Genomic DNA, 115,374 nt, shown 5'->3' with positions numbered 1-115,374 from the left:
AGACCCAGTTAAGTCCGACCAGTGAAATGCAAACCGCTGACAGGAGAGCCCCAAGAGTCTATGCCCGGGCCTGGTGAGCTTGGCAGGGCCTAAACCAGCGCCACCTTTCCACGTGCCAGGTAGGTTTATCACACAGATTAAGACTTTCTTTTCCGGAAAACCCGTTTCTCGTCACGCGTAGCTTTTGAGTCTATCGCACATTGATGGCGTGGAAGCCAGAAAATTGTCCCAAAGTCTGATCATGTCTTCGACGAGTACAAAGCGTGCTGTCAATCTTCTTCCAATCCTTTGCTCACCAGTCCACCATCATCTACATCTAAGAATAAGCTTATATTTCCTGCCCCCTATCCTACCAACCGACTAAAACTATAACGCTATTATTAAGAAACCCTGACCGACCAAATCCGATTTGGAGGGCCTCAGGTCGTTTGAGTGGCGGATGCTTTATTTGATCGAAGCATTCGCTCTTTTCACAGATCCAGAGAGGTGACCTAGTTACAGGTGCTGACCTTTCTGTCCTGTCCTAGACCTCCTCCCGACCCTTCCACAACGCCTCGCGAGCCAGGAAAAGACATGTCAGATATCATCGCCCGAATCATCGTGCGTGACGAGCAGGTTGATCCGAGACTATCAATACGTACCTACCAGTTTGAGACACCGAAATGGTCGCTATGGCAAAGGCTTCGCGGGACCGCCATTTGTGAATGCAGGAGCTTCTGGTATTGGAATGTCCTGCCAAGACTGGACGACCTGCAGATATCGCTACAAGAGTTGGTAGGAATGGAGGGACGATACATTAGACCGTTTCTACGCCGTATCCTTCACGCAAAGTACGAGGCTGATGGGGCTCACAAAGAGTACGAAGGTGATTGGGATCACGAAGAGTGGAGTGGTGATTGTGATCAGGAAGGTGATTCTGATTGGTCATTGTGATTGGGGACTGAGGGGGTGGTTTGCATATAGAAGCAAGTTACAGACTTGTCTTGATCTTAACGCAACCTCCTGATTGCCCTAGAGATTCAAAGATCGACCTGGTATTATTTGCACCCATCATGAGGTTCTCTTTGGAGAAGCGTAATTCTAACTTTGAGGATATGCGGGGTCCGAAGCTCAACTTCAGTCTTTTTTGTTAGACTTTTTTCGCGTCTGCAAAGTGGACACAGGGAGCCTGAGGCTCGTGACCCTACTGTACAGAAGCCTATCATCATGGAAATGACTTTGATACTTTGGGTGGTGTCAAGGGTTAGCCATGTGGATCAAATGGTGGTTTTGGGTTTGACATAGATGGGTGTGTGAAACCTAATACTGCGCTGAACTCTACCTTAACCGTTTGTTAAATTATTACCTTCACCGTTCATTTTTATTTCCTGATTCGTTTCTCCCTTGTCCGTCAACCATCATCATCATCCTACCATTCGTCAGCGACAGCCAGCAACCACTCCCTCGCGTGCAGACGATATATCTGAAGTCAGCGTCCTGACCAATCACCGCTCACTAACGCTAGTCGGTCGTCTACAAAATGACTATCTTGGACAAGTTCTCGCATCGGGTACAGACATCGTCGTTGAATATCCTCCAAAGACTTCCTAGGCCCTGCAATGTCTTCTCGGAGCACCTGGTACAGGAGGCACAGCCAGAAGCGGTTGCTCAAATACCAGAGGGCGAAGAGAAGGAATGCCTTGGACACGAGCTGGAGGATAATGAAGAGGAATGGGTACGCAGGTGCCAGGTAAGACTCCATGTAACACCAGGCGTTGATTGTGGTACCATTATCGGAATCTAACAGGCCTACCTACAGGCAATTCACCGGGATGGCGGAGCGTGTAATATAGAGGCAGTTACCTGCAACTTCCACTGTCAGCACCACGAAGAACTCAGACAAGCACTCCAGCGACAGATCAACCAAGGCAAGGAGAGGGTCGAAGGGTGCTATCAGAGACTGCCCTTTGAAGAGTTGGAGAGCGAGCACTTCCCGGGTGGAAGCGGAGAAGCCTTGGAGACTCTCAACTTCCACAACTCCGTCATCGCCCGCCGCTACCTGGTCACGATGATATTTTACCCCAACCCTTATCCTATGTGGTGTGAACCCGAAGATGGCCACTTTCAATACATCCGCTCTCTGCAGTGGCGTCGGGACGCACTGGTTGATTTCGTGCGGGAGCGGAGGGAGAAAGAGGGCTTCGACCTTTCTGCCTAAAAGTCGGTGGAAAGATGGGTTGCTGATTTGGCTGAAGAGCATCATCTCTTTGACCAGCCTGAGCGGTAAGTGGATGACTGCACCCAAGTTCTCGTGCCCGTCCAATGTCAAACCAATCTAACGACTGTGGTTTTCTAGGGACTTGCCAAGAGAAGGAATGGAATATGGCTGCGATTTGAAGGGTGTTCTCGCCAAGATTGTGGAAAGGACCCACGAGCATGATCCCCGCCAGAAGAAACCACAAAAGCCGAAACCATACGTGCGGACAGAAGAGGAGTGGAATGAGTGGATTGAAAAGACAAATAGGGAATATTGTCTTGATACTAGCCGTGACGAGGAGGAGGCTGCTAGACAACTTGAATGGGCCGAAGAATCAGTCGATTTTGTGCTAGATGAAACTCCCTGGTAGAGGCCCGATGGCTTTTGGAGTCCTGAACACACACCTTGGATAACATGTTGAATGCATTCTTTGCGTTTACTCTTTCTGGCATATTATACATTACAACCTCACTTTGCTGTTTTGCTACGATTGAGCTCTGGCTTAGGGGCTTTGGCCCTTTTTTTTTTCTTTCCCTGACAGGGTGTTTTTGAAGGATTCCAAGTTGTTCAAGGTTTGACAGCATTTTTTAACGTTTTTGTTTCAAACTATTGGGTGAAGATTTTCTCGAGTTACCAATAAACATCCTGAAAATCTTGATGTGCCTCACAAGTCGTCCGTCCATGTCCCATCACATTGACCAATTGAAATTTTACTCTGTCACATCAAGCTCAGGGTCCAAACATCATTATGGTTGCAACTAGTGAATTTCCACCTCATCTATATCCAGTAAACTCTACGATTAATAACGACACATTACGAAGCCATGTGGCCTCAGAATCCCGCGAGTATTGCACTAGGCAAACCTTCACTTGGCTTTCCGGTAGCTTCGTGATCTGGTTGGGCGTGCATGAGAGTTACCAGACACATTTAAGTTAAGAGAGCATGACGGACCCAGAAACCTCGTTGCCTGTCGAGCAACTAAGACATGGAGAAAGCCCATTGCTGATCACGAATTCATTGGTAATGATGAAGATTTAGCAGTGACAGCTAGCTACCTTCCCTTATATTTATATGTTTTCCGTACAGTATTTCGGTCCTAGTCTTTGTTGCTCAAGCTTTCAATTAGTAGGTACTATAGCTTTTTAGACCAAGCCATTATTTACAGTAAACCTAACACAAGAGGTCCCTGGTTAGTTTCCTTGTAGGGACTGATCCTGTCTTGGCTTTTGTCGTGAAAGAACAGGGGTTCGTCACAGCATGCTCTTTTACCACTATAAATCTGTCGGAGAGTTCTTAATAACGTGTGTGTATATTTCCGCCCTTGGTCCTTGGTTAATTTGATAGACTTTTATATATACCTAACGTACTAAGATAATTATTCCGATAGCTTATTTGTAGTATACTACTACTTCATTAATTAAACAATAGACCTCGCGTAGAAATTTTAGGCTATCTACGGATAAAACAACAATGCTATAAGCTACTCCCGAACCCTCTTTATATAAGGAAAGGGATAAGCTTCTAGCGGACGGTGTAAAAGACGACAAGATCCCCAACGACCAACCCGAGGAAAAGGCTCGAGAGGCGTCGAGGGAGCAAGAGCAAAAATGGAGCTCCTCGGTCCCGATGTGCTGTGCAGCTAACGGGCGAAACTATGCGAGTTTGATGGACTTCGGGATAGAACGGTGCCCCGTATGTCGCATAAATCTTTGGGAGAATAAAAAACGAGAAGGCGACGAGGACAACAACAGAAAGCCCATCGACGACCAGGAGCCTCCGGAAAACAAAAAGTACAACCCAGATTGTCGTTACATCGATTGCATGGATATCTATCGACGCAAAGGTTTCGACCACATTCCGCCTCCAGAGGAGAAAACGGATGGGAACAAGCAACCGATGGTGGCATACTCGGTGCAATACCTCGACAGAGAAGGAGGAGATATCGGCACACAGCCCCATCCCACCACCTTTGACCTCGATGTCGCCCGCCACGCTGTCCTGAAGTTCAAAGCCTCGGTATTTGGCGTGGTGACCGTGCTGAAGACTTTTCACTCACCAGAGGCCTTCAGGTACCTCTCAGATGAATCGAGACTCGACAGGGTATCCGGTATCCTGAGTGACGCGTCCATCACTGTGGATGTGCATGTGACAAAGATCATAATCGAATCGCAAGCTCTCGTCAACGCTATTCGCACGGTTGTCCGCTACTACCCCCAGATTGGGTCCACAGGATAGCGCGTTGGACCCCAAGACCACAGAACATCTCAGACTACTCCTCGACTATCTCCACACCAATGTTTACAAGGACAAGATAGATGCTGAACGCATCCTGCATCTCAAAGATCTCTGCACCTTCCAGATCCTCTGGCTTTTGTTCAAGCCTGGCGCTACTGTCTACCTCGAGTTTCGAGGTAACCTCGCGGCCTATGTGGTACAGTCGGTGGTATCAGACCCTGCCATACTTTCCGACGTGAAGCAACGCCTTGAACCCTACAAAATCAAGCTGTGGTCTTTGAGATACGACGGGCGGTTCGTCGGCAGAACTTCGACTGAGGTTGTTCTTCCCCCGTTTGGGGGGGAACGTGCAGTTACTTCCTTGAAAGTGTTTCCTTGTAAGTATCGTGACAAAACTGATGGCGGCAAGACCAAAAGACAGTTGGAAGAGAACGGTAGAAAGTGGTACAACCTTTTGCTTGGCAAGCAGATGCGTTACCATGGCGAGCTGTTTGACCAACGCTCGCTGGAAGCTAGACTCCAGACCAAAACAACGGACTCGAATCGCGACGAGCCGCAACCATGGGAGAGCGCCTTGATCGAAGGGTTGCGTCGAGGGCCTTTACGCGAAGCCACCAACCCAGGGCCAGTGAGTATATACCAGGATTTATTCCAGCTGTTTCAGTGCATTGCTCATTGAACTGCCACCATCACCTAGCTCAACGGCAGGGTATATGTAGATTCCTCAGCTTACTACGCTCAATGGCCTACGGCGGCACCCGAGATTTGCGATACGAACGACATCGGACACAATCTGGCAATGTGTGGCTGTGAAGAATGGTAAGACTACCTTGTTACCCACGCCCACCCATCTGACCTGTGAGAAACCTCTCGTCTAACATGCTCTTAACCAGTTACGGAAGACGAGCTCATCCTCCGCCAAATTTCACTTATGCGTCGTACGATTTGCTAGACCCCACTCGTGTTCAGGATCTCAGTTTGGGATCTGGAGACCACGATCCCAACCACAGATACCTGCTGTGCGACTCGCTTTTGTACGGCATTGTGCTGAAGTCCAGAACCTGGGGTATGTCTTCAACGGTGTTAATGCCTCCCCAGAGCACTTGCTGATGAATAATGAATTGCAACAGAAGCCCTTGACGTGGCTTATTGCTTTGAGCCTAACATAAACCCCAATGCCATCGATACCTTGGTCATGCCAGCACCACGAAAGCAAATGATCAAGGCTCTCGTCCAGAAGTTTACGAATCCCGAAGCAAGCCTGTCTACATCATGGCGTGCCGACTTCATCGAGAACAAGAGTAGGCCTTTGATCGGATAGAAAGTGTCGTTCGTCAGCGGCAAATCCGGTGAGATGGTACATAGTGTGAGAGATTGTAGATGAGCACTACTATTGTTTGTGTTCAAGCTCATTGCTATGTCCTGCGTCTTCCATTAAGGGGTTCAGGGGTAATTGTCATAATCAGGGTTAGGTTTGAAGTCAACTTTATCTGTGGCGCAGCATGCCAGCATGTTCCCGCGCCATGGAAAACATAAGAACCGTGCAGGGCATATGCAATTTGTTCATTGGATCGAGAGCGAAAAGAAAGCCTTCATGCTAACCTACTTTGGCGGGGCTAGCTTGGCAGTGTCAATACTATCGCGTCTCCATGTAAAATAGCTGACGCTCTGTTAGTGTCAAGTTGGCTCCCTCATTTCGCTTCTCCCGTGAAGCCACCAAGCTTTGTGCCGAGAACCAACCCTTGATATTCGCCTTGCCGAGGTCCAATAATAAGAGGGCTGAGCTGACAGTGTTGGTTGGGCTTGCTTGACTCAGGACGCCTGAGGTGTTCGTCTTAAATGCGCCAGAGGGCCACCCTTGATCGTGACCCTTCACTTTTGGTGTCAGTGCTTCGACCAGTAACATTTCACCATGGCACGGATAGGCCTTTTAGCCAGGTTGGTGGTAACAGCCAGCCTGTACCCAATAGCAGCGGCGAGGTTCTGGACTGCCACACAAATATATGTCCTAAACCCAGTTGCCTTGCCTTCTGGGTGCGACGAGTCTGGTGCAACGAATCAACCATGCACCACAACGCGACTTGGATATCCTTGGTTGGCCACACATACAACCCAGCCACCCGACGCAACACCGATAAAAACCTCGACTGAGACTTACAACGGGTGGGATTTGGAGGTACTCGAGGTTTATTATCCTGCTGGCGCGCTCCCCCCCTCCGAGCTGGAGGCGGGCTCCTTCGACTACTATTACACCCACACGGCGGAGGGAACGACAAAATGGCTTGTCAACCTGACATACACCGCCCCGACCACCTGTCCAACCCCCTTGGAATACACGACAGCGATCAACCTCGAGGAGTTTGGACGACTTCCAAGAGAGCTCACCACTATTCTGGGCCCGAAGGCCAGCGCCGAAGAACCTACTATTGTTACATCCACAAGAACTACTTGGGCTTTGTCCGCCGACAACTATGTGACACTCACCGAAACCTCCTACTACACATCTGCGACGTTACACGTACAACCAACCGACATTGCGCCAGCGCCCATCGAGGCACTGAGAGATTCGTATGCATGGGGCATCGAGTACTACCTTAAACAATGTTACCTGCCAGGCGAAGAGGATCCGCGGATCAAAAATTGTCCACATCAGGCTTTCGGACGCTGCAGCAAAATCGAAGAAGGGACCGCCGTCATGATTACCATCGTCGGAGCCCTCTTTGTTCTCGGCTTTATTGAAAATATTTTCTGGTTCAGGAGGTTGATGTTGGGCCGGTGGGCTCTTCGGTGCGGCACGGTATGCTGGTGGTTTATTACGACGTTGCTCATGATCTTTGTCACCAAATACGAAGTCGGGAGGAACGCCGAGGACCAGGAGGAACTGAGCAAGCAGTGGAAGGAGATGTCGTTTTGGTTGAAGATTAAGCTATGGCTTCTGTGGGGGTTTCGACACAAGTATCCTGAGCGCTGGCTGGGGCCTAAAAAGCCGGTTAGTGTGGAGGAAAGAATTGAGATGGGAAATGCTGGAGGAGATAATGGAGGCGGCAATGGAGGAGGTAGTGGTGGTGGTAGGGCTAGCGCTAATGGGGGAACTCGCGCGAGAGAGCAGGTGGAGCAGGATGACACACCTTTGCCAGTTTATCCCGGCCCTCCTTCCTCAAGTGTCAGTGATGGGCATTCGATGAACAGCGGGACAACAGCTGCCACGCGGGGGCCGGTCTTGGGAAACCTAAATGCAGTTCTTGGACCTGTGGTAGGTTCTGGGACTGTGATCATCGGGCCGACGATGAGTCCAGGTCAGCAATCGCCTGCTTCTCCGCGGCGACAGGATACGGATCAGGGTCATGCGGATGGTGGTATCAGGGCTGTTTAAACCTTTCTCACCTTATCAAGGCTATGGCAGATCCAGTCATTGAGACGGTCAACTTTTAATGTTTATTTCTGACGAGAATTTCGCTTCATAATTGGTACCCCCTATTCTTAGAACTCGACATAATAATTTTGCCCATACTTCCACCCGAAATCCTGCATATCCGCCCAGGACTACCTTACTCTCTTCGATATTTAAACAACAAGTACTACACACTCGGGCAAAGTTGAATGGGTGATCTTGAGGCGTCTGGTATTTTCCATTGTTATTGAATGAAACTATGATTACTAGACCCATCAAGACATGCTCCACCGCACTACCCCCGAAACTCAAAGGCACTGAGAGTACCACTGGTTAGAAGCACGGCAAGTGCTCCCGCTCTCGCAGCAAGTAGGGCCGTTCCATCCCTGACCACCACACTGCGCCCATCTCGGCGCACAGTTTCCACCAGGGTTGCCAGGGTTAGTAGGCTGGGTAGGCTGGGGATTAGTAGGGGCGGTAGTAGGCTGGGGCTGGGGGTTGGGGTTGCCACCACCACCACCGACGGCAGCGTTGAAGAAGGACCAGGTCTCGCCGGGGGCGAACTTGACGCCGTTGCTGCCGCTCGGGTCGGGGACGTGGCCGCCGCCGTTGGCAATCCAGGTGACGGCGGCGCGAGTGCACGAGTACTCGGTCTTGATGTGGTTCTGCTGGCCGGACGAGGGCTCGGGGGCGTTCTTGGAGGTGCAGCCGTTGGTCTGGAGCCACTTGTCGCGGAGCTGACGGCCCATGGAGATGGGGAGGACGTTGTCGGCGGCGCCGTGCATACCGAGGTAGGCGACGGGGGAGTTGCCGCCGCTGCAGCCCGAGAGCTGGGCGCCGGCAATGACGGCTACGGCCTTGAAGACGTCTGGTGAGGTATCAAGTTAGCAAGACGAATTTTGGGTTATGGCTTCGTCATGGAGGCGAGGATACGTACCAGGACGAGAGCAGGCAGCGCTATGACTCATGGCACCGCCGTAACTCCAGCCGGTAGCAAAGAACTCGCCCTCGTTAACGCAGAGGTCGTTCTTGAGCATAGTAACAATCTGGTCGGTGAAGGTGATATCCTCGCCACCGTTGTTGGCCCAACCGGCGTTCAAGCCGTTGGGGGCAACAAAGATGGTGCTGTCACCGGCCAACTGACGAAGACCGTAGAAGCCACCGCTGGCAACATCGTTCATGGAGCCATCACGCCAGTGGTATCCAATGACGACACGGTGCTGCTTGTTGCGGTCGTAGTTGTTGGGCAGCTGGAGGATGTACTGTCTCTGCCTGCCGTTGACGGTCATGGTCTTGGTGCCCGAGGACGGGGGCGCCTTGCCGCAGCCGGAGGACTGGGCCTCGACCGCCTGGGTGGCGGTGAGGAGGGCGAGAGCGAGGGTGCCGATGGTGATCATGTTGACTGATGCGAACGGGGTTGGTTTGCCGGAGAAGAGAACTCGTCAGAACCAGACATGCTGATGGTCCGGAGGGCGACTGTCTCCTCCTTTTATCTCTCCCTCCCCTTTCCCTCTGTCATACCATGGCCTTTTCGCTTGAACTGAATTTCCGAACGGAGCATTGCGGCTCGTTTGCCGTGATGGATTAGGCAAAGATATCAAGGTCAAGGTAGTGCCAAGCCGGAGCTTGCCAACGTCAGGCCAGGGCAAGGTAGTCGTTGCAACGCCAATGTTACGTTGGTAATGTGGGGTGCATAGAAGCGCGTGTAAAGATTGCTCACGAAGCGCTCCAATCGGTCAATCTTTGGTGTTTTCTCGACGGATGTTCGCCGAGATGCTGAAACATTCGCGGCTACCGGGCTTACCGACTACAAGAGTGGGCTTGTAAGGTGCAGCAACAACGCTTAGTGCTTCGGCATTGAGATATCGAGTAGCGGATGATCAAATGTTTTCCCTTGCCCCGAGGCCCCATTTAAGCTGGCGTTTAACATCATGCAGTGGACTATTACAGCTCAAGTTGGGAATGGGGGCTGATGTCGCGGCTTGACACTTGGTGGGGCGCGGGGCGCACCACAGACCAATCATTAGCACACAAACACCTAGGAGAGCCAATCACAGTACAGGAATACTGATCAGTGTGATCAGGGTACTGATCAGACTGAGCACGGCTCAGGGGAGGTCTATATATACGGAGAAACTGGCTGGTGTAGATAGACAGTTCCGCAGTATGCAATCACAGATTGTATTCACGGTATCTTGTGTTTACATTGAGACATCTTGTTGTGCACTGTTTAGCTGCACCGAACCAATTGTCAGAAGTTACCTTCAACCAGTATCCCTTTCAGAGGTTCTGTACAGGGGTTCGTCATATAACTGCACGCTGTGAGCCAGTGGTCAAAGTGAGGCAGATAATCACAGGCTTCGCGGTTATTAAGAAGATGATATTGGTCAACCTGAGATATTGAGGGACTTGGCAGCGGCCTGAGGCCACTGGGCACGAACCACCTGACGATGGATAAATAAGCGTCTTTGAGATCTGTTTGTATTCCTAGACCTTCTTCTTCCTCTTCACGCTCTTCGAGGCCATTGAAGATTATTAGCCTGAATTGAACCATGAGTTCCAAGCTCTGCTATCACAGCCCTTGTCACAGAAAGCGTGGGTGGACCACATCTGGGTCGCGTTCGTGCACTTGGAGGAGTTCCCTGGCCAAGGCCTTCCAGTCTGCCCATTTGATTGGCGAGTCGTCTTCATTTCGAGGCAGGAGGCGTGTTTCGTTGGCGATGTGGAAGTCGGTCTCACATGATATGAGACAGACGTATGTGTAGAGGAAACCCAAGGCGGCTCTGCGCCAGTAAACCAGAGATGCTTGAGCATGTCGGCCAGACCGCCGAGAGACAGTTCCGTCCTTAAGAAAGCCAGTATATCGTTAGCTGGGTTACCGACGACGCGCTTTCTAGGGGCCTCGTGGTAGCGATAAGCAGCCGGCAAGCCATCCGCGGTGATTTCCTCTTGTCGTTTCCCAAACACTTCTGTTTTGACTATAAATACTATTGTCAGAGAGTACGCACACTTGCACTGCGGTGGTGCTGCTAGCGTACCGGCCTGGGCGGGGGACGTGGCGGAGCCATGTGGAACGCGGACGGGGGCGACGGAGGGTAATTGTCGGGACGGGACGAGTCGGCACGTCGCCTGCTTTCCGGAGCCGGAAAACACACGGGGCTCACTATGCGCACTCTGTTAGCTAAACTAGCCGGCCGTGACTGCGGGATGCTTAATCCTATTGCCATACGTTATCCCTCAGTTTCGATTTCTCCGCCGTTCGTCTTGACTCGCTTGGAGCGTCGAGAGACAAGGACACGACACGACGGTTTGATCGTCCGCGATTTTTGATGGGTGCTGTGAATACTTGCCCAGGTGCGTCGCATCAGAGGTAATGTCGGGACCATGGCTTAAAGTAGTTGGATATGGCGCTTCTGGCGCTTTGGGCGGTAAGCATTAGACGATCTCAGCCCGCTGCCAAGTCCTTCGATATACTCCGTGTCCAATACTATTCTTTTGATAACCGCGAGGCACTTGATTGCCTGCCTTACTTCCAACCATTGGTTCTCGATAGCGGTTGGGCCGTGATGTGGTTGGTTGGTCGTTTGACGTGTGACACGCATACAAAGGCCGAACAGCGCCTCATTATAGGTCTCGCTAAGTCTAAATACTCCTCTCTCCATCACTTTCGTTCTTACGGCGACCTTAACATAGTCACCGCCGCGATTGAAGCTGACCCTTACCAGCCTGGTGCGCAATACGAGCCCCGCTTTTCAAAATATTCCCAGGATGACCACGACAGAGGTGAGATCGCTCTCTATATAAGAAGCGGCGACCGAAGCTAACTACCGGCACTCCATCCTTAGGCTTGCAGGGGACTCCGCCGGATCGTCCCAGTCGACGACGCTCCCGACGACCCGACGATTGAGTAAGTTCCACCCGGTCGAACGCATAGAGGCACGTCTAACCGGACAGTATTATCGCAATCCACGGATTGGGCACCGAGTCGCCGCGGACATGGGAGTTTAAGAAAAGAAATGGGGATGGGGTTGTGAACTGGCTGTCGGACGCCGACATGCTGCCGGCAGCCCTACCAAAGGCCTGCATATATACGTACGACTGGAATGCAAACTACTTCGCAAATGCACCCGTGCAGACGCTGCTCGGCCATGCCGATACGCTACTCGGTCTTATCGCCGAAGGCCGTGGTTCGCAAACGCGACCGATTATCTTCGTCGCCTCTTGTTTTGGAGGGCTTATTCTGGCCGAGGTATGTCCCTAGATCATATACGGCGGGCAGCGGTTAACCTCCCCAGGTGATTAACCGAGCTGCCCAGGAAGGCAGCGCCTATAGACATATCCTGATTTCCACTGTCGGCATCGTGTTTCTCGCCACTCCATTCCACGGTAGTGATGCTGCGAAGCAGGCTCAGTGGCAGGTGCTGGTTGCCGGCATTATGGGAAAGCAGGCCTCTGACCAACTCATAAAAGACCTTGAGCAGAAACACGACTTCGTCCGCCAGCGCGTTCAGAAGTTCGCCGAGATCGCTAATGCTGAGGCAGTGCGACTACCCCTGAATTGCTTTTTCGAGACCAGGAAGACGAAGATACTAAAACGCATTCTACCGTCGGAGTGGGCGAATCGCCTATCAATAGGTATTACCCGCAAAATTGTACGTTATTTACCCCGTTCGTGATATTTAACTGACTTTGATAGCTTGTGACGGAGTCTTCGGCCTGCCTGCATGGTTTCCCTCGCCGAGGCCTGGATGCGACCCATTCAGGGATGAATAAATTTAAGGGTCCAGAATGCCCCAACTTCAAACTAGTTAAAGATGCGGTCCAGCAATTCGCGGGAAACGCATCGGATGTTTTGAAACGGCGGGAGAACTGTAAGCTGATCATCTCCTGGGTGGGCTGATACGGCCAGAATAGTACTAACATAGTGAAGCTATCGTGAAGGGACACTGGATCGTCCGGTTCGGACGTAATAAGGAATTCGTCGGGCGTGAATCAATTCTCGAAGATCTTCTAAAGAGGGTTCTTCCTAGTGGAGACGAAGATGACTGCCAACGGACCGCCATCGAAGGTCTGGGGGGGGTTGGAAAGACGCAGATCGCGCTGGAGACCGCTTATCGCATTCGCGACGTGCAGCCGGAATGCTCGGTCTTTTGGGTTCCCGCTGTGGATGCCACCGCTTTCGAGAATGCATACCGCGCTATCGGCCAGCAGCTTAAGGTACCGGGAATCGACGAAGAAAAAGCAGATGTCAAGGCACTTATTAAGTCCGTATTGGGCCGCGAGAGTATGGGTAACTGGCTTTTGATCATCGACAACGCCGACGATGAAAAGCTACTCTTTGGGGATACCGCCCTTACCGACTATCTTCCATTCAGCCGGAAAGGATCTATTCTTTTCACAACCCGAAACCACAAACTTGGATTAAGGCTGGTCGAGTCTGAAAATCATATTATCGCAGTTGAAGAAATGAGCAAAGACGAGGCCCTTAAGCTATTAGGGAAAAACCTGAAAGGTTCTCAGATGAGCGACACAAGAAGCAACAGTGCGTTGCTAGAGTTTCTTACTAACCTCCCTCTGGCAATACGGCAAGCGTCTGCTTATATGGCCAAGGAGCAGATCTCGACTGCGCGGTACCTCAAGCTATGCAAGTCCAGTGATGAGAATATGGTTAAGTTGTTAAGTAGTCACTTTGACGACCGACACCGATATAAGAACATTCAAAATGCTGTCGCCACAACTTGGCTGATTTCGTTCCAGCAAATCTCAGATCACGACGCGCTGGCGGCTGACTGCCTCAGATTTCTGTGCTTTCTAGCCGGGAAGGATATTCCGCACTCCCTGTTGCCGCCGGCGGGGACGCTAGAGACTGTTGAAGCAATCGGGACCCTGAAGGCGTATGCATTTATCTCCCAACAGAATGAGTCGGATAGCTACGATATCCATCGGCTAGTTCAGATATCGATGCTGAGCTGGTTAGATGGAAAGGGAGAGCGACAGGAATGGACAGCCAAAGTGTTAGAACGGCTTGACGATATATTCCCTTGGCCTAAACACGAAAACCGAGAAGAGTGGATAAGGTATCTTCCTCATACGCAACATGCTCTTCAACTACGGAAGAGAACAGATGACGAGGAAGCGACAACAGGTCTTCTTTCCAAAGTGGGTGAGAGCTTTCGCAGTTTAGGGAAGTATAAGGAGGCCGAGCAGATGCATCGGCAGGCGCTGCAGCTAAGGGAGAAGGTGTTGGGCAAGGAGCATCCCGACACGCTCAGTAGCATGAGCAACCTTGCGAGTGTGCTTGATAGCCAAGGGAAGTATGAGGAGGCAGAGCAGATGCATCGGCAGGAGCTGCAGCTAAGAGAGAAGGTGTCGGAGATCAGATGACTGGGCTTGCAAGTTAGCCGCACACAGCTTAGCTGATCTCTCATTCAATCTCTTTCTCTATTTTTCTATCATAGCGTGTCGCAGGAGGGGTCTGGGGGTCTCCATTAATTTATAGCCCGTCATGATACTCTAGATCCTTCTAGATCCCGCCTCTTTCATCAATTCGAGTACTCTGTTTCGTCCTGAAGACAGGTGGCTCCAGAATGCTTTGTAGCGACGTCATATAGTTATGGCACACTCGAACAACAGGGAGTAGAATGGCTCGTGTGGAGAAAGTTTGAACATTGGAATCGTGTTCTTCAGGGCGCGTCCTAACTATGAAGTTCACGACAGAAAGCTGAGCTGATCTCTCATTCTTTTTCTCTCTCTTTTTTTTCTATCATAGTGTGACACAGGAGGGGTCTGGGGGTCCCCATTAATTTATAGCCCGTTACAATACTCTAGATCCTTCTGGATCCCGCCTCTTTCATCACTTCGAGTACCCTGTTTCGTCATGAAGATAGGTGGCTCTAGAACACTTGGTAGAGACGTCATTTGGCCCACTCGAATAACTCGAGATCGGGCTAGTTGGCTTGACGTAGTTCCAAGCGCCACAACAAACTTTATTTGATCTGGTTTCCTTTAGCAGCCGCGAGGCTCCCAAGATGATTTGACTGCAGTAACTAAGCCTGTGAAAGCGGCAGCTGATGCCAAGGGAACTAGGGAGGTATGACGCCATAAGTGCTAATTTGTTGAGAGGAAGTGATAAAGAAGCCTAGGTAGGTATGTAAATATGAAATGGAACTGTAGTTAAGACAAGCAGTATGATGGTTTATATGACAATTCAACTTTGCCTTTACCTCGACTTGCAAATTCGTTATTCGAACTTAAGCTGGTTAATTTGGACATTTTGGAATCAAACACAATTTTTCCAAGCTGAATTGACAGGGGGGTAGGGTGGAAGAGGCAGTGCTGCTCCGAACTACACACCCCACCCAAGTCCAAAACCGGCAATACATTTCCCTTGACCGGGAAGAACTATCCTAGTCAGGCAATACCTAACTTCAGGTGGTTTCTGCCTTTCAGTCCAGCCAGCTCTTTAGCTAAATCCAAAAGTCAAACCCCAACATGCTTTTATTCAGCGCCGCTGTGCTGTTTGTGCCTGTGCTTCCCACTATATCTGTACGATCTGGTGGATGGATTCGTTGTCCCTCATTATGGCCCCCTGAACCCCCTGAATTGGCTTGGCACAGATATGAGGACCCTAACCCTTGAGACAAGAAATTGCAAGCAGTGCACGGTATAACGGCTCCAATAATGTGGTTGTGATGTTTGATATCTACTCATTTAAAATGGTCTTCAAAGTCAATCGGGATTTCTCCTTCTGCATGGGAGTGGGTTGGTCACAGCATCCAGCCATGATGATGCGCTCGGCCGTAACTCCCATCCTTCCTTCCCAGCCGTGTTCTCATCCCGTTTTGGGCTCCCCCCCTTCGTCATTGTCTGCGGGGCAGGAGCAGGAGAAGCCACTGCCAGGTGGTCTCAAACATCCTGATGACCGGCATGATCCACCCATTCCAACAGTTGGGGAGCACGACAAAGAAATGCCTGAGAAGGCGTCGGTAACTGGGCAGACCGGTGAAGTAATCTCCCCATATTATTGAGTCGTCCCAACTGAGAATGATAAGACTCGCTCCACAGTGCTCCGGACCGGTGGCTCTGGCACGACTTCCTGAAATCGTCGGCCAATCTAAGCAGCTCGACATCAGGAGCTATTTCATGTTGCTCCGCTGCGGACCGGGATGCGGATACTCAGAACTTTCATGAGGCCGTAGAGGCTCTTCAAGTGTGAGCACTAAAGTCCTCTTGTCTTCTTGAACTGAGAAGGGTTGTTTTCCCATCAACACACATCACCCAGAACCACAACAAGTAAATCAGACCAAACAACAGTCGCATCTCATGATCTCTTCCAAGATCGTCTTCTTCCTCGCCGCCGCCCTCGGCGCTGGCTCTGCCCTTGCTTCAGCTATCCCCGTCCTCGAAAAGAGACAGCGTGCTCCTGGCGCCAGCATCACCTACTACAAGGATGAGAATTTCCAGGGCGACAAGCAGTTCTTTGACAAAGACCGCAAGGATATGCAGTGTTGTACGTATCTCCTTCTACTCCGCAACTCGCTTCCTCGGAGTCTTCACTGACGATGAGCTTTTGCAATAGACAACCTTCCCAGTGACTGGCAAAACACCATCAGCTCTTACACCAACCACAATCAGGTGGACTGGTGCTGTAGATGGTGGACGTAGGTAATCGTGGTAACTTTGTGGGGATAACCACGGTTTCTGAATTGTTGCAGTGAGCTCGACTGTCCCGAGAAGTCGGAGCCCTTGAGCACCCAGACGGCCGACGCGCTGGGTGCCGGCAAGTGGAATGATGCAATCAAGTCGTATCGATGCGAAGCCAACGCCGAAGACTTCTACTATAACCCTCGTCCCGTGGCGGAGCGTGATGCCGAACCTGCCCTGCCTGAGCTGGAGGTGAAGGCTCAGGACAACGAGGGCTATGGCAGCGTCACCTTCTGCAAGGACCCCCTGTTCCAGGGTGAATGTTCCAGTTTTGGTCCCACTGACAAGACTCTGCCTCTCGGCTCCTGTGGTGAGTGGTACGCCTTTGTGCCTGTAGCTTTGAAATGCTAACATATGTGCCCGAAGTCAACTTTGCCGATGAGTGGAAGGATGCCATTGATTCGTTCAGAAACGATGATAACAGCACCTGCTGCTCCTGGTTCACGTACGTAATACGAATCATCTTTGCTGATCAGCACCAGCTTCCTCTTCTTGTCAGCTAATCGTCTTGTCTTAGTGGGCTCGACTGTGATGACAACCGTTTCCAGGCCACAATTGCCACCAACATTACCGACACATACTTCCACGACCGCATCAAGGCAATCACATGCTGGGATGTCGCGGATACCGTGAGTTGCATGCGTGATGACTCGCCTGCCAAATAGGCTACCGCGGCATTGGAGAGATTGAAGGGTGCACCCGGCCGGACATGAGGTGATGGAAGGGTCTTGTACGGGGACGATAATATCAATCACATGAGGTGGCATTGAGACTAGGATCTAGATACTCTACCAGAGGTAGGGAGCTATCTAGACAGGAAATCGTAATCAATTTCGAGATGTCCAATGTCTGTCCACACTTGTTCTTAAGCATCGCAAATAGAGGCACAGCATGCTTATTTTCCATGCGGTGGTTGGCGCTTGCATTCCGGTTAGTCTCTTTTCACGCGGGGCTGTTGTTGGCCCCTGAAGATGACAACTGCGCCTCACCGGTGCAGCAACCGGGCCGCCAGAACCCCGCTGGTTGTTGGGAAGATTTCAGATGCGGCGGGTTTCAAACGGGGGTACTTGTTTCAAACCAAGTACCGGCCTGGGCCCGACAAATGCAAATGGACTTTTGTTCACTGACGTCAAGGTCGTGTTGTGGTCTTTCTCGTCGGAGGACAAAAGCACTCTGACAGACGACCGGTTCATCACCTGCTGCCCACTTCAAGGTCACCCAGTCGGTTTTCAATGCCAGTGCATAAACGAGTATTAGCAGATTTGCGTGCCCTGCATGGCTTGCACTAACAGGGCTCCCAGCCAGAAGCCTCTGCTGTCCCGTTTCAGACCTCACGACCCCAGACTGCCGAAAGATGGCCACGATCATTCACACCTATTCAGCCATGCCCGTCTTGGATCATGGGGACCGCGATGGAGTCACCCTTCGGCATCGACTTCAACCACTGTCAACATTCCCATATAAACAAACGGGCCTCCTTCCCCAGACTGATCGACGCACATCTCGAAACAAAGCAGATCAGGAAAATACTAGAACATCATCAAGTATTTGGCCCTGTTATTCCCTTCGTTATTAACCCACAAACATCCTCGACTCGAATTCAACAGTATCATGGACGTCGAGTTCAAGCCCAACAACAACTCCATCACCAGCGAATCTGCCCCACTGATCGAGCCTGTCGATAGCGCCAGTGACCAGGACTTGTTCATGGTTCCCTTGAAAAGACCTTCTCCCAAGTTGCCGTCGTCTCGGTACAGAAACGTCCGCCCTCGCTCGCCTCCGCGCCCTCCAGCCACTCTCAAAAGAACGCCCCAACTACCCACTGAGGAGCAGATTAATCAACTCATCGCCATGGCTTATCAAAGTCCACCTCTGTCAGAACGTGCCGGTGATAAGATGGACGCCATGGTCAAAACACCACCAACAACAATGTTTGGATCGCCCATGATGTCCCCGGAACAGAACCAAGGACCATCTCTCTCCATGGTTTACCACAGTCCCCCCATGTCGAGCCGAAACATCAACGACAACCTCAACAGCACCGGTGCCAACTCCACTCCCGCCATCGGCGGTATTTTGTCACCCAACCCGAGTGACGACAACCACCACCCGGGAAAGTCATCCCCCAACATGGCCTCCACGACAAACGACAACCCCACCACCGCCCGCAACACCTCCCGTTCTGCCTCCCCCCAGCAGTCGACCAAAGCATCCTCTGTATACGACGCCCCCGACGACAAGAAGGAAGCCCAACCAACCACCACGACTCAACTCCCCCCTCCCATCCCACCCCTCTCCGCCTCCCGTCCCGCCCCCTCGAGGCCTTACAACCTCTCCCTAACCAAAGCCAACCTCGGCCTCGCCCTCCAACTCAACCCAACCCAAGACAGCAACCTCCTGGCCCCGCCCATCGACCCAAACTGGGCATTAAACCCTGACTCTCCCATGGAGCGCGCCTCCCAGATGCGCGCCACACCCGACAGTGCCTATGACAGAGCCAGACAGATGGAGATTAGGCGCTCAGAGTGGAAGCACATCGTTTATCGGTTTCCTGTCAAAGGGTCGGGGCACTGGGTGATTGATTGTGACTTGACCGAGAGCAGCCACGCCAGGCTGAGCGATGTCGCGGGACGGAGCTCGGAGGGGTTTGAGTGGAATGGGGATTATGAGCTGGCGAACATTTATAGGGTGCTGGCGCAGGCGCATAGGAAGGTGGGAGAGGAGATGAGGATGGAGAGGATTGGGGAGAGGAAGAAGGGTGTTACTGTGCAGACGGCTGTGGCGGCTTGAAGGGGGAGGTTTCTTTTGATGGGGGTTGATTAAAGCATTGCGATGGTGTTGGGTGTTTTGCTATTCTTGTTTTGGTATTTTGTAGTTTTGGATTGTTTTGGATTCAGGTGTAATGGGAACGTTGGAGGGGAAGCTACATAGGATACAATGCTTGGGCTTGGTTGATCTCAACCAAGAATATCAAGCAAGATGAAAAGTAGTTTTTGAATCACACAAGCTGTTGTAACACCGGAATCTGGACACAATTCGTCACGTGGCTTCTCGCCGGTTTATCTGTCCTGAATTAGGTAGAGCTCAGGACTAGCTCATCTTCGGCTCCAGTATACTCACCTCTCTCAGGGACTGCTTAAAGTCTACTTACCTCGCTTATTGTGATGAACCCCTATCCAGAACCTCTGAAAGGGATACTGGTTGAAGGTACTTCTGAACAATCCTGGTTCGGTACAGCTAAACAGTGTACAACAATGGCTTGTCTCAATCACAATAGTCTGAATACCAACGATTGTGACTTGTATTGCATACTGCGGAACTGTCTATCCTGTAACGGTCCCAGGAGTGTATTGCAACTATCTGGTGACGACTCTACGAGTACACTGAACTTGAAGAAGAAAAGGAAAAGAGAAAGAGAAGGTTTGTCAACATGAGCCTCTGATATGGCTGAGCGTGTTGGCCAGTGCGCGGTGATAGAAGGTTCTGGAGTAGTGGTCTGTGCGTTCTGGGAATAGCTTCACCTGGGCCGAGGGTTGCCGAGGTCCATGCCAGGCTCAGCCCGTTACATATCCACGCCAGCCAGTTCCTCCGTATATATAGGCCTTGACCCCCAGGTACCTCCGTACCTGGATCTAGCTTCCAGACTCTAGATCCTTGGATCTAGGTCTGAATCCCTCGATGTCACAGACCAACCATATAGCAAGGCCAGGTGGGGACTGCAGCTAACTGGGTCTACCAATCGCAGGAAGGAGACACGACGGCAAGGTTGCAGGGTCAGAGGGGGCTCACTGCTTGGCAATGGTGAGCCGGATCACTGCTTGGCGAAGGTGAGCCGGATCACCACCGACCGCTGGTGAGCGGGAGTGATCCAGGTACGGAGGTACTTAGGGGTCTAAGGTCTATATATACGGAGGAACTAGATAGCTCGTAGATAGTTCCGCAGTATGCAATTCAGATTGTATTCACGGTATCTTGTGTTTACATTGAGACATCTTGTTGTGCACTGTTTAGCTGCACCGAACCAATTGTCAGAAGTTACCTTCAACCAGTATCCCTTTCAGAGGTTCTGTACAGGGGTTCGTCACAGATCAGGACACTGATCAGACTGAGCACGACTCAGGGGAGGTCTATATATACGGAGGAACTGGCTGGTGTAGATAGACAGTTCCGCAGTATGCAATTCAGATTGTATTCACGGTATCTTGTGTTTACATTGAGACATCTTGTTGTGCACTGTTTAGCTGCACCGAACCAATTGTCAGAAGTTACCTTCAACCCGTATCCCTTTCAGAGGTTCTGTACAGGGGTTCGTCACACTAGATCCATGGATCTATCTCTCAATTCCTAGATCCCCTTGCCCGTGTTATCTCCTGCACCACAGGCCCCACTTATCCGTCGCTCGTTCTCACTGGCCCGAGCGACCCCGCTTCTTCTGAACCGTGACACCATGGCCGACCACATGAACGTTCAGATGTGTCACACGGCAGAAAACCAACAGGCCACATCACGGCCTAACAGCTATCAACCTCCACGCTGTGGGCCAACCGTGAAAGTGAAGCAGTCAATCAGAGGCATGGCGGGTATCAAAGGAATCTTACTGGCCCAGTGGTATATTGAAGGACTTGGCAGATGTCTGAGGCCAACGAGGGCACGGGCCATACGATGAAGGATAAATACGCGTTCAGGATCATCAAGACTGTATTTTTCTTCTTCTCTTCTGTAACACAGACTTCGAGGCCATTGAAGATTATTAGCCTGAATTGAACCATCAGTTCCAAGCTCTGATAACTACAGCCCTTGTCACAAGACGGAAGGCGTTACTGCTACGCCGCCCACCACGGGACATACCACCGCATCGGAAATCACCACCTTCGAGCAGCTTATCGCACGCATTCGAGAGCTCGAGGGCCGGACCGATCAGACTGAGGATCAGATCACTGCGATCCACCCAGGCCCGAGACAGGTGGCTAAGTTCCCGGCACCAGAGCGCTGTGGTGGCGGGAAGGGGGAGCTTTGAGGGTTCCTAATCCAGCTCAAGACCTATTTTCGTCACTACCCAGACATTTTCACCACCGAGGAGTCCAAGGTGCTGTTTGCAGCCACCAGACACAAGGAAGGGTTTGGAGAGTACGATGGGGCAAGGCGTGCGCAGGAGAAGCTCGCAAGCCTGCGCCAGACACGCTCAGCAGCCGACTACGCGGCTACGTTCAGGATCCACAGCCTACGCAGCAAAATCAACGATCAGGGGTTGATGCTGCTTTTCTACAACGGCCTCAAGGAAGAAGTAAAGGATGAGTTATATAAGGAGTCGAGACCCGACACTATCGACAAGTATATCGCCATGGCCATACGTATCGACGATAGGCAGTTCCAGCGCCGCATGGAGAAGAGAGGCAATACGCGGGGTCACTACGGCGACAACCGTTCCAACGATAAGCGCAAACGGCAATACCCCGGTACTAGCTACTCCAGCACTACCCACGCAGGACCTATAGAGGTCGACGCTTTTCAGCAACACAGGCCTCAGGGCTGGGGCCAGCGCCGGGACAACCTCAAGTGTTTTAACTGTGGGATGACAGGACACTTTAAGAAGGACTGTCGGGCACCCAAGTAACTTAAGTGGAAGAAGGAAGCTGCCGTAGCAATCATATCGTAAGGGGTAATTGTGACGAACCCCTATCCAGAACCTCTGAAAGGGACACTGGTTGAAGGCACTTCTGAATAATCCTGGTTCGGTGCAGCTAAACAGTGCACAACAAGATGTCTCGATGTAAACACAAGATACCGTGAATACAATCTGTTATTGCATACTGCGGAACTGTCTATCTACACCAGCCAGTTCCTCCGTATATATAGACCCTATGCCAATCCTGGCACTGTCCTGGATCGATAGACTCGACCATCGATCCTATCGATACTGTCCCTTTTGGGATTGACTCTTCTGGATCGATCCTCGATCCCAATGATCCTGTTCCGATTGGTCCTTGCTCCTGTACTAATGATTGGTCCGTGGTGCGCCCCGCGCCCCACCAAGTGTCAAGCCGTGACACAAGTCCAGTTCAGCAAGGACGCGTTCGAGCATCCTAATGGGTGTCACAATACATGTAAACTGGGATATGGCAATACAGTATCAGTCTATCTGCGTTTATAGTACAACTCAGGACCTGACACTGGGTTGCATATAAGGTTGTTACGCCCCAAGCGTAATACCCCTGTACAGGAACCACTGGGTGGTACCTGTCAGAAAGAAAGGAGTCTTACTAGCAAGGAGTTCATCCTTCTGTTGGCGGTGGCCATGGTCTGTTGGCCGCGGCCATGATTTGTTGACCATGTGATACTTCAGAAACATATGTAGATAGTTTCACATAAATAGGGGGGAGTGCCCGGCGCTCCCCATGTCGAGGAATCTGATTCCTCATGCAAGCAATCAAGTTCATTTGTCTACAATCTACTCTCAGTAGCTCTTTGTTAGAACAACCTGTTGTTGACAGTGAACCCGTGTCTGAGACGCTTGTCACAACCTTCGATCATCCTGTCATATTCACCTCTGGCGTACTGCCTTGCAGTCTGGATCCATTTCTGGTGCAGGTTGTAACAAAGGTGTAGCGTTCGAAAGCGGATTGAATCCGGCAGAAACTTTGGAATCGGAGAAGCTTAGGTATTTGAAGTGGTTTGAGTTTGGTGATACCATTAATTTTGTTATTTTGGTGGACTTGTCATAAGTGTGGTGAGCGATGGCCTGGATCATAATGACCGGTATTTCCTAAAAACTGGGACTGGCAGCTGAGGCCAGGGGAAACTGGATTGGACCGGTGAATCATCCTGAGAAGTTGTTATCCACGCATGTCTGCATTCTGCAATCCTGTGGTACTGTAGTGGTAGAGGGAGTGGACGATGGCCACCCTCTGACTAACACTCCTGATCAGGACTCGCCATGTCTTGACCTCTTACATGCGTGAGAGATATAGTCCCGCCTTACGCTCCAGGAGTCCAATCAGATATTCATTTTCAAGAACCTTGGCATACGATGGGCGACGACAGTTTGTGGATGCCTGAAGGAACTTGGCAAACCGGATATCTTACAGTACAATACTACAGTGACAACGATACAGTATAAGGACAATTCTGGCAGCCGGCCCTGAGCGGACCTTCTTTGAGTTTTGTCCGGTGGTCGCCCCCCACTCCCCTCACGCCACCCACGGAAAATACCGAGAATGCTCAACAACGGCAAGCAGAGTTTGTGGGTTCTCAATCTCGCTTGCTTCTTTTTCTCAACCGCGGCCCTGAAACGTAAGAACTCGGTTGTTAGTCATAGGTATCCGGGTTGTCGCGGCACTGTTACCAATTTTGAAGGAAAGATAATGCCGACGACACGAGGGTCGACCCCGCTCAACTGTACGACATCGCCAATCCGCCGTTGCATGAGGCGTTTTTACTACACAGATTGTCGAGTAGCCCTTATCGCGAATCAACGGTTGGGAATATGTCATCACAAGTTGACGGGCCTTCACCTTGCACGGTACACTGAGGCGATCAGATGCCTGAAGCACATTGCTTTCACTAGGTATCCCAGCAAACGTCAACTCTGAGAGCATCAATGCTGGCCCGGTCGTCTGCCAGAGTCCTCCTTCGCTGCCCCCCATTTCCAACTGGGTTGGGGGGGCAAACTCCGATAGTCGGAGCTTCGAGTCGCTGGCTGACGACACTCGGTCACCGCCGACAACAATCCACAGCTATCGCAGACGCAACAGCAAACGCAAACGATCAGGATGTAGCATCTATCCACGATAATGTTGAGCATCAACAGTGGGCGAGACAGGTTCTGCGGGATGCCGTTGCTGCCGCGGCGCCGAGATATACCTGGTCAAAGGAGGAGACGGCGGCCATCTACCACCAGCCCCTGATGGAACTTGCATTCCAAGCGGTGAGATACATGGCTCGATCCGTGTGCTCAAAGCTGTCACTAATTCCCGGCATCAAATGAATGCAGGCCCAAGTCCACCGTCGATTCCATAACCCGTCCGAAGTCCAACTCTGCACCCTCATGAACATCAAGACAGGAGGCTGCAGCGAGGATTGTTCCTACTGCGCCCAGTCGACTCGCTACCAAAAAGGCACCGGCCTCCAAGCCAAGCGTGTCGAAACCGTCGAGACAGTCCTTGAAGCCGCCCGTATAGCCAAGGCCAATGGCAGCACACGCTTCTGCATGGGAGCCGCCTGGCGCGATATGCGTGGCCGCAACAACAGTCTGCGCAATGTGAAAGAGATGGTGTCGGGAGTGCGGGCCATGGGAATGGAGGTGTGCGTGACGCTGGGCATGATCGATGCCGAACAGGCCAAGGAGCTCCGCGAGGCTGGTCTCACAGCCTACAACCACAACCTCGACACGAGCCGCGAGTTTTACCCTAGCATCATCTCGACCCGTACCTACGACGAGCGTCTCGCTACCCTGGGCCATGTTCGCGATGCTGGGATCAACGTCTGCTCGGGGGGTATTCTGGGTCTGGGCGAGACTGACAAGGACAGGATTGGATTGCTGCATACCGCTGCCACGCTGCCGAGCCACCCGGAAAGTTTCCCAGTGAATGCGCTGGTCCCCATCAAGGGTACGCCACTGGGTGACAGAAAGCCGATTGACTTCACCAGCATGCTGCGCACCATTGCCGCGGCGAGAATCATCATGCCGGCTACCATTATTCGTATCGCCGCGGGCCGCAAGACAATGACGGAGGAGCAGCAAGCCATGTGCTTCATGGCTGGAGCCAATGCTGTCTTTACGGGAGAAAAGATGCTCACGACAGAGTGCAACGGATGGGATGATGATGCTGTATTGTTTGAACGTTGGGGCTTGCAGCCGATGAAGAGCTTTGCAAAGTCGGCGGCGCCAGCTAGCTAGAGTCTCGACTTTGAAACATTCATCTGAGAAACTACCCATGATTCTATTGCTGACACTATCCCGACAGCCTCATCTACAGTGTTGGCAGCGTGAAGGCATAGACGTATCCTCTCTGTTCCCTTGGGCACCGTTGGAGAGACAATAGGGCGCACCATGAATCCGTTCTGTTGACAGTGACCTGCTAGGCTGCGTGGATGATCGGTAAATACCGGGATAATGGAGGATTTTGGCTCAACCAAGCTGACGCGAAGTAAATGTGATGGAGGTTTCAATCTCTCGTACATCTCCATCAATAAGCAGTGGGCATTCTTGACGAGGTTTCTGAGGCGATGAACCAGTGGCTCAGCTCCGCCGCTCATCATGAATTCGTAAGCGACCTCGATACTGATCAGAGACGGAAGCGCCATGGCAGTCGTGTAGATGAGCGTGCGAGCATAGTTGATCAAGTATGATCGGGTGATGTCAGAACACAAGATGAGCCCGCCCGAACAGCCCATCGCTTTGCCAAACCCCATCACCCTCGCCCACACTCGATCCTCGAGGCCCAGTTCGGACACTAGACCTTGGCCTCTTTCCCCAAAAACCCCTAACGAGTGAGCCTCATCGACGATAACAAGTCCGTTTCCTTTTGGCAGCCAACGTTCCACACAGTTTGTAATGTCTTTCAGGGGACAAACATCCCCATCCATGCTGTAGACACCCTCGACGGAAATAAAAACGTTTCTCTCCCCGGACTTGAAGAGATGCCCACCTGGTCTGCTGAGAAGGCCCACCAAGACCGTTTCCAGCGACTCGGGCTTCCCTTTTCCGTGCTCCACAGTCTCCTCAGTGCTCCAGACTGTGCTGTGCGCAAACGATAACTTTTCGGCAGCTCGGCTGAGACGCATCCCGTCGTGGATACTAGCGTGAACCAGCTCGTCGTACAGGACAACATCGTCTGGCTGCGTGACACAGCTGAAGAGTCCCACGTTGGCGTCCATGGCTGAGTTGAAGAGTAGGGAAGCAGGGGCACTGTGAAAGGCGGCGAGAGTTTTCTCGAGCGCTTCTGCCTTGGGTGAGTTTCCATCGAGGAGACGGGAGCCTCCTGAGCCGAGGAGAGATGGGGTGTTGGCGTGTGCGGCGTCTTGAAGTCGTGACAAAAACGTTTGTTTGACTGATGGCTGAGCAGACAGGGAGAGGTATGCGTTTGAGGAGAAGTCTGCTGTGCCGGGGGGGACGAGGGTCAGGCTGCGGAACATGTCGCGGGCCTTGCGGCGATCCAGGTGTTTATTGAGGGAGGCATCGAGTTGGTTGACTTGTGACATGGCGGCTGGATTTCTTACGGTGTTGAAGTTGGATGGTTGTTTCGCCGTTTCGAGATCCATCTTGCACAAAAGTATAATTATGTTATGACAATTGCAACCCAAAAAATGCCGTCCGATCTCGGTAAAAGGCTATGCCGATTCAACGCGCTCTCCGTGGGGGTCTTGCCGGTTGCTCGCTCGCTTGTTTCGACTGCAACTTCATCTCCAGCATGCAAACATTGAACTTCACAGCATCGCAGTCGAAATAACCATGTCGCCGCAGTTGGGCGCTCTGCTGCACCGCTCGTTGCGTGTGTACCAAGTATGGGGCGCCAACACAGAAGTCGGCAAGACTGTCTTCAGCACCATTCTCTGCAAGTTGACCAGCGGCTACAAGCCGGATGAAAAAACAGCATTCCTCAAGCCCGTTTCTACCGGGCCAGCAGAGGAAGCAGACGGTCGGTGTAAGAACCATCTCGACATTCCAACTCTGAGGGCCTTACTGATTCACAACATAGATGTCTAGACACCCTGTGGCGCCACTGTATAAATGTCTGATGTCTCTTAGCCACATTTCAAAGTTTATACCGGGACTGGACTCACAGACGCTGTACCAGTTTGATCTTCCCGTGAGCCCTCATCTCGCAGCCCAGGTCTCCCAACAGAATACACCTTCAGACGAAGATGTCCTCTGCAAGATCCACGAATTTGCTTCCCGCCTCGCTTCCACCAACCCCGGATGGCTGTTTGTCGAAACCGCCGGCGGCGTGCACTCCCCTGGCCCTTCCGGCACCACACAAGCCGACCTCTACCGGCCACTTCGCCTCCCTGCCATCCTCATCGGCGATGCCAAGCTCGGCGGCATCTCCTCGACCATTTCGGCCTTTGAATCCCTCAAAATTCGTGGCTACGACGTGGAGTTGATCCTCTTGTTCGAGGACAAGACCTACCAAAACCACAGCTATCTTACCCCTTATTTCCAAGAAAAACACTCCATCCCCGTCCAGACAGTCCCCCTCCCTCCTCCACGTCTTTCGCCCTCTAACGACAGTAGCAACATGCAAACCTACTATACTACAGCTCTGGGTCTCCCCTCTCTCTCCGCCATCCCCTCGCATCTTTCGTCGTTGCATCAAGCCCGCATTGCCCGCCTACAGTCCATGCCTGAGACTGCCTCCAAAACAATCTGGTACCCCTTCACCCAGCACCAGCAGCTCACCCCGGATAAAATCACCGTCATCGACTCGGCCAAGGACTCCCACTTTGACACTTTCCAGTCGAGTTCACCCAGCAAGTCACTGCTCCGGCCAATGTTTGACGGCTCAGCCTCGTGGTGGACCCAGGGCCTTGGCCACGGGAACCCAGCCCTATCTCTTGCTGCTGCTTATGCGGCTGGTCGGTATGGGCATGTGATGTTTGCTGAGGCTGTCCATGAGCCTGCTCTCGCGCTGGCAGAGACGCTGATTACCGAGATGGGAAATAAGCGGTTGAAGAGGGTTTTCTACTCTGACAATGGGAGTACGGGGGTGGAAGTGGGGGTGAAAATGGCTTTGGGGGCTGCAAGGGGGAGGTATGGGTGGGCAGGGGAGGAAAAGGTTGGAGTGATTGGGCTCAAAGGGAGTTATCATGGGGATACCATCGGGGCGATGGACTGTAGCGAGCCGGGGGTGTTTAATGAGAAGGTGGAGTGGTATGAAGGAAAGGGAGCTTGGTTGGGGAGTCCGGGGGTGAGGTGTGAGAAGGGGGTTTGGGCTGTGGAGGGGGGAGGGGAGTTTAAGACGTTGGGTGATGTTTTTGATGTGGAGGGACGGGAGAAAAGGGGGGAGGGAAGGGGGTATGAGAAGGAGATCAGAGGGGTTTTGGAGAAGCTGGTGGGTGAAGAGGGGAAGAAGTTTGGGGCCTTGATTCTGGAGCCGGTTGTGTTGGGGGCGGGTGGGATGCATTTGGTGTAAGTTCCACGATGAATCACCTAAGTTGTGATACTAACAGCTGTCTGCCACAGGGATCCCCTTTTTCAGCGGACGCTGGTTAAGGTCGTCCGACAATCACCAGAGCTATTCGGTAGAAAACATCAACCAAACGACGAGCTGGATTGGAGCGGCCTTCCGGTTGTGTTTGACGAGGTCTTTACAGGAATCTATCGTCTCGGCCGCTTCAGTGCTGCCTCGTTTCTCGGCGTCGATCCTGACATTTCCGTCCACGCAAAGCTGCTGACTGGTGGTCTGCTGCCGCTCAGTGTCACCTTGGCATCTGAGAGCGTCTTCCGGTCGTTTTTGAGTGATGATAAGAGCGATGCCCTCTTGCACGGACACAGCTACACGGCTCACGCTGTTGGCTGCCAGGTAGCTTTGGAAAGTCTGAAGACAATGATGAAGATGGAAAAGAGTGGGGAGTGGGGTTGGGCTATTTCGAGTCAGCAGAAAGGCGACGATCAAACCCAGCATGCCAGCTCTGAGCAGGTTGCTGCGATTGCTGAATCCAGGGTCTGGTCGGTGTGGAGTCATGAGTTGGTTGAATGGCTTTCATGGCAGAAAGGGGTTGAAGGTGTGTGGGCGCTCGGAACAGTCCTGGCGATTCACATGGGCTCGGCGGGCAGTGTCGTAGGTGTAGGCTACAAGAGCACTGCTGCAAAGGGGCTTCAGGCTGCTTTGCTGAAGGCCTCTGAGGATGATGGCAGTGTGCATAGTCGTGTTTTGGGCAATGTGTTGTACCTGATGGCTGGGCAGACGACGACGGAGAAGAGTGTCAGGCGGGTTGAGAGGCTTGTTAAACAGGGTCTGGAGGATGGCACTTGATAGGTAAGGATTAAGTGTTTGCTAGGTACCTTGATACGGAATAAAACTCACAGCCCACTACCATTGGCCACATCAACAGATCAAGAATTCATAGTCCCGTGGCCAGGGAGTTTCAGGCACAGCGGAAACTGCGTACCTTATATGAATGGGTCAACACCCAGACCCCTTCGCTGCCCAACCCTGATAAGCGTGCTCTGTGCAGTCTCGTTTCGAGGATGTCTTGCAAGTACGCACCATAGCTAGCGTGAATATCAGCATGAATGAATCGCTTGGTGACCGACCCTCGCCAACAGGAGCTGACGCTTTTCGGTGCAACATGCGGGATCCTGGGGCCGCCAAATATACGGTGGGCTGGATTTGTGCGCTTCCAGTTGAAATGGCAGCGGCGAAGGCCATGCTCGATGAAGTCCACGGTTGTTTCGACGCAGATGTCGCCCAAGGCGATTGATTCTAACTCGTACATTCTGGGGACCATTGATCGTCATCACATCGTCATTGCACGCCTATCGTCCGGTCATTATGGAACGAACAACGCAGCAATTGTGGTGTACAACATGCGTCGAACATTCCGTATGGTGCAACTCGGCTTTAGCGTCGGCATCGCTGGTGGTGTTCCTGGAAAAGCAGATATAGAAGCGAGCTTCTCTCAATTTCTGAGATGCCTGAACTCGACATCGTCGGTAGGTTCCTTTCTAATGGGGTTTACCCAATCAACTCTACAGACCGCTCTTATATGAGATATTTCTGACCATTCTTTAGCAAGAGAAGAGACTATTTTGGAAATCACTCACATTCAAAGAACTCGACTCCCGTTTTATAGCCATCGGGGCCAACCACTCAGAAACGTGCCGTTGGTTATTAGATCATCCGGACTACCAAGGCTGGTTCAATCAGTCTAGAAAACAACAGGACCACGGCTTCTTATGGATCAAGGGCAATCCCGGTGCAGGAAAGTCCACCATTATGAAGTTCGCTTACAGTGAGCAAGTTCTATGCGCCAGCAGCGATGAAACCGTCATGGCATCTTTTTTCAACGCCAGAGGAGGTACGATGGAACGCTCCCCGAAAGGGATGTATCGTTCGCTGCTTCACCAGCTCCTGGGATCCGACTCGTTGCCACAACTACGAAACTACGACCAATATTTCATGATTCCGCCCTCAAGCCACATGTCAGGTTGCAACTGGCGCAGACATACGAGCAAATATTCACAAACAATCCATCTCCCACATGGGGGATTGACTGCCTCAAGGATTTGCTTCGCGTTGCCATTCAGCACGGACATGAGCAGAATATATCTGCCTACATAGAAAACAAGCTCATGATTGGCCTCAGCGAGGGGGCAACACGGATCAAGCGGGAAGTGTAAAGGAAGGCCTCCGGTGTTTTCATGTGGGTGGTCTTGGCGGTTAACCTCCTTCAAGCAAAGTATAACGGGGGCCGCATGTTTGAGCTGGAAAGCAACTGCGGGTGCTGCCTCCCAAGTTGAGTGAGCTGTTCCGGGAAATCGTTCACCGAGGCAACGGAGACAACGGAGACGACGGGGCGAGATGCCTCCGACTATGTGTTCATTGGATTGGGTTTAGCCGGCGACAGCTGACGTTGCCTGGGTATTACTACGCGGCTATTTGTGGGTTGAGTCCGGGGAGCTGTCAGAATGGGACCCGAAACTGTTGAAGACATGAAGCGGTTCCTCCTTAGTTCGTCTAAAGGACTCGCCGAGTCGAACAAAACGGCCGACGATGGAAACAAATTCAGGGTTCAATTTATACACGAATCCGTCCGCGAGTATTTCTTGAAGCATGGTCCTGCGGAATTATTTCCAGGTTTGACTACAACAGCGCTGCGGCAGAAAAGTCAATCTCGAACTACACAGCTGCTGCCATAGTTATCTCGAGCATATCACCAAACTATTTGGAAACACCACGAAGACGCCTGAGAAGGAACGATGGGCTTTAATGGACTATGCAATGACCCACGCCCTCCATCATGCTGAGAATGTAGCTGCCGGTGGAGTTCCCCAAGCCTTGTTTCTGCGGGATTTCTCAGAGAAGTGCTTATTTTCTCCCATTTTCAAGCAATGGAGGGCGGCAAGAGATTGTCCTCCGAGCAAGATTCCATACTTTCTCGCAGTGTGGGGATTTCCAACCTTGATAACCACGGTACTTCAGTCCAATAGCGATCTTAAGGTAGTCAGTCGATGATGGAATTGGTTATAAAAGCGCCTTTTTCGCTGCTTTAGAGAGAGGCGATCGTGGGGTGGTGAGGGCACTGTTACAGCTGGATGAGGAAAACGAACATCTAATGGCTTGGCTGAAATATGGCCCAGTCAGTCCAAAAATCCATCCGCTCTCCTGGGCAATCCGCGAAGAACACTACGGCCTCGCTAAACACATGATAGAAACGACAGATGGGATCAACGTGAATAGAGAATAGCCGATCAACTACGCCGCCGCAGCTGGCCAAGTGTTTTTGGTATCGCTATTATTGGAAACAGGGGCCGACATCCGATACCATGATGACACTGGATATAAGAATTTATTTCTAGCTCTACTGTCTGGAGAAACGGCGCTCGTGTCACTACTTTTCCCCTTGGCCTATCATAGCTCGCAAACCATGAGACTGTTGCTTCTCCTGGCTGCGAAATACTGCCGTTTTCCTATGGTACGAACAGTAGTTAAAGCGCTATCTACCCTCGATCTTGACTCTGTTAAATAGGGTGACATGTTAGCGGGTGGCCTACTTCAGATTCTGTACTTTGAGCGTGCTCCCATCACGGAGATGTTGCTAGGAAAGGGAGTAAACATGAGCATTCCGACAAGGTAGCTTTCGCCTCTACACATAGCAATTCGTCGTGGACTTAATTTAGTCGTGGTGCTACTTCTTTCAGGTGGCGCCGATGTCGATGCTAAGCAATGGAAGAGCTAAACAGCATTATTACTTGCAGTTGAACGAAGTTACCTGGCTCTCGCCACAGCTCTTATGGCCAAGTACGGGGCCAGACTCGAACTTAAGGACGAGACCAAGCAGACGCCGTTATTACTGGCCTGTAAGTTGGGAGACATAGCTATAGTTGAAGCTCTACTGGAAAGAGGTGTAAGAGTGGACAGGAGGGATATGAAGGGGAGAACCGCTTTGACACATGCAGCTATAGGCGGATACGAGAGGATCGTTGGACTTTTGCTCTGTCATGGTGCCGACCCCACTACTTTTAACGACGCCGGTGAAACGCCCTACTCGCTTGCGAGTCATCACATGCGTGGAATTTTCCACCGATATGCGTACAACGGCAGGTATAACCTTGCCATGCTGCGGACGGAAAATTAGAGCTTGAGAAAAGTTATCAAGGGTTTTGTCAACACATCTCGACCGTTGCTCTCAAAACTCTCAAATGCCTTTTCAAGCCTCTCAACTGCCTTATCTTCAAAAGCCTACAACAACTACAGCCCTCGCCTTGATCAGATCGGCAGCCTACCAACTCGTCAGCACACCGTCGCGACAGCAGCAAAAAGACACATACCTTCTCAGCAACAGCATAAACAGTCATACTCGTCGCCGCCCCTGGAATAGTAGGAAAAATACTCGTATCCACCACACTCAACCCCTTCACTCCATATACCTCCAACCCTTCATTCACCACACCCCCCCACTCCCTCGCCATTTTCGCGGCTGTCCCACTTGGGTGATACACACTCGGCACCAAGTTCTCTCTCAACCACCCCTTCAGCCCCTCATCAGACTGGTACCCCTTACCAGGCTGACTTTCCCCCAAAGTCAAATCAACGTACTGCCTCAGTGTACTATCCGGACCGGTGTAAAACCTTCGATAGAACTTTATGTTTTCAGCCACAATGTCAAGATCAAGCGGGTTGGAAGCAAAACGGTAGTCAACTATCGGTTCTGACAGCGGAGAGGAGAGGTTGAGAGTGACGGTGCCGCGAGATAGGCCGTGCATGAGCTGAGGAGCAGCAACGGGTAGGGCGCCGACGCCGGTGGCGGAGAAGGCAAAGTTTTTGTCTAGCATGCCTGCGGCGTAGAGACGTTGTTGTTGGGCGTAGCCGGCGATGATGGTGGGGTGGATGTGTTTCGGGAGGAACTCGGAGGGGGACTGGGAGAGGTAGGAAGCGGCAAGGGATTGGTACCGGGTAGGGGAGATGCCTGGGAGGCCGAGCATGAGGTTGAGGCCGGGGCCGAAGAGGAAGGCTTCGATGGGGGGGAGGGTGGTGTTCACTTCTGGGTAGGGTGGGGGGGTTGTCCCTGGGATTGTTAGCTTCATCGGAGGGGATGAAAGACGGAGACATACAGTTGAACTGAACTGCCGGCTGGTAAGCGTGGTCTTGCAAATTAGCGCCAACACCGGGAAGGTCGACTATGACGGGAATCTTCGCTTGCTTGAGAAGAGAAGCAGGGCCAATGCCACTCAACTGGAGGATCTGGGGGGTGTGGATGGCTCCAGCGGAGAGGACGATCTCTTTCCGAGCTCTGATAACCCTCTTACCACTCCCTTTCCCATTAATTTTGCCCTTCCCCTTGCCTTTGCCCTCGTGTGCTTCAGCCCAGCGAGGGGAGATCTCCACACCTTCTGCTGTCTTGCCCTTGAACACAACCTTTTCGACCCTGGTAGCGGTGAGCAGGTGGTAATTGTCCCTGTTAAGGCCGTCATAGTGTCCACTTCGAGAATATGACCGGTTGAAAGAGATCGGTTCCATTGATCTTGGTGTCCAGGCTAGTCCGAGGGTGCCAACCGAATGGTCGATGGGGATTTCCACACCAGGATATCCACGCAGGGCTTGATAGATTGGAACTGGGACCTGTCAACTCATGATCTTCATCCAGCATTTGGACAAGAGAGGTTACTCACTGATAGCAGGCGTATGGCCCCTAGAAAATGTGGCAAAGATGCTGTGCTTGCTCGTGTTGGTTCCATAACTCCCTGCGTTGTATGTCATGTTGTAGACCCTGGCTATGTCTGGATGAGGCCCGCTACCAAGTTGGATGGCCTAGACTGTTAGAGATTATAATCTACGGCTCGGTGATTTGTGAGTATACCTTTCTGAAGTAAGGCTGAAGATCATCCCAATTCCAGCTACTGTCGTTGACACCGGAAAGCTCAGCCCTGGTATTGTTAGACCAGGCCAAATGAGTGCGAATTGTGCTCAACAAGAGGTACATACCAGTTGTTGTAGTCACGCTTGGTCCCTCGCTGAAACCCCTGAGCATTGACAGCTGAGCTACCACCCACAATGCACCCGACATCGACCGGAAAGGTGCGGTTGTTCAAGTTCACCTGAGGAACAGAGGTGATGTTGTACATGTTTGTTCGGTTTCGGCGTCCATCGGGTTCTGCCAGGCTCACTCGTCAGCCAGTGCAATGCAGGGTCTCTAGGAAGACGCACCAATGATCCCATATTCGATGGCCAGGACAGTGTCTGTATTCAGGTCAATGGCGGACCCCCTCCATCTCTGACCCAAGACTTACACTTTCCACTCTCGCTCAGTCGATCCGCAACAGTCAGACCGGCTGTCCCCCCGCCGACCACCACGTAGTCGTAAACATCGTGAGCATCGTCCCGGTTATGAAGCAACGAGTAGGAATGAGGAGATGCTAAACAGTGGCCTAGGACATTCAGCCCCAACAATAATGCAACTCGAGCCATGACTTGATTGCTTGCAGTCGAGGTCGAAGAGGAAGAAGAACATGACCTGCTTGGTTTTATCCTCCCAAAATCCCATGTCAAATTCCTGGCTCGGCAGGTCGGACAATACCTGCCGAAAGTACCGAAAGAATATTTGTATACATACTCAGCAATGTCAGCATCGAAAGGCCTGAAGGGGCATAGGCAGCATGGATCACTGTGGTGGTGGGCCACTGAGAAGGCTGCCCGCCCCGTGTAACACAAGTCACACCATAGATCCCAAGGTGCATCCCAACTGAGGCGGTCAGGGATGCACGAATATGCCGCGGGGTTATATTGAGGTGAGAGTCGGCTGGCAAGGGGAGCGAATCAACTACAATGGCATGAGGTAAAAGAAGACCCTACATATTACATGGAGACATGCCGGCACAGTCGGTGCAACATGTTAAGAGGCTTGGGTGACATGAACCTTTCGAACGTACTTGATAAAAAAATACGAAGCTCCTTTAAGACTAATCATGACTGCTTTTTCTATCCACCCCACCCTACGCACCAATCTATGTTCTTGATGCGCTCATTGGGCCGAATTCCGCACCAAGGGTTCCTCTTCGTCAGCTTCTCTCCTCTCCTCGCCTGTGGGCTCACCGGCTGGCTCATGTTTGTGAAGCTTGATATTGATAAACAGGGCAAACAAGCCAAGATCATACGCCAAACGCAACGCACCAGCGACAACATAGGCGACCCAGAATCGGTTGTTGCCGGCGAGGACGCCCGTGATGCTTGGACCTGTGGTGGAAGCCAGGGTCCGCAGCATGCCCGTTATGCCCATGACGGCAGTTCTTTCTTCTGGTTTCACCACGGCCGCGATGAGCGCTGCCCGAGGTGCCTGATCCATGTTGTTCAGGCCGACTCTGAGGAGCAGGAGAGCAAAGGTCAGGGAAACGGTCTTTGGCAGCGGGAACAGCAAGACAGCGGTGGAGGACGGGATATGTGTAAAAACCATCGTGTTGACGAGGCCGATATACCGCGCCAGCGGGCCGGCAAAAATGTTGGTGACAGACGACAGAATGTAAGAGGTCGACAGCATATCGCCGAGCGTCGACTTGGGCAGGTGAAACTTCTTGTCCATGTAATAGGTCGTCAGGGACATGCTGACCATGCCATCGGCGAGCGAGTCCACCATCAGCAAGAACCACAAGACGCCCACAATGGCCAGTGTTTCCCTAGATATCTGGGAGACCCAGCTTGCCTTCTCCTTGGGCTTGGCAACACCGTCATCCGTTGTCTCCTGAAGCAGTGGCGCTATTTCCCCACTGCCACCCTCTGGAGCCTTCTTTTTGAGCTCGCATCTTTCTGACAGCATGGCACTGCAGGCCATATTTGTCAGTCCCATAATAGCGTACAGCCAGAAGCACCCGTGGTAGGCATCTAGAAGCGTCCATCCCTCTCTTGCACTGAGCCAGTCAATAATGCGTCCCGATGTCGTAGTCCCCACTGCTGATCCCAGGCTGGCGGTGGTGACATACCAAACCAGCACGTCGGCTCTTGTGTCGGGGTTGGTGAGTTCGGAAACGGTCGACTCTTCAATTGCCCTGAACGGTCCAAAATCACCTCCCGTGGCACTGATTACACCAACAACGGCGGCGGCGAGAAGAACGAAATAGTTCTCGCAGAGAGCAAACGTAGTCCCCGAACAGATCATCAGTATAGACCCCAAGAACAATGTCCTCCTCCTCCCAACATGGTCAGCCACGAGCGTCAAGCACAGTGACAAGATGACATCCCCCAGCAGCGTCAAACTCATAAACAGTCCAATCTGGTAGTCGGAAAACTGAAGCTCGGCAAAGAACAGAGCGAGGATCAAGCTGCTGGCACCGTAGGCGAACATGCGGCAGCTTCGGGAGAGGATGATGAGGTAAGCATCGAGGCCGGTGGTGTAAACTGACTGCAGGCCAGATTCGCGAAAAGCGCGGTGGCCCAGGGACTTGAGGGCGGCCATGTTTGACGAGAAGAATGAGAAAAAACGCTAGGAAAACAAAATATGAGATGCTCAAAGGAAAAAGAGAGAAAACACAGCAGGTTCACACAGCTCCCGTCCTCGTCATCCGCGGCGGTGGCAGCGTCGGAGATACGACCGAACGGGGCAAAAAAACCTCGGTCGGCTGGTGGGGCCGGAAAGCGTTAGCCCGGTTGTGTCGGGGCCGGTTTCGGCACCGGAGGGGTCCACTTTTGACTGCATGTAAAGAGCATCGCAGGAGTTCATAAGAGCCAAAGAGAGGGTGAGGTCAATGAAAATAGGAGAGAAACAAGGCGGAGCGGAGCTAAAACTAGTTGCTACTGGCAACAAGACGGCGATATTCTGCATATGGTATGTCATCGCGTTGGGATCTTACGGCTGTGAGATGAGAGTGCTTGACTCCCTAGAAATGAGAAAGAGGGAAATAATGGAGACAGTTAACAACCTCAACTTTGAGAAGGTCGTGATAAAGCTGTTGGTGAATGGTGATGCCAGAGGAAATCAGCAGTCGCGTCGCGTTGGCCATCAAGGTACCCATATGCTCACAGTGATAATTAGATACGCACTGTGTAAGATTACTGTGCTTATCTTTCCAGTCAGCGCATCATCGCCATGATCGCAACTTTCCATCTGCCCCCCACCTTGTCTCTCCAGCTCCCTTCTCCTCCTCATTAAGTTAATGCCCCCCGAAGCCTTGATTTGCGGTCTCTGGTTGCGCGCCATGCGACGAGCTCCTCTTTCGAGAATTTCCGTCTATTCTACCCACCGCAATCTCTCAAGATCCTGCCCCGCCCTATCTGCCAAACCCGCTGCCAGCGACCCCTCGAATCCTACCTCAGATACCTCTCCGAAATCCAATGACGAAAAAGAACTCGGCCCCCTGACACGTCGCCTTCAAGAGGCAACCGAAGAGGCCCTGTTGGAGGGAGGGCGAGCCGGCCGTCGCGCTGTGCTCGAAGATGCCGGATTCTCCGAAGAACTCAAAGCCAAACTGCTGAACAAACTGGCCGATGCCAAATTCCAAGGAGAATACTCAGCCGCCGCCTCGGTTCTTGCCCACTCGAAAATACCCGATTCCGCCGGTCTAGGTACAAGATCCATCGCCGCAGCGCAGCCCTGGACAGGCACCGAATCGACCGAAGATGCTGTGTTACGAATGCTCAACGACGCCCACAAGCCATTGGCCCCCGGGCTTCGAGGTAAAAGCAAAATTGTCCCCGAGCCAGTTGACATGCGATTTAAAACAAGATCAAATGTCAGCGCTGGGCAAAGAGCAGCCGAGGCGAGGGACAAGGCTTCCTTGTACACCTCTCTCTCAGGGGACAAACAAAAGGATGTTGGGTTGAGCGATGAAGAAAGAGAAGCTATGAAGCGGGAATTCAGGGAGCGCTTTACTCCCGGGGCACGAGCTATGCCCAACACCATCACCGGGCTTGCGGCTTTGGCTAATGAGCGCATCGAAAACGCCATTGCCAGAGGGCAGTTCAAACACATCCCGAGAGGCAAGGGAGTCGAAAGAGACACGAGGGCGGATAATCCGTTTATCGATACGACAGAATACATAATGAACAAGATGATCAAACGACAAGACCTTGTTCCGCCGTGGATAGAAAAACAACAAGAGTTGCTAAAGACGGCTACAAATTTCAGGTTGGCAATACGGACTAATTGGAAAAGGCACATGGCGCGCATGATATCTGCCAAGGGAGGCAGTTTGGAGGAGAAGTTGAGACGGGCGAGGGAGTACGCAAGAGCAGAAGAGGTGCACAACCCAAGGAGAAAGAGAAAGGTGGAAGAGATGAGTGTGTCGACGAACTCGACGGATGATCCGGTGATGGTGAAGATGAGGCAGCAGGCTGCTTCGGATGCCACACCGGTGACTGAGGGAGTAAAAGAATCGACGGAAGAAAACATGCCCGTCGGCCGGCCATTCCGAGATCCGGCTTGGGAAGCAGCCGAGAGGTCATACATGGAGCTCGCCATCACCAACCTAAACACTATCACCAGGTCATACAACTTGATGGCGCCGGAGCTCGCCAAGAAGCCGTATTTCTCGCTGGAAAGAGAACTCAACAGCTGTTTCGCGGATGTGGCGCTGCAGGTGGCGGAGGAAATCAAGGCGAGGGCAACAGCGCCGGCAAAGTCAATAGTCGATTATAACTTTCTTGGTAGCGGAAAGCCACTACAGAGAGGGGGGCTTAGGGGGACCTTTGGAATGGGCGAACAGAGCCGGGTGTGGGAGCGTAATGAACCGAGGTATGGGTTCAAGGAGTTTTGGAAAGATTTGTTCAAGAAGGACAAGTAGTCTGCTAGATTGGCAACAAAAAGTATCCCATCCCATACAAGTCGCCGTGACGATAGGGAGGAAAGTGAAACTTGGCCAGAAAGGGTTAGGGTTCTAAGCTGGGAGCGAATGTTTAGGATCTCGGCAGGCATTTCCGCACGACACAACGTCATCTTCCCCATGCATCGATCCACCACTTTTACACCATCACAAACCCACGACGCGACACAGCGACACAGGCACAACCGGTGGCTTTTGAATATCGCGACCTTGTATCACTACGAAATGTCATAGCTACCTGAAGTGCCGTGCGCTCCTCGTCGCCATGAATTCCCGCTCGCCCTCCTCCTCGGGGCTGCTCCCCCTGCCGTTTCCCGGCACCCCGTCCTCCTCATGGCGCCTTTACCGTGCCCGGCTGTCTGCATTCATGCGCGATCCCAATACCTCGGTTTTGGTGGCATTTTGGTTGTTTGGTTTGTGACCACAAGTCCCTGCTCTTGCGGTGTTCTTGTCTGACCATTTCTCGGTGTAACTGCATGCAGGCCTAATCAACAACATCCTCTACGTTCTCCTGCTGACCGCAGCCCAAGACCTCGTCGGCCCGTCCATCCCCAAAGCTCTCGTCCTGCTGGCAGACGTGATGCCCTCCTTTCTGACAAAACTCGTCGCGCCGTATTTCATCCACCTCGTGCCGTACTCGATCCGCATATTGGTGTTTGTGGCGTTGTCATCGGGGGGCATGCTACTGGTGGCACTCACTCCAAACACGCAGTCTGTCGGGGTCAAAATGGTCGGCGTGATAATAGCCAGTATCAGCTCCGGCGGAGGAGAACTCAGTTTCCTGGGGTTGACGCACTATTACGGCGTCAACAGCCTTGCGGCCTGGGGAAGCGGGACGGGAGCGGCGGGTTTGGTCGGGGCAGGTTTGTACGTCCTGATGACTGACTGGCTGGGTATGTCTGTCAAAAACAGCTTGCTAGTCAGCGCGCTGATGCCCGGGGTCATGCTGTTGTCTTTTTTTGTCATCCTTCCTAGAGAGAGGATAAAGCAGCAAACTGGAACAACAGGATATGAACCACTCCCCGGTCTCGACAGAGATGACTCGCCAGAAAGTGAACGCGAAATCGATGCCTCTGCTGCATCAGCAGCCCTTCTCTCTGAACCCGGCCCGTCATCCGTCACAGCCTACCACAACAACCACCCCGGCGACAAATCCGCCTCATTCTGGGTCAATCTCCGCCGCGCCAAGTCACTCTTCTGGCCTTACATGCTTCCACTGCTGCTCGTCTACGTAGCAGAGTACACCATCAACCAAGGCGTCGCACCCACCCTCCTTTTCCCGCTTGAGCAATCTCCCTTCAACGAGTACCGCTCTTTCTACCCCTTTTACGGCTTCTTGTATCAGCTAGGCGTGTTCATCTCCCGCTCTTCGACGCCGTGGTTCAGGATACACCACCTCTACTTCCCGTCGCTCCTTCAAGTCGGAAATCTGGTGTTGCTTACGCTGCATGCGTTGCTCAACTTTATCCCGTCTGTCTACCTGGTGTTTGTCGTCATCTTTTGGGAGGGGCTGTTGGGAGGGGCGGTGTATGTGAATACGTTTGCCGAGATTATGGACAACGTCCCTGTAGAGGACAGAGAGTTCAGTCTGGGCGCCACGTCGGTCAGCGACAGTGGGGGCATATGCATCGCCGGGTTTATTGGTATGGCGATGGAGGTGTGGCTTTGCGACTGGCAGGTGCAGCGGGGGAGGGACTATTGTCGCCGGGTGGAGGTGAGCTGAGACTGCTGAAGTGAGGATCGGTAATTCAGGACACCTACAGGCAGGCCACCGCTATCTATTCACCAGATATGGCACTGCGGGATGGAGCATGCAGCCGGCGTCGGCTCAAGGCTTCAAGAGTAAAACTAAACATTTGTGTATATCTATTCGCTACCACCACGTATCTACCCGATTCTATTTCGAAATCCGCCATTATTGATAGACGTCTTGTATACAAGACGATCTTCTAACCCAGCCAAGACCGCATCCCAAAGAAAATGCGCCAAAAAAAAAACCTGGAAGGCCAACCCAGAACGAACCAATACCCGAATCACACCTTTAACACAAAAGAAAAGACAACATGATGAACATCTAAAAGATCTCGCACTCTGGCTCCTTTTTGGGGCACTTGAATGCCTCCTTGAAAGCCCGGGAGTTGGCGGTACCACCCAGGATTCTGTGGAGGTTCGGGGCATGGATCGGGTTCCCTCTCAGCTTTTCAACCCTTTCCTGTGCCGTCAGGGCGTCACACCACACGTTGCCGTACAAAATGAAAAAGAGCTGCTCGTGGGTGAAGTCGCCCAGCCCAGGGAGCCCTTGGTCCCAAGTATTGGGCATAGACTTGCGCTCCTTAATCCAGGCGTCGTAGGCCACCGCGAGACCGCCAGCATCGGAGATGTTCTCGCCCACCGTCCTGTTCCCGTTTCCGGGGTACTTCTTGCCGTCCGGGCCGACCAGCTCAAACTTGGTGTACTGGTCCTCGAAGCACTGCTGGCGCTTGGCGTATTCGGCCACCGACTTGTCATCCCACCAGTTGGTCTTGAGAGCGTTCTCATCATACTGACGACCGCTGCTGTCCAGCCCGTGGGTGATCTCGTGGCCGATGACGGTCCCCAGTGCACCGTACAAGGCCCATTCTGGCAGGTCAGGGTGGAAGAAAGGCGGCCTGGACACACCGGCAGGCATGAAGATGCTGTTAACAGTCGACTCATAGGCGGCGTTGGTCTGGTGGCTGTAGGCCGAAGTCCATTCGCTTTGGGAGGTGGGTTTCGATAGCATCCGCGCGTCGCTAACTAGTTGATACCGCAGTGCTTCCAAAGCGTTGTCGAAAAACGAGCTGGTGATGTTCACGCCACTGTAGAACTCGGCAATGTCGTCAGATGACCTGAGGTCGGGATCATGTTCGGGAAATCCAATGTTCAGCTTCATGTTATCCAGCTTCTTCACGGTTCGCTTCCTGGTCTCCTCGCTCATCCACGATAGCTTTTCCACATGCACCTTCATCTCCTCGCGGATGTTGGTAGCCATCTTGGCTGCCGCCGAGCGAGTGAGCTCTGGGTAACTTGCCCTGACAAAGAGCTGGTCAAGAATCCACCTCAAAGAGTCGTCGACATGTTCGACGCATGTATCGTATTTGTTGGACCCAGCATCGCCGCCAAGGTCTAGGTTCTTGAGCTCGTTGGACTCAACGTTGGCGGAGAACTGCTTGATGACCTTCCAGAGTAACCAAGACTGAACGACAATCTTGCGCTGTTTCTTGACGGCTTGTTCGAACGTTGACCAAATCGCGGGAAGTAATACCACAACCGCGTCGGGTGTGGAGCCTCCTGCAACAAGCTCCCGAACAAGCACGTCAAGGCCAAGTACTGGTGCAAAGGAGCGGAGTTCCGCCAACGGGATGATTGTCTGGAAATTCGTCAGCATTTGATGGTCGAGCCCAACGCCACAACGCTGGGGCAAGGTCGGCAGCAATCAACTTACTTTCTTCAGTGCTTCCTGAGGGTCTGTCGTTCCACTGCCTTCGCCCCTAGCAAAGATGTTGGCCGATGTGCTAGAGTTGCCTCCATCCTGGGCAGTCTTAGACGCCTCGCGCAACATAGATATTTCCATCTCGACGATCTCCCCTGCGAGTTGCTTCGCTGTCTCTTCATTCAAGGAAACAGGGAAAACAACACGGAAAGCACCAGCGATCTGGTCTTTGAGTTCGGATGTCTTGTTTGAGTCAAGATAAGCACGGCCCTCGCTGTCAAAGTAGTTGAGGCTGAAGTCTGGAATCGAGATGATGATGCGTTGTTTCTTCTACCGACGGGTGTTAGCACAAGCCAATTTTCATCATAGGTACAGTTCAAAGTTCAGGATCATACCTGGTCAATCGGATCGGGCTTTCGATTACCCCTCGCTCCATCCGGAGCACCATTCCACGTGCGGACGTTGAGCTTGGTCAAAGCAGCGATAACCTTGTGCAGGCCAGCTGTGTCGTCTGCTTCATCGAACAGGTCATCGGCGTAGTCCATCTCGATGGGCCACTGCTCGTTGATGCGATTCACAAGATCCATCAGCGGCTTGACGCCTGCTGCCTCGATGGCGTCCGAATCCATGCAGGCAGCATATGCTCGGTGGGCCATGTCAAAGTTGTGTTCGGCGGCGTTGTCTCGGCGTCTTAGTACATAAGGCTGGACCGCTGTTGCTTCTTCGTAAGGTCGCTCTAGAATTTCTCGGAGCAGCCTGTTGTTGGTCTTCTCCTGGGCAAACAAGCCAACGGTTGGTGAGTCGTGCAGCTGGTTGAACCCGTGGCAGACCACTGCTCGGTGTCAGTCGCACACACGTCGGTATTCAGGTTGGCTTCTACTCACTCTTGTCAAAGTCGGTGCAGGGATCCATATCCTTCCAGTTGGGTGCCAGGTTTTCGAGAATGTGCGAAGCGGCCTGTATGCAAGCCGGCGTTGTGCACACCTCGGCGCTCTGGAACTGACCCATGGTGGGCAAAGAGGGAAGACAGCAAGGAAAAAAGAAAAAGGAGGAAAATGATGAGAAAGTGAGATGGATAAGTCAAGAGTTCTCAAGGCGGTCGTGTATGGTGAGGTGGTGGTGATACAGATCGAAAGCAATCCCCAGCCGGAAGCGTCATGATGCCCCGTATATATGTGTCTGTGTATGCTAGCACAAACACACTCACACTCCTATACTTGCCCGTCCGATGAATCCTTCCCAGCCGGAACTTGAGTTGAGGCCAGCATCGGGCTCCCGTGGCTCAGCCTCTTGGAGATCGACGGGTGAGGTTGATGAAGGGGTCTGACAAGCTCAGCCCAGTCCCACATGCTTGAACAGACGCCTGCCAATAGGGGCCCGACAGCGAGAAAGCCAAGTCTTGAGACGAGTTTGCTTGTCAGCACTACCATGCAGGCAGGTGCTGATGAAGCGCTAGGTGATCCGCAGGCAACTGTTTTGGCAGGGGGCGGGCTTTGGGGACCTTGGCATCTCTCAGCAAAATTATCAGAATGCTGCGAATAGTTCAGACTGTTTGATGATCAATATGTTTTCGGCTGGTGGAAAACAGCGATGCCTGCTCACCGATACCCACCAAGTTGAACTGGGGACTTTACCAGGACCAATTCCAAAAAAAAAAAAGACTGCTTCGCCATGATGGGCGGGTAACAGATTGTCGATAGCCACGATGTGGACGTCTTGAACGACGAGCGCGCTTGTGTCGTTTGTTTTTGGTTCAAGTTTCGAGCTCCCTACCTTGATATGAGGTGAGCGGTCGAAGTTCACTCTTTGCAGTGGATCATCCCATCATCCATGCCCACCCACGGGTCTGACGGCCCAAGGAGGAACCTCAGCACCGACCCTTCCTTCCCGCTCCACGCCATCAACAGTCGCCCTCATCATCTCCTAATTCTTGCTTACATTCAACGAAGCTCAGGTAATATCTCTCAACTCAGCATGCTTTTTCTTACGACCAGCCACAATCACTATCTCATGCCCAGAGTTGTCGAGTGATTTACACCAAGATGTTTTGTGCCAAATCCTGCACATGCACACCCGTCAGCGTGGGTGGTTTGATAACCCTTGAAACTCTCGTCAGCGAGATCAAACCTCCGAACCTGGACGGCTGATAACTCGTTCGACGGAAGTCTTCCACCCACATTCACTTCGGCATCAACCCTTTCCGATAAAGAACACCAATAACACCATTCAAGACCACCGACAGGAATCTCAGCCGCAGGGCCCAACCCAGCCACAGCCACATCTGATGTGTTCGATACTCACCATCTCAGCCTCTCAGAAGCCAAGTCCAACGTCCAGTTGGGCTTGACAAGAGTTCCTGTGCTTTGTTCTTCATAGTCTCAAATAGCTATCAACGCGAGCAGGGACTGATATAGGCACCTTACCTGGTCGTGAGTGAAGCTTGCATTCACCGGCCGCTCTCAGTGACGATTCTAACGGTGAACTGCTTGCATGAAGTGTCTGTTCATACAATTCATCAAGACTCCGGCATCAAAAAAATGCGTCCAAAATGGGAACTGGCGTCAAGCCTTCATGCTGTGTGTTGAGATTGTATATATTTGCACTCCTAAACCCGCCCGCAGCACATTGGATCCCCAAAAATTGCCTTCAGCGTCTGCCACAAATTCCATCCACGAGAGCTTACCCATACATATTCTCCACAGTATGTAGGTAGGTACCTACTTAATGCACGCAGCCATCCATCGTGCTCACCCCGGATCCGAATTTCCCCGGCTCCGGCACCTCTGTACCGGCTGTATATTACCTTCTCTCGCTACCACATTTCAACCTTCACATTCAGTTGGAGCGGGTAGCTTGCGTGCATTTTGTGCAATTAATGAGCTTCTCCTCTTCACAAATAGCACTTGCGGCCAAATTGGAGGGTGGCCAGGCACAATTTATCCATCCGGGGGAGAGGGAGTGTGGTTAATATCCCATCCCCAAATTGCCTGCATCATGTGAGCTGGACGCAAACCAACCTGCATCATTTAGCACTCCAGCACACCTTGAAAACGTCACACGGCCCGATGAGAGGAAGTGGCACAAAAGTATTGCTTCATAAATCTTATTCAAAATAGGTATATATACATTATCTTCATAATCGTATCATGTACATGACTTCATCCCCTACCCAAGCTCAAAAGCTCAGATCTCATCACCACCGCCGCAAGGCCCGGAGTGGGTGTGCACACCGTGGCCGTGGACGCCGAGGGAGCGCTTCATGGCCTTGGCGCGGTCGCCAGCCCACCGTCTCTCGTTCAGGTTGACGGCGGGGAAGCCCTTCCAGCTGGTGGCATACTTGGCGACCGAATGGGCAATGGCCTGGGTGTTGATGAGGAAGGCCTTCCAGTTGAGGTTGTCAACAGTGTCGCCGACCTTGTGGTAGTTGATGTCGTACGCGACACCAGCCTCACCGCCGAAGAGCTTCTGCTCGGCCTCGGTCTTGGGGACCTCAGCACCTGTGAAGAGACCGCCGGAGGGGATGCCGTTCTGGATGAAGCCGGCGTAGTCGGAGCGGCCCGAGAACTCGGTGGGGACCGAGGGGGAGCGCTTGGACTTGTAGAAGTCCTCAAAGTCCTTCTCGATGACGTCGGATCCGGGGGGACCGGTGAGGTTGTAGGCGGATCCATCACCATCGTAGATGCCGAGGATGTAGTTGGGGGAGGCGATCATGTCGAAGTTGAGGTAGGCACGGATCTTGGCCAACTCGGTCTCGGAGCTGTTGATCGACTTGACGTAGAAGTAGGAGCCGAGGAGACCGAACTCCTCAGCGCCGAAGAAGGCGAAGCGGACGGCGTTCTTGACGCTGAAGTTGCTGAGGTACTTGGCAACGTTCAGGATACCAATGGTACCGGAACCATCGTCGTTGATGCCGGGGCCGGCAGAAACGGAATCGGAGTGACCACCAACGACGAGGACGTTGTCGTGATCACCGCCCTTGGTCTCGGCGATGACGTTGTAGTTGACACGCTGCTCAACGGTGGCATCGACGTCGAGGGAAGCCTCGACGGGCCCAGCAGAGAGGGCCTCGAGGATGGGGGCGGCGTCCTCCTGGCTGATACCCACAACAGGGGCGTAGTCCTGGAAGGGGGAGCCGAGGGTGCCAGCAAGAGAGCCAGCAACGTTGTTGTAGATGACGATGCCGGCGGCACCGGCAGCCTTGGCGCTCAGCGACTTCTCAGCGAAGGAGCAAGTGCCACGGGACACAAAGGCGATCTTGCCGGCAACCTCGGCGGGGTAGTCGGTGGGAGTGCAGCCAAGGTTGGGAACGGCAACGAGGTTGGCGGTAACCTCACCGCCGGGGGTGTAGGTCATGATGGCGGCGGGGATATCGGCACCGCCAACAGTGAGGGTGGCGGTACCCTCGGAGAAGATCTCGGTGAAGGGCTGCTTCACGACATCGTAGTAGTTGAGGCGCTTGAGGGTGTTGTAGATGTAGTCAACAGTGGCGTTGTGACCGCCGCTACCGAAAGCGCGGTTACCACCGTGAGCCTTGGCAAACGACTGGAGCTTGTTGGCGTCGTTGAGAAGGTCACGCTTGTTGACGTAGGACTGGAGCTTGGCCGAGCTGACCAGAGGCTTCTTGGGGGTCTTATCCTTGCCCTTGCCCTTGCCGTCGCCAGCGCTGACGGTGGCGGAGAGGGCGAGCGCGAAAAGGGAGACGGTGGCAGTCTTCATCTTGAACCAACGGATGGGGACTTGTCGAAGAGGGAAGGGTTGGCGATGGGATGAAGAAGGGGGAGAGACTGGACAGAGGGCGGGGGGCAGCTGGCCATTTTGAGTTCGGACGGGTTGCTCGTCGAGTCGTAGTTCGGTCGAGGTAGCACCGGGTTGATTGTGTGCTTGGTTGGCTTGGATGGTGAGCTGTGATAGTGGTTGGCGATGTGGTGCCGATCTCTTAGTTCTGGAAGCTGGGTCTCTCTCGGCTGGTGTCCCGTTGCGGCAGCTGGAGTAACACTGGGCCGACCAACTGCCTTGTTCAGCAATCGTCCCACATAATGTCGTGCACCACCGCTAAGTCGTGAATGGCAGGTCCCAACGGCGCGCCTTGGCTTTACCTTAGCTTGAAGCTGGGGAATGTGGGGTTGATCTCGTTGGCTTCGGCATTGGCCTATCAGATGGCCCAACAAGTCTCGGATATCAACATTACCTATCGACTGGTGACTTTTCTCCCGATCCCGAATGTTGCCTCCCACCCAGCCCACTTGTTCTATTTCCTCGGCACGGAACGCCTTCACCCCGCCCGCTGTTATGGAAGGCCGCAATCAACACCCCTGGACCTGCTTGTCCTGGAGTAATGCATTTCGGAGCCAAGTCTGGGCGGACCAGTCACCTCATTCGTGGCAATAACATCGCAACCTATTATCATTGATCACATGTATTTTTATCCGTCCCGTCTCTCCACAAGCCATCGTCCTAAGTGGCTCTTTTCTGGATTGCTTCTCTCCTGGCACGTTGGCCCATATCGCAGGTCAAAGATAACAAAAGACGAGGTCTGGTTAGGCGTAAAGAGCCTCCTTTGCGCCACACAAGATGGCGTTTTGGTATCCGATTCTGCAAGCAAAATGAGCTCATGGTGGTGCGCCATCTGCATGTTCCTGCATTAGATGTACGTGGTGATCCGGGCTGTTGGCTGATATCAGCGAGCTGAACCGGCCACTTCAGATGACAGCAGCCATCACACATGCCAAGTTGGGGCTGGTATGCATCACACCGTCCGCTGAGACCTTCCAGAATATGACGGTAGCCCTGATCGACAAGAATCAATAGTTTGGCTGGGCCCACGCGCCGTCAGTTCATCCTGCTTCTCTGGGACTCTCGAAGCTGCTCGGCGGGCTGATGTCCATATTAACAACGCAGTGCATTCAAGAGATCGAGCGTCGGATCGGGCCGAGGTCGAGCAAGACAGGTATTGGTGACACTATCATTGGACTCTGTTGCCATTTTGGGTGGTGGGGACAGCTATGAGGCTGGCTATGCATGGGGGTATATGTGAGGCTTGAGGTATATTTCATGTGGAGTTCTGGGCTTGGCTCACCCTGTTCGATGTTGCTTTCTTCTGTAAGCTAGGAAAGTTGCCCGGATATATGGCATGACTTTCTTTAGCTTAGACAGGTACTGTAGGTCTCTAACATATGGACTTGGCGAAACCACATTTTGGGCTTGCTTGTGGGATAAATTTCGCAACGTTTGCCAATAACTATTCAGGCTTTGATTGCCATAGCTGACATAGGGGTGGAATTTTCTCATGGTCCAAGTTTTACATCACTTGAAGTGGGCTACCTACCTCCACGTGGCTTGCCATTCCGCAGTACCTTGATAGACACATGCGGAACCTGCATGTCAGCCCTACCTCTCGAAACTGGTGACACTCCTAGGAGATACCAGTTATTCGGTATCACACGGTCCGCGGCGGGTGCGACAGTAGCACATCGGAGCTTGGCGACGGCTGCATGAGATCTACAATGTCGGACCTTAATAGGGCTTTCAAGTCTTGATATTTGTACTTGGCACGATATATGGGCCCGGAAGACTGTAGAATACGGACACGATTTCGGTTCCGTTTGAGGTTGGAAGAGCTTGATTACTCCTCAGAAATGCGTGGACTTTTGAGTTTAAACAATCTTTCGGGATCGAGAAGCCCAAAGGTTCATGAGTTGTGTACCTTACATCAACACGGCCAGACAAGTCACTGGGAAATGGCATAACGACTGAAGAATACACACATTTTTGAGCTGAAAATAGTACATAAGGTATGTAGAGATACATACCACCCAACTTAACCTACTTTATACTCCAGATTCAAATCTTCTGTTTCTGTGTTTGGTTCCCTACCTAGGGCATTATTCCATTGTGAGAACAGAGGTGGCAGACTTCCTCTTCACCCCCCATTGTCTTTGGGCATTCTGACTAACTGCCTCGAAGTTGTTTCCACCGCCAAACGACACATAATAAATCCCTTTCGAGTCTTGCTTGAGTAGCAATGGTCCTGATTTTCCAACGTGACACTGCTTGAATACCCTGAGGGTTGTGGGGACTGCGGGCATCGCTGCCGTGAAATCTTTGGTGCAACTGCGGCCATCGTTCTCCTTGAGTAGGTCTCAAACATTCCCAGGAAAGCTTTGGACAGCCGCTTCAAAAGCCCCTGGCCGGAATCAACCGCTGGGAAATGACGTTCCTATTCCCATCCTGCGTTCTTTGCCACCATGTAAGCTTGGCCATGCAGTCCAAAGGCGAGTGTGCCGGCCCCTCCACACACCGATGAGTATCATTCATACCTATCCATGCATCCCAAGGCCCAGATGGCGAGGTTCGCTGTCAGTTACCCTTCCCCCGTGTAGTTCAAGGGATAGATCGATAGGTAGGTGCTCAGCACGCCTCACCCATCTGTGTCTCAAAAGAGCGGGGCATTTGCAGCCATCCAGCATGATGCGGCACAGTGCAGTTGCCCTTGGGGGCGAGCGGGATTCACGTGCCTCTGCCCTGGTGGTCTTTACAGCAATCGTTCAGATGACGGTCCAGCTCTCATACTTCTGCTTTGTACAGTTCAGATTTCTTTTACATCTACCTAGTCTTGCAGCAGCACAACATAGCAGCCAAAAATGTCGTCTCCATTTCACTTGGCGCTGCCTCCAATGGCACCCGCAGTGCCTCTTGCCCGTGTGCCGGGTCCAAAGCTGCAACATTTCACACCTACGGGCCAAGCCAACATAGAGTTCATCGAGTTCGTTGGTGCAGGGAACGACCGGACTACAAAGTCTGGAAGGTCAGCAGCGACGGTCATGGTCCATATGCCCTCAAGATGGTGCGTGCAAATCGATCATTCAACGTCCTGGTGAGCCTCACACTGACTGTCTGCAGTTCCTGTTCCGTACGTGGGAGACACTGTCCGAAACCAGTGGCAAATATGCTGCTAGCCTTGCAAAGCCCGAGTTTTATGTGGATTACTTAACGCCTTTCAGCTGCGAATGCCGGGCGTACGGCAGGTCGAAGCAAGAAGGCCGGGAGGATCTTGCAGTGAAGAGCCACGGATATCTCTACCGACACGCGAACAGGAAACCGAGGTCACGGAGGCCATGGGAGTGGATGACGAACAGCTGGATGAGCCTGACAGTTACTTGGAACGGCAAAAAAAATTTGGTGTCAGTCTGAGCAACACAGGAGTCATCCGATCTACGCCATCGTCAAAGATTTTGTTTCCCCAGGGGTCAAGCACTTCACCCAGTCGCAAGTATCACACTTGTGGAGCGACGTGGAAGCGCTTCACAGAATTGGAATTCTCGTCAGGGACCTGCACGTTCGCAACTACATGGATGGGAAGCTGGTGGACTTCAGCCGAGCATGGACGATGTACCATACCTGCCTCGACAGAAACCCCGACACATTTAACTGGTTGAGAGTGGAGAATGCTCGAGAGCTATTAGAAGGCATCTCCTCTTGGCTGGAAAACACACCTCTCGACTTGCCGGTCGAGATTCCACCGGTTTTGAAGCGCTGTGTGGGATGGTACGGCGGTGACGGCGAAATTGGGGCCGATCCCAGCAAATACGACTGGCAGAAATGGGGGGACAATTTGGACATGGCAAAAGACTTTTTTGAGGAGGATCTTTATGGCCCGGCAAGCGAGGAGGAATCATCCTAGGAGGTACTTATGTGGCGTACATACTGGTAGATTTTAGAAGGTATCATGATAGTCTTGATCGAATACCCAAGATGCCTAGTCCAGAAGTGGTTGTGTTTAATAATGGCGCCTGGTGCTTTTTAGTGCTGTTCATTTTGTGGACACTGTGCATGATGCAGGACTTTTGCTGGCACAGCTGGCACAGCTGGCCGATTCCAGAACTTCTCATCCAACATGGGACTGCTCTCTATAATCCGGCCTTCGCTCCCATAGCAGAAGCGACCTTCTCTGACACGATTTCTGGCCCCAAATGGACCCAGCGAAGCTTCCAGTTCATGCCCTCAACGATCACCACCGCCATCTCCTAATCCGAGCCATTTCACGTGTTCTCGTAACTGATATCGCTGAGACTACATTCGCACAGATCCTCGATGGACTTCCGACGGCTGAGGTCGGCGATGACTGCTCAGATGGTGAGCTTCCAGATGACCATCCCTTGCGCGAAAAACATCGCCAACTTTGTCCTGGCGTGCTGGACACGGTACGCCAGTTTCGCGACTCATTCCGGCCTGAAACCTTAGAAATCGACGCAGAAGTTCTACACTCCTATCAAACTTCGCTGCCCGGCTCTCGAGCATTTAAGACTCGCCTGGTAGAGCTTGTTGCCATCCTACTACACCAAGCAGGCGTAATGTTCTTCAAGCTCGACACAAGTCTTCACAAACACGATGCCATCACTGAGTGGGCGCCTCCAAAAGACGATGACCTATACTGGCGTTTCTACCCAAAAGGCCCTTTCCCAACACTTTTCAGACATCCTTGGTATGTCGACCATGACCAGTATCCCGACGGTGTAGCCGATATGGTTGGTTACCGGGCTGAGGCAAGAATTTGGGGGGGTGTTGTGCTGTTTGACCGACGCTCCTCTGATGACACACCAGAGGCCGACGAACACGCGATATATCTCCATCCAAACAGGGATCTCGTGACTTACCGAATTTGCCGCCTCCTCGAGGACCAGAAGCGTGCCCTTCTCGCCTTCCTGACCGCGGACACTCCGGAAGAGTGTCCGCTACCCATCCTTCCAACAGATGAAAATACTCATCGAGTCGATCCGGAGGAACCGCTAGGCTTGACAGGCATCTATCGCAACATTTGGGAGCGCAAAGATCTTCTCATTGATGGGCCGGATAGTAGGAACAGAGCTTCGCAAGACTTTCTGAATTTCCCTACCCGTGCCGATCAACTGGCGGCAAAAAGACGATTACGCTTACGCCGGCAGAGAGAGGCTGAGCTTATGGCTTCATATGACCGTGGGGACGTCGAGGAAAGGCCAGAAACCTTTGACTGAGGAAAGGATGGGCGCCTTCAATAGTGGCCACTTCAACTCAAGGTACTTCTAAACGATCGCATTCATTTGGATCTATCAGCAGCTCAGGCTCGGTAGTCAGTCGTGCGACGTATTGATCGGATAGGTTCTGCAATTTGCATCAATGGTGGCTTCGAATTACGTCGCCTCAATCCACGATGATCCACGTCATGCATGGGAATGGAGTTTCCCAAGTCAGTGATGTTCTGCCAAGGCCCCAGTATATGCAGTCAGCCATCCAAAGCGAGGTCATAGCCAATGAACCAATCGTGTAGGATATCCGCTTTAACCGCCGCCTCACACTTGCGTGGGGCAGTGTTGGCACCAGATGAGGCTCAACACTGCTGAAGAAATTGACATGTCTCAGGCTCCATCCGGCTCGTTACGTTCATTCATAAATGGAACCTTAGACGACCACATCATTTCGCCTCCTCTACTCCCTCGATTCAAATCAGTTCGCAGTTATGGCCAATATGTTTGCGGACCCCGAAATAGTCAAGCTCTGGAACGAAGCAGTCGCTGCACACCGCGAAAAAACCAAAGTCGACTTGGAGAGCACGGCCAACAAGGAGAAAACCACCATCTTTGTTTCCTTTTGGAACAGCCTTCGACCAAAGAAGACATCATCACTGGTTTCTACAAAGGGCACCAAGCACCAAGATCACGACGACGACGAAAAGCCCATCAAACCCGAGCAACAGCAAGTCGACGAGTTGGTCGACAAACTCACAGCCGAACATGAGCAATTCCAGTCGCTTCGCAATGATGGCGGGAAGATCGACAAGATTCGGCATGGCCTGGGGAAATTTGCCTCGGCCATGGCTGGCGTCGGTCCGGTCCTTGAAAGGCTTGCCGAAGACACGCCCGCAGCGATAGTTGCCGTCGCATTTACACACATCATGACCTCCTTCACCGAGGTGTCAGCCGATCTTGACCTCATACAAAATCTTTTCGTGATAATGAGGTCCTTTGCCGAGAGACTAGGCCTCCTTAAGAGAGTGCCGGAGGAGCAGCGGTTCCGCAACTTGATCCTCAAGACTTTCACCCACATGCTGGAGTTCTGCACCCGAGCCCACATGCGCCTCAAGAAGGACCAGTACCGAGTCAAAGAATGGGCGAAGGCTCTGTTCCGAGGACAAGACAATGAGCTCAAAGAAGCCTATGACCGAGTCGTCACAGCCATTGACGACATGGGTTCCGCCATCGTCGCCCAGACTTTGGCTTCGGTGCTTGAATTTGAGGACAAGACCGAGAGGATGCTGCAGCGGGGCTTCTCCCGGATGGACAGTGGTTTCAGAAGGGTAAACAGCGGTCTATCTGTAGTCCTGAGCAACCAGCGCTACGAGTCGCAGCGCGGACAGAGGCGAGACGAGGAGCAACGCGGTTTCCGAGAAGAGATCCGCCAGCACAATGATAGAATCTTCAACATTCTGGTGGGAAAGAACGCCAAGTCGACTGGCAGCTCCGATGCTAGGAGATACAACTCCCTCGCCATCATTACAAAATCATTATTTACTGGCGCCGAAGAGCTAATCCAGCAAAGATGGGTGAAAATGGAGAGAGAGTTCGTCAAGAATACATTTGCTTGGTTCAATGACGACTTTGAGAAATTGAAGACCATGGACGGCGGCGTGTGGTACATTGGTGGAGAGTCCGGCATGGGAAAAAGCTTCTTCTCTTTTGCTATCTACTCCCGTCTCGCCCTGGAGTTCGAGAACGACCCGTTCACATCTGTGGCGTCATTCATCTTCGATGAGAACTTTGAGAAACTGGAAAGAGTGGATAATGTGCTTTACTTCTGTTCAGCCCAGATCGCCTCAACGGACAACAGCTATCGCCAGCACATTCAGAGCTTGGTTGACGACGACGAGAAGGGAGAGTGGAAGAAGGATGCCTGGGACAAGTTGTACGGCTCAACATTCGCCAAAACCGCTGCAAAAGGCAGGCGGCTTTACCTCGTCTTGGACGGAATCGACCAACTGGAGAACGATCAGCTTAGTCGTCTTTCCCGCTACATCAAACAAGCCGCAGGATTGCGTATCACCTTTGTGATTTCCGGTACCCGGGATTTGAAGAGACGCCTTCCCAGAGTCGACCACACAATCACGCTAGATCAAGCGGTCTTGTCTGGTGACTTCAAACTGCTGACACAGTCCCGTGTCGAGCTGTACCCAGGGCTTGTGGGACTTCGATCCTCCCTCAAACGCAAGCTCTGCTCGGCGATGGAAATGTCTGCCGACTCATTCTTCTACGTCAACTACATGCTTCGGCAACTCAACACCATGAAGATTGCGTCTTTGATAGAAAGCTCGCTCAGGCCAGTTGCGCTTCCCAAGAATACCGATGCTATCTACCATCAACTATTTCAGGAATGTGAGCAATACTACACAAACATCAACGAGAAGAAGGCGTTGGGCTATCTTTTTACCTGGCTTGCGTACTCGTACGATCGTGTGAGCCTTGATGCTGCGCAGAAACTTGTCGACTTGGTACTCGTTGCTGTGCTCGGCGACAGGAAGCTTCATTTGGACATCAAGACTGAGATCTTGGGAAGATTAGCAAAGTGAGTTTTAACCCAGACTCTTTACACAGCCAAAGCTAACACGTTTGATGTTCAGAATTCTCTCCTTCTCAGAACCCGAGGATAACACCCTGTACCCTGAAAGTCCTGACGTCGACGACGACAACAATGAAGGTATCCCCCGTTTTCCCAACAGAAAAGAAACCACCGTACCGGAAGTGTTGGTAAGCTTCCAACAGCACTCACTGCGAGACTATTTTATTAGACGTCATGATCCCGCAACGAGCAGTGACTTGCAGCCCACAGAGCACCAGGCGCGCATCATGATGTTCAAACTAACCACAACCATACTCACCACTCCAAAGGCGGCACAAAACCCATCCCTTGTCTCCGTGGCAACGAAATACGCCTTTTATCACCTAGTCGAAGCACAGCCCTTGAGCTCACCTGAGGAAGTCAAGGCAGTGGCTGAGGACCTATACGCTCTTCTCGGCTGCGGTGATGGTGCATTGAGAACAATCGAAGGCCAATTCGAGTTTCAGCAAGACTCGGAAGATGTTGAGGACTTTTGCAGCATCTTTGGCTTCACGAGGGATGAAGTTAACGAGGTCCTCGTTGCCCTCTTGGCGATTGGCTCACAAGTGTCTAAACTACCAGCCCAACATCAGTTGTCTGAGAAGGAGTCACACTGGGTCAGTTCCACTTTGAGGAACAGCGACTCAATCTTCATCACAGTTGCTATGGGCCATGTGCGGAACTGGTTGGACAGCGACAAGACTGTTACTTCCAGTAAAGCTTTTGCGGGGTTCCGCTTTGCGCATGTGGCTCTCTGTTCGCTCACGGCACCGGCTCTCCGAAGCCTGATCCAAGGGCCGCAACTAAAGCTGAAAAGAGGAGAGATTGACTCGGGGGTCAACATATGGCCGGATGAAGACTTTGAGGCAGTGGCGACTATCGGCCGTTATCCGCAACCACTTGGTCCACAAGAATACAAACAAATCTCCAAGGCCCTTCACTACGATCTCCGCAACATGGGCGCACAGAGGGCGGCAGAGAAAGGCCTTAAACTGGCCAAAGATTCTCGCGACATCTTCGACCTCCGCTATCGCATCGCTCGTGCCAGGTTCGATGAATGGGTGTATCCTGAACACGAAAGCAGCGGCCCGGGGGTGACACCGGAAGCTGTTCTGGCCGCTTGGAACCTCTGTCTCAGTGATATCCCGCCTGTTGATCCAAAAGACCAACCTTTTAAGAACATGCTCAACGCAGCCTATCAAATGAAGGCACGCGTAGAAAGCACCCTGGACGCTCACCACCGAGATGCGCTCGCCTCCATGCAGATGGCAGCCACTTTCCAAACCACCGAGTCTTGCACGCGCGTGTTTGAAGAACTCGTCGTGGCCTTCGGTGATAAGAAGCTCTACGCTGAGATTATCCAGCTTCTCAAGGCTCTCTCAGAATGGTCCAACCCTCTCACCATCCGCTGCACAGATGTAACACACCGCCATATCCACCGCGCCGCCATGGCCACCGACGAAAAGTCTTTTGTCCGGAAGCTCTACGTCGAAGCCGCCTCTTCAGATACCTTAGCCGAAGACACGTCAACAGAGGAATCTGACATCCGAATCTGGCTCTCCCTGTTTGACCGCTTCGTCATGAACGAGCCGCGCAAGGCCCAGAACCAGCTGCTCAAGCTTGTCCAGAACCCGCCCAGCAAGATCTCGTTCTTTGCCTCAGAAAGGGCGGCAAGACATCTGGCAGACATCTACCTCGAGGAGTTCCGCATATCCCGCAGCTTGTCCTACAAGTTAGGTGTCCTGACGGACATGGAGAGCACGGTCGTCCAAATGCTCAAAGACAGGCTGGGTCTGGAGTTCAAGCCCAAGCTTTCCAAGACGAGCACCATTGTATTGGCAGTCATGCGCCGCAAGGTTGGGCCGGCGGAGCAGTTCTACAATGATCTCAACGATAGCTTTGAGGCGTGCTGCCAGGCTCTGACTGATGGAACTGAGGTCAATGACGCCCCTAGTTTGAGGCTGCTGGCAAAGGTGCTTTCGGTGTTGGTGCTACCGCCACCAGGCAGAATCGGAGAGAGCCTGTTGAAGGAGGACGCGCAGATTGCGTTGAGCTGCCAGTTTTACTTGCTGCCTTCTGCCGGTGGAGTTAGTACTGAGCGGCCGTCGCAGCAGCAAGTTACGAAAGTCGACAGGGCGCTGTCATCAAAGAGGATAACGTCACCAAAGGGAACAAACTCGTCCAGGAGGATGGACTCGCCGAAGCGGACGGTCTCGCCGGCCAAGGCTACTGTTCCGGTGCAAAAGCCAGAGGGGAAATACGCATTCAACAAGTCTGCGGGCTTGGAGTGCGCCATGTGCAGCAAGATCCTGACCGACTTTTCACAGGGGAAGGTTTACACGTGTGTTTACTGCACCAATGTGGATTTGTGTGAGGAATGCTACCGGGTGAGGGAGAACCACTACGACACCACGGGGATTCTCGAGAATGGTGATGTTATCTCGCCCTCGGCAGTTGGTGTGAACGGCAAGGCGGGAGTAATTGCAAAGAGGCCAGTGAACGACTATGTCGAGGTCTGTCCTTGGGGCCATATGCTGGTTGAGTCACCTGTGAAGGGGTGGAAGGGTGTGCGTAAGGATGGCGTGTTGGAGTATGGTGGGGAGGAGATCAAATTTAGTGATTGGCTGGAAGGGTTAAAAGGACGGTGGGAGAGGGCCTGGTGGCGGTATTGGAGGGAGGTTGAACAGTGAGCGATACACACGACTCTCAAGGGGTTGACAATGCGGGCTTGTGGGGCCAGCTACTCGTTGAGCCCCTGTACCCCTGAATCTCTAACACTATTGCTTTGGCCAGGATTTGTTGCATGTTAACAGAGCCACTATTTTGACAGTTATGAGCCCAATATTCTACCAATGAAAATAAGAACTGAATCTCCGTTCGCTTGAAGCCTTTTGGAATGTGTGCTGTGTTGCCTTACACCTATAGGTACCTGGAAAAAGCACAGAGTGACGTCATCCATTTCGTCCAATCTTGCTTGTTGAACCACATCATACTGGTAGACTTTCCCGTCAGTTGCTGGACTGTTGACCGTATCAGCCATTATGGACTCGTCCAAACCACAATACTCGCTCCGCCGAGTCGGCCACCCCTTCACCAAGGACTACCAGGTCTATTTTGAGCGCAATGCCGACAAAATCGCTGTTTCTCCATTCCATGACATCCCACTGCATCACGATGAAGCCCGGAACGTGTTCAATATGGTGGTTGAAGTGCCAAGATGGACGAATGCCAAGTTTGAGGTAACCCTTTGATCACAATGACCAAGACATCCACAACCACGATGCTGACGAAAATTCAATCCAGATATCAAGAGGCAAGAGCATGAACCCCATCACACAAGACACGTTGGATGGAAACCCACGATTCACGAGAAGTTGCTTTCCTTACAAAGGGTACATATGGAACTATGGTGCTCTTCCTCAGGTTTGCCACTCATGGTCCTCTGCGAGTGCAGGGCTGACAACCCAAGGTAGACATGGGAAGACCCGCACTACACAGACCCCGACACTGATGCCAAGGGTGATAATGATCCCATCGACGCCTGTGAGATCGGCCGTGCGATAGCGAAAACTGGAGACGTCAAACAAGTGAAGATTCTTGGAGTCCTAGGCCTGCTGGATGAAGGCGAAACAGACTGGAAGCTGATTGTTATCGATGTGACTGACCCGTTGGCCGACAAATTGCACGACATTAGCGACGTAGAGAAGCATCTGCCGGGACTGTTGGATGCGACAAGAGACTGGTTCAGGATCTACATGGTTCCTAATGGGTACCCTCCGAATGAATATGCGTTGGAGGGCAAGTTCATGGACAAGGCCTACGCCCTCAAGGTTGTGAAGGAGTGCAGTGAGGCGTGGAGAAGATTGGTGCATGGGAAGGTTGAGAAGGGGGGTATCTCACTGTGAGTTTCTCTGTTTCACCGTGGATGCACAGCATTGACACATTTTTCAGACACAACACAACTCTGTCAGGCACACCTGGAAAGTTGGATCCCAAGGATGTCGGTTTGCCGACTGATGAGAATCTCTCTCCTGCGCCGGTTCCGCAAGAATTGGAGGAGTGGTTCTATGTTGACCGAGAAAGACTTGAAGATGACAAGAAACTCGTGCATGGGGATGATAGCTTGTGCATTACATTGGACCTGGCATAGAGTATGCAAGAGCCGGTGGGGGGGGGGGGTTAGCTACCTGGCTAGTTCTGTTATTCCTGATTCAAGCTTGGCAGTGACGTCACCAATGCAGTTCATGTTTGCAGCACTTCAGCATTTGCTTCCACTTGCACTCCGCTGCAGCTGTCGACTGCCTGTGCATCAATTAGCCAGTCAATCTCGGAACTCGGCTCACTCAATGGCATGTTTCATACCTGCTTCGAGTGCTTGCCTTGGTACCCAGCCCAGTGACGACACCCGTGTCACCAACACCTTGGAATCTACCTATTCCAACTCATTTATTGTTCTCATTTATTTTCCTTCTCAGTTGAACTACCTACTCAACGCTAGTATCAGTCTACCGTTGACAACTACCTACAAATGGACGAGTTTGAAGAACGCGGCCCCCGCCGCGCCCATGGCGGTCCATACACATCCAAACACCCAGTCCCGACCATTAGAGGATACCGTGAACACCGTGCTGAGATCAAGCAGCGCCAGGAGCAGGCCGCTGCCAACGAAATCGAGGCCATTCCCACAGGTGACAACAATCCAGACGACCCAGACGACAACACGACCCATCCAGCCGCCGGTGGCATCGACTCAGCAAACGGCAATACTGATTTGAAGTCCAAAGGCAAGCGAGCCTATCAATCCATCAAAACCATCGCCAAAGATGAGGATCAAAACAGTGACAAGCAAACGCCCTACCGGTCAGTCAATCGACACACCATCCCACAAGACGAAAGAGAGGCACTCAAACAGCAATCAGATGCCGATGAAACTTCCGGCCAAGAGACAGCAACTGACGGGGATGACGAGCTGGAAACTGATCCAAAGGAAAAGTCCGCAACAGAAACCGCGGCTGCGACTATCTCACCGAAAGAAAAGCGCAAAGCGATGAAGAAGGCACACAAGGGGAAGAAGCGAAGAAAGGGAAGAAAGGTTACCGATCCGGTGACGCATTTACCGGTGGTGATTCACGACATGACGGACGGGGATTTGAAAGCCGTGGGGTCGGACTCAGGGGTGTCGGGGTTATCAAGTGATGATGAGGGTGGAGATGAGGAGCTGATGCAGGGACTGTTCCCGCCGCCGGACTTGAAGCACACGAAGAAGGAGTTGGGTAGGGTATACAGGAAGGCGGTGAGTGTCTACGGCATCGCCATTGGGGTGATTCTCGGGTTGGTGGTGTTAGGCCTAGGGTGGGGAGCGGTCCTTGAACAACGACAGAACTGGACACAGTCCGCTTTCATCACAGCAACCGCCGTCATTGCAGTCACAGCTCTTGCTACCATCGGACTCGCGCAAGGTCTCTCATTCTGGATCTCGAAGAAAGTCGACCAAATTCTAGAAGATCAAGTTTGGGACGCGGATCGAGAACAAGAGATGTCGCTAAACAACAGATCATCCGATAATCTACCCGAGTCTGTTGCCTGGCTCAACTCGCTGCTCGGTTCCATTTGGCCACTCATCAACCCCGACCTATTTGCCTCCCTGGTCGATACACTGGAAGATGTCATGCAAGCCTCCCTCCCCAGAGTCATCAGGATGGTGAGTGTGGATGACATCGGTCAAGGCAGCGAAGGTGTGCGCATCTTGGGTGTCAAATGGCTGCCCACGGCCAAAGCAGCCGAGTCAGTGAGCCATGACGATGGGGATGGAGAAGAAGAAATGGAAGCCGAGGAAGGGGATTTTGTCAACTTGGAACTGGCATTTGCATACCGGGCGCAGAAGTCGGGGAAGACGATCAAGTCCAAGGCGAAAAACGCCCACCTGTACCTCAAATTCTACCTGCCTGGTGGGCTGGCTGTGCCTGTTTGGGTGGAACTGAAGGGGTTGGTGGGTGTGATGAGGTTCAGGCTGCAGCTTACCCCTGATCCGCCATTCTTTGAGCTCTGCACTCTCACCTTCTTGGGGCAACCCAGGGCGGACATCTCTTGTGTACCGCTGTCGAAGCACAGTCTCAACCTTATGAACGTGCCCTTGATCTCGGGATTCGTGCAGTCGGCTATGGATGCAGCATTGGCGGAATACGTTGCTCCCAAGTCACTGACGCTGAACCTCAAGGACATGCTTGTCGGGGACGATTTCAAGAAGGATACCGTCTCCAGGGGCGTCGTGGCGGTGCATATCGATCGGGCCAGGGGGTTCAAAGAGGGTGATAGTGGCTTGGGTCTTATCAAGCCCGGGTCCAGCGATTCGTATGTCTCGGTTTCTTGGGGAAAGTTTGGGAAGCCGGTTGGTTCGACGCGAATCATCAAGAGCGACCAATCGCCAAACTGGAACGAGTGGATATTTGTGCTGGTATCGCCAGATGAGATCAACGCGGAGGAAACACTCAGGATTCAGCTCTGGGACTCGGACAAGCATACCGCCGATGACGATTTGGGAAAGGTGGAAGTGACTCTGAAGGAGTTGATGCACGGCCAAGACACGAGAAATAAGATGTGTGAGAGGGAGGATGACCTGCACGCGGACGATCCTGACGAGAAGCTGCCGGGGCAGTTGAAGTGGTCGGTGGGGTACTTTTCCAAGGCACATATCCAACAGTGCCAACTTGACCGACAAACCGTCGACCCATCGATTCGGACCGTTGAGGATCTGAAGAAGAAAACCAAGGAGCAGACAAAGCACAAGCTGAGAGAGGCGCTTGACGCCAGCTCAAAAGAAGAAACGGACGAACTAGCCCAGCAAGAGGTACAGGATCTGAAAGAGATGGAGGATATGATGATCATCTCTGCTCCTCCCCCACAAGGATATCCGAGCGGAATCTTGAGTATCCAGATTCACAACATCACGGGGCTGGAGGTGGCCAAGCTCAACCGCGACCGTTCGACCGATTCAAATTCGGGCGGAAACCAGATTGAGGAAGAAGGGGAGGCTGGGGACGGGGATGCACCCGACGGCTACTGCACCATCATCCTCAACCATGTCCAGGTGTACAAGACCAGAACGAAGCCTAAAAATGCGCATCCCTTCTTCAACGCCGGAACGGAGCGGTTTATCAGGGACTGGAAGACTGCCGAGGTTATGATCTCTGTCAGAGATAGCCGAGAAGGGGAGAGCGATCCTCTTTTGGGAGTGGTGTACCTGCCATTGCGAAAGGTCTTTGCCGACAGGAGCCAAGTCATGGGAACATGGCCTCTTGCGGGTGGGATCGGCTATGGCCGTGTCAGGGTCAGCATGGTCTGGAGGAGCGTGAAGCTGAACATGGTCAAGGAAATTGGGACCGGATGGGAGTATGGGACTCTGGAGGTCAAAGCACCCATCAAGCCTGCGGGTGGTTTGGATCAGGAGCTCATGAAGAAGTGGAACAAAATAAAGATCAAGACCAAGATTGGAAAGGAAAAGATGCACTTCTCTTCAGAAATTGACGCGTGGAGACCCAAGAGACAGAGCAAGGAGAATGTCTTTGTCGGCGTTTCGAACCGATATGCAACTTCGTTAGTGCTTGAGTTCAAGGATAAGAGCAAGGTTATGGGAGAGGATGCCGTTGCCTTGGCTGTCTTGTGGCTGGGAGACATCCCCGATGAGGAGGAGACGACTGTCAGGCTCAAAGTCTGGAAGGGCGGTAAAAAGCAGCTGAAGCGGGCAAGGGCGTGTGCCGATTATGAAGGACTGGAGGACGGCGAAGAGCCTTTCAGTGAAGTGGAGCTGACGGTCAGGTTGTGGAGAGGACTGAGCGGTTATCACAAGCATATTGGAGGAAAGTCAAGCAACAAATCATCATGTATCAGGAGCGTGCTGGAAGTCTTGGACACGGTGAATGACGAGAAGATGATTGACTATTATGATGACTCAGAGTCAGGGTCTGATTCCTCCTCAGACTCAGAGTCATCTTCCAGCTCAGATTCGGACTTTGGGGAAGACGGCGGTCAGGGTACACCACGAAAGGGAGATCCAAATGAGGAAGCTGAGAAGCGAAAGATGCTTCGCAAGGCGGGCCAGGATAGTACGACTGAGTACTCTTCAGAAGAAGACGGACAGTCGGGAAATGGAAACCCCATCAAGCCTGTCAAGAAGGCAAAAACAAAGATCAAGAAGCGAGCGTCATCGTTGGTGGATGGAAAGGACGGCAGCGATGATGATGGGAAACGGGGGCCGATTTCTCAGCTGCAGGACTACAAGAGGCATCACAAGCAGCTTCACCGCAAACACAGAGGTGTCATGCAGTGGAAGGCCGCTAGGTCGGTGGGTTGGATGGCGGACAAGGTCAAGGATGGGAAGAGCAAAGTTCAGGGGCTCGTGCATCATAGTGATAAGGAGCAGGGGATTGAGACCGAGGTGTAGGTACCTAGTTGCTAGCAGCTTTGGGACTCCGTATATCTTAATCAAATGGAGAGAATTGTCTATTTACATTCTCTGTCACAAAGCATCAGCGCGAATAATATGACTGTGATGGAACGGCACGGTTCGTAATTGATTTAGCCAAAGAAGCGGTCATTCACTTATCGGCGGTTCTCTCCAATCTTTCTCCTCAAGATCGCTGCTGCAGCCTTCATAAACCCTCTGCCCAAGGTACAAGAACAAAATATGTGTTGATCTTCCAGTTTTGAGACGTCATAGCCGTGCTCCAAAATCCTCACAAAAAGGTTTGACGATCCAGTATCCAACCAAGACTTGAGAGCTCCCATCGGGAATGTACGAGATAGCCAAGGGTCTCCTTCGTTTGCTCGGCGGTATGTTAGTAGCTCCAGCTGAATGGCTCCCCAGATCAGTTCCGGGGGTGACACAATAACGGTACTACGCAGTCCGGACTGCATCATATTATCTCCCAATCCCCGGGCCAGAGTGATGCCCCGAAGCCGAGCGTGGCTCTTCGTCACTGTCAGGTGGTGGTGTCCGTTGTGTTGAGAGCCTGCTGATATTCCTATCCCTTATCTGAAGAATACGCCTGATGCATAGCCACCCAGTCCTACATTCGGGTGACCACTTCGCCACCAAAGACTGAGGAACCTGTGCCATCAATCCATAGGCATCAAGTAACTCATGGTAGCATCGCCCAGGCTTGGCGGTCCCCAAAATGTCGCGGATTAACACGGTTTGAAACCTAGCTTAGGATAGTCGATGACCCTATTTCGAAGCTGCAGAGTTCCGAACCGGCGGTCAGGTTCGCATTACGAGAGAATAAATGGTTGTGTAAATAGATTCAAGCTTGTTCAATACACAGCAGAGCAAGCAAGAGGAACAAATATACAAAGTCTACCCCCTTCGGCCAAATGTAGCAGTGATAGTCCCGCTGTTGACTCCCACTTGCTGGCCACTATTATTGTTTCCAAAGGTGATTGTGGTTCCCTGGTCTGCTCGGGCATTTGCGGCTGCTGTCTGGATCACGAAGAGCAGTTCCTCAAACAGCATGCGCGATTCATGCAGTGCTTTCTTTTCCATCGCAACCTGCTTCGTCGCGCGCTCGCCTGATCGGCGTCCGTTTCACCCTCGCCCGGCTCTGCTAGGGTAAGCGCTACCAGCTGAGCACTAACTTCGGCCGACTGATCGTTTGTCGCTGTGATTGCATTGTTAACCGCCGTCTCCTTCGTCGATATTATCGTCTTGATCTCTTCGGCCGCTTGAGCCTGCTGCAGGGAGCTGTGTCTAGGACTCATTAGTGCCTATCCGTCTGGGCCTGAACTTTCACCTACAAGGTTGCAATGCTCGTTACAGAGGTCAGCGTGATGTTGCATTGCTGAAGCTGCTTCGATATGGATTTGATGTGGTCCTGTCTGAAGATGCCCAGAGTTGCGCGGTCTCGCCAGGAGAGCGTTCCATCTGTGCTGTGCCGGGTCCAGCGATCGAGAGAGGTCTTGAACCTTTCGCAGGAAGTTTTGCAGGAAGTTATCGTAGCTTTCGACTGGGTAGTAATAGCATCGCCCAGGGATTCCCACTGCGAGTCCGTCACAGCCCCCAACGAGTCAAGAGCAAGTTCCACTGATTGGAGATTGTTGGTGAGCGCCTTCACGGTATTAGGTGCGTCGGCAATGTTCTGCAGGTCCTCTACCAAGAGTCGCACGCAGTGCAGCGTTGGTGCGACAATACCCACGACGCCGGCTGTGATACTGAGAGGATCCATATTGGAGTTCTGAGGATTAACATGTCAACCAAGCTGCCTCGTTGATGCTTACAGAGTGGAAGAAAGCTGAAACCACTGAAGATTAGGCTTGAGTCGCTTAATATATACTAAGTAAAAAAGTGAAAGACTGGGAAAAATTGGGCGCGTTGGGCATCACGAGCTGGGTTGAGCAGCTTTAGACTTGCATGAAGGCGGTCGAGATGCAGCTTCTGGCTTGACTCTGATTTGCGGAACGGTTTTGTGGAGGCAGTGCAGTGTCAAGTTTTGTCTGGACTTGCGACCGGCAGGGGGATCAATCTCTGTAGAGAGCAGGTCGGACCAACCAAACCGACTGCAAATTCCCTTTTACAGTTGAGGCTGAGTAATGCGGCAATACGCCCGCCAATGACCGGCATCGAATGCTATGAGAAGAAGAATTGCCAAGTAACTCTGCAAATATAAAAAATGCCCACTTCCGATCTTCGCCTCCATCCACGAGGTTACAAAACACACAAATGGCCCGATCTTGACGCTACTTACCTCATCGTAAAACCCAAGTTTTCTCTACGCTTCCGCCACGCTGACGAGCTCCGGATAGAAAGTGCAATGTCAGACAGTTATCGTTTCGGCGACTATAACAATGGTTCCCAGGTGGGGACTAACAGGGGGACGATCTACAATACTTTCCCGCAGACGCCAGGTAAGATTACCAGAGCGCTGTGAGAGTCGAGGGGTGCACCGCTAACTTCCCCAGAAAGATCAGAAACCCCACCGCGGCCATTCGCGACCATCCCCTTCTCCCGCGATCCCGATTTTGTCAACCGCGGAGACATTCTCGAGCAAATCGACCGGCGATGTTCCGAGCCCGCCGCTCGTGTGGCCCTCGTAGGCTTGGGCGGTATCGGCAAGTCGCAGCTGGCCATCGAGTTCGCTCACCGGATCACTGAAAAGCAGCCGGACATATGGGTATTCTGGGTCCACGCTGGAGTGTATGAGCGCGTCGAGGATGGCTTCAGGACGATTGCCAATACCGTCAAGCTGGCCGGCCGGAACGAGCCCAAGGCCAACATCCCACAGCTTGTGTACAGCTGGCTGTCCAACGAACGGAACGGCAGATGGATCATGATCCTTGACAGCGCTGACGACCGCGATGTGTTCGACAAGGCGAATATTGCCCACGGCACGACCAGCGGCAATGAGCGCGAGAGGCGGCCGTTTGCGACATACCTACCGCAGAGCCAAAATGGATCGATTATTGTCACAACACGTAACAGGGAGTTAGCATTCAGACTGACCGGGCGCCGTCAAAATATGATCGAAATCGGACCGATGGCGCAGACAGATGCCCTCGCACTCCTGGAGAAGAAGCTAGGATCGCCCGCGGATCTAGATGTGGCGGCCGATCTCGTACAGGCGCTCGACCTCGTTCCGTTGGCCATTAGCCAGGCTGCCGCCTACATACAGGCAAGGGCGCCGCGGAGCTCGCCCGAGAAGTACCTAGCTGAGTTCCGGAAGAGTGAGCATAGAAAGAGCAGTCTTTTACAGTACGATGCTGGGGACCTACGACGGGATGGAGGCGCATCGAACGCGGTTCTTACCACATGGCAAATATCTTTTGACTACATCCGGTCTAAGCGGCCGTCTGCGGCGGATCTCTTGTCACTTATGAGCTTTTTCGACCGGCAAGGTATCCCTGGTTGGGTTTTAAAACCTCGTAGAGTTACTAAGGAGGATATTCCAGGACGGCGTATAGACGAGGACGGAGATACAGACTTTGATAGCGGCAGAAGTGCTACAGATGGTGCCGTAGATGATGACATGGATGGTGACACAGATAGTGACCTCACGGATGATAGTGCAGATACCACTGATGATGGATTCGAAGATGATGTGGCGATGCTGAGAGACTACTGCCTCATAGCGACGACTGAGATGGACGAGTTTGAGATGCACGGGCTTGTGCAGTTCTCAACGAGGAAGTGGCTGGAACAATGGGGGCAGCAGGAGACATTCAAACAGAAGTTTATCGAGCGAATGGCAGCGTCATTCCCAACTGGAAACTACAAGAACTGGGCGACTTGTCGAAATCTCTTCGCACACGTTCAAGTGGCCGTCGCTTACCAACCCAGCGACGATAGGAACGACCTATGGGCGACACTTTTGTATAATGGGGGTTGGTTTGCATGGTCGCAAGGGAGATACGAGGTGGCACAGCGGATGGTGGGCAAAGCGAGACGAGCCCGCGAGAATAGACTGGGAAAAGAGGATACGGCGAGTCTAGATAGTATGTCACTGTTTGCTCTGATCCTTTTGGACCGAGGCCAGTGGGAGGAGGCCGAGAAGCTGGAGGTGCAGGTGATGGAGACGAGCAAGACCAAGCTTGGGGCCGATCACCCTTCTACGCTAATGAGCATGGCCAACTTAGCGTCGACATACAGGAACCAGGGCCGGTGGGAGGAGGCCGAGAAGCTGGAGGTGCAGGTGATGGAGACGAGCAAGACCAAGCTTGGGGCCGATCACCCAGATACGCTGACGAGCATGGCCAACCTAGCGTCGACATATTGGTACCAGGGCCGGTGGGAGGAGGCCGAGAAGCTGGAGGTGCAGGTGATGGAGACGAGCAAGACCAAGCTTGGGGCCGATCACCCTTCTACGCTAATGAGCATGGCCAACTTAGCGTCGACATACAGGAACCAGGGCCGGTGGGAGGAGGCCGAGAAGCTGGAGGTGCAGGTGATGGAGACGAGCAAGACCAAGCTTGGGGCCGATCACCCAGATACGCTGACGAGCATGGCCAACCTAGCGTCGACATATTGGTACCAGGGCCGGTGGGAGGAGGCCGAGAAGCTGGAGGTGCAGGTGATGGAGACGAGCAAGACCAAGCTTGGGGCCGATCACCCTTCTACGCTAATGAGCATGGCCAACTTAGCGTCGACATACAGGAACCAGGGCCGGTGGGAGGAGGCCGAGAAGCTGGAGGTGCAGGTGATGGAGACGAGTAAGATCAAGCTTGGGGCCGATCACCCAGATACGTTGACGAGCATGGCCAACCTAGCGTCGACATTTTGGAACCAGGGCCGGTGGGAGGAGGCCGAGAAGCTGGAGGTGCAGGTGATGGAGACGAGCAAGACCAAGCTTGGGGCCGATCACCCAAATACGCTGACGAGCATGGCCAACCTAGCGTCGACATTTTGGAACCAGGGCCGGTGGGAGGAGGCCGAGAAGCTGGAGGTGCAGGTGATGGAGACGAGCAAGACCAAGCTTGGGGCCGATCACCCATATACGCTGTCGAGCATGGCCAACCTCGCTTTTACTTGGAAAAGCCAAGGTCGACACTCGACCGCCTTAGCACTAATGAAGGACTGTGCCCAGGCTCGGCAGCGACGACTTGGTGCAGAGCATTCAGACACCCTGTCGTCTTTGGCCACCGTCACCAAGTGGGGTAACTAGAACATGTTTCTTAGTTTCGTTTTTATGGTCTACTGTATCTGGATAATGTACTTTGACTTTTGCTTTTGTGATACGAGTGTACAACTATGCAGCTACCGAGTCGTTATTATATGCACATTTCAATGGCTACATTCTTTGTCATTTACGCAACTGGTAAATACCGAAAGAGGCAGTGCTTTTGTCATCGACCGTCCCAGTTGCTCAATTTTGAAGCTGGGGTGTAGCTGTGCAAAGTGAGCTGTGACGAACCCCTGTACAGAACCTCTGAAAGGGATACTGGTTGAAGGTAACTTCTGACAATTGGTTCGGTGCAGCTCAACAGTGCACAACAAGATGTCTCAATGTAAACACAAGATACCGTGAACACAATCTGAATTGCATACTGCGGAACTGTCTATCTACACCAGCCAGTTCCTCCGTATATATAGACCCTATGCCAAGCCTGGCACTGTCCTGGATCGGTAGACTCGACCATCGATCCTATCGATACTGTCCCTTTTGGGATTGACTCTTCTGGATCGATCCTCGATCCCAATGATCCTGTTCTGATTGGTCCTTGTTCCTGTACTAATGATTGGTCCGCGGTGCGCCCCGCGCCCCACCAAGTGTCAAGCCGTGACACCCTTCGAGAAACCACTATCTATTTCGTCCACCAATCCGCAAAGGATTTCTTGCTAAGAGAAGCAGCTCATAGGGTTTTTCCTTCCGGGATAAAAAATCTTAGAATGGTGTCGCTGAGAGCACTGTAACTACAGGGGTCTCAGGAGGGTGAAGCAATTACCCAAGAACTTGGCGAGTGTCGGACTGTGCTGCTAAGTACGACGACGTGGTTGTCGAAGGAAGAAAGTGCAACAGGTATTACCTGCAAATACAGAGAGTAGTGAACTGAGATGTTGTAGTCTCATATATAAGATACTGTAAATGATCAATCTTATTGACTGACTTGACTCATTATTTTCTTTAGGAAAGAAAGAAGCAGGAAAACTATTGCAATTGGAAGAGGGCTCTTTATGGGCACCTGAACTTCCTTATTATCCTTATTGCTCCCTATCGCTCGGTGCCCTAGTGGCTTGGAACTATGATCTCGTTGCCGATAAGATGCTCGTATCGCTCATGAGGCTTCTCGTATCTCTCATTGTCCGGAGATCCGGTGAGGAGTCCTGGGAGCCGTTGAGAGCGCTTGTGGGCGAGCCGTTGAGAGCGTTGTGGGCGAGCCGTTGGGAACAATGTGGGCGCAGAATTCCATAAACAAGTGCTGTAAAATTCCATGAATAAATGCTGCATTTTAACAAAAAAATACACCATACCGTCTTCTTACGATCGCTACAAGTTATATCCGGAACATTACGACGCGACATCTATAGCCTTAGCGCTCCGGGATCTTCCATCGACGACGCTAAGCTACCCGATCTAGACCTGCTGGCCGCACTATGCTATGCTTGTATCTACTGGGTTGATCATCTCTGTAACTGGCAGGCGAGCGACGATAGCAAGCACCCAGATATTTTCCAAGATGGTGGTATCGTCGATGGCTTTCTGAGACAGCATTACCTCCACTGGCTTAAAGCAGTTTCACTTTATAAGAGCATGCCGCAGGGGGTACTTTCAATGGCAAACCTCGAAAGCATTCTTTAGGTAGGCTCTACCTAGTAATAGTATCATATTATTAAGTAGTTCTAACAGGAGATTAGCACAGGTCGATTACATCTCAATTACAAAGCCTTGTCGCTGATATGCGTCGATTCGTGTTATACTGGAGATGGGTTGTTGAGAATTATCCTCTTCAGGTATACGCTTCGGCACTTGTGTTCAGCCCCGCCCGAAGTATAACAAGAGGCTTATTTAGGCAGGAAGAACGGAAGAGGATTACTTCGGGGCCAATTGTAGAGGAGTGACTAACTTCACCCGAGGTTTCATGCACTGCGCGGTTGCGCCGTCTTCCGATGAGCAGCAGTAGGTCATTGACGAGGTTGAACAGCGTACCCAGCGCCACTAGGCCGAACGCGCATATAGGCCCTAGAATAGCGAATACGGTGAAGCCGTACGACGCCTGCTGGAAGGTGGTGTCTTGTTGGAGTCGCTCCGTGGCGAGGCCGACCTGCATCGCGGTCAGCACCAGGGCCAGGAAGACAGCGGCAGTGGCCATCCACGCAAGATTATCGTGAAAGAGGCTGCTATAGCTGTGCCAGTCGCGGACGTAGGGGTGGAAGGGAGGGAGGCGGGTGAAGCGATGGATGGTGTTGATGCGGGAGAGGCGAAGCTCGGCGCGCAGAAAGCGTGGGTGGACCACATCTGGGTCGCGTTCGTGCACTTGGAGGAGTTCCCTGGCCAAGGCCTTCCAGTCTGCCCATTTGATTGGCGAGTCGTCTTCATTTCGAGGCAGGAGGCGCGTTTCGTTGGCGATGTGGAAGTCGGTCTCACATGATATGAGACAGACGTATGTGTAGAGGAAACCCAAGGCGGCTCTGCGCCAGCAAACCAGAGATGCTTGAGCATGTCGGCCAGACCGCCGAGAGACAGTTCCGTCCTTAAGAAAGCCGATATATCGTCGGCCGGGTTTCTGACGACGCGCTTTCTAGGGGCCTCGTAGAAGCGATAGGTAGCCGGCAAGCCATCCGCGGTGATTTCCTCTTGTCGTTTCCCAAACACGTCTGTTTTGACTATAAATACTCTTGTCAGAGAGTACGCACACTTGCACTGCGGTGGTGCTGCTAGCGTACCAGCCTGGGCGGGGGACGTGGCGGAGCTATGTGGAACGCGGACGGGGGCGACGGAGGGTAATTGTCGGGACGGGACGAGTCGGCACGTCGCCTGCTTTCCGGAGCCGGAAAACACACGGGGCCCACTATGCGCACTCTGTTAGCTAAACTAGCCGGTCGTGACTGCGGGATGCTTAATCCTATTGCCATACCTTATCCCTCAGTTTCGATTTCTCCGCCGTTCGTCTTGACTCGCTTGGAGCGTCGAGAGACAAGGACACGACACGACGGTTTGATCGTCCGCGATTTTTGATGGGTGCTGTGAATACTTGCCCAGGTGCGTCGCATCAGAGGTAATGTCGGGACCATGGCTTAAAGTAGTTGGATATGGCGCTTCTGGCGCTTTGGGCGGTAAGCATTAGACGATCTCAGCCCGCTGCCAAGTCCTTCGATATACTCCGTGTCCAATACTATTCTTTTGATAACCGCGAGGCACTTGATTGCCTGCCTTACTTCCCACCATTGGTTCTCGATAGCGGTTGGGCCGTGATGTGGCTGGTTGGTCGTTTGACGTGTGACACGTATACAAAGGGCAAACAGCGCCTCATTGTGGGTCTCGCTAAGTCTAAATACTCCTCTCTCCATCACTTTCCTTTTTACGGCGACCTTAACATAGTCACCGCCGCGATTGAAGCTGACCCTTACCAGCCTGGTGCGCAATATGAGCCCCGCTTTTCAGAATATTCCCAGGATGACCACGACAGAGGTGAGATCGCTCTGTATATAAGAAGCGGCGACCGATGCTAACTACCGGCACTCCATCCTTAGGCTTGCAGGGGACTCCGCCGGATCGTCCCAGTCGACGACGCTCCCGACGACGCTCCCGACGACGCGACGATCGAGTAAGTTCCACCCGGTCGAACGCATAGAGGCACGTCTAACCGGACAGTATTATCGCAATCCACGGATTGGGCACCGAGTCGCCGCGGACATGGGAGTTTAAGAAAAGAAATGGGGATGGGGTTGTGAACTGGCTGTCGGACGGCGACATGCTGCCGGCAGCCCTACCAAAGGCCTGCATATATACGTACGACTGGAATGCAAACTACTTCGCAAATGCACCCGTGCAGACGCTGCTCGGCCATGCCGATACGCTACTCGGTCTTATCGCCGAAGGCCGTGGTTCGCAAACGCGACCGATTATCTTCGTCGCCTCTTGTTTTGGAGGGCTTATTCTGGCCGAGGTATGTCCCTAGATCATATACGGCGGGCAGCGGTTAACCTCCCCAGGCAATCATCCGAGCCGCCCAGGAAGGCAGCGCCTATAAACATATCCTGCTTTCCACTGTCGGCATCGTGTTTCTCGCCACTCCATTCCAGGGTAGTGATGCTGCGAAGCAGGCTCGGTGGCAGGTGCTGGTTAAAGGCATTATGGGAGAGCAGGCCTCTGACCAACTCATAAAAGACCTCGAGCAGAGCCACGACTTCGTCCACCAGCGCGTTCAGAAGTTCGCCGAGATCGCTAATGCTAAGGCAGTGCAACTGCCCCTGAGTTGCTTTTTCGAGACCAGGAAGACGGAGATGTTAAGACGCATTCTATCGCCGGGGTGGGCGAAGCGCCTGTCAAGGAGTGTTACCCGCAAGATTGTACGTTATTTGCCCCCGTTCGTGATATTCAACTGACCTTGATAGCTTGTGACGGAGTCTTCGGCCTGCCTGCATGGTTTCCCTCGCCAAGGCTTGGATGCGACCCATTCAGGGATGAACAAATTCCAAGGTCCAGAATGTCCCAACTTCAAATTAGTTAAAGATGCGGTCAGGAAACTCGCTGGAGACGCATCGGTTGTTTTAAAACTGCGGAAGAACTGTAAGATGATCATCTCCTGGGTGGGCTGATGCGGCCAGAATAGTGCTAATATGGCAAAGCTACCGTGAAGGGACACTGGATCGTCCGGTTCGGACGTAATAAGGAATTCGTCGGGCGTGAATCAATTCTCGAAGAACTTTTTAAGAGGGTTCTTCCTAGTGGAGACGAAGATGACTGCCAACGGACCGCCATCGAAGGTCTGGGGGGGGTTGGAAAGACGCAGATCGCGCTGGAGACCGCTTATCGCATTCGCGACGTGCAGCCGGAATGCTCGGTCTTTTGGGTTCCCGCTGTGGATGCCACCGCTTTCGAGAATGCATACCGCGCTATCGGCCAGCAGCTTAAGGTACCGGGAATCGACGAAGAAAAAGCAGATGTTAAGGCACTTATTAAGTCCGTATTGGGCCGCGAGAGTATGGGTAACTGGCTTTTGATTATCGACAACGCCGACGATGAAAAGCTACTCTTTGGGGATACCGCCCTTACCGACTATCTTCCATTCAGCCGGAAAGGATCTATTCTTTTCACAACCCGAAACCACAAACTTGGATTAAGGCTGGTCGAGTCTGAAAATCATATTATCGCAGTTGAAGAAATGAGCAGAGACGAGGCCCTTAAGCTATTAGGGAAAAACCTAAAAGGTTCTCAGATGAGCGACACAAGAAGCAACAATGCGTTGCTAGAGTTTCTTACTAACCTCCCTCTGGCAATACGGCAAGCGTCTGCTTATATGGCCAAGGAGCAGATCTCGACTGCGCGGTACCTCAAGCTATGCAAGTCCAGTGATGAGAATATGGTTAAGTTGTTAAGTAGTCACTTTGACGACCGACACCGATATAAGAACATTCAAAATGCTGTCGCTACAACTTGGCTGATTTCGTTCCAGCAAATCTCAGATCACGACGCGCTGGCGGCTGACTACCTCAGATTTCTGTGCTTTCTAGCCGGGAAGGATATTCCGCACTCCCTGTTGCCGCCGGCGGGGACGCTAGAGACTGTTGAAGCAATCGGGACCCTGAAGGCGTATGCATTTATCTCCCAACAGAATGAGTCGGATAGCTACGATATCCATCGGCTAGTTCAGATATCGATGCTGAGCTGGTTAGATGGAAAGGGAGAGCGACAGGAATGGACGGCCAAAGTGTTAGAACGGCTTGACGATATATTTCCTTGGCCTAAACACGAAAACCGAGAAGAGTGGATAAGGTATCTTCCTCATACGCAACATGCTCTTCAACTACGGAAGAGAACAGATGACGAGGAAGCGACAACAGGTCTTCTTTCCAAAGTGGGTGAGGGCTTTCACAGTTTAGGGAAGTATAAGGAGGCCGAGCAGATGCATCGGCAGGCGCTGCAGCTATCTCAGAAGGTGTTGGGCAAGGAGCATCCTGACACGCTCAGTAGCATGAACAACCTTGCGCTTGTGCTCGATAGCCAAGGGAAATATGAGGAGGCCGAGCAGATGCATCGGCAGGCGCTGCACCTATCTGAGAAGGTGTTGGGCAAGGAGCATCCCGACACGCTCAGTAGCATGAACAACCTTGCGCTTGTGCTTCGTAGCCAGGGGAAGTATGAGGAGGCTGAGCAGATACATCGGCAGGCGCTGCAGCTAAGGGAGAAGGTGTTGGGCAAGGAGCATCCCGACACGCTCAGTAGCATGAACAACCTTGCGGTTGTGCTTCGTAGCCAGGGGAAGTATGAGGAGGCTGAGCAGATACATCGGCAGGCGCTGCAGCTAAGGGAGAAGGTGTTGGGCAAGGAGCATCCTGACACGCTCACCAGCATGAACAACCTTGCGAGTGTGCTTCGTAGCCAGGGGAAGTATGAGGAGGCCGAGCAGATACATCGGCAGGCGCTGCAGCTATCTGAGAAGGTGTTGGGCAAGGAGCATCCTGACACGCTCACCAGCATGAACAACCTTGCGAGTGTGCTTCTTGTAGCCAGGGAAGTATGAGGAGGCCGAGCAGATACATCGGCAGGCACTGCAGCTAAGGGAGAAGGTGTTGGGCAAGGAGCATCCTGACACGCTCACCAGCATGAACAACCTTGCGAGTGTGCTTCGTAGCCAGGGGAAGTATGAGGAGGCTGAGCAGATACATCGGCAGGCGCTGCAGCTATCTGAGAAGGTGTTGGGCAAGGAGCATCCTGACACGCTCACCAGCATGAACAACCTTGCGAGTGTGCTTCGTAGCCAGGGGAAGTATGAGGAGGCCGAGCAGATACATCGGCAGGCGCTGCACCTATCTGAGAAGGTGTTGGGCAAGGAGCATCCCGACACGCTCACCAGCATGAACAATCTTGCGGTTGTGCTTCATAGCCAGGGGAAGTATGAGGAGGCTGAGCAGATACATCGGCAGGCGCTGCAGCTAAGGGAGAAGGTGTTGGGCAAGGAGCATCCTGACACGCTCACCAGCATGAACAACCTTGCGAGTGTGCTTCATAGCCAGGGGAAGTATGAGGAGGTCGAGCAGATACATCGGCAGGCGCTGCAGCTAAGGGAGAAGGTGTTGGGCAAGGAGCATCCTGACACGCTCACCAGCATGAACAACCTTGCGAGTGTGCTTCGTAGCCAGGGGAAATATGAGGAGGCCGAGCAGATACATCGGCAGGCACTGCAGCTAAGAGAGAAGGTGTTGGGCAAGGAGCATCCTGACACGCTCACCAGCATGAACAACCTTGCGAGTGTGCTTCGTAGCCAGGGGAAGTATGAGGAGGCCGAGCAGATACATCGGCAGGCACTGCAGCTAAGGCAGAAGGTGTTGGGCAAGGAGCATCCTGACACGCTTGGTAGCATGAACAACCTTGCGGTTGTGCTTCATAGCCAGGGGAAGTATGAGGAGGCCGAGCAGATGCATCGGCAGGCGCTGCAGCTAAGGGAGAAGGTGTCGGAGATCAGATGACTGGGCTTGCAAGCTAGCCGCACACAGCTTAGCTGATCTCTCATTCAATCTCTCTTTCTATTTTTCTTTCATAGCGTGTCGCAGGAGGGGTCTGGGGGTCTCCATTAATTTATAGCCCGTCATGATACTCTAGATCCTTCTAGATCCCGCCTCTTTCATCAATTCGAGTACTCTGTTTCGTCCTGAAGACAGGTGGCTCCAGAATGCTTTGTAGCGACGTCATATAGTTATGACCCACTCGAACAACAGGGAGTAGAATGGCTCGTGTGGAGAAAGTTTGAACATTGGAATCGTGTTCTTCAGGGCGCGTCCTAACTATGAAGTTCAAGACAGAAAGCTAAGCTGATCTCTCATTCTTTTTCTCTCTCTCTTTTTTCTATCATAGCGTGACACAGGAGGGGTCTGGGGGTCCCTATTAGTTTATAGCCCGTTACAATACTCTAGATCCTTCTGGATCCCGCCTCTTTCATCACTTCGAGTACCCTGTTTCGTCATGAAGATAGGTGGCTCTAGAACACTTGGTAGAGACGTCATTTGGCCCACTCGAATAACTCGAGATCGGGCTAGTTGGCTTGACGTAGTTCCAAGCGCCACAACAAACTTTATTTGATCTGGTTTCCTTTAGCAGCCGCGAGGCTCCCAAGATGATTTGACTGCAGTAACTAAGCCTGTGAAAGCGGCAGCTGATGCCAAGGGAACTAGGGAGGTATGACGCCATAAGTGCTAATTTGTTGAGAGGAGGTGATAAAGAAGCTTAGGTAGGTATGTAAATATGAAATGGAACTGTAGTTTAAGACAAGCAGTATGATGGTTTATATGACAATTCAACTTTGCCTTTACCTCGACTTGCAAATTCGTTATTCGAACTTAAGCTGGTTAATTTGGACATTTCGAAATCAAACACATTTTTTCCAAGCTGAAATTGATAGGGGGGTAGGGTGGCAGAGGCAGTGTTGCTCCTAGCTACACACCCCATCCAAGTCCGAAAGCGGCAATGTACTTCCCTTGACCAGGAAGAACAGAAAGGCGGCACTCGGGTCTCTCGAAGACGCGAAAGACTTTGTGGTTCGTTGGCGTGGGTTCAAATCACCAGGCAATATATCATCAAGATCGAGGAGGAAAGCGTTGTATTGTTGAAAAAGAAGAATCATCCTCCAAAGCTCAGCAAAGCCTATAAAACACCGTCTTCCACCATTCCCCACTTATCGCCCCACAACTTCATGACAACTGAAGGGTTTGAAAAGGAAACTGGCAGAAAAGTGACGGAGGCCTGCAGAAGGATTGAGAACGACAGTGTCTAACTGTGTACATGTAAAGTGTCACGAATAAACAGTACACACCGAAATTGAGGTTCATAAGGTGGATTTTGTCGTGCTAATTCTAGGCAGGTCTATTTCTCAGTTTCTACAGACTCCTCCTTTCTGCGATCCCCTTACCAGCCACCATCAATCACGTCCGAAACCATTTTAAAGAGATCCTCCATATTTGGTTCCAGCCCTTCATCTGCAGAACGACCGGTTAGATCAATCTAGAGCACCTTTAATTCGGCCATAGTCACTTACGCGAGGTACGAAGATGCCCAGTCAGCTCCATTCCCGGTTACTGTCCGGAGAGGGTCTCTCCCGATATGTCAGAGCCTCCAGAGGTATCGGATCCAACTAAAGTGGAGCCAGAGTAGGTAGAGTTGGCGCTCGAACCGCCGCCATCGCCATTGCCATCGCTGTTGTCACCACCGCCGCCTCCACCGTTGCCACCTTTTGGAACAGCGAGTTTGTTGGAGTCGGCTTTGTCCTTGTCTTGGTCGGCCATGGTGAGTATATGATAGGTGCTATTTGTTTGTGATGGTATGTGATTCGTTGATGTGTTGAAGGATGTGGTGATGTGTGTCTGTCCCAGTTGAGGAGAGGGACATAGTTGGTTGATGCCCCTCCCCAGGCACAGTGATATCTTGCCTTCCTTTTAGTGTAGGAGCCTGCTCGCTCCTGGCTCTACATATCGGAGGAGTTCGAAAATGAGACACACCGGCAAACCAAGTCTGTTTCGAGCGTCAAATCATATACCACTTGTGTAGTCGAATGGACCATCCGAAATGTGAAATGCATCACCAGGTCTAGCCATATGCCTCCGTTTGCTGGTGGAGGGGTTGTTGGCGCTACACAGCGCACGCGAGAAGTTCGATCTGTGTGACATGGGTACCGACCTCGGCGAGCTTGCTCATTGGCATGGAACTTAATGAGGTGGTCTATAACACATTGCCATGATGGCCAAGCTAATGATATCAAGATGCAGATTGGTATAGTCAAATAAACCACCTGCCTAGGTACCCGTCTGGTGTTATTTTACTTCAAGTGGAAGAGCAGCAGGTAGTAGCCGCCGGGCCGGCTGCGCTGGTGTAACTTTCTGGTCAACATTGGAGTCAGCTCAGGAGGAATCTCTCAGTTTATACAAAAGCACGCACCCCGTTATGTCACTTCCTTCCTTTTGGCAACAAGCATCAAGGCGTTCCTAACCGACGCAGAGATCGGTGATGTATTCTACGACATGCTCGTCTACCAGGGTCTCACCAAAATCCCGGAGCTACGATGTTCTCGAAGTCAACTCACAAATGCCATTGGGGCTACCGCCAGTTACAGCGATCAACTTATTCCTGTCGATATCGTCGATTGAGTGGTAATCATACTGCGGAACTCGGGTTTGCATGTTCAAGATATGAGAAGGGCTTTTGGAACACCAAACTCAAAGGAGCTTGCGCGTATCTTCTCTCTGGTCTTCGGGTCAATTCAGGATCAGGAGGTTGAGTTTGTCACGTTGGAAGGGTCATCGAATTGCACCATCATTGCCTCAGCCTTTCTTTGGCTCAATGGGGATGATGTGCAACTTACCGTGGGCGATCGGACTGTCATAGCAGTGGCACAACCAAAGATACTCATCAATATCCCGACAGGCGGTGAGAGAGGGAATGCTTGGGTGGTACAAGAGTGGAGGGAAGGGAAAGCCCTTTCGAACTTGATTGTAACGGGTGTCGCAAGTTCGAATAAGCCCATGGCAACGAGCGCTAACCCCGCAAAAGCCGCAAAATAAGTCATCAGCGCCCAGTATAGGCCTCAGCGATGAGAAGATGGTGTACGTAGGCCAGCTCGCCACGGCTCTTGTGTTGGTAGCGGTGGAGAGAGGTATAATCTATGTCAATTGGGGGTTCCCGGGTACTGCTCCAATGAAATGCAAACTTGGAGATCTCTGTCAGGATTGTTACCTTTCCAATGTAATGGAATGCATGGAGTATTACGGACGGACGGGCGACGAAACATGCGGCGCCGAACAGCTTGCAGACTACATCAAAACATGGACCGAAACCGAATTGCCGGGACTTGAGAAAGAGAAGATTGAATCCGGCCACCCCCTCATACAAACCTACTTCGAGAAGATGAGTTGGATCCTGAACTTCATCGAGCAACGCAGGGCTGTGGACGCAGGAGAAGAAAAGCACAAACACGCCGGGCCTAGTACGATCGAGGCAGTCATCTATATCGCATCCCAGTCTCTCTACGGGTCGATCTGCTCCAAGTTCCCAAAAGTGAGGTTATTTCGCACAGGTACCTGGACATCTATCCGTCAGGCTGGTATGGATCTACTGTACTGGGTAGTGTGGCACGAGGGACTCCGAGATTGCACTGATCTACCAGTGCCTATCGCGGATCTGCGCCGACTTCCTGAGAGCGTAACACTTGGCTCACTCCAATGCTCCTGTATGGCTTCTCTAGCACCTGGCGTCGAGGTTTATGGCTATAGTTCTACGGGCTCTGCGAACTTTACGGCTGGTATAGAGACCAACGACCTTGCCGTCGCCAGTAACGGGTATGTCGCTTGGCTGCCCCAGCTGCGATGCATTTCTACCAACCCACGCACGGCGATGGCTGTCGAAATTAGCTCGGGGTACCTGCAAAGACTTGGTGAGGATCAGGATTCCCCGCAGGGTAATCTCATCAAAATCCAGGAGGGAGAGGAGGATCAATTTCATATTGGTGTGAAACACAATGCTTCCGACCCAAAAGCCTCTGCTCTCTTCCGATTGAACCCAGTCGACGAACATGGATCCTATTCCGGGATGCCTTCCCTGAGTGACACTAATCAGTTAGAAGTCAAACACTTCCTGTCCTACAAAGGTAGAGTCCTCCAAATAATAACACAACTCCACCAAGCAAACACGATCGTTCTACTTCGGTTAACTGGATTCATTCAGCAGATGCGGTCGCTGGGGCGACACATCTACACAATCAAACGATCCCAGCCTTTGCAGAGAAGCAGCTAGCTTTGCGATGGCACGAGCAGAGCGTGTGGAACTCCATCGGCGTGGTAGCTACCAATTAGGCGGGCCGGGAACCGCTCAATGGCGAGCTAAATAGGAGATATGCGAACATCTATCAAAAGACACATCGAGGCTACGAAAACATCATTGAAATGGAAGGCTGCGAGAAGTCACGCCGTCATCGAGAGTCGTACGAGTGGATAGAAATACCCAAGAGAAAAGCCCCTCGCTGTCGGTGTTGTCTCATGAATAAGGAGGTGTTGAGGAAGCTTCTGCAGCCTCATCAATCTCGTTCCAAGCACCCAATGGCGAACAAACTCCAGCTCAGACATAGGGTTTCGATGATAACAGGGCTGTCAGGTGTGCCGTGTTCACATGGTAGAAAATCGTATGCATCTGAGTGGCTTTGAGCAAGATAGAGGTCGGTGGAGATATCAGCTGCTCTTGGCAGGGCGTGGCAGCCATCAGGGTCCTTACCCGAGCACTCCTGCCAAGTGACCAGCTCCCGACTTCCGACTTCCATCTCCTGAGTCCCGACCGGAGTCCACGACGCTGACTGCAAATCATCAACTTCATTCGATGCTTCCGTGTGAAGTTGTGCAACCCGCCAAGAAGGCACCACATTGCAGCTGCTATCCAGAAACCCAGAACACGAAAACGCCATGGTTCCATGCAAGCTCCCATCGGTTGTTCTGCATTCATTGGTACTGCTCACATCACAACTGTTGGCCACAGGGGTCTAACGAGCCATCTACTCGCTCAAACGTGCTCAGTGTGGGCCCACCCCATCTCCCCCCCTCTCGGTCAAGCCAGGGTGAGTCCATAATGTTCACCAGTTATCATCATATTTGCTGCAGCATACACCTATCACAACATGCTCATTCTCCATCCACAACAGATAGTGCTTCAGGAGTTGATGGTTTCTTTGACCCAAAAAAGAACACTTCACGTCCCACGAAAGCGCCACCCTGTTGTGTTTAAAACAAGGTATTAATGTGGTGCTTGTCCGCCGCTGATTGCCCACCCCAACAGCCTCTTTCTTTCCTGGTACACTTTCTCGAGAGGCGTTCTTCCCTCTCAACCTTATTTGGACTTGCCCTGGGGACCCCACCCTCGAAAGAATTACCACAAAACCTTATCCAGCTCAACTTTTGACCACCAATCCATCCGCTGATCAATTTTGACTCAGTTTTGCTACAGCTTCAATCTTGCTACGGCCTCACTTCAGACACAAACAACAGTTAATATTCCGCATCCACACACCCAAAATGGACCACTCCAACCACAACATGACACCCACCTCAACCATCACCAGTGTGATCGCCACGACAACCTCGACCGCTGCTGCTGCGGCAGCCGGCGGCGGCCATGGCCACGGCGGCGGCACCGGTTGCAAAATTAGCATGCTCTGGAACTGGAACACGATCGACTCCTGCTTCATCTCCTCGTCGTGGAAAATCACCTCAAACCAAATGTTTGGTGGGTCATGCGTCGGCGTTTTGTTGCTCGCCATCACGATGGAAGCCTTGAGGAGGTTGACGAAGGAGTATGACCGGTACCTGGTCAAGAAACATCGGGAGGCATTGGCTGGGCAGCACAATGTCGACGTTACGCAGGGGTACAGGCCGAAGATCTGGGAGCAAGCGGTCAGGGCAGCCTTGCACATGGTACAGTTTGCGGTGGGATACTTTATCATGCTGTGAGTTTGATACCACCTTTCTCTTGGTTGGGTATTTTGGGTGGTGAGCTAACAAGAACTTGGGACCACAGGTTGGCGATGTACTACAATGGGTACATCATTATATGCATTTTTCTTGGGGCATATCTCGGGTCCTTCATGTTTCACTGGGAGCCACTCGGTGCGCGTGATGCGTGAGTCCTGCTTCTTTTTTGTTGTTGTTCGTCTACCTCGCACCATGTGCAGTCTCGCTAACAACTCATAGTGTGGGACAAACAACTGCCACGAAGGACCCCACACTCTGTTGCCATTGACCAAGCATGGCGAGGTGTTGACTGGTTTATTTTTGATACATTGGACATGGATACGAAGTAGTTATACGATCAGGCAGGATGGTCACAGCGAAGAGTTGAAGTATTACGACGACGGATCATGAAGGGGTGTTGGGTACAGCGTGGAGTTGTTTCAATACCAAAATAATGTCTCACCAATCAACACTTTACTGCCTTGCGCAGAACTGAAAATCGATCGCTTCTCCTTTCGTGAAGAGGAAGAATATCTGCTCGCTGCCAACCGCATGGTACCTCGTATGACAAGGCATCGCCCCGTGGCTTGGCAACCGATCGGGTGCTTCCCCTGCAACGCTTGAGGTGTTGATTGGACCAAGGAGTGGATATCGTGTGTTGATTGTTATGATATCATGCTGAGTCATCCTGATCTGGTTAGACCGAAATTGGATGCCCACCCGAGACAGGAAGTCGATAAATAAATCCGAGGAGAATGTGGGGGAAACATGAACAACAACAACTTGAGCAATCAACACCCCTAAGCAACACATGAGCTTTCCCGTCGATAACACAGCAGGAAACAACAACGCAAACACCATGGCATCAGACCCTCGCCTGATCTACTACGACATCGCCTTTGCCGTCCCCCGCGAAAAAAACACCGCGGCCCCCAACCCCTGGAAGGCCCGCTACGCCCTCAACTTCAAAGGCGTCCCCTACAAGACAGAATGGGTGCAGATGCTCGACATCACCAAAGTCCGCAAGGGGCTCGGAGCGTCGGCCTGCCGGAAATTCGCCGACGGGGCTGATTACTACACTCTGCCGGTGCTAAAAGACAGCACAACCGGCGCGATTGTCGGCGACTCATTCGACATTGCGCTCTACCTTCAGGAGACGTTCCCCGACTCTGGGTCCGGGGATTTGTTTCCCGAGCAGCCCGACCTGAATTATGTCTGTCCTGGCGCGGAGGAGGTCTTGATTCCGCTGAGCAAGAGGGAGGATGTTCAGCACAAGGACTATTCCAAGTTTAACACGAATGTTGATTGGGCGTTCACCCTGCACACGGCGTTGATGGCGTCGGGGATGAAGTGGGATAAGGAGTTTGAACAAGGCATCAAAGACGAATTTGTGAGACGGCTAGGGGCGAAATCGTGGGAGGATATGGGGGTTTATGGGGAGAAGAGAGTGCATATGTTGGAGTCGCTGAAACAGACATTAACGGGCCTGGCGGAATTGTATAAACGGAATGAAAACGGGCCCTTTCTGCTAGGGGACAGGGCTTCGCATGCCGATTTTATTGTGGGGGGGTGGCTGAGGTTTATGGAGAGGACGTTGCCTGCGGACGAGTGGAAGCAGGCCGAGGGGTGGCATGATGGTGTTTTTGGCAAGTTGCATGCGGCATTGCAGGAGAGGTTTAGGGATGTCAAATAGACGGTTGCATATGGGGAGTCAAAAAGGCATCACAACTTGCATCAGCATAAGTATCGATAACGGTGTTTCTCAAGAGGTTTCCATCTTTCATATTGCCCCACTTCGGATATGACAACAATAACTCTATAAGCTCATCGCCAAATATTCGTACAAGTCTCAAAGGCAATAACCATGACTCAAACAATTCAAATCAACCGGGGAGATTGGAGGTGCCGCTTAGTTGTAGTAGATACCCCACTCAACCGTGGCATGCCAGGGCTCTGCAAGTCGAAAGACCATGTTGTTAGCTCAAGATACCATACTCTGACAGGCAAGGGAATAGCAGAGAAAAAACGTGCCGCATTGCATATAACCCTTGGTGCCGACAAGCTCCTGGCTCTTGTCATCCTTCTTGGCAAACTGCTCAATCGACTTCTTGATAGCGATGCGAAAGTCCTCACTGCCAACATACGAAGGATAGTCGGTCTGGCTAACGATCTGGGCGCCGATGACACAGGTACCCGACGACGCAAAAGCACGCTGCTCCCACATGTGATCCAGGATCCTGTTTGGAAAGAAAGTACGTGTTTGTCAGCTTGCGAGACACAAATTGTGACGTGGAGCTAGCTGGGAGCAAACACACGGACGGCATACCAAGGGTCGGTTTTCCCGTCCAGACCGTTGTAGACGTCCCAGCAGTCCTTCACTAGGGGAGAGCCGTAGCTGAACTGGTCAATGACGGTAGTGTCTCCGCAGGCGTAGACTGTGTCGAGAGGACCGCCGCCCTCGGTGGTGGGGCGAGGTTTGATGAGGCCGGTGGAATCACCCAAGGCGTCGGTGACAGTGCCGCTGTAGATATCCGTGGCACTGGACAGTGTGGTGCCTGTGGTGGAGAGCTCGATGCTGACGGAGGTTACGAGGGTGGTGTCGACCGCCGAGGTGGAGATATCTGTGTCCTGAGCATAGCCAGCGGCGACAAAGAGGCTACCGAAAGCCAGGACGTTGTTGGGGAATTGCATGATGGCAGATTGGGAACTGATTGTTTCGTTCTGAAAGCATGGAAGACAGCAAGTTCTGGAATGGAGACGAAAAGACAATGTTTTATGGACACTGGGAGGTGGTAGTCACCTTCCCTGTTGTGGTTACGCTGATTGCATTGTGACTTGTCTCGCGACACCTATCCGCGGCCACCAGATGCACCTGCTCCAAAATGCCTTGATGATGTTTGTTGCTCGGCTGAGTTACCTAACTCGCGCCTTCCCAGACGCAACATGTCCACCGCGAACACATGTTTCAGGGTGGAACCATCCGAAGCTCAACTCTCCTGCTCAAGGTAAGTGCGATGTAGGCAAGGAATATGATTATATGATTGTGAAGAGGGCTGCCCTTTTTCTGAACGAGTCACGCTGTCGACAACATCAACCGGCACTGCGCAACGCAAGTCAATACTTACCTTGAGGGTGGCACGTGCCGAACCTTAAACCGACCACCACGCTTCATCTCGCGCCCAGATACCTAGGTAAGGTAACTAAGTGTCGACACACGACCTCATCTTATTTCTCTCTTTTTCGTCTTCATCATTTTTATCTTTGTAAAACAAGTTGCCATCTGCGCAGACATCACCATCAGAGAAAATCCGTGCCCTATCGCACAAAACAGAGTTCAGATCAGTGGCATGTTGGCGTTCCGTTCCTGCGGTGGCGAAAGCTTCACTGTTGGAGGTGACGGTGTGGAGGAGACCATGATGTTTAAGTTTTTTGCCAGCGCCCAACATAGCGTTTTGAACACTGGAAAGCCACAAAAGTTTGGAAAAGAACTTCTGGATTAAAAATTCTTCCTCGGAAACTTCTCTCCCTTCTTCCTTTCCACCCTTCATCCACACCCTCTCCTGCTACCAGCATTGGCAAGTCTGTCCCTGCATGATGCCTGATCAATTCAAAGCGGTCCAACAGAGGCTGGCCGGGCTGGTCCAGATGGTGGCCCCCGATCTCCAGGAACTACGTCAAGAGGTTGAGGAGCTCACCAAAGCCCTCGCTGCCGAGGAGGAGGCTAGCGACATCAACAGAAAAATGTATATTACTCAGAGGGTAGCACTGAATTGGGAGCTCCAACAGCGGACCTCCGAAATTACCAATTTGCATGAGCGGCAGTTGAAGCTCTCCCAGGAGCTGGCCGCCTGCCAGCAAAAAATTGCCTGCTCTTCCACCACACACGCCGAGCAGATAGCCGCCATTGAGAAGGACTACGACGAGCAAATCTCGACCATCAACTCTCTTCACCAGCGGGAGATCTCCGACTTGCAGTTGCGCCATCAGCTGTCGCGCCATCGGGATGCCGTGAACGCGATGCATAATGCCGACCTGCTTCAGACGCAACTCGCCTGGGAGAGACTCAAGGTCGGTGACTTGCGGAGGGACTGCGCCAAGTTGGAGGAGGAGTGCGCTCAGTCCAAGGAGGAGCGTGACCAGTCCAGGAAGGATTGCGAGTCGTGGAAGACGAAGTATGACGAGTCCATGAAGTCTAATGAACAGCTCCAGAAGAGATTCCGCTGGGAGACCGCGACGGTGGATTCTCTCTGCAAGAACTGCATCATGTTGCAGGAGCAGGGCGACGAGTGGAAGAAGAAGCACAACCAGATGAAGGAGGAACACGGCGAGTTGCAAGACAAGCACCAGAACTTGGAAGAGTCTGACCTCGCACTGAAGAGCCGCTACCATGCCCAATCCGCTGAGCTGAACGTGGCCCTCGAGCGCAATCACAGTCTTGAGGAGGAGGTCCAGCAGATGAAGGAGCAGTTGAAAGAGGAAGACCGGCGCGCCACTGAGGCAGAATCGCAAAAGTTATTCTTCCTTGCGAAACTGCAAAGCTTGCAAAACGACCACGCCGAACAAAAGGAAATGTATTTGAAGAGGCGTCAGGCGTACAAGGAGCTGCTGGTATTACACGTGAGATTCCACGGTGACCATCATAAGCAAAGTAAGGTTGTCAAGGCCTTGCGCTACGACATCAAGGGGCTGGAGAATATACAAAAGAGGCTTATTGAGGAACTGGAAGATATGAAGGACGACTGCAGAAAACGCCGACAGGAGTGTGAGGATATGATGTTCAGTCATAATGTCTTGGCCGCCAGGAACGATGAGCTGTTGGTTCAATGCGTTGAGCTTCAGACCAAGTGTGAGAAGCTTGATGATGAGGTTACTGGGGCCCAGGGGTTTGAAATTATTGGTTCCCCTGTGGAGTCATATGATGATGAGGAGAGCGATGAGGAGAGTGAGGAGGAGGAGGGTGACGAGGAGAGCGAGGAGGAGGAGGGTGGCGAGGAGAGTGGCGAGGAGGATAAGGAAGAGGACGACGATTTTGACGAGGTAGACGATCAACTGTCTGACCTTGATGGCCTTGTTGAGGTAGAGGATCAGGTGTCAGATGATGATTGTGAGTTCCCTGACGAGGACAAATGAGTGAAGGCTTGGCAGGAGATATTGAGGTGGTAATCATTGTTCCAGATTCTTAGTCATCTGGTAAATATCTTGGTACATTATTATCATTGTTTATCTTGCTGGGTGTCAGCCGCCACCGGCCTTTTTGCCAGCCCTATAATAACAAAAAGAACCATCCAGGTGCAAAAGCGATCTAGAGCAAGTTCAGCCCAGTACCACCAATCAATGTCCCTGGTAGCCCTACGGTAAGGGTGTAGAAGTAGAGAGACTTCGGCCATATTCCAACCTCTCATGATCACCAAAATCACAGAGGCAAGAAGGAGCAGGCTGGGGATCTGCGGTGGACATTATTAACACCAGGGCCCACAGCTGTAATAAGACATACGAATTGATACTTACTTCTATGAGAATGACTGGCCCGGTCTTCCTTCCTTTCGATGGGTTTGAACAAGATGCGTACATTGTCATTCCCAGGATAGTGAGCCCCCCGACAAAAAGGACGAGTAGTGTTGCAGAGATTACAACAGAAGCTATCTTGCTGCCGTTGAACACATCATCCAGTCGTGGCATTCCCAAGCGTCCGACAACCGTCAAGTCAGGATTAATTTCTCTCTCCGCCATGATGCAATGTGTCAAGCCCAGCACCGTTGCCACCCCTGCCAGCGTCCACATGGCTGCCCTTCCGGCCCGGATAATAAGTGCCCTCTCATTTGATGGCCAGCTGTAGCGTTGACCAAATTCCACAAGCAAAACACTACAAAGAGCTGCGCCCACGTGTCGGAATAGACGAGCGACGGGTTCGAGTCGTTTTGCTGATAGGAGCATTAAAAGGTAGCGGTCTTCAAAGGAGAGATAGACTTCAGGTGTGTTGTAGTAAGCGTAAACGGAGAAGGAGGCTATGCGGAGAATGTAGCCACTATTATGACTGATTGTGAGTTGCCTGAATACTGCCAGCGGTGAAGGGGAATATTTACATGATCAAAGCGGACATGGTAGCGGCGTAATAATGCCATATTGGGCGTATTTTGGAGGTTCGCAAGGCGCTGTAGCCAAACGTGCACAGGAAAAAGAGTGTAAAGATGCCCTCGACGATGGCGCTAGCAGCGTAGACGAAAGGGGGGTCGACACTGTAGTAGGCTGTTTTGGATCGCTTTGCCATGGTTAAAAGGATGCCGCAAGACTTGGAGTATAAGCTTGGAGAAGAGTCAGTTAGGGGAAGTTCTCAAGAGTGAATGCCAAAGACCTCCATCACTCAGTCGAACTGTCGATGAGAGATGTTATATGTTGCCATCCCCTCTTGGCGAGGCCTCTCTTTTTAACAGCTGCGCCATATTGTTTTGACGCCGGCAGGCAGATTACCAGGACTCGGTTCCAGATGTTGGGAGACTTGGCAGGGCGCATTATGTGACTGACGGGCGATGGTTTGGCCGGCCTGACATGTTGACATTGAACATCGTGGCTTGTCAGGGTTAATGCCCAAGTGGTTAAGTTTGGAAAGATCCCTAGGGTTAGCTGTGGCTCAATCATTGACATTTTGGTTGGCCAGTGGGAAGCCCTCAATTGTCCGTTACTGGTTTCAGCAACTCGTGGACAGAAACCAGCACTGCTCCCTTAACACGAACCCCAGCTTCTCTCTATTTGCTTCTTTCTTTACACCCTGCTTTCTCGCGTCCTCCGTCCTCACCATGATGGATTTTTTTTTTTTTGCCTAGCTTCTAGCACGGTCAGAAGACTCGCCAACTCAGCATCCGAAGGCCGCAGTGAAATGACCGTGGATTCTGACCAAGACCCAGGCCTTCACGCCAACCGGGAGATGCTCCCTGTCCCGGGCCCTGTCACGCCTCGGCCCGGCGACAAGCTCTGTCATGTCTGCGAAAAGCTCCAACTGAGTCCTCGACTGTTTGTCGTCCTTCCGGGAGATGAGGGTTAGGGCTAACCCGAGACTTATTGCAAGCAGACGTATACAACGTCTTTGCTGGTGTGGCACGCCATATCAAGCGGCAGTTGAATACTGACATCTACCACAGGCTGCCAACCATCTATTTCGACTGGTTTCTGCTATGGTGTCCTCTACTTCTTCACACTCGCCGCCTCTCAGAAACGACCAGCCAACCCGTGGGGCCCAGCTGGTCCTGGTTCTCATGGTTGGCTCTTGGTCATATATATGGGACTGGTATTGCCGGGAAATTGAACGCATTGACAGAGGGATACGAGAGCGATGTTGGGTTTTTGGTATCAGAGCCTGGGACATGATACGACAGAATGCAAACGCCTTGCGCGGCTCAATGACGACATGAATGGAGCTGTTGAGCCACCCTTGAAGGCTGAACGCAGAAAGTACTATGATAGGAGCTTGGAACCATCAAGTTGCAACAAGGTTGGATGGATGAACATGTGCTTCAGGCAGAAAGAGAGTTCATGCTACTCTGATCTGACTGAACACGATCTTGGATGGGGGTACAAGGTGATGATGCTTGAAAGGAGAGATGGGGACGGTGGCAGACACGCAACAGGGTCGATTTCGAGCATGTATGCGGAGCGTGTCGCCGTTGGACCCATTGACATGTGCCAGTTGCTGACTCGACTGGTCTGGAAGGAGATCATTCTTGGCTAGCATTTTGTGGGCCATCTGCACGCAAATCATTCCTCTGCACGCTTGGTCACAGAGTGCCTGGCTGTTGACTGGTCCAACCATTGTCAAAATCTTGGCAAGGCCTCCAATTTGGGTTATCAGCCCCAGAGTCACGACCGTTTCCATGACCACTGCCCGCCTTTGAGTTTCCTAAAAATGCTCAGCTGAACCAAGCCAAGTGAGCCCGCGGTGGAGTACCCTGGTCAGGTCGGCGGTTAGCTTCTTCCGGGCGGTCAGTCGAACTGTGCCAACCCATACAAATATCCATCATGGTTCCCCCAAAACTGTATCCAGAAGCCTACCACCTGACCAACTCCAAACATGGCTGCTGTTCAGCTAGATCTCGCAGCAGTGCAGCAGCTCGCCGCTGAGCAGCGCGCCCTTCTTGACACGATTGACGAGCTTCGAAAACTTGGCCTAGGAAAATTTGTCCAACTTCCTCAACTCATCGTTGTTGGCGATCAATCATCCGGAAAAAGCTCCGTCCTGGAGGCCATCTCTCGTGTCCGCTTTCCTATCAAAGACGGACTCTGCACGCGCTTTGCAACTGAGTTGGTGCTTCGCCAAGCCTCCCAGACGAAAGTCAACGTCCAGATCCAGAATGATGCTGGCGATGTGGACGATCATGTCTTTGACAGAACCGGCCTCAGCAACGACGAACTTCCTGCTATCATCGAGGAAGCCAAAGATTTCATGGGTGTCGGCTCGGGATCAAGTACATTCTCAGAACAAGTCCTCCGGGTGGAAATTTCCGGCCCTGCTGTTCCACAGTTGACGCTTGTCGACCTCCCCGGTTTCTATCATAATGAGACAGAGAACCAAGAGGCCGGCGGTGTTGCTGTGGTCGATCGGCTCGCAGAAAAGTATATGCGCCAGAAGAACAGCATCATCCTCGCCGTTGTCTCAGCCCAAAGTGAGCTGGCTGCCCAAAAGGTCTTGAATGAAGCGAAAAAACACGATCCTACCCGAGGGCGAACCCTGGGAATCATCACCAAGCCCGATAAGGTTGACCAGGGCTCCCACAACGAAGGCCAATACTTGCGTCTGGCGGAGAACAAGGAAGGCTCTCACAAACTGGCACTCGGCTGGCATGTGCTACGCAACCGAACTCATATGGAGATCACGTCAACAGATGGCGAGCGTGATGAGGCCGAGAAGAACTTCTTTCGAAACGGAGTGTGGGCAACAATCAAGGCTCAGGACAGGGGCATCGAGGCTCTCAGGGACAAGCTCAGCCAGGTTCTCTTGGCACACATTCAGCGCAAACTTCCAGAGCTCATCGAGGACATTGAACACTTGATCAAGCAACGTCAAAGTCGACTCAAGGAACTGGGCGAGCAACGTTCAACACCACAGGCCATGAGAACGTACCTCACCAAGATCAGTTCCCGTTTCCGTGAGCTTGCTGGCGAAGCAGTTAGGGGCAACTACCTTGACGATTTCTTTGGCGGTTTGTATCCTGATCCAGATTCGACCGAATACACCGATGCTCGAATCAAGAAGTTGCGCGCCTTGGTGAGGGACCTCAACAGAGTCTTTGCACACGTTTTGTTGGTCAAAGGCAATCGACGCAAGATTCTTTGGGACGGCGATAACCATGACAGGGACTCTGATGACGGTGAATCTGACAACGAAGAAAATGAATGTTCTGAGCCAGAGCTTGCAGCCCATCTTCATCAGCTTCTTGAACATTATCCTTTTGAAGACCCAGCAACCGTTTCGCTCGCAAATCTCAAGGGCGAGTTGGAAGCCATGGCCTCTGAGAACCAGGGCACCGAGTTTCCGGGCTCACCCAATGATCGATTGACGCTCCGTCTCTTCCGGGATCAATCACAGCCTTGGGAGGACATCGCCGAACGTCATATCAAACTGATCACGAAAATTTGTCAGGGCTTTACCGAGAAGCTCATAGATCATATCGTCGGAAGAGACCCCAAGACGGCACAGGCACTCCTGAGAGAGTACGTTGCCCCATTCTTTCAAGAAAAGGCGTCTTTGCTAGGTGTCAAGCTTCAGGAACTGCTGTATCACTACATGAATGGGTACGATCCTATGCCCTTGCTCAAGAACACACGAAGCCGGAAGGGGGGCGAGCGGCGAGTTCAGCAAACCGCCCGTCAACTTGAGAAGGTGTATCCAAATCTGGAAGGGTTGACCCATGAACATGTGTCGAGAGCTGTGTTGGAAGCAGCTTCAGAGGCAACCCCGTCTAGTGATTTTGGAACAGACAAAATCATTGAGAGCATGGCCAATTATTATGACGTGAGTTTTCCCGGGAGATATTTGGTATTTGGAATGGCTTGCGCTGATATCTGTCTTACAGAGATCACTTGACATCTTCATTGACAATGTTGTGGTCCTCGGACTGGAAAACTGTCTTTTGCGCCATCTCCCAACCATCCTCGATCCTGATATGGTTCCTAACATGACAGATGAAGATGTCGAAAAGGTTGCCGCTGAATCACGTCCGGTAAGGCAGGAGAGAGAAGAGCTGCAAGTTCAACTTACCAAGCTCCAGAGTGGACATGCTGCGTGCAGAGCGTTCCAGCCAAGAGATTTGCCTTCGTTCTCTGCGTCGAGCAGAAACGGGATGGCAATTGGCGGGACCGGCCTTGTTTTGAGGCGGGGACCTAGCCAGAGCCCAGCTCCGATACCAAGCATCGAAACCGAGAGAACAGCAACTCCTGGGAGCCGACAGTCAACCGCTACACTCGGCCGCACACCTTCCTCTTCTTCGACAAGCACTGGTACACCACGTGTTTCGGGATCTTCCGCTCCTGTTTCTGCTTCAGCCCCAGCTCCCCGCCCAATCTTCGCGGACATGAAGAACCCACCCGCCCCCAGGTCTGGTGGGTTATTCACCACCACACCATCCACGTCCGGGGTATTTAGCACTAAACCAGCCACGCCCGGCACTGGTGAGCTATTTGGAACGAGTGATCCTGCACCAACGGCTTCTTCGCTTCTTGGCCCCAAGGGCTCTTCAGCGTTTGGTAATCCATCAACTCCGAACTCAGCGTCTTTGGTCTCTGCTCCCTCCGGCACAAATCCCTTCACATCAGTCGCCAAGGCTCCCGCTCCTTCGCCATTCTCCAATGCCCCTACTGTTGCGTTTCCTTCCGGAGGATTATTTGGCAGCAGTAATAACCAAAGTGGTGGTGCTATGTATAGTACGAAGCCGGGGCAGGCATCAGATTCGGGTTTTTTCAGCTCTCCTTCCGCCAAAACTGGAGGGGCTCAAAGCAGTTAGTTTTTTTCTTCCTTTGTCTTTAAGATTTTTCTGTAGCTATCTGAATTTGAGTATTGTGTCGCCTTTGATCTTTGTGGTTTGGTGCTGTCTAGAATGAAGGCTGACTGGCTGTGATGGGTTACCAGTGCCTTTACCCCATCGCGAAGCACCTCCGATCAATTACAGATATGTACCTACAAAGTTTGATAGCCCTGGGCTGCCTGGCGAATATGACATGTTCCATCACATAGCGGCCTTGCCCAGTTGCAAGGGTTGGTCTCCAGAGGAGGTACGCCTTCATCAGATAACAGCGGCGGGCACAACGGGATTTTAGGGGCCTTGAACGATGATAGAAATCGCTTTCGCTATCATTTGACGTACTTTTGACTATCGTTGTTACTATCTTTCAAGGTATATTGTGCCTCAAGCATTGATTTTTTTTGGTTGGCCAATGGGAAGCCCTCAATTGTCCCTCACTTAGTCACTGGTTCCACGACATCGCGCGACTCGTCGACAGAAACCAGCACTGCTCCATTGACACGAAAGTGGATCTAGCTTCAAGAGAGATATTTGAGAAAATGACAAAAAGGAAAACAAAAGCATATAGATTAAACCTAATTCTCACACTCTACTAGTAATGTTATATCTCCTCCCATGTCCCATCGGGTGCTAGCCCTGACAATATTATGCTTTGTCTCCCGTTGGGGACGAAAAGCTTTCAATAGGTACGTATGGTTTCTATTCTCCACTTTTACATCTCAACTTTGGAAATTGGAATGCGGGCTTCTTTTGAAGAAGCTAATGTATCCTGTTGATCTCCAAGATCCCACAACTTTCGTTGTACTATAGCATTTCTAATCTAGTGTTACAGGCCAATATCCTGCCGCCGAAGATTAGCGAAGACCACGAAGTCGTCGAAGGGCAATCATCTATAGTAAAGGGTCGCACTGTACTGTCCATCAGTAAGTTATATTTACCTCGATGACGCTGCTTTGCTAAAAAAATAATCGTTTCAAGTCCTCCCTAGCGGCGCAAAATAACTCGAAGTCGTGCGTCCGAGCCCTCCTGATCAGGGCGAAAGCAATATCAACCTACAGAGAGCAGATGCAATGGGGATTACCGGGCTCAAGGGCACAATATCATCAGATGACTGGGCCTACACCACAGCCGCCGAAGCGCAGTTGGTCTTGCTAAGCATCTTCAATGAACAATGCAGAGCCTATTTCGCAAGGGATGAACCAAACTTGAAAAATGCTTGGATCACGGCGGAAAAGGCAGACAGCAACGAATGTGTCGTTATCGATTTTTGGGAATTCGAGAATTTCATACTCCGCGCTAGGCCGGCGGCATCCTGTTAATGGATATAACCCTGCGGAGTTCTATTTTTCTAGGCGATCGCATTTATATAAAGGGATGTTTAGATTTAAATATGAAGTTGGGAGTCAACCATCTTGAAAGGCTTACAAAGTAGTTATCTTTCAAGGTCTCCATTCAAACCACCATGGCACCAATCTCTATTTTTCATGTCCACAACGTGCACATTAAAGCAGTGGCACAATCACAGTGACTAACACCTGTGAGTTACCCTTCCCACAACGGTTCTCTCCCGGCCACAGCCCTTCCAGGTCAAACTCGAGGATAAATGGGTCCAATCCTAAAGGCTCGACTTTGGCCATTGGGCCGCCGCCGACAATCACCTTCACCGGACCGAAGAGCGGGCGGCTGTTGGCAGACACGTAGAGGCCTGTTAATTTGGGTCAGCTTTTTGTAGCTTCAACGGACGAATCCATTTCTCACCTAGATTCCCCAGCGCCTTCAACTCAAGATCTGCCTGGATTTCTGATGTTTCCGGCAGAACTTTATAAGTTGTTGCTATCACAGCAGCAGCCCCCGCCATCTTTCCTAACAGTCCCAAGACAGCCACATCAGTCTGCTGAAACCGGCGGACTGGGTATCTGGTAATGATGTGACAGTCGTGCGGCCCGAAGTGAAGCTCCATGATGGCCAGACTCCCATCAGCGTGTCTGAGAAGTTTTCCAGAGCTGTGCACCCGGAATAAGTAGCCCGCTTCATCTCCCGCTAGAGATGGCTCACAGTAACTCAGCGAGACTAGCTTTGTTCGCGGCACATTATCAAGATTAAACACTGCCGTGATAACGACCCGGTAATGCTCCGCTCTGACCTGGAGGAACTGAGTCTCTGAGTGCCCGGTGTACATCCCCACCGTCCTCCCCAGCTTCTCTGTTCGAAGCACGAGGAGTCTACCGTCTGGGGCTTTTGCAGTCATTTGCTCGATCAGGTCGAGGTCGTGCTCACCCGGCGTGTCAGTGATATAAATTGGACCACCGGAAACACATCGTGCTGTGGCGTGGAAGCGGGAGTATTGATGGCGGGTTTGGAACATGTCCCAGTCTGGGAGGACGTCAAAATGCTGCATGAGAAGGGCGTTGTGGGCGTTGCAGAAAATGTGCCAGGAGTGGGAGCTGGTTTTGGAGTCAGCATACCTCTTTGAGCGCCATCAGATGGAGGGACCTGCCTTGGGTCATCCGGGAAGAAGTCGTCAGATGTCCTCACCATCGGCTTGGGAAGGTCTTCTCGCAGGAACGAGTAATACATCGTTTGTGGTATCTGCGCCATACAAGCGATGGCCCTACCACCAAAGTATTTGAGGGATGCCAGCCTCCATGCGTCCTGATACGCTGTGATCAAGGCGAGCCTGTCGTCGGCATGGTCTGCGTAGTCCAGGAAACTTTGCGTGTCGACTTTGACTGCGTCCACACCTGCGTCAGACAGAAACCTGCTTGTTCATCAGCTGTGACGCTGTGTTGCCTCATAGATAGTTACTGACCTGTAAAAATCATCAAACAGCCGCTCAGCATCGCTCCTATCGACTGTCGTCATGTCCCCACCGCCCAGAAAGATTCCTTCACGCCTTTTGAACGTTCTCATTGCGTAGACCTTGGCTATTTTTCCACTAGGTGCCATGCCTCCCCAATGACCAAAAATACCATGCCAAACGGCAATGAACTGAATATAGGGAGACACTGATCTGATAGCTGTGATGAGACTCTTCAAGCCACCAGGAAAATGCTCCTTGTTTGCCTCAAAGTCAGACCACTGCCTGTAAAAGTCGGATTTTCCAGGCTCAAGCTGAACAGACTGCCAGTTGTCATCAATGATAAGAGTTGTGAGCTTGACTCCCTTCTTGTCCAAGCTGGTGAGCGCATCGAGAATCTTGCTTGGCGAGAGATATTGTCCTAACCCGTTCCAGGTGCAGTAAGCAAAGCCGTCATACCATGCTTGAAGCCTTGTTGTTTCGCCAACGCTGGCTGAGCCTGCATTTCGTAGGCCTATAGCGAAAGTGCCGCTCCTATGGCCCCGAACAAATTCCCTGACTGGCCTCATAGCAGCAGCAATGGCTTCCTCGCATGTCTTGTCAACAGCAACTAACACACGGGCGTGAGCTGGCTCAGGTCCATCGTTCCTTGACGAAATCAGAATCTGTCCATTCTCGTTTGAAACAAGCGTGGTCAACAGATTGTCAATCCCGCTGATGGCTATGATGACGACGTGCAGCCCATCCCGCCTCAGAAACGAAAGCATTACAGCTCCCTCGTTGAGTAAAAAAACCTCTCGGCCATGCCGCGGCCCAAACCAAGCATCGTTGTGGCGAACAATACCAAGCCACCGAATGCAATCGATTGCTTTGCCTAGAGAGTAAAATGCACGACCGCAGGTTTGGCCCTGAGCAGCTGGTGTACTGGCTTTTAACTCCCACACGGTTTGCGTTGCCGCGCTGGTGACGGCTTGCCTTGGGGTTACCACGATATCTCTACTGATATCGTCCAGGTAGCTTGACAAATTGGTACTTGGGGTGCGAGTAGCAGGAAGCACAACCTCGCCATCTTCACTCCCATCAATGTCCTTGATCCAGAGCCATGGCGCATCTTTACTGACCCGAAGCTTGACCGTGAATTTGAAGAGGCCTATCCACGCGGATGCCTCAGTAAGGGTCAGGACTGCGCCTGTGAAATACTTGCGGTCGTGGAGATTATCAAGTCGAGGAAAGGCCGTGGACTAAGGAGCTGTCAACACAATTTGGTTCTCGCAAGTGTCCAGTTGACGAGTGATGCGCACTTCGGTGAGGCCTAATTCAGACCATTCGCCAGTCGTCGTGCAATTGTGCCAGATCCTAACGTCGCTAACGGTGGGAGGGACTCCAACAACGAATTGAACCTAGTTTGAGACGATATTAGTCATCGAACCGAGCCTTGTGGCTGTGCTTTGAGACAGACGAGCGAGAGGTTAGGCTCGAGGATGTGGATGGCGCCCAGTGGGGGATGGCAAGTGATGGTCAGTGCCATCTGAACAACACAGACTACTTCGTGTACAGGCGTCAAGGTTTTCTCAGTGGGGTCATTAGGCTGCTGTGTTTGATGACTGGCTGATGGTGCAAAAAGTGATTGACGCTGAGAAGGTTTGCTATCTAAATGCTATCGGGATCGAAAGAGCGGGGGAGCAAACACACTTAAGTGGGGTTGGCCACCCACCGAGCCTCCAACGCCTTCGCACCATATAAGCACTGTGATACTTCCACGCACATCAAAGTTGACTTTGGGAAACACTGATAAGCTATCCTGGTAGTTTTCCTTCCCAATGCTAAACTCGACAATGGCGCTCGTTCAATTTTTCGAAGCAGGTATAAAGCCTTGCACAATTCTTGCGAGCAAAAATACCACAGCTTCACGCTCTTCCTCTTTGGCATCTTCCTCTCCAGATACCTCAAACTACTCGGTGCCCTGATGCCCAAGACTCATCGCCATGCAACTTGCGCACACCCTCCTCCTCGGCTTTGCACTTTCATCGCCTGTCTCGGCAATGTTCACCTGTGGCAACGAGAATGCCACTCTCTTTCCCCCACCACCCATCGACAGAAACCAACTCGGTATGAGAAGACGGCAAATATATCTTCTTCCTCCTCCCATCGAACTCATTGTTCATGTTGTTGCCCGCTCAAAAAGGCGTCAAGATGGTTATCTTTCAGTAAGTACAATGCACGACATAATACAAGCTATGAAGGTATGCTGACCAAGTCTCAACCAAACAGGACGAGGACATCCATCGGCAGGTTCAAGTGATCAAAGACTCATTCGCACCCGCTGGTATCACTTTCAACCATACCAAAAATCATTGGATTGTGACAAAAGCCTGGTCTTTTGAGACACCCGGGTCACAAGATTGGGTGGACATGCAGTCGTTGTTGCATGAAGGCGATCAGAGGACACTCAACCTCTACTTCGTCCCATGGAAGAATGCTACTAAAGGCGGATTTTGCACGTTGCCGTGGTCAATGGGTGGGCCGCTCGATGGCTGTGTCATCAAGAGCAACACAGTGCCTGGAGGTGGACACAGTTATTGGAGCCAAGGGAAGGCAGCCGTTCACGAGATAGGCCACTGGCTCGGACTCGCGCACACGTTTGAAGTCCGCGATCCTGAGAACCCGTGCGACCCAACAGATCCGGACGATGGCGTTATTGACACCCCCAAGTTCGATTATCATCATTACACCCAGGAGATGAAGGGCACCTGCCACCTGGACCTGAATACGTGTCCCCACTTGGAAGGCAAGGATCCTGTTCACAACTACATGTCGTATGTCTCTGATGAGTGCGCGACCGAGTTTACAAGGGGTCAAGTCGTGCGAATGTATGAGATGTGGGCAAAGTATCGGGCGATACTTCCGGAAAATGAATGGGAGAAGACTGTGGAGGGCTCATGAACAGGCATACTGTGGCCTCGAGGGGGCGGAAATTCCTTTACCTGTCATGTCGTGACCTGTGTAGTAAGGTACATGACGAGCTTGAGGAACCTGTGACTTGGGTAGATAGCAATACTTTATATACACCCATCTACGACCATAACGTGATCTCTTCATTCTTTACACCTTCCCCAAACTCCTCACATACTCCCCCACAATCCCCTCCGCCCCCGGCCCCTCATCAACCACCAACCCCAACCTCTCCGCCGTGCTCAGATCAAAATCCGTCGGCCAGCTCCTCAAAATCCTTTCCAACCCCTCATCCCGCACCTCCTTCACCAACCCCAACTTATCCTCCCCGCCAAACTTCCCCAACGCATCCATCATCTCCTGAACAGAAACACTCACCCCCGGAAACTGAATCACCCTCCTATGCACAGGCAAACACCCACTCTCCAACCCCAAAACCCTAACCAAATTCTCCGCTATCGTCCTCGGCGAAGCCAAAAAGCTCTTGAAACCCCTGTCCTCAATCGGGACCACACACTCCACCCCCCTCATCGGCTCCCTTATAATCCCCGACAGGAAGCTCGACGCCGCAGCCGTCGGCCTCCCCGGCCTGACACTAATGGTGGGAAACCGAGCAATAAACACGTCCAAAAACCCCTTTCTGTGCAGCGAGGTGAGGTACGACTCCGTCATGAGCTTGTGGCAGCCGTAGGTGCTTTCCGGCGTGGGCAGCACGTCGTCGGTGATTTTTCCCTGGGGTAGAGGCTGTCCGAATACCGCTTGGGAGGAGGCGTATATGACGCGGCAGCCGGGGTTGGTGAGGCGGAGCTGGTCGGTGATGAGGCGGATCGAGTCGACGTTTACTTTGAGGGAGAGGTCGTAGTCTTCTTCAGAGCCGGCGGACATGATGCCGTGGAACAGGAAGATTGCGTGGAGGGGCTGGGCGGCGGTGAGAAGGGTGGTGATGAAGGCAGGGGAGGTGATGTCGCCTTGGAGGAGGGTCGCGTTGGAGGGGTGGGTGACGTTGGGGGGGAGGATGGGGGGGTGGAGGTCGGTGAGGACGAGGCGGTATTCTGGGGAGTTGAGGAGGCGGGAGGCCAGGAGCGGGCCGACGAGGCCGGAGGCGCCGGTGATGATGATGTTCTTTGCTTCAGACATGTTTCGAACAGGGCGTGAGTATTCAGTGTTGTGAAGTTGTTGATTGAGGGAGAGGCGGAATGTCGTGTCACCGCTGTGATGAGACCACAGGAGATTAAACCCTTGTTGGTGGCGTTGATGCATGTTGATGCGGGGTGGTCAGTGAGGACAACATCTGAGAGGTCAAGCTTCGAACAGGTGGAGTCAATGACAACAACAAAAAGAGCTTCCCTGATTTATTTGGTTTACCCCAGGGGCTAGTGTCTGTGGCATTATGTCCGTCGCCACATCCTAGTAGTGTACATGTAGTTACAAGGACAATCGAGATTTACCCAAGCCTTTTAAGCAGAATACTTGCTCACCATTCTCAAGAGCGCCTCTTGAACCTCACGAGGACTGGTGGCATTCAAGAAGTGTCCTCCACCTGGTACAAGCGTCAAGGTAGCCTCGGGGGAGCTGGTGAACAACTTGATGTGCTCAGCCGGCAATTTTACTCCAAAAACTGGATCTTGCTCTCCCTGTTCTTGTGTCAGATTTCATCCCGTCTCGAAAAAGCAATCACAATAGAGCAAACTCACCTGCAACCAGTAAACAGGGCACCTGATGTGTCGCAATCTCAACAAGAGACCGTCACGCTCCAGCAAGTTGGTCAGGGCCATCCTGACCTTCTTTCTGCCCTCATCTCCAACATAGACCTGCTTCAGCGTCTCATCCCAGAAAGCCAACAGCTCTGGCTTTGGGGCAGCACCGAATCCCAGGCCAGTGACCATGCCCCTCCATTGCTCGTCAACAACAAAGTCAGGGGTTGACTCGGAAACCGACCACTTTTCCAAGAAAGGAGTGAGAACAGCAGCTGGGTCCCAGCTCCCTTGAGTACGCGAGTAGGCAGACTCCGAGTCCATTGATGTGCCGAGAGGAAGTAGGCCAAGAATCTTGCTCATGTTAGTAACACTCTCTGGTGGAGAAATTGAGACATCAACTTACCCGCTCAGGAGCAAGCAAAGCCATGCGTACAACCATCCTGCAGACTGTTGTTAGCCCCCTTCTCTTCTCAGCATAAAACAACAAACATACCATCCGCCCTGGCTGGTTCCCAAAGCAAAAGCCTTCTCAACTCCCAACGCGTCCATAACCTGAAGCGCCATCTCCGCGGTGTCCCAGTAGGTGAAGTTTTCCCTCTTGAGAGCAAAAGTCGAACCATGACCCAGAGGCTCAATAGCCAAAAGGTTCACGGCCGAAGTCAGCTCTTCATTGGAGAACTGGTCATCAAACAGCGAAACAGTCGTGCACATCGAGTTGATGAGGACGACCGTGGGCTTGGTCTTGTCGATGGAGCCTGACGGAGATGAAAGCCGATACCCGACTTTGATACCGCCCATATGGGGTACCGTCACGGTGGTTGTTGCAGCCATTGTGGGTAAAACAAAATAAAATAAAAAGGGTATCGGATTCTTGAATCTCTGACCAAAAAATACCGGGAAGAGATAGCACGAAGGATCAAAAAGCAATCCCGAGACAGCGGAAAGGAGGGGGTTATCGATCCCAAACTCGATGCCGACGGACATCAAACTGACCGCCAAAGAATAATAGCGAGAAATACTGTCTGCGTTAGTTCATGCAACGTAGGCGAACAATCAACAAAAGTTCGAGGTGGTGATTGGTCAAATCACCTCAAAGGTCCCCAGGATTATGAATCGCAATGTGGATCCTTGCAATATTCGGACTAGTTTGGCGGAAATTGGATGGAGTTCGGGATTGGCAGAATAGATATAGGGATGGGGGCCTTGTGAGTTTCTGTATCCACCTTGACCATGACATGATGTTATTCCCGTACCACAACCATCATCATCACCACCAGACCACCATCATGCCCTTTGACCGCCTCCCAAGCTTCCCGTATGTACAAGTGTGTCCCATGACTGTAGATCAACCACTTAGCGTACCTCTCTCACTTCTATCTCAGCCGAGCCGGTGCTGCCATAACCTTCAGTCGCCATGATCATGTAGTTCCAGCTGCCGAGCTTCAGCCCGGAAGCAGTCCAGGCGTCGAAGTGGTTCTGCACAGAGATGGTGCCGCCGACGCGCTTGACCTGGCGGACAGACCAGTACTGGTCAAAGGTAGCAGTACCCTGGATGGAAGGCTGGTTCACACGGCGGGTGCGATACACGTCGTAGGTGCCGCCATCGGACTGGAGAGTGCGGAACTTGGTCGTGCCGGCCGAGGGGTTGTAGGTGCCGTAGGCCTCCACAATGTAGTACTCGACGAGGGGGTTGACAGTCCAGCCGTAGAGGGCGAGGTCTATGTTTATGTCAATGAGTGCATGAGAGAGAACGAAAGAGTCGGAGAGGAGGAGACACATACAGCTGTTGACGTTGTAGTTGTTCCAGGTGCCGTTGTAGGCGACGGTGCGAGAGGGACCTGGGTTCCAGCCCTTACCACCAACCCAGTTGCCAACGTTCCTCCAGCTGACCTTGTAGGAGCCGCGGGGGCCGTTGTTGTAGTCGACAGACCCCTGACCGTCGGTCCAGTAAGAGTAAAAGTAGCCGTCGTGGGTGCCCTGACCAGGCTGAATGCCGCGAAGGGCAAGCTCAAGAGGGCTGGCAACAACGGTTGCCGCCGCGGCGAGGGCCGTGAAGATGGAGGTGAAAGAGACCATTTTTTCTGTGAGAACCAAGTGTCTTGACTGGGGTGGTGATGATCAGCAATTCAAGGGGATTATCACCAACCTTTTATACCTGACACAGTCATGCTTCCTCGCCCCCTTTTCTCATATAAAGTCGATATGAACACCGATTTCAATCATCCATACAGCCATCGACACGCCTCGGTCAGTGATGTCTTACACCACCATGTACACGCAAGTATACGCCACCCCCGGATTGCTAGCCCCAGAACGGGCAATCTACCGGAGAAAAGAGTGGTTAAGTACCGGCATTGCTTGGCGTCACTCTGGAAGAATAGGACCCCACGTTACCATGCAGCGACGAGCAACGGTATCGAGATTGTGGGGTAAATTTGCCCGATATTAAGCCCTGGGTTGCAATCCTGCCCATCAGCGGGTATTCTCACTTTCGCCATCTCAGCCCAATGTTTGAAACAGAATGACCTCCCCAACACCCGGGGCGGCGGATATTGCTCTCTGATGGATTTGCAATCTTGAACATACAAGTACTGAGCCGGCAAAATGAGGACGATGGGGCAATAGTGACGCGGCTTGAGAGAGATTCAGAGAGAAATCCGGGATCGTGTCCCGGTTTGGGGCCCGTAGGCCGTGTTTGACCTGTGATGATTTAGCCGGAATGCTGAGATCTTGATCTTCTTCAACGAGATTCGTTGCTTGTGATCATGAGATGTTTTTTTGAATCTCGAGATGAAAACGGCGCCTAAGCGCATGAATCAAACTGCTCTGGAGGTTGGATGAGATGAGGAAGTGTAAGCGCGTGAATCGGATGTGGTTGTTTGGGTCGGGTTTGTCATAGAATGCCTGGGACAATGTCTATAAGTTAGGGCATGATCTCTAACGTATGGGTAGGTTGAAAATCCTACCTTCTAGTAAGAACAGGGGGAACGTTCTTTATACGCCATGATAGGGGACCTGTCAATGGTCTTGGTAGGAGAAGGAGAGCCTCATCGGACCTAAGACTTACCATCATACCGTTCCTCTATCACATTAGCCCTTCTTAGCATGAGCATATCTACAACCTGAAGAGATGCCCAGAAATCGCCCAGACTCTTGGCGTTCGGTCGGATGATCCGAAGACACCGTCAGGGACGGCATTTTGCTGATCAACAGGAATCGCTACCGCGGCTAATAGTACTAAACTGCTGGTTCGCCGCTCAACTTCTGACGCACAAGACGGCCAGTGGCAGGTGAATCCCAGATTCCAAGAACTCCAAGACTCTTGGAGCGGGCTGTGACAGTTAGGACAGATATGTGAAGAGCAGGCTCAAAATGGTGTCTTTTTGGTGGCAGAGCTCTGGTTTTGTCTTTTCGTTTATTTTCCATCGTTTTATGACATGATTTTGCGGTCAACTTTGAAACCATCACGAATTATTCTGAAATATTCTAGCTTGATCTAATTGCCTTACCCACCCCACCGCCTCCAAGATGGCGCTGTCGATCCTGACAACCTCACTCTTACTCCTCTCGGGGACAGCATCAGCAAATATTCAATCCCAGCCACCAAAACAGCACGTCTTGCCCCCCCTGAGATCACATGTAAACGACTGTCTCCCAGGCCCCGTCAAACACGACCTCTTGCCATCTTGTGAAACCGCCTTTGTGTCCAACGAGACTCTCAAAAGTGGTCAGGAAAAACCTTGGACACACACCCCATTCTGCTTGGACACCAAAGCAGGAACACCATACTGCGTCTTCACCGCATCCAAGTTCCAGGGACCAAAACGAGGAATCAGCATCATTGCCCCCTTGTCAAACAACGCCTCTTCCTCGTTGGCCCAGATCGAGAAGCTCATCCTCGCGTCTCCCAAGGCCAAAGATGACTTCATTACTGTAGGCGAAGACCTGGAAGACCCACCGTATGCACTCAGGACGATTGATGGCAAGGGTTTCGGGCTGATTGCCACGAGGAAGATTCCAAAGGGGTCGATCTTCATGACTGACTACGCCACTTTAATGGCAGACAAGGACTTTGCTGCGAATTTGAGAATGGAGCAGGGGAGGTTGCTGCTCAGCGAGGCTGTTGTGCGGTTGCCTTACCCTGATAGGGTGCTCAAGTTGGCGAGGAGCAGCACTAGACCAGGGGATGTGCCGGCTGCGGAGGATGTCATGAAGACGAATAGTTTCAGTGTGGAAGCAGGTGGGCATGGTTATGTCGCGCTGTTTCCGGATGTTTCGGTGAGGGTTTTCTGGTTTGTTTTTTTCCTCGGGCAGTCTCTTGCAATTCATCTGTTCCGGATTCACAAGAAGAAGCCTGCTGCTGACAAAAACCTTCTTACCAGAGAATGAATCATGCGTGTAAACCAAAGTAGGTCTTTCTCCGCTTCACTTGTCACGATTCGCTAACATGAATCAAGTGCCATCACTCGATTCAATGCCGCCGCGCTCTCCAAGACCATCACTGCTTTCCGGGATATTTTTCCGGGAGAAGAGATTACAATCAGCTGTGAGTTATACACTTCTCTCTGTTACTCGCTTCGTCAAAACTTTAGCTTACCTCAGCCAAGACACCGCCTTCAACCTCCAATCCAAAATCCGTCTCCCCCGCCTCAAGAAACTCTGGGGCTTCGACTGCTCGTGCAACCTATGTGCCGGCCCCCCAGAGCTTCTAGCTGCCTCAGACGCCCGCCGCCAGAAAGTTGACGACCTTGGCCCTGAAATCGTGGAGTTGGTTGAGGAAGGGAAGTTTGACGAGGCAGTCAAGCTCAACAAGGAAATGATCCAAGCTTTGACTGAGGAGGAGATTTTGCCTCACATGGGTGATTACTATGAGATTATGGGACGTTTGTATCAAGCATGGGGCAAGAAGAAGGAGGCAGTCGAGTGGTTTGAGAAGGCATTGGATGAAGTTGAGGGTTTCAAGGCGGATGGGGCTGACGATTTGAAGAGGATTATTAAGGCTCTCAAGGCGGAGAAGAAGCAGGCTTGAAGAGATCAGGAGGAGACGGAAAAGTGCTGTTTTGTGGGGGCGACTTGCCCCTTTTCGCCCCTATTGTGGAGTCGGTGGTTCAGGGTTATGTAGTTGAATGGAGTTTATTTAGGGTATAAGCAGCAAATCGAAAGATCATTATAGTAAAGTTTTCTTCGTGATAGAATCGGCTCTCTATGCCTGTGCTGTGGCTTATTATCTTATCTGAGTTGTTCTTCCCGGTCAAGGGAAATGTATTGCCGCTTTTAGACTTGGGTGGGGTGTGTAGTTAGGAGCAGCACTGCCTCTTCCACCCTACCTCCCTGTCAATTTCAGCTTGGAAAAAATGTGTTTGATTTCGAAATGTCTAAATTAACCAGCTTAAGTTCGAGTAACGAATGTGCAAGTCAAGGTAAAGGCCTAGTTGAATCGTCATATAACGTATATTATAAGCGAGTCGTACATATAAGCGAGTCGTACAGTCTCCACCACGACGCGTCCTCCTTACACCTAACATCAATTTTTTCCACAACCCTATATGCCTCCTACTTCAAAGGAAGCCAGGATACTCTTAGCCCTTGAGGCTCTTCGAATCAATGAAAAATTAAGCCTCCGAGCTGCAGCTAAGCTCTACAACGTACCAGCTATGACTCTCTCTAACCGACGCGCTGGCCGGCCTGCACGACGCGATATAACACCCAATTCGAAAAAGCTGACTCAATCGGAAGAGGAAGCTATTGTCCGATATATTATTGAGCTATGTACGCGAGCTTTTCCACCAAGATTGCGTAGTGTAGAAGATATGGCCAACCAACTGCTACGCGTACGCGACGCGCCCCCTGTTGGCAAGCTCTGGGCACATAACTTCGTCAAACGTCAGCCACAGCTCCGTACGCGTTTTAAGCGTAGATACGACTACCAGAGGGCTAAGTGCGAGGATCCAAAGGTCATTGCCGAGTGGTTTGCGCTCGTACGGAACACTAAGGCTAAGTACGGTATTGTAGATGACGATATCTACAACTTCGACGAGACTGGGTTTATGATGGGTATTATCTTCGCGGGCATGGTAGTTACGACCTCTGACGGCCTTAGCAAGGCGAAACTGGCCCAGCCTGGCAACCGCGAATGGGCAACGGTAATCCAGGGAGTCAATGCCCTCGGCTGGGCCATCCCTCCTTTCATCATCTTAGCCGCGCAGTACCACCTTGCCAACTGGTATACCGAGTGCAACCTACCGTCTACCTGGCGCATCGCAACCACCGATAATGGCTGGACTAGCAATGCGGTAGGCCTAGATTGGATTAAGCACTTCGACTATTACACAGCGTCTCGCACAAAGGGCAAATACCGGTTATTGATCCTCGACGGCCACGAAAGCCACCACTCGACCGAATTCGAGCGCCACTGCCAGCAGAACAATATTATTACACTCTGCATGCCTCCACACTCCTCCCACCTCCTTCAACCACTCGATGTTGGCTGCTTTGTGCCGCTAAAACAGGCGTACGGTCGCCAGATCGAGGACTTCATACGCATTCATATCAACCACATAAGCAAGCTCGAGTTCCTCTGTGCCTTCCGCGAAGCCTTCTTCGCCTCTATAACGGAGAAGAATATACAGGGTGGCTTTACGGGTGCTGGCCTTGTGCCATACGATCCAGAGAGGATGCTTTCCAAGCTGGATATCAAGCTTTGTACGCCAACACCCCCGACCTCACGGCCTGGCGTTGCGCAACCTTGGGTCTTCCAGACACCACACAACCCTCGAGAAGCCGAATCGCAGTCAACGCTCATTAAGACACGCATTGTCAACCATCAAAATAGCTCCCTAACTTCGATATTAGCTGCTGTGGACCAGCTTGCCAAGGGTACAACAGCTATAATGCATCGAGTGGCTCTCCTCGAGTCAGAGGTCGCTTCGCTCCGTAAGGCCAACGAGGCACTAAGCAAACGCCGGAGAGCCAAAAAAACACGCGTACGTCTCGGAGGATCACTTACTGTGCAGGATGCACACGATCTACTGGATAACAAGGCCGTGGGTGGAGAGGGAGTGCAAGAAACGCAGCCGGATGGTAGTGGTGCAGGGGGGTCTCATACGAAGGTTCGGTGCTGTGGTGTGTGCGGCAAGCCTGGCCATAACGCGCGCACTTGCCAGGAGGCTGGAGAATCATCTGATACATCTATTGCAGAGGAAATTGTAGTTAGTTACTAGTGTTGTATGTAGTAATTAAGGATAGTTGTCACGGCAGGCCGGACCACTGCACCATACCCACTGTGATTGCTATCAAAAGCTACAAGTGAGCCAAGCTTCCTGGCTTGGCTCGCTCCAGTGGTATATATATGGTGACGCCGCCACAGCCGTCACAATAGTTGTTGGTAGGTAGTGGAGAACCCACGGCTCGCTTGTACCCACGACTCGCTTATAAAATACGTTAAGTTAGCTATAATAACTACACCACCGCTTCCTCCCAGTTCTTAGTAACTTAGTATGGACAGTAGCGCTCTGCGTCTATCATTTACGTTGGCAGCGCCCTTCTCTAACAGTAGCTTCCTAACCACCTCCTTACCGTTATGTTGCTCGCTAGTTAAATAGATATGGCGAAGATTAGTCCCTATAAAACTTCTTTCCGAAGCGTACCAGAATAAATGCTCCCTGAAGCTCTCCTGGAGTAAAGCGTCGTAAAAGGATCGGATATGTGGGATGAGGACATCTAACGATAATGCTGATTGATATAGAAGCACCTCGATTGCTTTCCACTGGACGTGCCAGTCCTCATCCTCGAGCCGTGCTGCGATGCTCTGGAGCACCTGGTCGGGGAGGTCGGCGCGGCCTTGAAGCGCCTTCATTGCTGCCCGCCGGACGCCCCCGTCCTCATCCTCGAGCCGTACTGCAATGCTCTGGAATACCTGGTCGGGGAGGTCGGCGCGGCCTCCAAGCGCCTCGATTGCTGCCCACTGGACGCCCCCGTCCTTATCTTCGAGCCGTGCTGCGATGCTCTGGAGCACCTGGTCGGGGAGGTGGGCGTGGCCTCGAAGCGCCTCGATTGCTGCCTCCCGGACGCCCCTGTCCTTATCCTCGAGCCGTGCTGCGATGCTTTGGAGCACCTGGTTAGGGAGGTCGGCGCGGCCTCGAAGCGCCTCGATTGCTGCCTCCCGGACGCTCCCGTTCTCATGCTTGAGCCGTGCTGCGATGCTTTGATGGATCTTGTCCGGTAAGTTATTATGCTGGTTTCCTAACATACGCAAGATAGCAGCACATTGGCGTGCAGAGGTGCGGTTGGTCAGCCAGGGAAATACGACTTTTATAACATTGAACGGCACTGCTGTTCGTTTAGATAGTGATTCGAGAAGAACCGTTCTTTCGCCTTCAGATGCTTGCGTTAATACATTGGACAGGACCTGCCCCGGACACTCCATTTCATGGACTAGTTTGGAATTCCCCGTAGAATCGGATTCAAACAGTAGCCACTGTTCTAGTTGGTTTTCTAGCCTCGCTCGAAGTCCCGTGAAATTTGACTCCTTCCGCTCAACTTCGCTCAGGCAATGCATGACAAGGCGTTGGTGCGTAGGTCCTAGGAGATCGCGTGGTTCCTTCTCAATCATCTGGAAGAAGTCGAGGGCCATGTCATCGGCATCGAGTAATCCTGCGACAAAGCGCCAGAAGATATCGTAGCGAGGATCGTATTTGTACTTCTCAAGGAAAGTGGCAGGTTCCATATTGTTACAATTGTCACGGCTGAGTTGCAGACAGTTGAGCTGTTGTTTATCTTTCCACTGTCGAATGAAATACCGTGCTGCAAAATACTCTTGAAACGTGAGGTGTAAGAAGTGGTAATTTCGATCTTGATCGTTTGATGAAGGGTCCGACGTTCGTAGGAATGAGAGACAAGGCAGATCTTTATCAAGTAGGAGATCTGATGCAAATCTATCAGAAACAGCGTTTCGAAGTTCCCAATCGAAGTCTATCACGTCGTCATAGAACCCCAAAAAGGCAAGGCACTCAAGGAATCTGAGCTCCTGCTCCACGAAGCTTTCAATCTTTTTCCGGCTAGCCTTCTTAATCTGGTCTCCCGTTAGAGGCTCACCATCCTTCTTTTTCTGTAGCTTCAAGATATCTTTTTTCCACAGACTCGCCTCGATAGCTTTGTAGACAGCTGTCATGGTCTCCGGCACACCTTCCCGAGGAAAACCATTCCAGGTGTAGCAAAACGCATCTAGCTGGATCGGGATACGCATTAGACCTTGCATGAGCGGATGGCGTTGCAGAAACGATTGAACCTCTTTGATCTTTTCCAAATCGCGTTCGCGCGTTTCTCGATCGGTAAAGGTGTTTTCAATGTAGGCCGTGATTTGGTCCGGGTAGAATCCAATGGTTTCCAACTCGAGGTCAAGAGGATCTAGCCGAGGAGGAAGCCGTGCGTTGGGCCGGGCAGTGATGATGACATTTGGCTGATTCAAGAGCTCTTCGAGGAAGACGGACATGTCACCGCCTAGGCCCTGTGACACTTCGTCGAAGCCGTCGAGGATGAGCAAAGTCCTGCCGCTCTTGGTGTCCTTCAAGGCGCGCCACAATGCTTCGGAGAGCTCGCGGCCTTCGAGATCTTGAGAGAAATACTCATGGTAAAACAAATCCCGGAAGTTGTATCCGGCACTCTGTCTCTTTTCCACCTTCAGGTTCCGCAGTGGTACCCAAAGCACGCGATTGAACAAGCCCTGCCATAGGTTGTTGTATTTAAAATCATGGACAATCTTCTTGCATAGAGTAGTCTTACCCACTCCTGCCCGTCCACGGATCAGGATGCGACTTGGCTGTTTCTTCTGGCCGTCCTGTGACTTGCGGGGCTCAAACAGCGTCGGCAGCGTGACCTCGATCGTCTTGTCCGGTGTCTCCACATTTAGTCGGGCGAGGAGCGAAAACGGGGAAGACTGTTGTGCTGTATCTCCTTTTCCTCCGTGAGTTGCATTATCGCTAGGCCACTCGACAATGGCCAGATTGATGTAGCATCTGTCCATCGGTAGCAGGTCGCCCGATAGTCGTTCAATTTTGAGCCGTTCAGCGAATAGTGCACATTGCGAATCCTGGTGTCCGCCTGTGCGAGGGGGGTTCCATTACATATCTTCGTGAGAAACTCTAGAATCTTTCCAGAGACTTGTTTGTAGTCCGGACATTTAGGGCCGTCGAATTTGTTCATCAGGCGGTGGGTTCGATCGAGCGGCAGCGGTTCAAGGACGATTTGAAGGATTGCTGACCTCATGTCAACCAGCTGGGAATCGTTAGTCGTAGCTCTGGGACGTCGGTGCGTCGCGGTTCTCACCTGCTTCCATCCAGGGAGTGAGGCTGGCAGCCAAGGAAATACCTTGCGCCAGAGATTCGTTTTTCCAAGTTCGTAAAAGCAGAACACACGGCAGGGGTTGTGATTATCTTGACATAGCCGCGTGAACCTCCGAACTAGTGCCTCAAGAGAGAAGGTCGATCCCTTCACCCAGCCGAGCAGGTTACTCACTTCTCGGCGACGGATCAGAGCCCATACGGTCAGACCTGGATCTGCCCAGATAGCTACGTCTTCGAACGAAGTCCCTCCAAACGGGGTGGCGAGGAAGATAATCCCACGTGTTGCTGTCCTCAGACTATAATAGCTGCTGGATTTATAATCGGCGCCCACAAGAGCCTTTGCCAAGATGATTCCCCCAAGGCAGGAAGCGATGAAGAGAATCGGCCGGTCTACTTTCTTTTTATCATGCGTTCTCAAGAGATCTCTCTTGATTCCTTCGAATAGGAGCAAAGCGATCTCGTCGTCCGTCTTCTGGACCAAGTCTGACGGCTGAAGCAGATCGGCAGGCCAGTCGCATGTGAAGATGCGAGCTGCTTCCACTTGACTCGGGAGCATTCGCGGGTCGGCCAGCCAGTTAACGGTATTGTTGGGATCGTTGGGGTCTACCCATGTCCACGTGTCTGGCGACTTTGTGTCGACGCCATGAATGGCAATGATGTCGATGTCGGTGTCTGTCTCGCTCTTGTCAGGGTTAACTTGACAGAGGCGGACGTCTTGTCGCGTGGATCGTGCGGGGCTTGAGCTGTCCCTGGTCTGAGACGATGGTGCGGGCTTGGAACGCGCGAACGTGGGATAGAACCACAGGCCAGAGGCAATCGCACCAGCTAAGTGACAAAGAGCAGTGGTCCATCCGATCAAATGCATGGCCTGGCTGAGATTGACAGAAGGCATGGCTAGGTACTGGCAGCGGGGTTTGCACGGTCAATCCCGAGACTCGTAGAAGTTCCCCGCACCGCTGATGCTGTGGCTCGACAAACGTTGGCGCGGTTGCTCCCAAGTGGAGGCTACTTCCGGCCTTTCTTGTTCGACGGCGGTAGGTGAACAGTGTTTGATACCGATCGCTTCTGGCGGACAAAGGTCAAATGCCTGGTGCGAGCAGTTGAGTTGTTGATTCTCTCAACTGCGTGGAGGCGCAAGCTCGAAGTGCCATGGAGTGTCCATGTCCAATCATATTGGTCCGCGGAGTCGGGCAGCATCATCGACCGGAGCCAGCAATACCTTTGGACAAGCAGGCGCGGCGCAACTGGACAGCCGTTACGAAGTCTAAACAGACCGCAGAAGATCAAGGCGCACGGTCATGTTTACAAGCAAGAAAGGGCTTTGGGAGTTGAAAGCGGGTTTGTCGTGGCCCGCCTTCTGCTTCGTGAGTTGATTTGGGAACAAATGCATGGCGGACTGGCAAGATGGTGGGGCCATCAATCATTTCAAATCGAGATGATTGCGGTATACCAGTCCGGTAGTGTATTGCAACTAGCTAGGCCACTCTAGGAGTGCACTAAACTTAGGAAGCAAGGATAGAACAGAAGGTGGAGGTTCATCTGCATGAGCTTCTGGTATAGCTGTGTACGTTGGTCTGAGCGTGGAGAGAGCAGAGACGTGTGCGACTCCAGTCCAACCTGTTTGTAGCTCCTTGGGCTACGTCTTGACAATAGAGCCTGCCCGTAGCCGGCGGAATAGAGCCCAGATTGTAGCTTAGCTGAATACTACTGTCATCAACCTGTTAACCGGTCCTACCTGTGACACTCTATAGCACGTCCTCCTACGGAGCAGAGATAATGGGGTAGACAGAACAGCACGCACTTGAGAAGGGGCTGGTCCATCCTACCGTCGGTTTCCTAAAAGCCGTCCAGATCTTACAGGATTATAGCATATCGCCCCAATATCAATAACCCCAAGACCCGAGATTTGCGGGTAGGCTAAGGGGAGCAAACGACTATATACCTGAGGTGAGGGCCTGGGCTGTGCCGCAGTGATGAGTCAAGTCCAGCACAAACGTGTACGGACATCCAAACGTGATCCAGTCTCTCGGCTGAATCCTCAGCAAAACGCATTCCTTGCGATAGTACACATATGATTTTGATTTCGGCTTCGAAGATCGGAGTGGTAAATATCCAGTTATACAAAGAGCTATGCTTCATCATCATTCCGCCTGAGAGCCTGAAAATGCAAGCTCGATGTACCGAAGTACCTCTATTTTCTACAGCCCGTTTTATTTTCGATTTCTATTTTCTGTCGGCGGTTATATACTTCAGGTTCATTAGAAGACTGAGGGGTAAAAATGTAGAAGATAGGGAGAGAAATCTTCCTCAGTTTTTGGCAGTATGTCTTCCGAAATCTGTATCGGATTTCCCTGGAAGTGACAGTCGAGTTGTTCATGGGTACCCTCGACGAAGTATGAGCCAAAATGTGGAACAGTAACTACCTAAAAAGAAGAGAAAACCGTAGGACTAAATAACGCAGCAGTCAATCACGTACAAGTCTGGCGCCTTCCAGCATCAACTCCCCCCGCAAAATACCTACGCAGCGTGTCCCCATCGGTGCCTCGCCTTATCCCTCATGACGACACCCAGACAAATGAAAACACCAAACAAAATCACGACACACAACCCAACAATCACCCTTCACGCGTCAGGCCCAAAAAACATCCTCGGCCAAATATTCATCCCCGTCTTGACTCCTCCCTTCACCGGCAAGCCAGCATGCGCAGTCCTTGCATCCCCCGTCCCATTCGCCAACAAATTCACCCAAAATATCGCATTCCCCGGAACAGGCCTAAAAGCCAACCCCCCGTCCTCATGCTCCCTCCACACCTTGTCTCCCTCTCCAGCCTGAGGCGTAATCGGCCTCACCTTCGGAAACCAAGTCTCCCCCGACCCCTCCGTCACATTACTCTGCAGCACCACAAAAAAGGTCGCAACACGGTTGTACAGCCGCCGTCTACCCGTCTCTCTGTCCTCGTCGGTGATCCTTGGACGGGAGAACCAATCAGTGTGGAGGTCGAACTTTTGAGAGTCCGTGTAGCGGACTACTTGGGCTGGTCCCATTTCGTCGCGGCCCGGGGAGAGGAGGGTGCCGAGGAAGGAAGAGGAGCGGGAGAGGATGCAGTTTACCAGGTGGGAGTCGCTTGGTAAGGGGGCGCTCCAGGAGGTTCGGGCTTGGGAGCCGGCCGAGTCGGCGCCGCGGGAGACGATGGGGGATGGTTCCAGGAGTGGGGTTGAGAGGTCGATTAGAGACTGGGATTCAGATTGGGAGACAAAGTTGGGGATGTAGATTAGGAGGGGATCGAGGGATATGAGGTGCGTGGTGTAGGTGTGTTTTGGGCATGTTTTGTCTGTTGTTTGGGGTGACTGGAGGAGTGACTGAAGGGGTGTCGGTAGGAATGATAGGTTGAAATTGGTGAGATGATGGTGGATGACGTCTTTGGAGACGAGGTGACTAAGAAGGATAGGACCGAGGTATGCGCTCAAGGCGACAGTCACTGAGAGTGTGATGAGATCCAGCGCTCTGGCCATGGTCACTCAAACGTTGACCGATCGCTTTACCTGTTTGTCAGCCGCAGGCTCCTGCTGCAATCACTATTTTACATACAGCATTGACAATGAACTGGATGACAGGTGTCGCCTGTTTGAGTCGTGTCCATCGGTTAAAGTGGCTGGCTTGGCGAGCCGAGTGATTACACGAAGGGTGATGAGACAGTGTGCCCTAATTATCCGCCCGCTTCGTGGGCCAAAAGAATGAAGACTGCTGCTCGAGGACGTAGGCAGGGTAGTGAGTAACTTTTATCACGGAACGGTCAGTTGCAATCTTCATTATTTTGTACATAAACTTGCTGGCGTTCACCTGAGGG

General features: G+C 52.1%; 39 protein-coding genes across 39 annotated transcripts; 23 read left to right on the top strand and 16 right to left on the bottom strand.

Moving 5' to 3' along the window:
* Positions 1–1,519: 1,519 nt before the first annotated feature.
* QC762_311197 (uncharacterized protein) lies at positions 1,520–2,884 on the top strand (the record flags this gene model as incomplete). Its single annotated transcript, XM_062889414.1, has 4 exons — positions 1,520–1,714; positions 1,799–2,152; positions 2,201–2,262; positions 2,336–2,884. 4 exons carry the CDS (start codon positions 1,520–1,522, stop codon positions 2,604–2,606), a joined length of 882 nt encoding a protein of 293 aa, XP_062745339.1. The 3' UTR covers positions 2,607–2,884.
* Positions 2,885–6,384: 3,500 nt separating this feature from the next.
* Positions 6,385–7,845, top strand: QC762_500315 (uncharacterized protein; the record flags this gene model as incomplete). The annotated part of the gene is made up of 1 exon (XM_062890466.1): positions 6,385–7,845. The coding sequence occupies one exon, from the start codon at positions 6,385–6,387 to the stop codon at positions 7,843–7,845; it is 1,461 nt and encodes a 486-aa protein (XP_062745338.1).
* A 25-nt stretch (positions 7,846–7,870) lies between these two features.
* On the bottom strand, positions 7,871–9,465 carry QC762_500320 (uncharacterized protein). Its single transcript, XM_062890467.1, has 2 exons — positions 8,801–9,465; positions 7,871–8,731 (listed from the first exon to the last, which is right to left on the bottom strand). Exons 1-2 carry the CDS (start codon positions 9,258–9,260, stop codon positions 8,172–8,174), a joined length of 1,020 nt encoding a protein of 339 aa, XP_062745337.1. The 5' UTR covers positions 9,261–9,465; the 3' UTR covers positions 7,871–8,171.
* Positions 9,466–11,270: 1,805 nt separating this feature from the next.
* On the top strand, positions 11,271–14,247 carry QC762_0059590 (uncharacterized protein; the record flags this gene model as incomplete). Its single annotated transcript, XM_062883582.1, has 6 exons — positions 11,271–11,646; positions 11,709–11,770; positions 11,818–12,112; positions 12,159–12,515; positions 12,560–12,734; positions 12,794–14,247. The coding sequence occupies exons 1-6, from the start codon at positions 11,632–11,634 to the stop codon at positions 14,245–14,247; spliced, it is 2,358 nt and encodes a 785-aa protein (XP_062745336.1). The 5' UTR covers positions 11,271–11,631.
* Positions 14,248–15,868: 1,621 nt separating this feature from the next.
* QC762_311193 (uncharacterized protein) lies at positions 15,869–17,270 on the top strand. The gene is made up of 5 exons (XM_062889413.1): positions 15,869–16,372; positions 16,442–16,523; positions 16,578–16,876; positions 16,933–17,011; positions 17,084–17,270. Exons 1-5 carry the CDS (start codon positions 16,186–16,188, stop codon positions 17,229–17,231), a joined length of 795 nt encoding a protein of 264 aa, XP_062745335.1. The 5' UTR covers positions 15,869–16,185; the 3' UTR covers positions 17,232–17,270.
* Positions 17,271–17,650: 380 nt separating this feature from the next.
* QC762_311190 (uncharacterized protein) lies at positions 17,651–19,356 on the top strand (the record flags this gene model as incomplete). Its single annotated transcript, XM_062889412.1, has 1 exon — positions 17,651–19,356. The coding sequence occupies exon 1, from the start codon at positions 18,178–18,180 to the stop codon at positions 19,354–19,356; it is 1,179 nt and encodes a 392-aa protein (XP_062745334.1). The 5' UTR covers positions 17,651–18,177.
* Positions 19,357–23,153: 3,797 nt separating this feature from the next.
* On the top strand, positions 23,154–25,462 carry BIO2 (biotin synthase; the record flags this gene model as incomplete). The annotated part of the gene is made up of 2 exons (XM_062889411.1): positions 23,154–24,490; positions 24,557–25,462. The coding sequence occupies exons 1-2, from the start codon at positions 24,164–24,166 to the stop codon at positions 25,460–25,462; spliced, it is 1,233 nt and encodes a 410-aa protein (XP_062745333.1). The 5' UTR covers positions 23,154–24,163.
* QC762_311160 (uncharacterized protein) lies at positions 25,459–26,766 on the bottom strand (the record flags this gene model as incomplete). Its single annotated transcript, XM_062889410.1, has 1 exon — positions 25,459–26,766. One exon carries the CDS (start codon positions 26,764–26,766, stop codon positions 25,459–25,461), a length of 1,308 nt encoding a protein of 435 aa, XP_062745332.1.
* A 250-nt stretch (positions 26,767–27,016) lies between these two features.
* Positions 27,017–29,597, top strand: QC762_311150 (uncharacterized protein; the record flags this gene model as incomplete). The annotated part of the gene is made up of 3 exons (XM_062889409.1): positions 27,017–27,207; positions 27,314–28,693; positions 28,748–29,597. The coding sequence occupies 3 exons, from the start codon at positions 27,017–27,019 to the stop codon at positions 29,538–29,540; spliced, it is 2,364 nt and encodes a 787-aa protein (XP_062745331.1). The 3' UTR covers positions 29,541–29,597.
* Positions 29,598–32,520: 2,923 nt separating this feature from the next.
* On the top strand, positions 32,521–32,865 carry QC762_311140 (uncharacterized protein; the record flags this gene model as incomplete). The annotated part of the gene is made up of 2 exons (XM_062889408.1): positions 32,521–32,587; positions 32,693–32,865. 2 exons carry the CDS (start codon positions 32,521–32,523, stop codon positions 32,863–32,865), a joined length of 240 nt encoding a protein of 79 aa, XP_062745330.1.
* Positions 32,781–34,794, bottom strand: QC762_311130 (uncharacterized protein; the record flags this gene model as incomplete). The annotated part of the gene is made up of 5 exons (XM_062889407.1): positions 32,781–33,009; positions 33,059–33,795; positions 33,842–34,342; positions 34,400–34,538; positions 34,588–34,794. The coding sequence occupies 5 exons, from the start codon at positions 34,792–34,794 to the stop codon at positions 32,962–32,964; spliced, it is 1,632 nt and encodes a 543-aa protein (XP_062745329.1). The 3' UTR covers positions 32,781–32,961.
* Positions 34,795–35,505: 711 nt separating this feature from the next.
* QC762_311120 (uncharacterized protein) lies at positions 35,506–37,173 on the bottom strand (the record flags this gene model as incomplete). The annotated part of the gene is made up of 2 exons (XM_062889406.1): positions 35,506–35,526; positions 35,770–37,173. 2 exons carry the CDS (start codon positions 37,171–37,173, stop codon positions 35,506–35,508), a joined length of 1,425 nt encoding a protein of 474 aa, XP_062745328.1.
* A 739-nt stretch (positions 37,174–37,912) lies between these two features.
* Positions 37,913–39,496, top strand: QC762_311110 (uncharacterized protein; the record flags this gene model as incomplete). Its single annotated transcript, XM_062889405.1, has 1 exon — positions 37,913–39,496. One exon carries the CDS (start codon positions 37,913–37,915, stop codon positions 39,494–39,496), a length of 1,584 nt encoding a protein of 527 aa, XP_062745327.1.
* Positions 39,497–39,661: 165 nt separating this feature from the next.
* BTN1 (battenin CLN3 protein) lies at positions 39,662–41,269 on the top strand. Its single transcript, XM_062889404.1, has 2 exons — positions 39,662–39,948; positions 40,018–41,269. Exons 1-2 carry the CDS (start codon positions 39,801–39,803, stop codon positions 41,256–41,258), a joined length of 1,389 nt encoding a protein of 462 aa, XP_062745326.1. The 5' UTR covers positions 39,662–39,800; the 3' UTR covers positions 41,259–41,269.
* A 340-nt stretch (positions 41,270–41,609) lies between these two features.
* Positions 41,610–43,994, bottom strand: QC762_0059480 (uncharacterized protein; the record flags this gene model as incomplete). The annotated part of the gene is made up of 4 exons (XM_062883581.1): positions 41,610–42,923; positions 42,999–43,316; positions 43,382–43,818; positions 43,871–43,994. The coding sequence occupies 4 exons, from the start codon at positions 43,992–43,994 to the stop codon at positions 41,610–41,612; spliced, it is 2,193 nt and encodes a 730-aa protein (XP_062745325.1).
* Positions 43,995–46,169: 2,175 nt separating this feature from the next.
* LAP2_2 (Leucyl aminopeptidase yscIV) lies at positions 46,170–47,702 on the bottom strand (the record flags this gene model as incomplete). Its single annotated transcript, XM_062889403.1, has 1 exon — positions 46,170–47,702. The coding sequence occupies one exon, from the start codon at positions 47,700–47,702 to the stop codon at positions 46,170–46,172; it is 1,533 nt and encodes a 510-aa protein (XP_062745324.1).
* A 2,924-nt stretch (positions 47,703–50,626) lies between these two features.
* On the top strand, positions 50,627–51,666 carry QC762_311070 (uncharacterized protein; the record flags this gene model as incomplete). The annotated part of the gene is given in 4 exon segments (XM_062889402.1): positions 50,627–50,748; positions 50,763–50,829; positions 50,886–51,137; positions 51,172–51,666. 4 exon segments carry the CDS (start codon positions 50,627–50,629, stop codon positions 51,664–51,666), a joined length of 936 nt encoding a protein of 311 aa, XP_062745323.1.
* Positions 51,667–51,955: 289 nt separating this feature from the next.
* QC762_311060 (uncharacterized protein) lies at positions 51,956–52,996 on the top strand (the record flags this gene model as incomplete). The annotated part of the gene is made up of 1 exon (XM_062889401.1): positions 51,956–52,996. The coding sequence occupies one exon, from the start codon at positions 51,956–51,958 to the stop codon at positions 52,994–52,996; it is 1,041 nt and encodes a 346-aa protein (XP_062745322.1).
* A 482-nt stretch (positions 52,997–53,478) lies between these two features.
* QC762_311050 (uncharacterized protein) lies at positions 53,479–58,300 on the top strand (the record flags this gene model as incomplete). The annotated part of the gene is made up of 2 exons (XM_062889400.1): positions 53,479–55,577; positions 55,633–58,300. 2 exons carry the CDS (start codon positions 53,479–53,481, stop codon positions 58,298–58,300), a joined length of 4,767 nt encoding a protein of 1,588 aa, XP_062745321.1.
* Positions 58,301–58,651: 351 nt separating this feature from the next.
* On the top strand, positions 58,652–59,760 carry QC762_311040 (uncharacterized protein; the record flags this gene model as incomplete). Its single annotated transcript, XM_062889399.1, has 4 exons — positions 58,652–58,849; positions 58,914–59,033; positions 59,084–59,511; positions 59,562–59,760. The coding sequence occupies 4 exons, from the start codon at positions 58,652–58,654 to the stop codon at positions 59,758–59,760; spliced, it is 945 nt and encodes a 314-aa protein (XP_062745320.1).
* A 378-nt stretch (positions 59,761–60,138) lies between these two features.
* Positions 60,139–64,050, top strand: QC762_311030 (uncharacterized protein; the record flags this gene model as incomplete). Its single annotated transcript, XM_062889398.1, has 1 exon — positions 60,139–64,050. One exon carries the CDS (start codon positions 60,139–60,141, stop codon positions 64,048–64,050), a length of 3,912 nt encoding a protein of 1,303 aa, XP_062745319.1.
* An 809-nt stretch (positions 64,051–64,859) lies between these two features.
* QC762_0059410 (uncharacterized protein) lies at positions 64,860–66,150 on the bottom strand. Its single transcript, XM_062883580.1, has 2 exons — positions 65,400–66,150; positions 64,860–65,352 (listed from the first exon to the last, which is right to left on the bottom strand). Exons 1-2 carry the CDS (start codon positions 65,825–65,827, stop codon positions 65,091–65,093), a joined length of 690 nt encoding a protein of 229 aa, XP_062745318.1. The 5' UTR covers positions 65,828–66,150; the 3' UTR covers positions 64,860–65,090.
* A 70-nt stretch (positions 66,151–66,220) lies between these two features.
* On the top strand, positions 66,221–69,424 carry QC762_0059400 (uncharacterized protein). The gene is made up of 3 exons (XM_062883579.1): positions 66,221–66,506; positions 66,570–68,161; positions 68,288–69,424. Exons 1-3 carry the CDS (start codon positions 66,272–66,274, stop codon positions 69,254–69,256), a joined length of 2,796 nt encoding a protein of 931 aa, XP_062745317.1. The 5' UTR covers positions 66,221–66,271; the 3' UTR covers positions 69,257–69,424.
* Positions 69,425–71,039: 1,615 nt separating this feature from the next.
* Positions 71,040–71,752, bottom strand: QC762_0059390 (uncharacterized protein; the record flags this gene model as incomplete). The annotated part of the gene is made up of 2 exons (XM_062883578.1): positions 71,040–71,672; positions 71,711–71,752. The coding sequence occupies 2 exons, from the start codon at positions 71,750–71,752 to the stop codon at positions 71,040–71,042; spliced, it is 675 nt and encodes a 224-aa protein (XP_062745316.1).
* A 593-nt stretch (positions 71,753–72,345) lies between these two features.
* QC762_0059380 (uncharacterized protein) lies at positions 72,346–76,722 on the top strand (the record flags this gene model as incomplete). The annotated part of the gene is given in 8 exon segments (XM_062883577.1): positions 72,346–72,721; positions 72,784–72,817; positions 72,830–72,857; positions 72,905–73,199; positions 73,246–73,602; positions 73,648–73,822; positions 73,882–75,261; positions 75,767–76,722. 8 exon segments carry the CDS (start codon positions 72,677–72,679, stop codon positions 76,720–76,722), a joined length of 3,270 nt encoding a protein of 1,089 aa, XP_062745315.1. The 5' UTR covers positions 72,346–72,676.
* A 1,358-nt stretch (positions 76,723–78,080) lies between these two features.
* QC762_0059370 (uncharacterized protein) lies at positions 78,081–78,531 on the bottom strand (the record flags this gene model as incomplete). The annotated part of the gene is made up of 2 exons (XM_062883576.1): positions 78,081–78,225; positions 78,420–78,531. The coding sequence occupies 2 exons, from the start codon at positions 78,529–78,531 to the stop codon at positions 78,155–78,157; spliced, it is 183 nt and encodes a 60-aa protein (XP_062745314.1). The 3' UTR covers positions 78,081–78,154.
* Positions 78,532–79,114: 583 nt separating this feature from the next.
* Positions 79,115–83,081, top strand: CTR3_2 (Copper Transporter integral membrane protein that functions in high affinity copper transport; the record flags this gene model as incomplete). Its single annotated transcript, XM_062889340.1, has 3 exons — positions 79,115–82,727; positions 82,799–82,887; positions 82,972–83,081. The coding sequence occupies exons 1-3, from the start codon at positions 82,297–82,299 to the stop codon at positions 83,079–83,081; spliced, it is 630 nt and encodes a 209-aa protein (XP_062745313.1). The 5' UTR covers positions 79,115–82,296.
* Positions 83,082–83,542: 461 nt separating this feature from the next.
* QC762_310450 (uncharacterized protein) lies at positions 83,543–84,424 on the top strand (the record flags this gene model as incomplete). Its single annotated transcript, XM_062889341.1, has 1 exon — positions 83,543–84,424. One exon carries the CDS (start codon positions 83,543–83,545, stop codon positions 84,422–84,424), a length of 882 nt encoding a protein of 293 aa, XP_062745312.1.
* A 288-nt stretch (positions 84,425–84,712) lies between these two features.
* QC762_310455 (uncharacterized protein) lies at positions 84,713–85,422 on the bottom strand (the record flags this gene model as incomplete). Its single annotated transcript, XM_062889342.1, has 2 exons — positions 84,713–84,968; positions 85,058–85,422. The coding sequence occupies 2 exons, from the start codon at positions 85,420–85,422 to the stop codon at positions 84,713–84,715; spliced, it is 621 nt and encodes a 206-aa protein (XP_062745311.1).
* A 900-nt stretch (positions 85,423–86,322) lies between these two features.
* On the top strand, positions 86,323–87,861 carry QC762_310460 (uncharacterized protein; the record flags this gene model as incomplete). Its single annotated transcript, XM_062889343.1, has 1 exon — positions 86,323–87,861. The coding sequence occupies one exon, from the start codon at positions 86,323–86,325 to the stop codon at positions 87,859–87,861; it is 1,539 nt and encodes a 512-aa protein (XP_062745310.1).
* A 1,589-nt stretch (positions 87,862–89,450) lies between these two features.
* Positions 89,451–94,208, top strand: QC762_310470 (uncharacterized protein). The gene is made up of 2 exons (XM_062889344.1): positions 89,451–92,734; positions 92,796–94,208. Exons 1-2 carry the CDS (start codon positions 90,794–90,796, stop codon positions 93,720–93,722), a joined length of 2,868 nt encoding a protein of 955 aa, XP_062745309.1. The 5' UTR covers positions 89,451–90,793; the 3' UTR covers positions 93,723–94,208.
* A 211-nt stretch (positions 94,209–94,419) lies between these two features.
* QC762_310400 (uncharacterized protein) lies at positions 94,420–98,175 on the bottom strand. Its single transcript, XM_062889338.1, has 6 exons — positions 97,839–98,175; positions 96,550–97,778; positions 96,206–96,498; positions 95,499–96,113; positions 95,210–95,445; positions 94,420–94,509 (listed from the first exon to the last, which is right to left on the bottom strand). The coding sequence occupies exons 2-5, from the start codon at positions 97,302–97,304 to the stop codon at positions 95,243–95,245; spliced, it is 1,866 nt and encodes a 621-aa protein (XP_062745308.1). The 5' UTR covers positions 97,305–97,778; positions 97,839–98,175; the 3' UTR covers positions 94,420–94,509; positions 95,210–95,242.
* QC762_310390 (uncharacterized protein) lies at positions 98,172–100,948 on the top strand. The gene is made up of 2 exons (XM_062889337.1): positions 98,172–98,744; positions 98,809–100,948. The coding sequence occupies exons 1-2, from the start codon at positions 98,523–98,525 to the stop codon at positions 99,478–99,480; spliced, it is 894 nt and encodes a 297-aa protein (XP_062745306.1). The 5' UTR covers positions 98,172–98,522; the 3' UTR covers positions 99,481–100,948.
* QC762_310380 (uncharacterized protein) lies at positions 99,640–100,749 on the bottom strand (the record flags this gene model as incomplete). Its single annotated transcript, XM_062889336.1, has 1 exon — positions 99,640–100,749. The coding sequence occupies one exon, from the start codon at positions 100,747–100,749 to the stop codon at positions 99,640–99,642; it is 1,110 nt and encodes a 369-aa protein (XP_062745307.1).
* QC762_310370 (uncharacterized protein) lies at positions 100,947–102,170 on the bottom strand (the record flags this gene model as incomplete). The annotated part of the gene is made up of 4 exons (XM_062889335.1): positions 100,947–101,123; positions 101,184–101,537; positions 101,590–101,626; positions 101,680–102,170. The coding sequence occupies 4 exons, from the start codon at positions 102,168–102,170 to the stop codon at positions 100,947–100,949; spliced, it is 1,059 nt and encodes a 352-aa protein (XP_062745305.1).
* A 369-nt stretch (positions 102,171–102,539) lies between these two features.
* QC762_310360 (uncharacterized protein) lies at positions 102,540–103,513 on the bottom strand (the record flags this gene model as incomplete). Its single annotated transcript, XM_062889334.1, has 2 exons — positions 102,968–103,513; positions 102,540–102,904 (listed from the first exon to the last, which is right to left on the bottom strand). The coding sequence occupies exons 1-2, from the start codon at positions 103,260–103,262 to the stop codon at positions 102,540–102,542; spliced, it is 660 nt and encodes a 219-aa protein (XP_062745304.1). The 5' UTR covers positions 103,263–103,513.
* A 1,201-nt stretch (positions 103,514–104,714) lies between these two features.
* Positions 104,715–106,215, top strand: QC762_310350 (uncharacterized protein; the record flags this gene model as incomplete). Its single annotated transcript, XM_062889333.1, has 3 exons — positions 104,715–105,478; positions 105,644–105,732; positions 105,794–106,215. 3 exons carry the CDS (start codon positions 104,715–104,717, stop codon positions 106,213–106,215), a joined length of 1,275 nt encoding a protein of 424 aa, XP_062745303.1.
* Positions 106,216–108,669: 2,454 nt separating this feature from the next.
* Positions 108,670–112,082, bottom strand: QC762_0059250 (uncharacterized protein; the record flags this gene model as incomplete). Its single annotated transcript, XM_062883575.1, has 3 exons — positions 108,670–111,284; positions 111,308–111,458; positions 111,699–112,082. The coding sequence occupies 3 exons, from the start codon at positions 112,080–112,082 to the stop codon at positions 108,670–108,672; spliced, it is 3,150 nt and encodes a 1,049-aa protein (XP_062745302.1).
* A 2,066-nt stretch (positions 112,083–114,148) lies between these two features.
* QC762_310340 (uncharacterized protein) lies at positions 114,149–115,039 on the bottom strand (the record flags this gene model as incomplete). Its single annotated transcript, XM_062889332.1, has 1 exon — positions 114,149–115,039. One exon carries the CDS (start codon positions 115,037–115,039, stop codon positions 114,149–114,151), a length of 891 nt encoding a protein of 296 aa, XP_062745301.1.
* Between the last annotated feature and the right edge of the window lie 335 nt (positions 115,040–115,374).

The sequence above is a fragment of the Podospora pseudocomata genome, chromosome 3 (assembly GCF_035222375.1).
Source record: "Podospora pseudocomata strain CBS 415.72m chromosome 3, whole genome shotgun sequence".
NCBI lineage: Eukaryota > Fungi > Ascomycota > Sordariomycetes > Sordariales > Podosporaceae > Podospora > Podospora pseudocomata.
The sequence above is the reverse complement of the archived record's forward strand: the minus strand, read 5'-3'. Positions and strand labels throughout refer to the sequence as shown.

Bases quoted from the DNA above. Each gene is read 5' to 3' on its own strand.
- QC762_310390 (XM_062889337.1), top strand. From the start codon at position 98,523: ATGCAACTTGCGCACACCCTCCTCCTCGGCTTTGCACTTTCATCGCCT. The intron at 98,745-98,808 runs GTAAGTACAATG...TCAACCAAACAG, and splicing joins GTCAAGATGGTTATCTTTCA to GACGAGGACATCCATCGGCA.
- QC762_310470 (XM_062889344.1), top strand. From the start codon at position 90,794: ATGGCTGCTGTTCAGCTAGATCTCGCAGCAGTGCAGCAGCTCGCCGCT. The intron at 92,735-92,795 runs GTGAGTTTTCCC...TCTGTCTTACAG, and splicing joins GCATGGCCAATTATTATGAC to AGATCACTTGACATCTTCAT.
- QC762_0059410 (XM_062883580.1), bottom strand. From the start codon at position 65,827: ATGGATCCTCTCAGTATCACAGCCGGCGTCGTGGGTATTGTCGCACCA. The intron at 65,353-65,399 runs GTAGGTGAAAGT...AATGAGTCCTAG, and splicing joins GTAACGAGCATTGCAACCTT to ACACAGCTCCCTGCAGCAGG.
- QC762_0059400 (XM_062883579.1), top strand. From the start codon at position 66,272: ATGCCCACTTCCGATCTTCGCCTCCATCCACGAGGTTACAAAACACAC. The intron at 66,507-66,569 runs GTAAGATTACCA...CAGAAAGATCAG, and splicing joins TACTTTCCCGCAGACGCCAG to AAACCCCACCGCGGCCATTC. The intron at 68,162-68,287 runs GTGATGGAGACG...CTGGAGGTGCAG, and splicing joins CCGAGAAGCTGGAGGTGCAG to GTGATGGAGACGAGCAAGAC.
- BTN1 (XM_062889404.1), top strand. From the start codon at position 39,801: ATGAATTCCCGCTCGCCCTCCTCCTCGGGGCTGCTCCCCCTGCCGTTT. The intron at 39,949-40,017 runs GTTTGTGACCAC...AACTGCATGCAG, and splicing joins GGTGGCATTTTGGTTGTTTG to GCCTAATCAACAACATCCTC.
- QC762_310400 (XM_062889338.1), bottom strand. From the start codon at position 97,304: ATGCTTTCGTTTCTGAGGCGGGATGGGCTGCACGTCGTCATCATAGCC. The intron at 96,114-96,205 runs GTATGCTGACTC...ACGTCCTCCCAG, and splicing joins ATCTGATGGCGCTCAAAGAG to ACTGGGACATGTTCCAAACC. The intron at 95,446-95,498 runs GTGAGAAATGGA...CCAAATTAACAG, and splicing joins GAAGGCGCTGGGGAATCTAG to GCCTCTACGTGTCTGCCAAC.
- QC762_500320 (XM_062890467.1), bottom strand. From the start codon at position 9,260: ATGATCACCATCGGCACCCTCGCTCTCGCCCTCCTCACCGCCACCCAG. The intron at 8,732-8,800 runs GTACGTATCCTC...ATACCTCACCAG, and splicing joins CGCTGCCTGCTCTCGTCCTG to ACGTCTTCAAGGCCGTAGCC.
- QC762_311193 (XM_062889413.1), top strand. From the start codon at position 16,186: ATGATCTCTTCCAAGATCGTCTTCTTCCTCGCCGCCGCCCTCGGCGCT. The intron at 16,524-16,577 runs GTAGGTAATCGT...GAATTGTTGCAG, and splicing joins TGGTGCTGTAGATGGTGGAC to TGAGCTCGACTGTCCCGAGA. The intron at 17,012-17,083 runs GTACGTAATACG...GTCTTGTCTTAG, and splicing joins ACCTGCTGCTCCTGGTTCAC to TGGGCTCGACTGTGATGACA.